At 41.4% G+C, this 100997-nt stretch overlaps 8 protein-coding genes across 10 annotated transcripts; 4 read left to right on the forward strand and 4 right to left on the reverse strand.

Moving 5' to 3' along the window:
- Positions 1-2109: 2109 nt before the first annotated feature.
- alx3 (ALX homeobox 3) lies at positions 2110-6943 on the forward strand. Its single transcript, XM_076090947.1, has 4 exons — positions 2110-2461; positions 5915-6189; positions 6314-6439; positions 6596-6943. The coding sequence occupies exons 1-4, from the start codon at positions 2110-2112 to the stop codon at positions 6941-6943; spliced, it is 1101 nt and encodes a 366-aa protein (XP_075947062.1).
- A 3318-nt stretch (positions 6944-10261) lies between these two features.
- Positions 10262-15053, forward strand: rbm15 (RNA binding motif protein 15). The gene has a single exon (XM_076095227.1). The coding sequence runs from the start codon at positions 10415-10417 to the stop codon at positions 12971-12973; it is 2559 nt and encodes an 852-aa protein (XP_075951342.1). The 5' UTR covers positions 10262-10414; the 3' UTR covers positions 12974-15053.
- A 6260-nt stretch (positions 15054-21313) lies between these two features.
- Positions 21314-32043, reverse strand: slc16a4 (solute carrier family 16 member 4). The gene is made up of 8 exons (XM_076095228.1): positions 31927-32043; positions 31377-31509; positions 31069-31212; positions 30704-30865; positions 29894-30559; positions 25448-25659; positions 23688-23781; positions 21314-21682 (listed from the first exon to the last, which is right to left on the reverse strand). Exons 1-8 carry the CDS (start codon positions 32041-32043, stop codon positions 21474-21476), a joined length of 1737 nt encoding a protein of 578 aa, XP_075951343.1. The 3' UTR covers positions 21314-21473.
- A 6267-nt stretch (positions 32044-38310) lies between these two features.
- On the reverse strand, positions 38311-40918 carry lamtor5 (late endosomal/lysosomal adaptor, MAPK and MTOR activator 5). Its single transcript, XM_076095231.1, has 4 exons — positions 40762-40918; positions 40607-40668; positions 39395-39512; positions 38311-38625 (listed from the first exon to the last, which is right to left on the reverse strand). Exons 1-4 carry the CDS (start codon positions 40794-40796, stop codon positions 38565-38567), a joined length of 276 nt encoding a protein of 91 aa, XP_075951346.1. The 5' UTR covers positions 40797-40918; the 3' UTR covers positions 38311-38564.
- Positions 40919-40932: 14 nt separating this feature from the next.
- prok1 (prokineticin 1) lies at positions 40933-48601 on the forward strand. Of its 2 annotated transcripts, none has more exons than XM_076095230.1 (3): positions 40933-41402; positions 47584-47709; positions 48107-48601. In XM_076095230.1, exons 1-3 carry the CDS (start codon positions 41247-41249, stop codon positions 48224-48226), a joined length of 402 nt encoding a protein of 133 aa, XP_075951345.1. In that variant the 5' UTR covers positions 40933-41246; the 3' UTR covers positions 48227-48601. The 2 variants fall into 2 exon arrangements, with proteins under 2 accessions (XP_075951345.1, XP_075951344.1); XM_076095229.1 differs by lacking the exon at positions 40933-41402 and adding an exon at positions 46302-46562.
- Positions 48602-49492: 891 nt separating this feature from the next.
- LOC142949111 (pepsin A-like) lies at positions 49493-52312 on the forward strand. Its single transcript, XM_076090948.1, has 9 exons — positions 49493-49548; positions 49809-49950; positions 50134-50251; positions 50828-50946; positions 51051-51247; positions 51334-51450; positions 51540-51684; positions 51898-51996; positions 52095-52312. Exons 1-9 carry the CDS (start codon positions 49493-49495, stop codon positions 52230-52232), a joined length of 1131 nt encoding a protein of 376 aa, XP_075947063.1. The 3' UTR covers positions 52233-52312.
- A 542-nt stretch (positions 52313-52854) lies between these two features.
- Positions 52855-72688, reverse strand: LOC142960490 (uncharacterized). Its single transcript, XM_076102346.1, has 46 exons — positions 72468-72688; positions 71938-72176; positions 71615-71763; positions 71363-71491; positions 71078-71251; positions 70781-70954; positions 70514-70687; positions 70260-70415; positions 69960-70155; positions 69723-69862; positions 69480-69630; positions 69168-69271; positions 68992-69047; positions 67683-67795; positions 66202-66463; positions 65771-66047; positions 65570-65647; positions 64194-65324; positions 63878-64060; positions 63583-63747; positions 63232-63487; positions 62960-63137; positions 62751-62863; positions 62649-62667; positions 62392-62508; positions 61573-61649; positions 61230-61390; positions 60900-61123; positions 60679-60778; positions 59879-59967; positions 59505-59761; positions 58958-59072; positions 58668-58865; positions 58234-58376; positions 57945-58084; positions 57748-57845; positions 57551-57637; positions 57372-57455; positions 57214-57273; positions 56986-57091; positions 56023-56136; positions 54309-54620; positions 53968-54094; positions 53705-53823; positions 53547-53593; positions 52855-53422 (listed from the first exon to the last, which is right to left on the reverse strand). The coding sequence occupies exons 1-46, from the start codon at positions 72603-72605 to the stop codon at positions 53252-53254; spliced, it is 7701 nt and encodes a 2566-aa protein (XP_075958461.1). The 5' UTR covers positions 72606-72688; the 3' UTR covers positions 52855-53251.
- Positions 72689-77856: 5168 nt separating this feature from the next.
- Positions 77857-86791, reverse strand: adora1b (adenosine A1 receptor b). Of its 2 annotated transcripts, XM_076090950.1 has the most exons (3): positions 86451-86791; positions 84206-84783; positions 77857-77870 (listed from the first exon to the last, which is right to left on the reverse strand). In XM_076090950.1, exons 1-3 carry the CDS (start codon positions 86789-86791, stop codon positions 77857-77859), a joined length of 933 nt encoding a protein of 310 aa, XP_075947065.1. The 2 variants fall into 2 exon arrangements, with proteins under 2 accessions (XP_075947065.1, XP_075947064.1); XM_076090949.1 differs by lacking the exon at positions 77857-77870 and having other exon boundaries at positions 83742-84783.
- Between the last annotated feature and the right edge of the window lie 14206 nt (positions 86792-100997).

Raw genomic sequence — 100997 nt, forward strand, 5'->3', positions numbered from 1 at the left:
TGGAATCAAATGGGGCTTATGAGGCTTTTCAGCCCAAATGGACCCCGTGTTTACACACCTGTCCATCAGCTGAGCAGCGTGCAGCCTCAGGTATCCAAAGAGATGATGAGATGTCCCCAAAACCAACGGTACTGCGTCTGAACCTGGTAAGTGCACTGTGTTTAGACGAGGTTTGTCTAGATCGGAGATAAGATGTCAGTATCAAAGGCCTTTTATCTTACTGCTGAGTCCAACTCTTTCTGATAATCAGTCAGTTTCGAGCTGCATGGTTAAAATAAATAACACATCTTGTGCTCTGTATCATGGACAAAGCATTTGTTCTGCTTTTACTTATTAGTTTTATATTGAGTCTTATCAAAACATTGTCAAGTGAGTTCAAGTAAAATACCACACAGATTTAAGAATTGTATTGCATTAATTAAAACTATTTTACTGCAAGCAGGGGATGTTATGACCTTCATCACTATTGTTTAGCTGTTTCCATCATTTCTGAAAGACTTTCAGTATTATTCAGTGAAACCACAGGAAATCAGCACCACACTTTAGAGCTGAACGACAAGGAAACGGAAAAGTGAACCACTGTACATGTCAGCAGACACATCGGTACAGTAACAAAATGAGTATTTTGTGTTTAATCTGTTTGGTCACTTTAATAATGATAGCCTGTATTTAAAATTGTTCTTCTGATATGTTGCATTATCCTCAAGATTGTTGATTGAATAATAATTTTGTTTAAATTAATAGTTGACGCTAACGTCCTTTTACATTAGGCTAATTATATAGACAGCCTCCGAAATCCAAAATTCCTCGAGTTAGCGCTATATCTCCATGGGATTCATACAAAAAAGCCTAACTGCTGAACTGCTATATGCCGTGACATTGGGTGATGAATGCCGACGCATTTTCAACGAAATTGTTGTCTTTAGTTCAAAGACAGCAACAACAATAAACCTATATTGTGCTGAGTAGATAATGAAATACATGATCTCAATACATTTGCGTATTTTGTTCATAATGATCATGTTTAGTGATTGTGTTTGCGTGTGAATTTGTGTCAATATGTTTCTAGCCAAATTAGTTTGACCGTGGCAGTCCTTTGAACTGATTACACATGCTTTGTAATTGCATTAGTTTTTTTTTTTGTTTTTTTTACATGAGCCTTTTTTTAATGGGTAGAAGAGAAAGAGTGAATTTGTTAATTTGTGTCGTGTAAGTTTCTATCGATGTCGTCCCTATTCTGGCATAGCGGCAGAAGGACACATAGCATATCTTTATTGGAAGTAAAATAATGCATCGAAACCTAATAGGGAATAATTAACGCATGCATATATAATCACTATAATCACTGAATTAAGCATTTAGAATGGTTTACTAAGTTAAAATGAAGAAAGTCAGTCTGACAAAGAATAATGAAAGTAAAACATTAGGCCCACTCGTTATGCCCGACTGTGAAAAAAATATATAGAAATATACTAAAGTAAAACGAAATTGACATAAAAAATACAAAAACAAACCGAAGAACAAAGAAACACATCACGAGCTACATGGAAAAGTACTTGTTCAGTTATTCCTGCGTAAACTGTTGTGTGTCTCTGTGTCTGTTTCTCCTGTCCTGCTTGATTTGGTGATGAGGCCCATAACAATATATGAAACAGGAATTAAATGGTTAATTGGAGGGACAGAAACCACACGTGATTGAATTTTTGGCGGATTATATCAGACTGCTGGATGCTGCAATACACCCTACCACACACGCAAACACAGCCCCCCCCTCTCTCTCTCTCTCTCTCTCTCACTCTCACTCTCTCTCACTCTCTCTCCCTCTCTCTCTCACTCTCTCTCACTCTCACTCTCACTCTCTCTCTCTCTCTCTCTCTCTCTCTCTCTCTCTCTCTCTCTCTCTCTCGCTCTCTCTCTCTCTCTCTCTCGCTCTCTCTCTTTTACACACGACACACACACACTCCGGCCCCGGTTTCACGGGTCTTTGTTTCTGATCTGTTAAATCCCACCCACTTGACATGAACACAGTCGAGAAAAAAAGTGTCCCACTCAGGCGCCCACACTATCAGCGCCCAGTTACTGTTGTCTACTGCCTGCTGGACACGTAAGATGGAGACAGAGAGTTGTTTGCCTTTCTCTTCGCAGACCAGCAGGAGGACGCCAGATAACTCACCGAGACTGGAGCACAGCGGCTCCGGCTCCTTTCTCCCCTGCGATGAGCTCCAGAAACCCTCGCATCTTCCTCCTCCTCTTCCCCACCGTCTCAGCCTACGCGGGGACCTGTACGCCGCCGCCATGGGGAGGTTTGGGGATGCTGCGGCGGACTTTACGCACGGCGCTGCCTCGACGAACCCGCCCGCCTCACCGTCCAAACACAGCAAGTTCTTGGAGAGTATAAACCAGGATCAAAAGGGGACAGCGATGAACGGCAAGCCGGCGTTTTATGAGAACAACTCGGAAGGTGAGTAAGAGAGAATTTCTGTGTTACAAAAAGAAAAGAAAACAGCAACTAACTGACTTAAAAGTTAAAGTAGGAGCAACAGCAAGATCTTGACTTGTTTTTGCTTGTTTCTCTGAACTATCTTTGAATGATAGCACAATTGCTCGACAATACAATGGATTTTAATAATAGTTTTATTAATTTAATAATTTTAATAAAAATGAAAGTATTTTTTTGCCAAAATGTCTTTAGTGCGGAAGGAAATACCTGGATTAGCATTCTCCCCCCCCCCCCCAATTTTGACATTTCAAAAATTAATTAATGTAAAGAACAGTCGGGGGTAAACAAAAAAAGCATGAATGGAGATATAGAACATGAGAATAATCTTTATCCTTGTTAAATTTAGTAAGAAAGAGATCCATAAATCCGGTGGATCAGTTTTCCAGTAAGGCAGTTTTTTTTTTTTTTTTGCAGTTTGCAATTGTGTTAAGTGTGCGATTTCAACTAATAATGTTGATTGATTTTTATTGGCTATGCAAATGAAAGCATGGTTGTGATAAAAATGTCAACAAGTTGTCTTTCACATGACAGACCTTGATGTAAAGTGAGAGAGGTTAAAGGTCAGCCTGCATGTTGGATGTGTCATAGGCTAGTCAGTTATCAGGTTTTAGGCTAACATTCAGCCTAATATTTCTGTATTTTAGTCCTTGCCCTCTTTTTTAAAAAATGCTTCATGTGTTTGTGAAACACATCTGAATTGACTTTGAATTTGTGCTCAAAGGCTGTCAGACACAATAGCCTCTAAATGTCCATTGTTGGGAAGAAAAGTAATGCCTGTATATGTTGAACCGAAGCCTGGAGAAATGATGTGGTCTTTCACTTTATTTATTAGTGTTGATGATTCTGCAAAGCAACAGAGGATATGAGCGCTGATAAGGTCTTTGTGATATCTGTGTCCAGAATAATATACAACAGATTGATTCATGTTACTGCCAAAGACAATTAGTTATTATAACGATATCAGCTGACCTGTTTGAAATTAGACTTTTATTACTTTGCTTTGAAATTGGATTTAAATTAGGAAAGGCACGTATGGTTTCCCCAGTTCTCTGTCGCGGTCACACACACACACACACACACACACACACACACACACACACACACACACACGCATGCTTGTGCACTGACAATTGTTCAGTGTAAGTTGAATTCATTTTATACATTACTGGGTATATCACTGTAAGTTAGTAGGGTTTGCATGCATGTGCAGAATAGATACTGTGTGCACGTGTGTCTATATACTCTTCATTTGTGTGTTTGGGTTCATTCAGCTTCAAAGGCAGACACGTCTTCCTGTTTTGTCTACAGTGGGATGAAAGTTTATTGATGGTGGGGCAGGCCAACACATTTTAAAACCCTTCAACCATCTTTACACTTTTAAGTTTTAAGTTTACAATGTTGTTGTTTGCAATCAATTCTTGCAATTGTAATACAGAATTTGCCAAATTTGAATAATGGGTGAGTTAGTTTCTGAAATTGTGTCACATAAATTGCTTGTTTTGCTTGTAAAGTAAAACTACCCCCCCCCCTCCCCCCCCAAAAAAGTACCAAAAGGTTTCACATTATTTAAACAAATAATAAACAACCTTAATTCTTTGTTAGAGGCTGAGATAGCTTTATTTTATTTTTTCTTCCGTTTTATTATTCATGTGCTATAATAACGAACGCAGATTAATTTGAGACCAGTAAATATTATATTTCCGTTAAAGAAACTGATGAAACATGTTTTAAAAGACTGAAGTACCGTTTTGCGCAAATTGAAAACCTTAATGCAGAGAGCAAGAGACCTGGAAAAGAAGTGACTTAAATTTCTACCACGACTTTTTCAGTTTATTAGAGTCGATCCCCAAACTCACAGCATGATATTTCTTCCTATGCATTTTGAATTTATCCTCTATTTGCCTTTTCCTGAATTTCACATAAATCTCCTGTTACACTGGAGGCCGAGCGGATGTGGGTGTTTGACAGGGTAAAAGCTATACAATGTCTGGCGGCCCCAGTTTGATATCTTAACGGAGAATATTTTCTGCATGAACTGCGGTGTGAGGTGGGATCTAATGGACAAGAGGAAATTAATGCTGCAATGAAAAGTGCTCTCTGTTGGGCCCCATATTGAATTAGGAGAGTAGCAAAGTAATGTCTCTGCTGCCCCCAGTAAGTGAGTGCCTGCAGTTAGACGCAGAGTGATTTTGTTTTGGAGCTCAGGGTTAAACATAATGAACATGGACAACAACATCAAAACACTGCAGGAGGGAACAGCCCTTTCCATGGTCTGTTAACAGGAAGGGAAATAATGCTTTCAGATTTCCCCTTACTGCTGAATGTTAAGAGCCAAATGTGCTTTATCAGATATATATTTGACATATAATCCATATTTATCCTAGTTTTCTTACTAATATTTTGACATGAACATTGCAATAAGTTTCCCAAAGAATAAATGTATTTGTTTGTTTAGGAAGCGATGTAAATTTATTTATTATCCAAATGTGACAAATCAAATCGTGTTTTTTACTTACTGCCTTGTGGGTTTAATCCAAACCAATTTACTGAGAGTTCACTATGGGTCGCTGAGCTAATCAAATTAAATCTCTGTTTGGCTGTTGTGTGTTGCTTTTCTCAGCGTCACAGCTCAGCCTCTTATGATAGTTTGACTTTGGGAATTAAATTGAGAAGCATGAAAAACAAGCAGGAGATTAATGGATTTTCAGACAGAATGTTTGATGTGATCTCTTGTTTAATTTGATTTTGTAACAGTGTGTAGAATTATACGCCGCTGGTCTTTATATTAAACATTTTCACTTGCAGTGAAAATGGGAGTGGTTGATCTTTCAGATGTTTGTACTGGTGGCTCACATGCAAAGGGATTTGATTTCCAGCGTTGGCCTTTCCTGTACAAAAGTTGTGCGTTTCTCGTCCTCATTAGTGATGATAAGTTAGCTACAGGTATAAATGCTTATCGGTGTTAGCCTGTCGAAGCCCGCTGGTTTGTTCGTGATGTTTCTCAGGGTCCCACACAGTTTTTCTGCAACCTTACAAAACCCTCAACAATATATATATGTAGATTTTATTGAACCTTTATCAAACCACAATCATTGTCATTACATTTTTTTGGTCCCGGCCAAGATGGGAAGCAACAACAATCCGGAAAAGGTAAAACTTATTTCACAAAGTATTTGATGAAGGATCAAATTGAAACAATGCTAGAATCTTAATCAGAAATTGACGATTGCAAAATCTTAAGTAAAACCAGCATCCTAAAAAATACGTGGTACCGTAAAGACAACCTAACAGCAATCTAAAACCATGAGACAATGAATCTATTTTGATGAACTGACAATATAGAAGTTTGCATATACATACATTTTGGAATATATAAAACTTTCTACCTTTTTTCTGTGTGCCCTTATGTCTCAGTCAGAGAGAAAGGCGCTCCAAAGACCATGGGCTATCCTGGCATTGGCACAGACTGTTGTGGCAAGCTGAAAGAGCCAGGTGCTGGTTTGCATGGAGGCTCTATCGCCGACTCCATCGACTTATCGGGCAAGAACAAGAAACGGCGCAATCGTACCACCTTCAGCACGTTTCAGCTGGAGGAGCTGGAGAAAGTGTTTCAGAAGACACACTACCCTGACGTGTACGCCCGAGAGCAGCTGGCCCTGAGGACGGAGCTCACTGAGGCTCGGGTTCAGGTATGTTTTCAGGCAACTGACTCATATATTACACCTTTTTGTTTTATAACTATAAGCAGAAGAGAGTTTATGACCTGAACAAGACCTGTTGTCTTCTGATCCACAATCTTTTTGTATTTGAAAGGTTTGGTTCCAGAATCGTAGAGCCAAGTGGAGGAAACGGGAACGCTATGGAAAGATCCAGGAAGTCCGCAACCACTTTGCGGCTACATATGATATCTCTCTTCTCCCTCGCCATGATACTTACCAGGTAGGCCACCGCAGATCTCACATGACATACATTATCGATCCTGCTGTGAGAACTTATTTTGTTTTTGCTGCTCAATCCGACCTTTGCAGATATCTTGATTTGGTGTTCATAGCAAAGTATGAAGTGTTTCCATGTTCATTCCTCTCTCCCCGTCAGATGCAGGGCAACCTGTGGCACGGGGCAGCTTCAGGAGGAGGCGGTGGTTCAGGTGCTGGCTGTGTCCTAGGAGCGGACTCCATCCCCTCATCCTGCATGAGTCCATACCCTCACCCCCACAGCAATCTGCAGGGCTTCATGGGCATGCCTGCATCCACCAGCCATCCCCACCACCACCACCCGTCTCACCATCCAGGCATCAACGGCCTCTATTCACTCCACAGCTTTCCAGGAGGCCTCGGGCCCCCTTCCATTGAGGGGCCCGAGACTGACTACAAGCCGTCGGGCCTTGTGGCGCTGCGTATGAAAGCCAAAGAGCCAGGCAGCATTCTCTCCTGGCCTACATGACCACAACAGTGCCAAAACCCCATTATGCACTGACTGAGCCAAAGCATATTACATTCCTGAACCATAAACAGTCCCCGATGTACACATCCATCTCAGCATATGACTCAAATATTTCCTCCTAACATTTATGTAAACTTGGCGACTTTCCACAATTCAGAAGATCGTGGAATATGAATTTCATGAACATTGAGGGCAACTTGAGCCTCTTGCACGAAAACCCAGTGTATTAATAGGAACTTTGTTGTTTCCAGTTTTAGTTTGATATCACATTGCTGAGACCAAAGACAAAAAACTATTTAAGCATGTAAAAATTGTAATTATCATTTTAATCATTGTTTTTTTTTTGTGTCTGTTGTGCTTTATAGTGTGACCAGTAATAAAGGCCTCCATCTAAATACTTTTTTTCAGTACAAAACTATTTTGGGGAAAAAAGATTAAGAAAACAGAAGAAAAACAATTTCAGCCAGAATCATTTCAGGCTTGACATGACTCCTAAAAAACGAACCAAAAGTCCGTGTCACATATTTAACTGGGAATGTTGTTGTGGGGCAAAAAATGCTTCACAGTCTGTGGTTGCCATAAACACAAAGACTTCTGCTGTGCGGGAAGTGTGCTTTTTTTTATTTGGGAAGTGCACAGAGAGTGCCGTACATGTGCAGCATACTTGGCCTCACTTCAAGAGGCCCTCAGGTGGCACCTCATGTATCAGGAGCGAGTGGCAGGTTCATTAATGTAAAGTTAACTGAGCAACCACACTCCACTATTGATGATAAAGTAAGCCTTCCTCAGGAGGATGGCTTCACATTGAGCCATTTCTCATTCACATCTGGCATTAGTGGTAAACCCGACCAACTGAGTAATGACTTACAGTTTAAAAGAAGAAATTGGGGTCACCATGGCCCAGAGCGTGTATTGTTTGGTAATATCAACCACTGAAGCCAGTACTTCTGCTTTTATTTATAAATACTTATGTATCCATATGTTGTCTTTTAAACAAGAATATGATCATTATAAATCTGTGGCGTGCTTAGTCATGTATTCTGAATGCATTCTTAATAGTTTTCAGGAAATCTCCTTGTTGTGCTTTTCCCCAAACAATGTACTTTATTGTGAAGGAAACACTGAATTGCACGGTACCATCCCATCTGGTGTAAATTACTAAATACCAACATATTAATGTCAGATGTGCAAACATTTAAATCTGTGAGAGATTGAGGCAGCAACTTGAATTGAGAAAAAAGAAAGTTCCTCTGGCGGACAAAGCCGTTCCAAGCTCCACTTACTCCCCAGAAATGTACATGGCTTACGGGACAATATACTGGCTCTGCTTTCCCTTTGCTTGCTTCACATGACAGCCATGCTGGGGCGGATCATCTGCCATTCCCTGAGTCTGTGCCGGGGTTTCGTGTGAGCCACTAACATGTGGTTCCAATAGAAGAATGCACAAACTCATCAGAAACACTTTCCACACCCACAGCTTCAAATTCCAGCCAGGCCCTGGGAGATGGCAGCCTTTACTGCAGTTACATAGTCCTCTGATTAAATCCCAGATTAAGTGGAGAAGATAAGGAGACCTGTCAGTAGGGATAAGGGATTGAGGAGATGGCCATCTTTAGGAAAGCTGAAGAAATAGCAGATGGTGGATCAGCGCTCATTTTTAGTATTTATTTTTTAGATAGGGAGCAGGTTAAATAAATCTGCTGAAACAAAAGAGGAAACTCAGCGGCTTAGTGAATCTGATATGTTAACTCTTGAACGCTGTCAGGACAGTTGTAAAAGAATAGATAACAATAATATAAATGCAGTATGGTTTAGTCCACTTAAAAACAGGACAAAACCGAATTACCTCATCTTACAATAGGCAACCATAAGTTTTGATTAAGTTGTCATTTCAGTTACAGTGGTACGGCAGCCGCTTTGATCTGTATTGGCTCAATATATCAAGCTGAAAAGGCCTCATATGATTTGTCAGAAATGAAATGAAAAATGTTGAGTTAAGACTGCACAATGCTGGGGGCAGTTAATAACTATAAGCATCACTTTGTGTGTAAGGGTCATCGGGTGAAGACTGTCAGTTGAGTTTGAAAATTACTATACCCTTAGTCGCATTAATGGACAAAAAAAATCTGATTTAATGCTCATTCAAATCTGTACAGCTGGCTGCTGGCCACTGCTCTGAGCTTTGATCTCAACAAGATTTATTTTGGCCTTGAAGTGCAGCTATTGTGACACAACAGATCCTTATATTTGAAGCAGTCGGACAGCATTAACATGTCCCACTAAGCTAAACAATGTGGTTGCACACTGCGGCCATCTCTGTAACACAGTCAAACAGCGGAGTGAGGCGAGTTCAACACAGTCTGCCATAAAGTATTTAGCTGCTTCAAGACATTGAACTTAATTTAACAGTTCATCATTTGAAGGGTAAAAAAAATAGTTGCCACACTGAGTTGACTATTTGCATTTAATTGTTGAGGGTGCACAAAAAGTTGTACACCTATCCAGAAGTGCAAGAAGTGGTTTGTAGAAGTGTTGTCTTGTTTCAGCATGATTCAAACATTCCTTTGACTCCTAAATGGTAAATAACTCAAATAAAGGACAAGAAAAGGCCAAATACTAGGATTATCTTAGTTTTGCTTTCACCTCAAAAAAGGAAAGTAATGTAACTAAAAGTAACCAGGTGCTCAGGTGTAACATATTAAAATACCTAAAATATACCCAATTAACTGACAATACAGTTATGACTGGAGCATAGCAACTGTATACGTATGAGAAAATTCATTACAAGTTGTTGATCAGCAGCTTTTATTTGTCCACATACCCACAGAAGGGCCATGTGTATATCCAAAGTCATTTTAAAGTAATTTATGAGCTTGTGTGCTTACTGTACCCGTTGAGCTCCTGTTCAAATACTGCCACCTTGTGGTATGAGGTCCACGTATGTAAAACGATGGAGACACATTTTACATAATAATAGTTAGGTACTTTGACTGGGGATGAACAAAAAACAGGGCCAGCTCACGAAATCATATATTCAAATAGCCCTGCAATAAATTGTAAATCCCTAAATAAACGCTACCTTGTTGTGCTTATAATGCTTAGTATTGAGACAATGTCAGAGAGGTGTTGACTTATAACAGGCCACAGATAGTGTTGGTGTTTTGTGTTAATTTGCAGTAAATTGCTAATTGGTGCAGGATTACTAAAGTGAAAACGAATAAATACATATTTACATTTAAACGTCCCAGTGGGTGATTGACATGTGCTTAAAAGTTTTCCACCCTGCTTTTTAACCAATCAGGTCGCAGGGGCGGGCCTTCCCATTAATCTGTACAAAATGGCGGCTGTTGTTGTTTTGCCGCAGGGTCAGTGAATAAATCCGTTTTTCATTTCAACAATTTTCTGCACTCAGTTGCAGAAACAGCAATACAAAGCCCAGGTGTCCCGAGGGTCGGCTCCGTGTGGACTGAAATGAAAGGTAAAGAGCGGTCGCCGATCAAAAAACGCTCCCGGGCCTTGGACGACATAAGAGACAGGGGAGGATGCCACCCGACCAGCAAGAAAATGGGGGCTCTCTCCGTTTCCAGTGGGAGTAATAATGGAAATAGCTCGGCTAAAAGCGACGGCGGCTCGACGAGAAGGAGTCTACTCGGTGAAAAAAGAGACAGAGATTTTGACGGTCACAGTCGGACTGGAAATAACCACAGTTGTCAGTCTGCTGCCGCTAGCTCCATCGGTAAGAACCACAGCCTGAGCCTCACGCTGGACTTAGCCTCACCGAGGACCGCTTCACGGGCGGAGCAGCGGGTGCAGCCGCCGAGCACCGAGAGTGAGTACAAAACACTCAAAATAAGCGACCTCGGCACCCAGCTGAGCGACGAAGACATAGAGGACGGACTCTTTCACGAGTTTAAGAAATTCGGAGACGTGAGCGTTAAAATAAGCCGTAGCAACGACGAGCGGATAGCGTTCGTGAATTTCAGGAAGCCGGAGGACGCCAGAGCCGCTAAGCACGCGAGGGGACGGTTGGTGCTCTACGATCGTCCTTTGAAAATCGAGGCCGTGTACATAAACAGGAGGAGAAGCCGCTCCCCCGTGGAGAGGGACTTGTATGGTGCAGCTCAAAGCCACAGACATTTGCAGAGACCCCTCTCGCCCACCGGGCTCGGATACAGAGACTACCGGCTGCAGCAGCTGGCCTTGGGACGGCTCCCCCCTCCCCCGCCGCCCCCTTTGCCCAGAGAGCTGGAGCGGGACAGGGAGAGGGAGTTTGCCCTGTTTGAAGCCAGGGCACGCCCCGCTTTCATTGCAGAGCGAGCAGCTTTTCGCGAGGAGGACTTTATATCTCCAGAAGATGACCAAAGAGCCAATAGGACGTTGTTTTTAGGCAATCTGGACATAACTGTTACAGAGGCGGACCTGAGGAGAGCTTTTGACAGGTTTGGGGTCATAACTGAAGTGGACATTAAAAGACCCACACGAGGACAAACCAGCACATATGGATTTCTGAAATTTGAGAATCTTGACATGGCTCACCGTGCTAAACTTAGTATGTCTGGCAAAATAGTCGGCCACAACCCCATAAAGATAGGTTATGGGAAAGCAACTCCCACCACACGCCTGTGGGTGGGTGGACTCGGACCCTGGGTTCCTGTAGCTGCCCTAGCAAGAGAGTTTGATCGCTTTGGCACTATAAGGACCATTGACTACAGAAAGGGGGACACTTGGGCCTACATTCAGTATGAAAGTTTGGATGCTGCACAAGCGGCGTGCACACACATGAGGGGCTTTCCACTGGGAGGTCCAGAGAGAAGACTTAGAGTGGACTTTGCTGACACTGAGCATCGTTACCAGCAGCAGTTCCTGCAGCCTCTCCCAATACCACCGTTTGACATGGTGGCGGAGTCATTTGTCCACCGTGCCACACCTGAACCTCTGAGGGTCAGGGAACGGACTCCACCGCCACTTCATTTCAGGGAAAGAGAGCTCTTTCCTGGAACTGAGTGGCCCAATCCAGCTATTCGTGATCGGGTACGTGCTTCACCCTTTGAGCCTCTGGAGCACTTGGAACGTGAGCGGCGAGCACGAGAGCCCTGGTCGCTGGAACGAGAGCTACAGGGACGAGAACCTGCACGCAAGCGGCGTATAATGGAGGACGGACGCCATATAGACCACTCCCCTGACAGCACTGAGAGGACAGTAAGGCGTAGACGTGCTTCTCCAGATGGCAGTCCTGGAGGTAGCAGCAGAGATGGAGGGCGCTTCAGTGACCCGGAGCGCCCTCCGCGGGCCGAGAGACCCTCTCCGGCACGAGAACGTCACGGCAGCCTGGAAAAAAGTGTGGCTGAACGGAGACTCAAAAGCCAGAGTCTCTCCGACAAGGGACCACCAAGCAGCAGTGTTTCATCAGTTGGAGAGCGTAAGCGCAAAGCCGGTGATGGTGGTAAAGGGCCGGTCAAAAGAGAACGTTCTGAGAACAATTCCAAGGGAGGCCAGCCGTCCAAACCAGACGGCACAAAACTCAGTCTGGCCTGGCATGGTATGCTGCTACTCAAGAACAGCAACTTCCCGGCCAACATGCACCTGCTGGAGGGCGATCACAATGTAGCCAGCGACCTGCTTGTTGAGGGCACATCAGGGCGGCAGGTGAGCGAGCTAAAGATCACCCAGCGTCTCCGTCTGGACCAGCCCAAGCTTGACGAGGTGTCCCGGCGCATCAAGGTGGCGGGTCCCGGTGGCTACGCCATCCTGCTGGCAGTTCCTGGGACCACAGAGGATTCGTCTTCGTCTGACCCTGCAGCCTCGACTCAGCGCCCGCTTCGCAACCTGGTGTCCTACCTCAACCAAAAACAAGCAGCTGGAGTCATCAGCCTACCCGTGGGAGGGAGCAGAGATAAAGACAACACAGGGGTTCTTCATGCTTTCCCTCCCTGTGATTTCTCCCAGCAGTTCCTGGATTCCTCTGCCAAAGCTCTGGCTAAAAGTGAAGAGGACTATCTGGTCATGATTGTGGTTCGTGGAGCATCTTAAAAAAAAAAAAATATCAGAACACACACACAAGTTCAAGTGGTGTAAAAAGAAAAAAAAGAAAAAAAAAAGAAATCTGCTGTATGTCAGTAACTATTGCATGCTGTGTGTTCTGCATTATGGGGTACACTAGTATGGTTCTTGAGTGTTTGTATGTTACCATGTAATCCACTAAAATAGCAAACCCTGCCCTCCTACTAAACTAAAAGGATGTGTGTATTTGAAATAATTTTTAATTGCTCACAGTCAAAAACCTGCAGTAATTCAGTCAGAACATATTAAAATATGAGGAGCACTTGTTGGCACTTGTTGACTACATTTAATTTAAGAATAGATGAGGCATATAGAAAACAATTTTTTTGGTTAATTTACAGGTTTAAAAACTGAGGTTTCCAACTCTACTACGAGAAAATAACTAAAAAAAAAATCAGATTTGCATTGAGTAGACACAACAACACCTCCACTACAATAATACCACAAACAATGGCCTCACAGGCTACTATAGTGTTGAGGCCTCCCTGACTCTGTGTTAACAACAAGCTGAAATGTACAAGTTTAAAAAGGTCATGTTTGTGTCCAGGCTGTTATACTGCATTACCTTAGATTGTATAGGTGTTATTGTGTCTATAGGCTGTTACATGAGCAGAATCAGAAAAACATCCTTTTTCAAGGCGTTGAATTACAGTGCAATAATATTTCTACCACTGAGCATTTCTTAACTGACGGTTCTCAGTGAAGGTGGAGTTAATGGTTTGGTACTGCAGTTACAAAGCCAATCAAGACAAAAAAAATCATTTTGAAGGCCGAAACATTTCGCACAACTTTTCTCCGGCACACCACACTCACCAGAGGTGTTAGGCTTCCGTCATCGGGTAACCTCCCTGATGTCAACACGATAGCTAAAACAGTTTGGTGGATGGAGTGTGGTGTCCTGCAAGAGTTATGCGATGTGTTTTGTGTGTGTTGTGCTCTCAAAGTTGGAAAACATTTTGAAGGTCCCCGGTTAAAACGTCTCTAGAAACACTGGCACATAATGTTGTGAATTCAGGCACAACATGTTGTGAATTCTGCTAAAAAAGAGACAAATGACGTTCAGTTTCATGGTTTGGATTTGAGAGTATTTTTTATTAATGTGTTCCTCAGTGTTGGAACACCAAATTGCAAGATAGACAATGAACTCAGTGTGTGTCCACTGGTGAAACTAAATTGTTACGTCAACTCTATGTGGAATGCTGAATACTAACAGATGTGATATTTTCGCCCAGGGAACAGCCCATAACACGACGCGCATAGCATAGTAAAGCAAATACTAACATGTTTTCCATATTTTTTACTTCATATTTTATTTTGTGCATCCCTACCTTAGAAATGGTTGTGTAATGTGATCTATGAAAAACTACAGTAGTAATGGATAAAAAAAAAAAAAGCTTAGAGTTTTGTGGTGTTTCATTTATTGCTCTGAAGCCAGTAGGTCCTCAAATCATAATATTAATATTCAGTATCAGTAATATGTTGGTACAAAGTGACAAAAACCTGCTCTTTGTTCAGTAAGTAGCTCTGAGTCATTTTAACGTTTTAGAAACACTTTCATGTTCATGTTTGAATCATATTTTAGAGGTATAAATTGGACACGATACAACTCATGCCTGCCAACATGTTCCCAAGGCCTACTTATCCAATTTTGTTTTGCCATTGGATGTTTGTCATGCAATAGAAAACCGCTGATTATGGTTTAATGTGTATTGAAAACAAACTTGTTCTGTGTGAACATCACACCCACTTCAACGTTGGACTCTCGAGGAGATGAGCGCAGAGACGAAACTCTCTGCAGAGAAGGTGTTTGTGAGTCCTCGCTAATGAGGCAACTTTTAAGTTGTGTATCCCAACTGCACCTGTGATGACTTCTGTTTTAAATGGAAAAATTGAGCAATGTACACTTTGATGTCATGGGAAAGGAAAATCCATAGAGCCCATGCGAAGCTGTTCACATACCTGCAAGTGCGTTTGGGCACTTAATGTGACCGATTATCAATAAATTGTTCATTTGAAGGGAAACATGTTTCTTCGATGGAAGTGAATTGAAGGAACACGCTGCCATACCTTATTGTGTTTCGACGGAGTTGTCACTTGAAATTTTGTTTCTGCACACGAGGGAGACAATTTGCAGTTTGTTTAGCACCAGTGAAGAGAGACGCCTGTATCGCGTGAGGATCGCTGTTTGCTTGCAGGCCTGTTCTGAGCTCCTAAGTTGCCCGCCATAAATCACTCCCCCATGAGTCTCCGTTATACCGTCAACGTTTCCTGTTGGCAACGTGAACACCTGAACAGGATCGAGGAGCCTCTCCGCTGCCTGTTGTTTACAGCCAGTTTGCAGTGTGAAGCAGTGGCAGACGCAGACAGCGGTGCAGTTTGGGAGTCGAGGGCAGGAGCCAGTAACCTGTTGTCTTCCCTGCTCTCTACTCTAAAGGTTTCATGTGCATTGTTCCTGGTCCTGAATAGGAGCTGAGGAAATCCCATCACCGGCCGTCACACACACTCCACTCAGGAGATTGTGGGCGACACCTCTCTGAAATTTCCATAGCGTCTACAGTTCCAGCTGTCTCACTGCAGAGGCCAAGCTGAACCACTGGGGTGATTTGTCTTTATTATGCTTTGCCCGGTTATGATTTGATTTGACTTAATCAGGGAAGAGGATTGGCCCCAAACCTCAGCTAGGAATATTGTTTGCCCCCATCTTCGTGTTCTCCTCTGATTGAACCCTCTCCGAGGAGACGAGTGAAGAAGTGTGTTTTGCGGTGCTGAAGCTGTATTCCATCGTCATCTGAGGTCTGCTGCAGCATGGAAATGAAATGCCAACAGGCCAAATTGCTTACCCTTTTTGACATTGCTGGAAGGAATCCACACTGCGGACCCCAAAGCCTCTCCCAAATTCCTCTAGGAGACCTATTTATTTTGCCAATGCCCTTTTTATAAGTTGACGGCCACTTTGCACAGGAAAGAAAGTTTTCCATTTCCTCCTACCATCCATTTTAGTCATGCTAATGTGAAAACAAATGCTGTGTTCTGTGCTGAGAAGGACCCCTCACTTCACTAGAGAAACATTGCCATCTTGAGGACCATGGAGCTCCTGCTTTCCTCTCACAGTCTACCTGACAAATCACACTCATGCACAGCAGACACCCCGGACGGAGTTGGTATCTTTGACTGCTGTATAGAAACGACATGAGGGTGAGTAAGGAGAGAGAGAGAGAGAGAGAGCTGTCTGCCGGGTCTGTATCGGTGGCTCAGGCAGCAGTGGTAAGTATAAAGTGTCAGCACCACATGCTTTTACAATAACACATGCAAAATGGCACACTGGTCTTCAGCCAGAGACACTACTGAGGTTATTCACACTGATGGCAGAAATTAAATAGTGCAAGATAACAGGGTCGTTTAATGCCAACAATAACTCACTGCACATAGTGCTGCTCCCATCAGCGGCTTGAAACTCAACAAAACTGAATTATAGGTTGTGATAGTGAACATTTTAATACCTGAATGTATACTCTCTTGATAATATACTGAAGTCATGCAGATGTGTTTGTTTACATTCATTGCCAAATTGACGTAAAAGGTTGACATTTTACAGTGAAGCTACAGCAGTTGATGCAAAACCAACTTGTGATCGTTATCATTCACTTAAATGTTCATCTCGGCACTCTGCTGCAGGACCTACGGTCATGAAGATCTAACATGGTTCACATCTCTTTTAAGACTCACATTCTTTCATGTGTAACGTCGTGAGTAAGCCCCTCCTCATCAAAGATAATGTTATTGATCCTGCTTAAAGAAACATTTGTTAGATTATTTCTTGTTCAACCTTAAAGTATTAACATCAGTTAGGCAAATGTAATTTAAAGGAACTGTAGTCACATAAGAAAATGTCTTTTAGCAGAAAATTGTCTTTTGCATTCGGAGTAATAATGACTGAAGGCCACAAATGATAACCTCCAGTTAACACAATGGAGAATATGAATGTGAGATTTAAAGTCCATGACCTTTTAAATCCATCACATCCCATCAGTTAGCAATCAACATGTAGCTTGTGAAACAAAATTAATCTGTGGCCAATACTTGACTGTTTAACCTGACGGCTGGCGTTTCACTGGTGCCAGTATGCTTTCTCTTTACTCCCAGTATATCGGGGCTTTATGAGCAGCTGTATGTGTGTCAAACCAGAACCAGAGAGGTATGCAAGTAGATATTCACAAATCAATATATATCGAGCAGCAATATGATGCTTGTTTGTTTTGTTCAAAAATGAGGTATTAGCTTTTGTCTTCATACACCGTGTTAACAAAATAGGCCCTCTTACACCCTCTTAATACAAGGAATTCTCAAGTTTCACCAATTTTAAAGGCTACTTTGTGAATTGACCTACATCTGGAGAAATTAAGTTATTCTGAGTCCGGTCAATGTGTCACCAGATTTCCAGATCAGAGTTGTTACCTATAATCCTTTGTGATGTAGTGTTAGTGTAAGTAAGACATCTCATCATGTTGTATACTGGTGTACAATATGCCATTCAACATTCAACATTCATATCTCAGTTACACAAATCTCATGTCATATTTGCTCATGTAATTCTGTTAGAAAGAACTGATTTACTACAAAACAATCTATAAAAGCCACAAATGTGTCAAATACGATTTCACACTTGATTTATGTTATGTTGTTCATTGAGGTTTAAAGCATTCACTTGAATATTATGTCGATAACCAGCGCAATCGATCATCTTCAAATCCTTTACACTGTAAACTGCTGTCAAGATTAAACCGTGTGGTTATGTTTCCTATACAGAGTTACAGTGGAGCAGTTGATGCATCCCTTTGCTTCCAGGCCTCCGATCCACACACTAGATGGCATCTACTGTAAGTAACCTGTTTGCTTTGATTAACAGTACATTAACAATCTGAATGATATAACATGTTGGACCCTTTTATTTACCATGTGAAGTAATTACAAGCATTTGTTGGGTCTACTTTTAAACCCACGGTGGAAATGAATGTAATAATATAGTCTCAATCATGTTGTTTAATGCCGTCGGTGTGTCTCCAAAATGTGTCAATAAAACATGTAAAAGATGTTGCAACTTGTGAGTGTTTTTCTCCAGAGAGATAGCCGTTGGTGTGGTATCAGTTCATTTATTATCCCAATCAAACAAGAGCAGACTTGAGTCACATGCCAGTTTATGTCAGCTGACTGCGCACTGTTACAAGGCTTAAAAAAGGAACTCGAGGGAAGAACTCGGATATCTATGATTGATTAAGCATGTTTTCTAAACTATCAGTTCAAAAGTCCAAGAGCCGGAGTGACAAAACAGTGCTTTACCCATAAATGCATTTGCTGCAACACAAACATAAAATCAAACAGAACCCAGTTCATCATCAGTGGTGTTTAAGACATCTCCAGAGGGACATGAAAATGATTTCAAGATATTGCTCAAACATACAATTCTTTAAAATATCTAGATAACAAACAAGTAAAATAATCCCAAACCAAAATCTACTTAAAGCATCATACATTTCATAAGAGATTTATTATGGTACAAAATGTTCAGTGGCCCTCAATCACAAAAGCAAACTGGTGGTGAATGGAACTCGTGAGCCAAAAAAGAGCTTTTGTGCGTGACTGTCGTTACTGAAACAATACAAAGAGCCTTGCTCAGTATTGTGAAAGTGAGATGAGGGGGAATAATTTGGTACTAATTGAGGCAGCATTCTTTGTGTAGAGGCTTTCCCTCACCACAAGAGGGCAGCGTAACAAAACACATGTCCGTCACTGGATTCTGGTCCGCCCTCGGTTAAGACTTTGAAACGACAGAATGATGGGTGATCATCGTGGTTTCAATCATATAGACAGTCCAAACTATGTTTTTACTACTAATAATCTTCAAGTAGTAGGTAGGTTTCTAATGTGTATTTGGCTGACATCACAGGAAGGTTAGTAAAGATACAATGCAGTACCTTGTAAGGCAAACGGTGGTGAAAAAACAAAATATTCACTGAAAACACAAAAACCCTCTATTACATTAGAAAAACGATTGAACAACCATCATACTCCCAAACATAAACACAATATCATTTTAAATTGCATTGCCATTAATTGGCTGCCTGCAGGCACTGTAAAGGCTGGACAACTACCAGTCCAGTTTAAACGGGCAACAACAGCAAAACATCTTTATAACACAGTGAGTCAGAGATTAACAGACATTCAAGGTGGACAAAATTACTCTTAATCACACACAATGACACAGAAAACCCTGCTATTCATCGGAGCTCATCAGCAGTCCGAACTGTGATCAATATATTTAGGAATCATACTTAAATCTCGACCAAACAGGCTTCTTCTTTCAGGGCTTGGTATCTTTGCAGTTAACAGTTAAAATGATGTGCAAGTGAGCTGTCGATTACAGAAATCTCTCTCCGTGTGGAGTTGCATAGAACAGCTCACAGACAATGAGCTATGCGTGACTGTTTTGTAGTCTCCAGGTGCTGCCAAGTAAAACACAATGTGAACAATGTGAACCAGAAAAGGAAGGAGGCAGTGTCTAGTCAGTAGGATTTTAAAAAAGTCACCGCTGAGTTCGATAAGTTCCAAAGAAAGGTGTGCTCGCTTGCAAACACTATAAACAGGTCACAATGTGCTAGAACGTGATTAAAGAAGTTGAAGTGTCAGTTGAAGTTTAGGCCTGAAATACTTTGAACTGCTAGTTGACTTGTAAGCGTTGCTAGAGGCTGAGGTGTTAGCAGCACATATAATACACACACACACACAATTCCTGAAAAGTTCTGAAAAGAAGTTTTTAACATCAACTGCACTTCCAGAAAAACCACGAGGTATGAAACAACTGAACTAATGTTATTAAGCACAAACAGTGTTAGATGAAGGTATGAATGAGTATGAAGGGGTTAAAGAGAAAAATAAAATGTTTAAACTTTGAACATTCTGTCCATTATAATATATGGGGCAAAGATATCAAAACATCTGAACAGAAGGACAAGTGTCCTAAATGAGATCAACATTTTGAAGTTTAAATGTCTAAGTATGCTGAACTAGTTGAAGCAGCCAGCATATCAACAATAAAGATTTGAATATGGTAATATCTCTAAATGCTATAGCACATGCCACACAATCTGCCCCTGTGCCTACAACAATCCAGTTGGGGGCAAGAGATTATTAGAATGAAGTAGTTGCTGCTTTTTGGCTTTGAAGAGCAGGTTGCACATTATGTCATGGCGGCAGGCTGCAATTAGAGGGGGGTTTTGCTACCTTCTATTTTTGAAGTCCAATCAGTGTTAATGGTAAATGTAGTCGTTTGAAGCAATACATTCCTGCTAAATTGACCCAGACAGCTGATTTTGCAGCTGCAATACGAGTTGGTCTTTCTGCGTTCAGTGACGTACATGACTTCAAGGCATGCTCTAGTCTAGATGCTGCTCAAAAACACAACGTACTTGTTCTATTTACTTGTATTGCAAACTAGCTACATTTCCAAAATACGAGTGCAGTGGCTGTTTTGGACGAGGACACATTTAGCAGTAACTTGGCTGACTCTGATATCCAGCCCTATTATTCGAGCCAGAGTATACAGCCGAAGAAAGGCAGCGGCTACATTTGACCTGCAAGAGGATATGGCTGGCAGGGACCCTCTGGTGTCAGAAGCTCACGTGCAATGGTACATATAGGCACAGCTGGCTCCGTCAGCTGCAGAAATCAGTTTCCTTTTTCAATATAGGTGTCACTGAGGAATGCATTGCTTGAATTGTCTACATTTACCTGATTGGACATCCACGTGAAAGGCGCCAACTTTTCACTTTAAGTGGTTGTACAGTATCTTAACTATCTGGCATTTATAAAGGTCAGAGGAAATGTCATGCAGCATAATCACAACTTGGCCCAAAGTGCATACCAGTGAGTACAGGTTTACAGACACAGGTAAAAGCTTCCTCAGAAATCGAGTGAGAAGTATTCCTTCATTGATATGTGCTTCCATTAATGCCGTCACACATTCAAGCTCAACGGCATAGCTTAGTTTCCAGCAATAAAAAGATGGCGCAAAGTGAATGCAGTTTTGTTGTTGCATTGGAAAACAGATTTAGATTGTGTTTTAACAAGTTAAGGTTGCAAAGCAGGTAGTATTAAAATATGCTGGATGATGTATGTTTCAGTTTGGATGCATGTGCGTCTGATAGGAACAAGAATCGGAAGTAAAATATTTAGCAGAACGCTAAAAGTTTGTCTCTTTAAAAGTTCAACATATTCATCTATTCGCCATCGTCCCGAGAACTGCATGTTCTTAGAAATGTTACTGTGGTTTCCTCGGCCCATGATTCGCTCCTGCTGAAATGAAGGGTCACTTGGTCACAACTTTAAGCTGGAGTCCAAGGTCCAAGGTATGCAGGCCCATGGCAAGTTGTGAGCATGCTGGTTCAAGATCGAAGGCCTTCCCTGGGATTCATTCCTACACAGCGCCGTTCTGCAGGCGGTCGGGGGTGAAGCAGCCGTTGGTCTTACAGCTGCTTTCTGCTCTCTTGGTCCGGGTCACTTCGTTGCTGTTCTTCCAGCGCTGAGCCAGCGGCTCCAGGAACAGAGAGAGAGAGGAGAGCAGATAGCAGAGCCCGGCCAGGTAGAAAGAGCAGTCGTAAGTCTGAGTGTAGTCGTACAGGAAGCCTGCAAAACACAAAAACAGGAACACTTTAAGAGCCTGTCTATCTGTTGAGTAATACACAGCACGTTTCATTTATATAACATAACTTGATTAAAGCTGAGGAAGCCTGTTGAAAGTGTTGATGTGGGGATTTCATGCTGTATCTTATTTTTCAAAAGACATTTTTAAAACTTGGAATCAATATTGATTCACAGGCACACATGGACTTTCAATGGAAAAGGCACAAAATGAGTTGGGATAAAATCCCTTTGCATGCAAATAAAACAACCATAGTTGTATTTCTTACATTTTTGTGTATAAATACTAGAACAATGTTTTTTCGAAATACCCTATAATGACATTTTGAGCAATTATCAATAAAGATTTGTACATTTCTTTAGGAGCCAGTGCAATTTTCTTTGTATGCAAGTCAGATTTGCAACTGAGTTTGTAATGGAATAATAATACAATACATGTGGGGTAAGGGCAGTTTAGAAGGCGCTAAACAAAGTGAAACCCGACTCTAGAGGGTCCCTTTAATAAACACTTGAAGTGATATTTTATGGGACAAAAGGGACAAAAAAAAAGTAAAAAAAGATCGTCATAATAAATTAAAATAATAGAAATGTTATAGTGTGGTACATCAAAAAAATATGTATCGTATGAAATACCATAAAAATGTCATTTAAAATTTAATTAAAAAGACACAATAAATGTCATAAAAAACGTCATAGTACCAAAAATTACAAAGACACCTAACTTGAGGACACATATGTTTGTCAAATGTTATACAATTCATTTCCGGTACTATTTCTTTCCAAAATGGATATTACATTTTTTTTTAAAGTGAACCCTTTATGTTTCTAATTTGACACACAGTTTTACATTCTTCATACGTCTAGATTACAGCATGGGTGAGAGCTCACATTTCTAGCACGTGTGACTTGGGTGTAAACTACACTGCAGGTGACTCGTAAGTTTCTGTGGTTGTATTTGTCTTCTTTACATGAGCCACGTTGACCCGTCACTTGACAGAAAAGTAGCACCGGACCAGATAATAAGCAGGTTTAATGAACAGCTGTCAATCCGGAAGAACTGGACATGACAACAATGTTGTCACACGCAAGGACTATAGTTTACCTCATGTACGTTTCTTACTTGAACAGCAGGGATGGTAAACAGAGCCACATGCTATTTCCATACGACCCTAAACGGGGTCATTAGTCACATTTCAACCCCGAAATCCATATGCTCCTTTGAAGGGACTGCCCAACTTAGTTTACAGGCTCCATGTCAATAGGTTCAAGGGAACCCCCCCGGTTTAACTGGAGCCAAACATTACCCAAGGGCACGAAGAGTTATTTTTTCCAGATAAAATGTGGGTGAATATGTTGTGCAAGCTCGAAGCAAGTTTCAGCATTATGTATTGAAGATGAAAACTGTTTTTACTCGCACACACAGTTTTTATTATGTTTTTGGGCTGACCGAGAGAAGGCGTAGTTCATGAATCTGCTACAACCTGTTGTAAAAGAAACACACTCTAACAACAAACTGATTCCAGATTAGAAACGGCCCTCTAAGACTAACAAAGACAGTCTGCCATTAGTTAAACAGAGTGACTCAAAGCCTTCTAGGCAAGATGACATTTGACCCAGTAACCCCTGTATGCATTTTTGTCAAAGCGACCCCAAAGTCCCAGTCGGCATTAAGGGCTGCACTATCTATAGGCTGTTTTTCTCCTGTGTGTTTCAGTTTTCACTCTCGATGACTGCATGCACACAGACAGGCAGGCACACACTTGGAGGCACTGCAAGGAATTCAGGGCCCCATACAAATATGTGCCTCAACACCCTCCAAAAAATATATGTTCATGAGAAAGACTTATCTACTCACTCACACACACACACACACACACACACACACACACACACACACACACACACACATGCAGTATGGGGTTGTTAAAAGTGTAGAAAGGTGGGTTAGCACATGTCTGACTAAAGGTGTTCCATGACGTGATCCACTCACCTGCCAAAGGAGGTCCTGTCAGGCAACCTAGGCCGACAAAGAACATGGAGAAGCCCATGGAGTTGTTGAGTTTCTCTGCCCCCACGAGATCAACCTGCAGAGCAGAACAACAAATTCAACCCACGGTTCTTATTGGGTCATATTCTTACTTAATGGCTTTTTAAAATTGAAAGAAAAGTGTTTTGCATGCATTTCAACACTATGCAAATCACATTTCCGTCATATTACTACCATATTGTAACAGGCATTTTCCAAAGAATACAACAATCTTAAATAGATGAATGGTTTGAGCTTCCGGGTACAACTATTCAACATGATAGTCAACATATAGACCTGTCAAACATATCTGCAAGTTGATACTGCATGATAAGGATGAAAACAAATACCTGCCTACAGAAGAGGACAAACAACATAAAAACTAAAACGTATGATAAGCTTGGGGAAACGGTAGGAGTCTACATTTGACTTGTAATAAATTGTCTAAAACATGCATACAATCATAGCATTTGGAAGCTTCTCGTTCTGGCACACGAGACGACAGCAGCTTGACGATGAAGCAGCGATCCAACCAGATGTCAATTCATATGGGAGGCGCAACAGGTTTAGGTGGGGTGGGGCATGTTTTTGTTTACGCTTGAATGCACATGTCTGTCAGCAAAATACCAGTAAAAGGTCATCTGACATAACAACACATCAACACTTGTCAAGTCAAACAAGGTGCATGTTTCAGGAGATGTAAACACCCGACATACATTTCAAACTCATCCTGGGTAAAACTTTGTCAGAAAATCAGTTATAGACATCAACAGGCAGAGGAGACATTCAGGAAAATAAAACTGATCACACTTTTAGGCCCAGAGGCATGTCCGGCCCTTTGAAACCACACTATCGGCATGTGAAATCACACCACATTCGTCCTCACGTTTTTGTTCTCAGGTGTGATATGACCTGACGATACTGGATACTCGCTGACTTAATATGTTGTTGCACCCATTAAGGCAGTTGGAAACAGTCTGCGTCAAGGACACTTTTCTATCTCAGTGTGTGACTAAATGATGTATTGAAGCCACAATTGATAATGCAAAAGTCTCAACACACAAATACAGTTATTGTGATTCAAACAGATTAGAGAGTGTGATTACTTGTAGGGGTCTTGGTTAGTAAATTAACTACACACTGATAATATGGTGAGACTGACGCTGGCGGGATTCTGTGAAAAGTCAAATGATATTGAGCGAGAATAGAGCCACATCTGTTTCTGCCGCTATGTCAATCTCCTGCCAATCGTTCGATTTGATCAACAACGGCAAACACAATACTTGAAGTAAATGTGCAGTGACAACACAGTGACGCTAAAAATTTCAATCAAAAATTTCAATAACTCTTCAAGCCTCTTTCCATTTGTTGAACCATTGTCGTCATGCATCTCTGTGACTGGCACAGCGGTTTCAGAGTGAGGAGACAAGTGAGGTGACTGGCTGAGAGTTTAGTTATTAATCACCACACCCTCTGATCTATTTACCACATCACCCAGCTTCTGCACTTAGAGACGCCCAAGAACGTCCATTTTGCCCCCATCGGTGTGCTTGGCCTTTAAAACCGAGCCCTTGTTTATTCATTATCCATCCATTGATATTCTGTAAGCCCATATTTAAATTCTTCCAAGTTAATTACATATAAAACAATGTTGAGACCTGTGAAGTAAAGCATCAAGAGTACAAATGCATAGCATGCGTGTTCAAATAGGGTGGTCTCCTTACTAGAACGGGCAGCAGCAGAGCCATGTATCCACCACAGAAGATGGCAAAGAAGATAGCGTAAAACATCAGCAGGATGTAAGAGGTTGCCAGTGGGGAGAGCAGGTTGACCAGGCCACAGAGGATCAGGTAGGCCTTGTGGTAATGGTATTTATGGAACAGGTTCTTGTCTGTCACCCAGCCCGAAGCCAGCTGGGCGATGGTCTCTGTGATACCTGCAACGAAGGCAAAACGGGAGGCTTAGAAATGTCAAAGTAAAACTGTAAATCTTGGGGGTGAGAGCAAAAGGGTAACAAATAAGTGAAAAGGAGACTTCAGTATAAACTGTCAGCTTCCCTTTTTTTCCGTAGGCTTTGATTGTCTTATTGTTACTTTTTAAAAGTATGTACTGATTATCCTGGTTAAATAACGTAAAGTAAGATATTCCTCACTGTTTCTTTAAGGAAGCAGTGAGAAAAGAGAGGCAGACTGGGGAAAGCATACAATAAAATATGCAGGTATAAGCTGCTCTTTGGTAATGGGGTTTATGATGGAATCCAAAAAAACAGAGCATCACTTTTAGACAAAAATGTCTTCTCACAAAGCTTCACATTTAACATCTACTACTGCAACGCAAATGTTCAGAGACTTTTTTAAAAGATAGATGCATAAAGCAGTCAGTTCACCCAAATGCTAAACATTTGAAAAAACACAAATCTCAATGGTATCCTTCTTTGCAGATAGTTTGGTCCAGGCTGAAATATTACAACTGTTGGATGCATTGCCATGTCATTTTGTAAAGACATTCATGGTTCCCAGATAATGAATCCTGATAACTTTGGTGATCCATTATCTTTCCTCTAGTGCCACCATCAGGTATACATTTCTGTGTTTCAGTGAAATATCTGGAAAACTATTGAATGGGTTACCATGAAATGAAGTGTACTGCAAAGTTCAAGTGCAGCTAGGTTAATGCTGGCATCTACCAAATGTTACATGCAGGGACTTGTGAGCGTTCCTTTAAAATCATACAGTTAATGTCTACAAACAAAGCTGTGAGGAGGAGGTGTGTGTGTGTGTGTGTGTGTGCGTGAGGGTGCAGCAGACACAGAATATGAGGGAAGAATGACGCGCTGCAGCTAAACTACGCAGGTCTGCATGAATAACAAACGGGAAATAGACAAATCTATTTGGAGTCCCGGTTGTTCCTTTCCTCTGAAACGAGAATGTTTCCACAAGCAGTGAGTGGGTGGCAACATATCCTGTGTTAACATCTGTATTACACTTGCAACACCCAGGCAAACTACTCATTATGCACTCCGTAGCATCTGATTGATTGTTTGCTCCACTCGGGTATGATGACTGGGCAGATATGTGTTGTTCTCTGCTGAGGTCAACTGGAAAGCGATAGGCAATGCGGAAACTGCAGTGGTGTATTGACCACCGCAGGAATAGCTACAAGCAGGCGGTGCTGAGCCATTGATCAATGAAACAAACTGGTTCTATGCAGATCACAGTTACTCATCCTTTGCTCAGCCTCTGCACCACAACTCCACAGGCTGCAGCCACTGACAGTTTAAAACAGATGAAAGTTCAGCTGAATATGGATGAGTTTGCGTACAGTATGCAGATTTATCTTTATCGTGAATAAAGGTTAAATTAATCAACAAGTTGATGTAATTAATTAATGATGATCAGCTACGTCTTCACTCTTCAAGGCTTTGACTGAAGTTCACATGAATGAAAATCGAAATGCCTCGTGAGTGAACACTTTCCTTACATAACTCTAGAGCATTTCTCTCCCCCGAGGTTAGAAAGATGACATGAGGCAGCTGTGCTGTGTTTATGTGTCCTCCTCTAGTGACCCAAGACAGTGTCCCGGGGTGTCCCTGCTTGCACACAGACAAGTTGTGAGTTTGTTTGTGTGTTTTAGCCTCAGCAGGTTGGTTCAGGCCTGCAGCTGTTCTTGTTCAAACTCAGTCCACTGCAGTTTTAATTTGTCCTCTCCAAGTAGCACCTTAAGCCATCAGGGACATTTTTAGTTCTCGCCGTAGAGCTGACAGGTATAGAAGGTGTATAATCTATGTATGCTTCTGGGCGTTAACCGACGAGGGAGGGGGAGGTTGCAAGGCATGGAGAGGTGCCATTCCCTTTGCTTCAAGGAGGGATATTTTATCACTAGATTAAAGCAGAGGTTATACAAGACGTGTTGGTTTTCCCAGCTTCTCTGAGGTGGAAGCTGGCTTGTCTTGCCTCCTCTTTTCTACGTATTCAGCCTCAGTGCTCCTCTGCAGAGTATAAGCCACTTCAGGACTGGACTCAAACTAAATTGGGAGCCCCTCTTGTCACCACGCCAACAACTTTACTCAGTTAGGTGTTGCTTAGCAACTCCAGTTGGCTCCAGTGTTGGTGGCTGAGGGTTGACGAACAGACTGACCCGGACGACAGTGGCCTCCCTCCCTCAGCTGAGTCAATGGGCTTCTATGACAAGCGCTAGTTCGGGGAAAGAGGGACAGCGGGACACTGGGATGGTGGCTTTGTGGTGTGGGTGGCACCCCGTCTCTCTAGCTCTGTCTCTCTTTCGGTGCACATGGCCAGAGAATGTGACTGAACAAACGTGTCTGAATCAAAAGAATCGGTCAGTCTTGCTGCTCGCCGGCACTGATCGCTGGCGTGAAGCTCAGAAGTGACCCCATAGAGTAGACCATCAGGGAACTCTCTATGTCCTCTGGTTTTTGCCATAGAAACAATGTAGAGACTGGTTTAGGGCCCATAAAGCCTATTTGTCAGTTAATTTTAGTTAATCCCGTCTAATTTTATACAGCAGTGTTATTTGACACCCATCTTAGTTTTGGCTTAATCCTCCAGCAGTGGTTATATCCAGCTGCACCAATGTTGACAAAAGAAAACACTGCATATTAACAGGCCATCTGCATACCGTACATTACAATTACTTTGCTTTTTGGGACACCCAAACAGTCCTTTAGGTAACTTAAACCACTTCCCCCAAAAGCCGAGGCATTGATGCATAATTCAAACAATTTAATTTAATTTCACACATTTATGAACTTTTTGTGTTACTATGACAATAGCGTCCCTCACATCATCTCCCTTTTTTACAGCACTAAAGAAGTGATAATTGATGTGACCATTTAACTGTAATTATTCTTAACTAAAAAGCACCTTTACATCAAAGGTATTACTATCTGGAGCGGCCTTTAGCTCACCCTGTAGAGAGACTTGCAGCCCCTTGCTGCGTGTCAACCCCTCTTTCTCCCCCTTTCCTGTCATTCTCCAGCTGCAGAATGAAGGCAAGACAAAGCCCTAAAAGATTATTATAATGATATACAATCTCTGTTAGTTGGGGACTGATTACCAATGGATAGATTACAAAACAGAAGCCTCTAACTCGTAAACGCACAACACCGTCTGGAGTATTTCAATTATTCACAAAGCCTGACGAAGCAATCGTCAAGAATTACATGCACATGCGGTGGTCAACATGTTGATGCTGCTTTCTGTAAATAATAGAGTGGCCTCATCAATGGCATACTGCTGAACCCACCCACCCTGGCCAGTGGACCAAAGTTCAGCTTTTATGTAAGCACATTCATTACATAAGACTGCAGAGTCTGAGGAGCTCACAAATAATTAATGCCTAAAAGTTGACTGAGGACTTTTTTTGCATCGCTTCCTAAAACCCAGTCCTAAAGAAACCTGGATCTCCCTTTTCAAAGTCACTGTGAAATCCCTGCTGGAAGCCACATTCAAAGACAAATGGCAGCAATCCACTGTCTATTCAATCAGGAGTCTGTAAGATTTCTAAAGAGCATCCATATTTCAGACACAGTCAATGCAGACTGGCGTTTAACCCAGACGAGGAAAATTTCTGCAACACATTTTGTGATGAGAATAGTTTAATTAATAAAATCCACCAATTTCAACTTTAAAACAATTAAAGTACATCTTAATAGAAAAGTATGACAATGCTTCTATACGTAAGAGGTGAAGTTGTGCTTGATCTCAAACTCAATTTATAGGAACAATCATCATAGTTTAATTGTCAAAATCAATCAAATCTGATGATGAGATCATTTGCATAATAAGCAAAACAGTTCTATGTTTTGGGAAATCCGCTTGGTTCCGCAAGCCATAACGTGTTCACTGAAGATTTGACGTTGATGAGATCCAACATTTAAATCAATGAGCTTTAGAGTTCCTGGTTGGAGGATTTTGTTACCTTTGGACCGAGCCAAGCTAGCTGTTTCCTCCTGTTTTAAGTCTTTATGCTAAGCTATGCTAGCTGGCTGCAGCTATATTTACTCTGCAGACTCAAGTGTTTGGTATCAATCTTCTCAACTTTTGTCAAAAAAAAAAAGAGAGTAAGCTCTATTTCCCAAAACGTCAAACTATTCCTTTAAGTTGGATGATAAAAACATAGTAGAACATGTTGACCAATGGGTGCCTCACCTGCCACAGAGATGATGAAGGAAGCGTCCATGGCATTGATGCCCAGGGTTCTGGCTCGAGCGGTCAGGTGGAAATAGGGGATGAAGTAGGCCAGCTGGCTAAAGACCAAGGACCAAGTGTAGATACAAAAGAAAGGGTCCTTTAGCAGGGAGAAATCCAGTACTTTGGTTTTTGTGATGGTCACCTCATTCGGAGTGCTGGCATGCGAGGGAAATCCAACAGTGGTGGACCCATTCATGCTGCCATTGAGCTCCGATGAGATGTCTGGAGATGTGGGTTTACACTGACCCAAGTCATGGTGAGGCTCGTGTCCATTCACACCATTGAGGACCAGTCTGGTCAGTTCAGGGTTCACTGAGTGGTCCTGGGGTCCCTGAGTACATTGGCCCCCCAGGTTCTCAGTGTCCCCGTGAGGAAGAGAAGGAGGAAGAGAAGGAGGGGATGGCAATGAATCTGCTTTGGAGATGCCATTGGATAAGTGAGAGGAGCCATTCAAGCAGCTCTTAGTGTATTCCTTCTCTGAAGAGCTCTTAATGGATGCAGCAGGGCTCTTTTGAATAGGAGAAGAGGTAGGGTTTGAAACAGGAAACTTCACATGGATTGGTCGCAGAAGCATCCCAGTGGCCACCAGATTCAGCATGAGACCGCCAAGAATCAGCATTGCACCTGTGGGGGACAAAGAGACCTCAGGACCCAAAATGTCACCTTGGATATGTTCTATTTCTACCGACACAAAAAAGAAATACACCAGAAAACATACATACATTATACAGTGTGCACCAGTCATTAACAGAATTTTTTCCTGCATACCTTGCCAAGCATACTTGTCCAGGAGCAACTGAGTGAACGGAGCAAGGGCAAAGGTCAAACCCATCCCAGAACGCCCGATCGCATAGGCTGTTGCTAACCTCCTTCGGAAGTATAGCGCTGTGACGACTGAGAAGGATTGGTAAAGTAGTGCAAAACCAATTCCTAAGAAGAATAAGGAAGGTTATCATTATCAGACACTGTGTCTTCAACAGGAATGTGGGCAGACAAGAGAAATAATGAATCTCGATAGACAGGAAGAGTTGTCCTCATGCAGAGGATACGTTGGGTTGGCTTTGTGGTTTTAGAGTCATCAGCAGGTTTGGGACTCATTGAGGCATTTTGGCGCACCACAAATTTCTACTCACCAACTATCACTCCCATGCTGACGTAGAGGAACACCACACTGTTGGCGAAAATACTGAGGAGGAAACCTCCACTAACGAGGAACGCCCCTGTGATGGAGGTCACCCTGGTTCCTAGCTTGGCACAGGCCACAGAGGCAAGGGGTGCTGGAGAAGAAGCACAAAGACATAGAATGTTTTTCTATGTGTAAATATGCGGAGGAAAAGTAGCTTCAAACAGTAAAATATCATTATTTTTATATTCAGTCTTTAAACGCAATGCAGGGCTGTGAAGGGGACGCAGACAGAGACGGCTTCATTCTGACACAAACCTCCAGACAGACGCAGACTGGACATGATGGAACCGATCCAGCTGATGCTTTCTGATGAGGCTCCAAACTCATCTTGGAATGCGACAAAGAAGATGCCAAAACTCTTCAGTGTTCCCATCACTAGGACGTTTACCTGCAGGGACGCACATACCAACACAGACACACACACACACACACACACACACACAAACCAACACACAAATAATGGGAGGGAGGTGAGATCAGTGCAAACAAAGAGTGCAAGTAGGTAAATACAAACATTTTCGTCAGGCTTCATTTGTCTTCTTGTTACAGAATGTGCTTTGTAAAACTCACATATGGAAACTATTAAATCAACAATTATGGAGTGAGAAGTATTTTTAGTCTTTTTGCTGCCACCATCCTATTTGGAACTTTTTGAGAAAGGTCAGAAACCACATCATTGCCACACAATATACCTGGATTTGAGTACAGTGTTTGGGAAAGCTAAAAGCTTGTTGGTCGAAATTAATGGGCTGGATATTTGCATGTTTGAGATATGAGAGATCATAAACAACTGAGGTGAATATACCAGGAAGCAATGCAGCACCACCATCCAGCCCCAACCTCCATCTGGAGGATCCTCATAATGGATCTCTTTTTCCTTCTCCTTCTTAGAGGCCATGGCATCCTTCCTGAAAAGGTTCATGGCTGCCTTGGTTTCACTAGAAGAGAAAAAAGGAAACAAAACATCAATAACTTCAACAACTGTGGACCAAAATACTAATCAAATCTTTTTTTACCAATTCAAAAATACAGATGATGTTAGATAATGAATCTGTTATGATCCTGAAGGATCCTGTGGGGATGACGGACATTAGACAATAATACTTGTGAAGTCACTGAGCTGTGAAACAAGTCAGTTACAGTCTAACGAAACATGGTTAATTTTCCACCTCTTTTTCTCTTATTGCAGCTACTGTGTGGGACTCAATGTCTCAGCAGTGTTTACATTAGGTGCAAATATTCAATCATGTGTATCTTGAAGCTTCTTGTCAGCATGACCTCGGCATGATGGGCTAAAGTTTCCTTTGGTGGTGATGAACTTTGTAATATTTTATAGCTGTATTTGGGATTTAATCCTAAATTTATTTGTATCCCTTTATTTTTCCTTATTTGTTTCCCTATTGCTTTTGCTATTCCATGAAGGGCAAAGCTGTCAATCAACTGGCTTTGGGCGGGACTTCCAGCCCAGGTGGAGTAGTCAATTCCTGCAGACATGAACCGATGCTTTGAGAAAGGTCTGTCTTCAGTCTGGCAGGCTACATGACATGTCCACTTTATTACACGGCACGATCACCACACTGCACATGCACAAGTCTGGTGTCACAGACTGTCTGGTTGTCACTGGGGGTGAAGATGTAAATGCAACCCTGAAGGGTCAAGTAAAGTCAACAGGTAGTATTATTTTCATACAAAGTTAGAATATACATTATTACTATTCTGCTGTAACTGTATCATAAATCAATCTGATTGAAGTACATCAGATCCAATACTGACCATTAACCAGGACATACAGTCTCAATGAAACCTGAAGAAATCAAGGTGTGACATGACTAGCCTCATGTGCTGGAAAGCAAAGAGGTCTTGAACAGATTAGAAGGAGAGAGCGTAGTAAAGCTGTGTTTATCATCAGTCCTTTGTAGCTCGCATCGCTAACTCAGTCCGACTAAGACATGCATAAGAAGCAGAGACCACATTAGGCAGAGAGCACAGAGCGGATTAAAAGGGGAATGAATTGGGCCAGTGTACTGCGAGGAAAGTATTTCTCCCCCATGTGCTGTGCACAGGTTTTCCTCAGAGTGTGCTTGAGTGCATGTTTGTGAATGTGCCGGGGGTCTGAGCGTTTGAGCGATGGGGGATTGGAGATCAGAGCTTTGTAGTATTTGCGGTATTACAGTTTTCCTCAGTCGCCTTGGTACGTTTCTCGAATCATCCTTAACATTTGCAAAAAAGTGCATCTCTTGAAATAATTCGTACAAACAGAACCACACAAGGGATTACCTGCCTGTAACTTGCTCCAAGTCCTTAGTTTCTGTCTCAAAAGTAAATATTAATGTCAATGAACATGTCAGTGTGATCAGAATGACAAGTCCTTGTGTCATTCTTTACAAACAAGATGGTCAAAATGCTTAGCCATATTGTCAATATAACAGTGTGCTCTGTAAGTATATTCTGATGTAAACTTTGGCTATGGTTTTGATCATTGAAATGGCACAAGGCTGCAGTTTTTCTGTAACAGTGCAAAGTTACAAGTTACTGTATGTGGGAGATTGAACAGGATTCAAATTGACACCTTTACTGTTTGTACTGTAATTTGTTGACCATATCATTGTGATACAGAAAGGAAAAAGACAAGATTGTTTTACAGCAGTGCATAGCACAAAGGAAAACATTACATAATTAGAAATGCAACATTCAAGATATTTTGTATAATTTGATCATTGGTTGATCTAACGCTTCATAAATTCTCCTTCATTCGTGAAAGTCAAGATTCAATTGTGAGCAATTCATCCATTCAGGACAAATGTACAAAATAAATCAAATAGAAATGTCTTTAAAACATGCTTGATAGATTATGACAACTGGTTCAACTATTTTATCATGACTGACTAGATATTTTAGGGGGTAAGGCTACTGAACAGAGAATTTTTGAGAATTTCTATTCTGATGTGAGGAAATGTACCAAAGCAACTGAGAATAACACCATGCTATTGCACAATTCCACCGTGAGATTCTCTCTACAACTTGTATATTCTTCTTCTAGTATAATATAGGATTTTAGTAAGGTTAATGGTGAATAATGTCCAAATGTCGTAAATCTGTCCCTACATGACATCTGAGCTTTAAATTTAAAAAAAAGCATCCCAGCAACCAATCTTTTAATCTCCACCTTCTGAAAGCTAATCTACGAGTCCGAGTTGGTGCATGAAGACTGAGCAAACTGAAATATGTCTTAAAAGGGCCCTGTGGAGTTCTTGTCAACAAACGTTCTGTGTTACTCACCAAAATGCATTGTTTGTATCCTTGAGCTCTAAAAACTGTGTCGAGAACATTTCCTTCTTCATATCACATGTGTTTTAAATCATGCAATGTTGACATCCATGTTTATTAGCTCGCTGGCACATTGCTGCATATCTTGATGTGTTACTGCTCACTGATCAGTGGAATAGTGTGAAGTTATTGACAGGAATATGTGTTAAATCACCCGTGTGCAGCATGCAGACTCTTCATGGCTCTACTAGAGGTCAAAAACCACACAGGGAACCTTTTACAAACAAAAGCCTCAAAGGGAAGCCTTAAGAATTGTTAAACAATTTTGAAAAATGCTTTTTCCTTTATTGGAGTGCCAGTCTGTCAGAAATCAATCCCCATTTACTATATAGTGCACTACTGTCCTCAATTTTCACCGTTTGAATTCTGAGCGTTAAACAATGCAACGTAAAGAAAGTACATGACTTTCTGCATATAATCCCACAATACAATATGTTGCATTTAATGGATGCTAAAGTCACAGCTGTCAGTGAAGATGCAAAATAATGATCATCCATAAGTGTCCAAAATCTCAGTTTACTGCTCACTATAGAGAAAACTACTGTATGTTATATGGGAAGAACTGGGCGATCCCACGGGAGCCCTGCCTCGACCACCAGCAGGAGTTACCAGTGCAATGACAAGGACACAATCCTTAATAGGCTTCTTACCTGCAAAAACTGCCACAACAACAAAACCCTAACACATCGATAAAAGCCTCTCCTAACTACTCATCAAGCATTATTCAGTTTCATCTGCAGACTCATTTATTGGTCCAGAGTACTGCTCAGTTACAACTCACTCTTCAGCTGCTCTGAATGATAAAGTTGCACATGTCCATCATGCAATAATATAGGAACCCTTAAAAACACACACACACACACACACACACACACACACACACACACACACACACACACACACACACACACACACACACACACACACACACACACACACGCAATGCTTCAGAACACATCCTAGATACCCTGTAGTTACCAAGTAACTAAATGTAACATGGGGGGAACCCTCAATGGTTAGTTGTTAACCCGAGCAGCGACAGCATCAGCAGCACACAATAACAGTTATTCTTAACTGGCTGGTTGACTTACCTGTTAATGCTGATTTGGTAGTATGCCTGAAGCCTCTGGAGGTGGAGAATAAACTCAGGAGTCCTATTCTCCGAGTATCATTCTCAGGTTGGTTGAAGGGCACTTGTAACTATGGCTGCATCAAGGTTAGCTTTACGCCTGCAACAAGGAGCGGACCATGATAAGATACAAGAACATGAGGAACAATGGATGAAAATGAATGCATGTGCACGCTCACGTCTCTGAAACCTGAAAGCAAATACATAACTAGCACTATCTACACAACAAGGTTTGTACAATTTGGTGCCAATCCATCTTGTTGATATATTTCACTATTCCTCAAAACTCATTCTCTGGGAACTACAAATTTCTGTGCAAAATTGAGTGACAATCTATCTAACCGTTGGGATATTTCAGACCGAAATGACGGATCTATCGGCACATCATTACTGCCATAGAGCCATGCCGTTACATTGTCAAAACACTTTGTAAAGATTGTCAAAGAAAATTGCCCACCAAAATAGTGTTCTAACTTCAATCTATATCTAACACCTGTAATCATCAATATGTTCAGATTTTAAGTGTGATTTTTTCTTATTATGAGACATACTTACAAGTGACTAATTGCACAAGCTGTTAAGACATTTGATCAACAATTGCAAACTTTGAAGAATGTGGCCCATGATGGGATGCAGCAATAGTGCTCAAAAGACGTGTTGCACTACGAAGAATGGTGGGCTCTTCTTCTTCCTTCTTTGTGTTTCCATTTACAATGACAAATAATGACAAGAAGTTTTAATTGCTAATAGCGTGTAGTAATGAATAAAATCCATTAGAAAAGCAGAATTGGGCATCAGGTAGGTAATTCGACACTGGAGTCAACAAGAGTCAGCCGTGCCTTCAACAGATGGATGGAGTGGCAGCATGGAGATATGAGGCGACACCTTTTTAAGTAAAATCTAATCAATTTTGTGAGAGGACGAATTTGATTAGATCACAGTAGTGAGGCTCTTCGGTTTGTTTTAATCTGGAAAAAGATTAAAACAGGACACAAGGTTTTGCACAAATACAAATAGGGGGGAAAGAAAGATTCTGCATTGTGTAAAAGTATAAAAGGGGGATAGTCAAATGTAGCCTGTAAAAGTCGTTTTATCTCTATTATTTCCTGTAGATTACTTTGTCAGCCGAACTACTAATTTGCAAGAGTTTGCATTTCTTCATGGCTCTGCATTACAGTAGCGTGAGGACAACTTACTCTAAAAAAAAGATTGGCTAAAAAAAGTCAGTTTGTGAAAATTTGTTTTTAATAACTTTCTCTTATGTTATTTCCTTAATTTCTTACTGTCTGCCTACTTTGTCAATCAAGATAAATCAAAATGCACCTCCAATTATATAACCCTTACTTCTGCATTGACTTGTGAGGAAAAGCAGACGTCGGTACTGAAGAATTGTGAGTAAATGCAGGGTGTTTAGCTGAAAGCTTTGGCTTAATCCACGGAGGCACACACAAACCCATATTATTGTGGGGAGAAAACAGGTAGGTCTTACCGTGTGCAGCTGTGAGCTGGTTGTGATCTTCACTTCACAGGCCTGTTGCATTGTGGCCCTCGCTCAACTCAAAACTGCTGGGGAGGCGAGAAAAGGGTCGTTCAAGCAGATGCGACAATTCGGGCCCCTTGAGCGGTAAATTGCGTCATTGGACGTCTTGAGATTGAGCTGTACGATAAAAAAAACAGTTACAAACATGCACACAGACGTGGGTGAAAACTTTTGAAACCAAATATAACTTTAGAGGGTCGCAGAGGAAAACAGTTTGGATGGTAACTTGTGCTTGACTTGTCAGAGAAGGGAGTTTGGTGTAACAAACATTACAGTCTAAATGTGAATAGAATGTTTTTGTTAGGTCAACTTGTATTTAAAACAATTAATTGGCTTGTATGTGCAAATAAGTCCATACCTGAAATCTCCTTCAGTCCTCGACGCGCTTCTGCCCCAATATTCAATTAGTTCAATTTGACGCGTAATGTGGAGTTTTCTCGCTCCGGGTTTGTGCGTCCCAGAAGGATGTGCGCATCACCAGTGAGGGACTTTTTGGCAGATTGCTGCGGGAGCTTTTTCTCCGGGGATGACCGTGCCATAACTTTGCCTCTATGAGCGAGTCTCTCTGAGTTGCGTCTCACACCGCAGCCTCAACACCGCTGGCTGTGCTGAGGAGCCGCAGAAAGCAAAGCGTTCACTGAGGAGAGCCACGTGACTGAGACGTAACAGTGAACCTCATCAGAGAGAGAGAGAAGGAGAGAGAGAGAGAGATAGCGAGAAAAAAAGCTCTGCGGTGAAAACATCAGAGCTGCCTGTTCAAAGGCAGTGCGCCACCAAGACGCACTGGCAGTCTACAAGATATGCAACCACATGTGGTGAACAGGACACGCAGGTTTCTGATCAATCACTCCTGGGCAGTATTCCTTCGGTTGGCCTACCTTCACCCAGAAATGAGTCAAATCCCCCCGGTGAATGTAAACAAGTAAACACCTGGCGCTCCCCGGTTACCTGACATGCTCCCACTTAATCGTCATATGCGTGAGATTCTTCCACTTCATCACAGATTTGATTACTGATTGCGAAAGAAACGGTTTTTTTTGTTAACAACAAAACACTGATCAAAGGAGGACATGAGGAATACTTAACACGGAAAAGGGCAACATAAAGTCGAGTTGAAGTTTATTTAGGGTTGTTCTCTGTGCATCAGTGCCGTGGAATGAAGGATGACAACAAAAAGACACACAGACAAAGTATTAACATGGCTGGAAATAACACAATGGGCCTTTTTATTAATGCATTACTGACAGATTGGTGTACATATTTATATATATTTTATATATTTAAAAGAAGGGAATCTAACTCCAAGTGTTAGAAAATTGGCAAGCATGTTCTGGTTTAAAAACAAGAAAAAGATCTTTCTTACAGTTCAACCAGGTTGTGTGATTATACTTGTGTGCCTACATGTACATTTCTTTACATATACAATCCTCAGTAAGTTGTGTCGTCTTCAAGATGCCATCTTGTGAACTGCTACTGTGACGGTCCCATGACTCCTCACCAGAACGTTTCTACAAAACAAGCAAACAAATACAATTTACTCAGACAAACATTCACCTGGTGAACAATACTACACTCTTTAATCAAATCAAAAAATAAGCATGCATTAATATTGTTGGTGATGTTATGACTGGAAGAATTATATTTAGTATCATTGTCATCATCAATAGTCCCAACCCGCCATAAATAAAGTTTTACTATTTAAAAAGCACAAATATCTACAAATATTGAATGTTGACCTCAACCAACAGTAAAACAACATGAGGATTAGCGGCCTGTCAATTTTTATTTTGATATTTGATATCTGTCACAGTCATGAAGTCATTGGGTTATGCCTTGTTGACAAATACTGTAATTCTACCATACTTACAAAGCAGCCTGCCAGTCACAACAAAGCTGCAGACTCATCTTCAGTCACGATAAGGTCTAACATTTTAAATAACTTCTCTCTAATGATGGTAAGTATCGGTGTTAGTTAGTCACTGGTCACCCATGAACCAGAAGATGTTTTGCAAAGTCCAGAAGGTGGCAGCAGAGTCGCGCAAATGAAAGCTAAACTCCTTTGCCAAGACTTGTAGCTCAGTCTGAGGTTCAAACAATAGACACTCAATCTTTGATTTTGGATCTCTTTCAACAGTTTTCTTCCCAAGATGTATTGATCTCCACGAGAGTTAATCAAAAACACGGCAGACAGACCCCTTAAATTCACTGGGATGGAGAAAAGGAGACGATGCAAGTCAGTCAAGCAAAAAAAACACAAAAGGTTTTGTGAGGGCTCACCCTGACTCAGACTCCAAGCACACTGTCGGACTATCTGTTGGGTCTTTGATGAGAGCTGCAGCTTGTTTGGCCAAAACTGACACAACACCGCCGTGTTCATCAGACAGGGAGCCACGGCCTGTGGATTGTGAGATATTAAAGAGTGTTACTAAACAGAACTGAAGAAATGTCAAAAGAATCAACATGTTTTGGTTGTTTTAAGTTAATGATCCTTCTGCTCAAGGAGACAATCAGCTTGTATTTGCACTATACTGTCCAGTGACCCAAACTGCTCCCCTTGAAGGAATACTTCAACATTTTGGTCCGGTCATATAAATCTCTGTAAAACCACAATTTGTTGTTTTGACACTTTGATTTTTGTACTTAAACAAAGGAGATATAACCAGGTGAACAATGGGGGCACCTTACATTAAACATTTTAATCTCTCATGGGGTTTTCTCGATTAAATGTGATCACATCGGTCAGAACCAAAAATCAGACGGAAGGCCTCCTAAAATGATACAGCGTCAGTAAGATCAATTAAATTGGTTGTGTTCAGAACTGCACACAAAGAGTCTTGTGTACACATTTCCGTTGGCAGTGAGAGGGTCACATTCTATACCTGACTCTGTTACTTATTGTTAGGGATGCTCACAAATAACCTCACTTTGTTATTTATTAGCAGCAAGGTTTGGGAGCATTTGATTGACCATGTCATTTAGCATCCATAACGTATTTCCCAAAAAAGAGCAATTATTAGCCTAACTTTGTGAATATCATTGACTTTGGGCTGTTTATGACCCAGGTTGGCAAAACACTACGGGTAGCAAGTTGTTTGTGTTTCAGACTAATTTAACTAAGTTATTTCTTGTTTAGCATAAAGGGAATACAACTTCATTCCTTTGTGCAGCCGTGTGCTTTAAAATAACGGTACATGCACCTTAAATCTTGAATTAACCGGTTGGTCTATAGAATGTCAGTAAATAGCGGGAAACGCTCATCACAAGTTCTCAGAGCCAATGACGACATCTCAAAATTGCCCAAAACCTCAAAATGTCCAGTTTACTGTCGTACTTGTCTGAGAATACCAGACAATATCCACATTTGATTTGTTGGTAATTGATGCTTGAACATATGTTTAACTAGCCTTAATAAAAGGCCAGTTTGGTCTAAATGCATTTGACTAACATGTTTTGTATGAACCTAGGAAAGAACAAGCAGTGTTTTCTTACAGCCCAGATTGTGTCCTTGTTGATCCGTGCAGAGCACTCCGACAACTGCTGGATTCTTCATGCTGCCAGCGACACAGACAAACAAAGAGCTTTCAGTCGTCTTTAACGTATCAACAGTTAAATACAAACTCAATCACAGTCTGGTATTAACTCACGTATCATCGAGATGCTGTTCTAGGGTCGACTCCATTATTATCAATCGTAAATAACTGCAAAAGTCAAGTATTGTGTATGAAGATGTGTTGTTTCTGAAGCCTGCTTCCGATTGGAGTCAGCTGATCGTCACGTGCACTAAGGGTCCCTGTGAGGACCAAACTATACTAAGCGATGTACACGACGGACCAAGAACGTGACAGTAAAAAGTAAGCCTAGAGACTACCTGTAGGTAACATCTGAACCGTGAGCTACATATAGACACCCATCAACGTTTATAGTTCGAAAACGAAATTCATATTTGTAAAACCAAACAAATGACAGGTGTTTGCACGCACTAGGACCACGCGGAAACAACGCTCGCTCAAGCTCCAGCTCCGCATTTCCCTTCCTCTTTAGTTTGTTTTTAGTTTTAAAGGACTGACCACTAGGGAACTCTGGCTCATACTACAACATAGTAGGTGGCAGTATGCAACTTTAATGATCGATGCATCTGCCATTAAACAAAACGAAGAAGAAGAACAAGAACAAGGCGAAGAAGAACTCTACTGCCCAGCAGCTCAACAAAAACGATATGTCTGCAATGTCCAAAACACCCAAACAGAAGACGGAGGACATGGGACATCTTATTAAACAAAATAATGTGAGTGGTATTTTTAGACACAATTAAGTTAGCTAACGTAACCTTACGAATATTCATAGCGAGAGCACGTTGGAGTCTCTTAAAGCCATAAACTTGCTGTTTCAAATGACTACAGTCAGTTCGCCACTGTGCCTCTTCAACTCATTCATGAACGTTTTTTTGGTAATATTGTATCGTGTCTGTAACTCAGCTTGTCCCTTATCAACCTGCTTCCTAAACTAGCTAGCTTACAGCTAACTAGCTGGACTAATAACATTGGTGTTAATGTGCGACTGTGAGACGAGTGCGAAGTTATATTGGGGGAAAAAAAATAACAACTTCACTGTTATTAAGCGTAGTTTGTCCAAAATTACTACACACATTAATATCTCCCCGTTTGTACTACAATGCTTATTTTGTAAAAAAAATAAATTGCTTTTGCATGAGTCTGAGCAATTTAAATTGGGAAAAATATTCATTAACTTCAGTCCAATGTAATGTAAAAGTTGTTTTAATTGGGGGTAAATATTAAATTATCTTACTGTTATCAAGTGTAGTGTGATCAAAATGACTACATACATCAATGGGCTCCTCCTGGTTAAGCTGCAATGCTTATTTTTAAAAAAGAACATATTTGGGGTGTTTTTTATTGGGATAAATATTGAATAACTTCAGTATAATGCAATGTAGCACCATCACATTATGTTCAACCACGTGTCGTGTTGGTAATGCTACAATACTTAGTTTGAAAAAAAATCTCTTTTAGTGATAACTCAAAATTCAAAAGTAAAACTGTAGCATGTCGGAAAAAAGTCTTAAAAAATCATAGTAAAATATGTCGAAAAAATTCATAAAAAGTCAGTCATGGAAAAAAGTTTGTTGAAATAACTCAGAGTAATGTATGATGAAATAAAAATAAAAAAAGTCAGTATAGTAAGTCGCTTGTTACAAAACTCACTGATGTCTCCGTATACAGTTCAACAGAGATGGAGGTCTGATGTCTGTGCTTCACCTCATCTCAGGAGATCTTGCCATGTTGAAATACCAACATTCCCTAGCTTACTACAACATAGAGTTGCTAACAACTCGCAAAAACAGCTAATGCCTTAACCTTATCGATTAATGATGTGCATATGTAAACCATTTTGGGATAATGTGCTGCTGGAACAAGCAGCTCGGTCTGTGTGAAGCATATATACTCTGCAAAAGCTTTGACTTGTTAGACCTCCGAACCATCCGTGGGGAAAGAGCTCTGACCATTCAGCTGTATTATTCTAAGTGTCTGTTCAATAAAATACTTAAAGACATTTGAGAGTTTTTCATCACGTTTATTTCTCACCTCAACAACAACAACAACAAAAAAAACAAAAAAATTCTGGTAAAGTTCATCAAAAAATTCTACAATAGGGCTGCAACTAATGTTTATTTTCATTGTCGATTATTTCTTGATTAATCAATGACTTGTTTGGTCTATAAAATGTCAGAAAATGGTGAAAATGGTTGATCAGTGTTTCCCAAAGCCCAATATTACATCCACAAATGTCCTGTTTTTTTCCCCACAACCCAATCTGATGTCACACTGTTGTTCATCCTCAGCATTTCTTCTGTGCTGCACATACCTGTCCATGTCCTTCTCCCCTTTCCTCCTCTTGGTGGCTGGTGTGTGTGAGAAGTAGGATGGAACCCTGTCAGGGTCATCAGATCGATAGATGATAGAAGAGAGTTTATGTCCAACAAGTAAAACAAAACAAAAAAAGTTTAGTTAAATGAGTGATATCATTTCTGCAGACTGGTTAAGAGTTGGGTTTATTTACGTCTCAGCATCCCGACTCTCTCGCTAACTTTAGCTGCCAGTTAGTGTAATTCCTCAATAACAGCAAACCATGTCAGAACAATTACGCAAAGACATGATTTATGGATCAAAATACAACAATTAATATCCCCAGTGTTTACTTACCTTTGATGAAGTGCTGTAAATACGTGTATACTTTGACAGCTGCCATTGTTTGTTCTTTTTCGGGACAGAGGCACGTTTAATGGCACAAATCCACAATGTCTTCCTTTCAGGATTTCTTTCTCGGATGGGGTTCTGTAGAAAAACACACCAGCTTGTCTCCTCATCGATTAGTGCATCCGATTGCGCAACAACAGAAATCACTCCCTTCGTAAGCTGCAGTTTTGCCATTTGCTTTTTTGTCTTTAACTAAGAAAACATAATTGTCCCAGGTGGTATAACCACCTTTGCTGGCTCAAAGTAAAGCCAGTGCGGAAGTGCATTAAATGTGCACTCTGGTAGCAAAAAGAAGTCAGAGCTAATATAAGCGTATGATAAAATGACCCTACTTCTCACTGGATTTATCACCTCAATCAATACTGTAAACATGAAGTTATGGTCTCGATCGCTAGTTCAAATGTTCTGCAATGCAGCATGATGTTCATTTAGGAAACAATGGACCCATTGAGAGTAATAAGACTGAGGATAAAGGAGGGTTTGCTTTATGGCGTGGCTGCTTTGTGATTGACAGGTCGCTGCCACGGCGTTGTCCGGCCTGGTTTTCGTCTTACGGCTTTAACACTTTCACGTTGTGTTTTTAGTTCATACAAGTTGGTTGTAACCTGTTTAGTGGCCCTAAAAATGTCTTCATTCATTCAGTGACAAATCTGATCAACATCGTCCAGGAGAACATCAGGTCACGCCCCTTTTGGCCCAACGGATTACGTCATTACATGCACTTCTTATATACCATCTAAACTGCAAGGGTACAACAAAAGTTAAAATAGTGTTTTCTTATCGTGGTGCCATATTGATGCAGTTCTTAGATAGATAGCAGATTGATAGCACTTGATATATAAGCTTAATATTCTGTAAATGCAAATATCATTACTGTTTTTTTATGAGTGCAATAGTTCCTCATTCACTAAAGTCATTTTTTTAAAACTGGATTAGTTGTGAAATGAAACCCTGCCTGTATATACTTCATCATTCATGTGTTACTCTCTTTAAACCAGACACAGTGAAAATGTATTCACATATTATGATATATTCAGAGTTGCATTCATATTAAATTAGATTACGTGAGCTATTTTTCCCTCTTGAATATATAATCTTTATTGACAATCCAGTTCCCACCTTTTTCCTCAAGCATTGCACAGCCGGCCACATGACTCACAATAAGCTGATGTCAGGCAAAATAGCTCCAGTGCCGTATGATCGTTAGTCATAACACCGTTTTTTTGGAGAAGCATGAAGTCCTTGTTTGACACTCGGATCTAATCACTGAGAATTTAAATCATCTTTAAAAACAAAACCAACATCACATTGGTGCAAACAATGTTCAGCATGATAAACAGTTAAGCAACATAATGTGAACTTTACCACTTTATTCAACATAAAATACAGTATTAATGTTATGAGTCAGAAACCATGCTTCTCGCAGCCTTTTGTTGATGGATTTAGTATTTTTTTCCACAGTTGGCTGGAGGCCTGCCTGCGCTCGCCTCCCTGCATAATTTCTGCTGCCTGTCCCAAGACGGCGAGGTTTCAGTGCTCTTGCTGACAGGGCAGAAATGGGTGAATGTAATTATGTGGCTGCTGCATTGGGGGAATCCATCACAGCAGCACAGCTGACTAACCCATGGGGTATGCTCTCCCTCCTCTCCTCTTTGCTCTCTCATATTTCTCTCCTCACAGCTTAAATCAGAGCCCAGACGCTTCCACTGACAACCTGCTGCTCATCACTGTCAGAGCATGCACGTATAGGCAAACACACACACACACTTTTACACATGCAGAATAATTAACAAGGTCTACATACATGTGATATCTTTTCCCCTTGGCACACATACACATTCACAGTTGTGCATCGCACACACTCATGCAAGGAATCTTGTATGAAGGGAGGTTGGCATCAACACTAGACTAGGATATTTGCTATTTGTCCAATCACAGAAAATCTCCAAATTAACTCAGAACAAAAAGGTCTGACTCCTATCATTACCTTGCCATATACTTAAAATGGCTGAACTAATTTAAGGATTTCACTATTATTTATGTAATTTAGCACACATAAGAGTCATTATTCATATTCTGTTATTCATCAAGTGTTACTAGAGTTAATAAGCAATAAGTCAACGAGGTGTGGTGAGATGGAGTCTCTCCAAATTTTCTCAAACTTTTAGCCTTCTGATTCATTTGTTTTTAAATAAAGCAAATGCAAATAGTGAATTAATTTACGATCATATCAGACCTGAAAATAAAAAATGTTTCAGTCAAAATAGATATTTAAATTCATAACAAACAAATACTTATCATGATACTGTACACACCACTGATTGCAGAGTAGCTTATATGATGAAGATGATATGTTTTTAACCTTATAGGCCTTATTCTCTCAGTGTGGATGAATGCTGATGTGAAGCTGAAGTTAATGGTATAGCTGTCAAAATACACGGCATTATGGCACATATATACCATAATAAAACCATGAATATCACTTTCCATCCTTACGTGAAGCCCAGTTTATGAGTCAGCCTGTGGTCATTTCAGTAAACTCGTTACATGGCTGTGATGTTGATTTGTCTTGACTCAGCTGCTTCAGACTGACAGATAACTCTGGATTTCATGGCAGCTGTGCTCTTTTCCTCACAAAAAGGTGTCGGATTCATTTTAGTTCATATGAATGTCATCACTTGTTGAGCAGTTTTCCATATTTGTTGTGTTAGCTTGAACCACTTGAGTCATGGAAACTCTGTCAGCCTCTGCTTTGCGCATGGTCAGACCCCAATAGGCAAAGATGTACAAGTAGAGGGGACTATTGTGAGCCTTCATCGTCACTGTCATCCGGATGAGTAAGATGACGAAGCTATTGAGGAGACAGGCAGAGAGGGCGTGGGGAGATCTTAGACATGGTGAGGGAGGGAGGGCTGGGTGGGGGTCTGAGGTAGATAAAAAGAGGGAGAGAGTGTGGCTCCCCCCTCTGAGGAGTTCTGGGAACCTTCATGACTGACCAGAGAGCCAGGGATCCAGTGCGAGGTGCCGGACAGACCGCTTACAGCTGTTGTCCAGTGTTGAGGGTGTTGAGAGAGTCCAGATCTCCTGTTGCTGTCATGGGCTTCAGGGCGGTGCTGCTTTCCTTCCTCCTGGTGTCTCTGAGCTGCTCCAGAGGAGCCGTCATCACAGGGGTGAGTGAGAGGTTTCTGTCTCTGCTGCACACTGTTACTAATTACTCCAGTTACTCGTTTGAGTCATGCCTGATTAAAGATTACATTTTACATTTTTTTTTATCATCTGCTCCATCTAGTGATTTTCTTCTTCTTAAAAGTATATTGAGACACTATGATTTTACAGTCAAACTTACTAGAGCTGCAACTAACACTTGTTTTCTTCATGGCTTAATGTGTGTGTTATTTCTTTGTTTACTCAACTATTCATTTAGTCTGTAACATGCAAAAACAATGACAAATGCTCATCACAAGATGCCTGAGCCTGAGGTGACGTCGTACCAGTCCAAAGCATGAAAATACTGAAATTACAACAATATAAAACAGAGAACAGCAGCAAATTACATTTGAGAAGCAGGAGCCAGCAAATGTTTGACATTTCTGCTTGATAAATGACTTGAACAATTAACTTAAAAAATTGCTTCTTTTTTTTGATGGGTTAATTGATGAATTGAATGGTTCTGATCTAATTCTGTCAATGCATTGGGAAGCGTGCTGCACATGCACTCAAACTCCAATATACAGTTTGTTTTATATTATATGATATCTAATACTATCCCTTGATTTTTGTTTTGATTTTCTTGTATTCAAACTAAAGATATTGCAAAAAAAAAAACCTACATACATAATGGCACAGTTCACTTTTCTGGATAATTTAGTAAAATTTGATTACACACGACTGACAGGAGACCACATCCTCCTCCGCTTCAAGTCCAATGGAAAAAACAGAGGAAATTAGTCCTCTGATTGATATTCATTTGTAAATGGATTAAGGAGACGACAGGCAATGGATAAAATGGCTTTCACTGTACGAACATGAGATTACTATTACAATAAGTAAAAATGAAATAGATTCAAACATAAAAGCGTATCTCTATTAGCATGAATCACAGTCATTGGCATTAAAAGTACTCTGCATGTATGTCTCTTTTATTCTTTTCTGTCTGTCCTCTACCACCTCGTCTCTCCCTCTGTCCTACAGGCCTGTGAGAGGGACGTGCAGTGTGGTTTTGGTCTTTGCTGTGCCGTCAGTCTATGGCTGAGGGGCCTGAGGATGTGTGCCCCAAGAGGTGTGGAAGGGGATGAATGCCACCCCTTTAGCCACAAGGTGGGGAGAAATGTTATGTCGCTAATCTTCCTGTATCACACTCTGCTACACACACACACACACACACACACACACAGTCATACTCTCTTGCCCACACTTGTTTTCTGCGTTAGTGGAAATTCAGATTATATCAAGCTGCTGGCAGGTTGGCTGAAGCTTTAGAAAAGCTGCTGATAACTGCAGAGGCTATTGATCTTCTCCAGAGCGAACCGGCCAATCAGAGCCATACATCACTTTGATCATCTGGAGATGGCATCAATTAGTTCTGCTAACACCACATCCGTCTCTGAATTCAGACTTTTAAAGAGCAGTTTTTCAAGATTATCGGCTCCACTTGTCAGTTGATGAAGGATTTAAACTGTCAGATTATCCTCGCCCCTCCTTTTCCCAATTCCAGGTGCCCTATCCGGGGAAAAGGCAACATCACACCTGCCCCTGTCTCCCCCACTTGATGTGCACCAGGTACAGTGAAAGCAAGTATAGATGTACTGACGACTTCAAAAGCCTGGACTTTTAACAGACGCCCACACATTCAGATGAAGAAGATCATAGCAGAAACAGCATTCAGAGTGAAAAAAACAGGCCGTGGATCAGAAACACATATTTAATCTTCACTGGCTGTTTTCTTCATTTGCGTACTCTATGCACTATAATACATAGTTTGGATTTCATCAATCCACACATCAAGGACTGAAAGAGAAATGTCAAGAGAGTGTAACCTATTAACAAGAGCCACAGCAGACGTCTGATACTTTGTACTTTATAAAAGCAAAGAAGATATTTGTGAACAATTGAAACATCTGCTGTTCTGTTTTCATGCTCACTTTATGTTAAATTGTCAAAAGATATGTATAAATATTATTGTCAATAAAAGTATGATTACAACATCGTTGTTGAATACGTGCTCTCTGGAGTTTTCTTTTCCCATGCAGTCTGTGTTGCTTGAATAAACATAATGAATGTCGTGGGATGTCAACTGCTTATTAATCTCGGTCTGATTATGATGAAGGTCATGTAACGTCCTTTACCTCCACAAGCAAACTTATGACCAACACATGCAACTCAACTGACGACCTAATTGACTGACCTCCACTGAAATCCACCAAAATATTTACAAGATTTAGAAGATTTAAGTTGTTCTTTGTTGTTGTTTTTAACTCGCATTAGGAGCTTAACCTCTCACAGTTTATTTTGGAATTTTCTAATGTTTGGATGTTATTTTTAAATTTTTGTTTTAGTATATTTGTGTAAGACATCAAATCATTTGCCCTCTGTTTGATAGAAGCATATAAAGAGGGTATATGAATTGATACGTTTTTTTAAAAGTATTTAAAAATAACAATAACCATTATTGTAATTGTTACATAACTTTTACATGAAGGATTTCTCTTTAGTACAGCAGTCGAATTAGTAAAACAAAGCTTTCAAAGCGTAGTTTTAAGAAGCACAGTTTCTCTTAGCTGTGATTATTCTAACAAAATCCTTTTTAAACAAATACATACAAAATATGAGCTGCACTTTATACTTCATACTTGATTTTACAGAAAGTTGTTACAAAGTATTCTTTAGAATTCCAGCAGAAGTTTGAATTGTTCATTTGTTTAACGGGATATTTGCTCCCAGATAAGAGGCACCACATCGCATATTTCTTATCTCCAGCTGATACACGATATCAAGTTACGTGGAAGGGCATTTTGGAGACACAGCCTTGATTTGTTGTATTTAAGGGCTGGACTCAGCAACTGGAACTACAATCGTCTGAGTCCAACAGGAAAGTGACACGATGAAGTGGCTCGTGGTCCTGTCGGCCCTCGTGGCTTTCGCCGAATGCTTCCATAAGTAAGTCTGACCTGGCGGGTTGAGAAGCAGCCAGTTCTTTTATTTCTTTGACATTTTACACGTGAATAGGCTGAATTGTTGAAATGCAATCTCTCCTAGTATTCCTGAGGGGAAAGTCTTCAGGCCATCTTGCTTTGACCTATCACACCTTTCAAACTTGCACAAAGCTCAAAGTAAAGCTCACTTTATGATTTGTCTGGCTATAATATGTCAGACATCTGTAGATTTTGATGATTCTTTCTTTCTGTTTCTGTGCTTAGGTTTCCCCTGATCAAGGGAAAGACTGCCAGGCAAGACCTGCAGGAGAAAGGACTATGGGATGAGTACAGGAAGCAGAATCCATACAACCCCATGGCAAAATTCTACCAGAGTGGTTCTGAGTCCATGACCAACGAGGCTGACGTAAGTCCACACCAGAGACGACATTTAAAGCACAAATAGCAGCTATTTTAGGGTGTGTTGAACAAAAAATGATATCCACCTCTGTTGCTGCAACACTTAATAACAAAAACATAATTTATGCTACATTTAAGACAAGTTCATGTTAATTTGCACCTGTTAACTTCATCCCTTGCGTCCCACTAGTTGTCCTACTATGGTGTGATTTCCATTGGCACCCCTCCTCAGTGCTTCAGCGTCATCTTTGACACCGGCTCCTCCAACCTGTGGGTCCCTTCAGTCTACTGCTCCAGCCAGGCCTGCAGTAAGTGTTACTGAGACTACCACTGCTGCAAGTAGGCTGTTAAGCTTTAAACATTTGGTTAGTGTGTTACACAGCAGTTAAAAGTAACTAATTATATTTACTACATTTATTTGACAACTATTGTTACTTTGCAGGATATTATTTTACATACAAATAATGCAATGATGCATTGATTTAATATATTACATATATTATAGATTACATTAGCTAACGGTTTATAAACTAAAGTAGTTGTAACTCCACTTTAACCAGCTGCAACATACATACTAATGCATCAGTGATAATAACCCAGCAGTATAATAAATAGTAATGCATCAGGAATAATAACCCAGCAGTATAATAATATTACACTGAGTCATTCAGCAACATCAGTACCTTTATCTTTAAAAGTAAAGTACATATTCCTGCTATTAAGTTTGAGCTTCTACTTGGATATAACTTAGATTTCAGGAATTTAACTTGTTATACAGTATTTTAAGACTGCTGTATTTTACTAGTAGAATATCTAATTATTTGTAACTAATAGAGTTTATGAAGTATCAGCAGAGGTCTGACAAAGACCCCATTCCTCTGCAGACAACCACAGGAAATTCAACCCACAGCAGTCCAGCACATTTCAATGGGGCGACCAGACTCTGTCCATCGACTATGGCACCGGCAGCATGACTGGATATCTGGCCATTGACAATGTTGAGGTAACCAAAGCCCCTGGAACAAAATGCATAGTCTATTTAGACTGCAAAAGGGCATATCTGTGTGGTCTGTTGAACTGTGACTGACAGCTGTCTTGTGTGTACAGGTGGGCGGCATCACAGTGTCCAAGCAGGTGTTTGGAATTAGCAAAACAGAGGCTCCCTTCATGGCTTACATGGCAGCTGATGGTATCCTGGGGTTGGCCTTCCAGAGCATTGCCTCTGACAGCGTAGTGCCTGTCTTTGACAACATGGTCAACCAGGGACTGGTGTCTCAGCCCCTGTTCTCCGTCTACCTGAGCAGGTACTGAAACAGGATGGAAATCTGTTGGTTTGCAGGGTGTCATTTTCTGTGACATTTAATTAATTTGTTGTTTTTTCGTCTCTTAGCAATAGTGAGCAGGGCAGTGAGGTGGTCTTCGGTGGTATTGACAGCAGCCACTACACTGGACAAATCACCTGGGTTCCTCTGACCTCTGCTACTTACTGGCAGATACAAATGGACAGGTACCAAGAAAACACAAAACAAAGTACTAAGCACAAACACAAGATGTGCAACTTGACTGTAATCTACTTTCTGCTGTTCCTCCTGCCAGTGTTACCATTAATGGAGAGGTTGTGGCCTGCTCTGGTGGCTGTCAGGCCATCATTGACACTGGTACTTCCCTGATTATTGGCCCAACCAAGGACATCAACAACATGAATGCCTGGGTTGGAGCCTCAACCAACCAGTATGGAGAAGTGAGTCATACCATCATACCGTACCATTTGAAGTAAATTTTCCCCATTTTCTGAACCCAGAGTAAACAAACATTTCATGCTCTGACGTCAAAACTCTCAAATGAAAATAATTTAGCAGGACATGGTTACTTGTTGGAAACCTTTACAATACCAATAAATACAATTTCTGCTGCAACACGGTATTCAACTGTGTGTGTGACGTGCTTTTCACAGGCTACAGTGTACTGCCAGAACATCCAGAGCATGCCTGAGGTCACCTTCACTCTCAACGGACATGCCTTCACCGTCCCTGCATCTGCCTACGTCTCACAGGTCAGTTTGACCCCAGACACTTACTGCAACAGAAACGTTTTCAGCACTATAAGGAAGATTTGGGGGAAGTAAATGTATTTTCTGTTGTCTCTTCACAGAGCAACTACGGCTGCAGCACTGGCTTTGGCCAGGGTGGCTCTGAGATGCTCTGGATCCTGGGAGATGTCTTCATCAGGGAGTTCTATGTAATCTTTGATTCCCAGAATCAGAACATTGGCCTGGCCAAGTCGGTGTAATCAAATGAGACACCTGGTGGATATCTATGAATGTATATTCCCAGTGTAGGGGCTTGTCTGATTGAAATAAATACAAATTGTGCAATTAGAGATTGTAGCAATACGTTTGAACATATGCCTTTGCAATAAATCGTTTACAGTAACTAAAATCATTCTGTGTGTTTTTTGCGTATGTGTCCGTCTGACTGTGGTGAGTACAACAAAGCTCACACATCAGTGCTGAAAGACCTCTTTAGAAACATCTTTAGTTGCCTTAGTTTTGTGTTACAGCGCTGCACTGAAATGTCACAGAAATAAGAATCTGTTCAGTCTATTCATTCATTCACTCTTAAGATAAACTCGACCTTTTATAGAGGATTCAAAAAGGATTGCCACCAGCTTTTTTGTGTGAGGGAAAAAGAGGCCAAGAATAGAATATCGAGCGGCTCTCAGAATAGCCAGAAGGCTAGGTTGTAATGGAGAAGAAACTGATAAGGACAAACATTGATTTAACAAAAGATAACCCGATGACATAATCTGACAACTCTGCTGCTTTTTCAACCTGCGAACACTGTCGAAAGGACTCAAACAAAAGTGTTTTTTCTTAATTTCACCAGACTATGTTAATTTCTTTAATGCATCATTTCATTTTTACGTCTTCTCATTTTCACAAACAACACATGCAATATATACACACGGGGTAGTTCAGCGATTTAATATTGCACCTCCATAAAGTTGGGGGACTCACTAAAGAGAAAAGAATAGTTCAAAGAAAAGCAGTAGATCATGAGGATGTGTAGTCCCTAATATGGGTCAAGCTCCACAAATGCTGGATCCTACAATACATTTCCCACAATGCAACCAAATACATGTTTTTGTTGGATCCTCCCTGCCTGGTGAATCCCTGTCAAACTCTGTACTGTCTGAGGAGTAGTAACCATGTTTAGTAAACTGACATTTTACAATTTCAAACACAGTGGTGGAAAAAACAGAATCGGTCTAATTAAAATCAGAAATGAACTGGATTCTCACAGGTGGATTCACTGGTGGATTGCCAGGGTGGAGTACTCCACCATCCCATCATGCTCTGCGCTCCAGGTCGAGTCAGGGGATCCTGCTTGCGTTTTGTGCATCCTCAGGTTTGCATACACCTCTGTTGGTTTCAGGTGAGCTCTGAAGTCCACTGTTGTGTAGACTAGGCTGCTCACTTCCTGGGGGAGACACACTTTGTCAAGAGACTGTCTTGTGGAGGAAGTTTAAAGCATGAACATGCAATCCTTTGAAAACAAGTGACGATGAATCACAGGGGCTACATGTTCCCTATTTAGCACTTACTGGGGCCTCTTGTTTCAGTGACTCACATTGAGTTTCTGCATATTTGTCTACAAGGAAAAACAAAATCACATTGGTTCTATTTACCCATTCCAAGATATTCATAGTTTATTTTCAGACACTCGGATGTTTGTGATCATCCATTTAAGAAAACTGCTTACCCGGCTGTTTACGTTTTGCCTTGACTCTGCAGCAAACAACACCAATAATTGAAGTGATCAAAATCATCACTGCAATGGACACAATGACAGCTAGTGGCAGGCCAAAACTCCATGGAACTCTGGAGAAGAAAACAAGAACACATATATAATAAATACAAATATATATACTGTATATATATATATACACACACACATATATCTTATCTTCAGTCAGACAGCACTGTTTGGCCGACTAGCAACAACAAGTAATCTGCAGTGTATACCTGTCACTGTCACTGTGGTCCTGTGCCAGAGCAGGCCAAGTGGAGTCTGGGAGTGTTGTGGAGGTGTTGGGGGCTTTGACAGTTGTTGTCAGTGAAGGCTGAGACCGGCTGTGGGGATCTGAAACCTCTGCAAAATGCACGAATATCAAACAAGCGTCCAGAGTTTATGGCTGGAATTAACCGTTGCAATATTTTCCCTACTTTACCAGAGAAAACCAACACTCAAATATTATTCAAGTCAGTATCTTATGAAGCTGTGATAATGCATGTGGTAGTGTACAAGCGGCTATGGTATAATTCACATTTATAACACCACATTAATGAAGATTAAGACTGCTTACCAGACACCTCAACATAGTAATCACTGTAGATGCGGTTCTGAGTTCCCAGCACAATACATCTGTAATATCCTCTGTCCACGGAGCGCACATTTGATATTTTAAATTCTATCCAGCCATCTTTCTCAGTTGTCGTAACTCTTCCTTTCAGAAATTCACAAGTGAATCCTGCACTGTCCAGCAGCTTGTAACATCCTCCCGGATAGAGTTTACAGCAGTACTTGTTGTAACTATTGTAAAATGAAGGGAAGGTGAGTTTCAGCAGAACATGTTCAAACTCCTCGATCTCCTGCTGCCCTTTTAGATGAGGGATATCTGGAAAGCAAACATTTCTTATTAGTGTGTAATTACAGGCACTCAAGACCAGAACCTTTATAAATTTTACCTCTTTGAAAAAGAAACCTACCTAATAAAAGAAACAAGACAAAGGAGAACTTCATCTTCAGTGTAATGCTCACTGAGGCGCAGCTCTTTCTGACACTTTTCCACTCTTTTTAGAGGATCCGAGGCCCCTCCTTGCTGAAGAAAATAGGAAGTTGTCAGTTCAGCAGCTGGAGGTCCCAGACAGACGAGTCCGTACCAACTCTTTTAAGTATTGTAGAGGCACACTTCTTATACATTTCATTTTTAACTTATTTTGAAGTACATGTTAACTGTTTCCATAATGTAGATGTACAGAGGGTGGACACAGGAACACCTGTATAGTATGATACCACTGTGTCATCACACTGTCAGAGGATGTTGACTAGACTGTTCATTTTTGAGGTTGCAGTTTGTGGTGTGCTTGTGTTGGATTACGTTACATTGTTTGTTTCTGTCATTACCCTGTACTTTTCTACCGCAAAATGTGGACACATGCTGGAATTTCCATTAGCACATTATAAGGCAATATGACACCACAGATTACAGCCTCACAATGACTATAGAGTTGCATCAACTCATTTCTGAGTGTGTAAACAGCGACTCTTTTGTAATGGCTTTGCTTTTATTATGTCTAACGCATTATAATTATAGACATTTTAAAGCAGATATAGGTTCCTCTCTGAACAAAATCAATTTCATTAAAATCCGGACATTTATGGACACATTACAGCATATACACAAGTATACACAAAGTGATTTATTTGGTGTCAGCTTTCAGCTTATTAAACACTTCATAGTCACCAAATCAAAACATATCCTCCATCGCGGAACAGAAAACAAATGCAAAAGGTATGTACATATTCATATTTAGTAAACAGAATGTTGTGGCATTCTAACAATTGAGATTATTATAACAGAGCAAAAACAATCACTCCCTTTTCCTTTCACCCCACTCAAAACCTAAAATGTTCCTTTGGACGCTCGGTGTATTTTCTAAAGCATGTTGTAAGCCGTTTCATTTTCTTTGATAACATTGTCTTGCAAATGGAGGCAGTTGAGGCATGTAAACAAGAATATTTTTTAATAATTACAGAACAGACCAACCTTGCTAAATGAACTCTTAAATACACAGCCCCTATGATTAAGTTAGAAGCAATGGGTGCAATAATTAGAATTTACAAAAGGTCGTTGATCCTATTGAACAGTGCAACTGCCGCCGAGCAGGTGACAGTGTGGAGGAGATGGTGTTTTAGTTCACAGCCAACTGAATGCATAAATAAGTTGAGGTCACGGTACTTGTCAGCTCATACTGGTGTCTAGTCATTTGTATCCCAGCAGGTTTAAGAAGCCGTCTATTCCTCTGTGAAGGTGATGACGTCATAGTGGATGCCTTGCTGCTGCAGCTGCTCCAGCTGTTCAGGTGTAGCTTCAGTGTAGACTGTCTGGGTCTGAGCCATGGCTGTGTCTCCTACGGGTACAAGAACAAAGATTGTTGGCAATGTAGTTACTATAGGTGTTCATTATAATGGTGATTTCATGGTTCATGTTATTATCAAGCTTATTATTATCTAAAATGAATAAGATCATAAAACTAGTCACCCATGGTCTGGTATGTTTTAGCCCATTATCTATAGAGGATGTATGTTCAACATTTGCAAAAGCATCTACATTTCAAAAAGCAATGATTCCATTCACTTCACTGAGGTTTGCATTTGAGTTTGCAGAGACATTAGTCGTTGTTACAACTTAATGGTGTGATCAACAGTACACCAACATCAGTGCTTTTTTATCTAACTATAAAGCAAGGAATTTCTGTCTGTGTGTATGTGTCTCAAGAAACACTTATCAGATCTACGTCACAGTTGGCGGGTGTATTGCTATGGACCCAAGGACATGCAGAGTACATGTTCAATATGAATAACGTGAACAAACAAACTAACAGCTCTCTGTGCAGCAGTGGGGCTTCAGGGCTTTGCGGACTGAGTCCAGCATGACGTCTGCAGCAGGCCTTTACAAGCTGCAGCTCATTGACTGCAGATCACTACTGCTGTTGGATATACTAACGTCACAACCGCATACTCATTCACTTCCGTGAAGTCAACGAAAGAGCGATTCTGAACAACACCCCAAGCAGCAAAGTGAACTGAGAGGAAGTCAACAGTTGAAATGTCATCTATAAACCTAGAAATGTGTGGTGTGCTTTGAAAAAATGCTTGATGCTGAACACAGGCAATTTGGTAAATAAACAACCCACCAGTGTAGAGGAGGGCTGAATATAAAACAAGTAAAGTATAATCTTTTCCCTAAGAGAGCCAACCTGTGACAGCAGAGTTGTCAGTGGCCTCCATATCTTCAGGATTCATCATCTGTTGCTCCGAGCTCATAGGAAGGTACTGGATCTGACCGTCATGGCTTACAGTAATCTAAACACAAAGAACATGGAGCAATGAGCTTTTGTCAAAACAAAAAAAAACTCTTACTGTAGAGCATTTGAGGTTATCTGCCTCACTTTGTCAAGTTTGAGTGATCAAAATCTCAGCCTCACCTGTTGCTCCTGCAGAAAGGTCCCGTCGTGCTCATACTGGATGAGCTGTCCATCTGGCATCTGAGGAACAAAAGGGCAGTTAGAACATGACTCTGTCACCTTCAAACACTGCATGTATCCTTCAGTTATGGAGACTTATTATGAGGCAGCGTACTGACCTGTATGTGGTTGCCATCAGCTAACACCACATACTCCTGAGGGAGAAAGTGCTGCACGCCATCCTGCGAGATGATGTACTGAACCTGAAACAGGACAAAGGAGTTGAGATGAAAGCTTGAATATGTAATAAGGGCTCTGATATAAATATACACAGTAGAATCTACAAAATGGCTCTAACCTCAGTCACCTGGTTCTCTCCTGTCATCAGGTGCTGAACTGTCTGTCCGTCTATGGTGGTTATCTGCTGGATGTATGTGCCCTCCTCCTGATTAATGCAGACATGAATGCATTTAGTTACAAAACAAAATTGCCTACATTCTGTATGCAAAAAGAACAAATAGACAAGCATGTCCAGCATGGTGTGAATGTTGGCACCTGGTCTGATAGTGCCTGTTCTTGAGCTACAATGATGTGCTCCTGTCCGAGGGCCTGCAACCGCTCTGGAGTGATCACTGTCTGATGTGCCTGTAAGGCTGTTAGAAAACACACCAAAACACACAAATTAAGTTTGACATTTTTGTGATTTTGTTTGCCACTAAATCATTCATTTTCATATTATTTGTGTTCCTTACATTGTAGCGTGGCCAGGGCCTCCTCGTCACTATTCACTATGATGGTTTGCTGAGACGTGGGGGTACGGCACTTGCGAGCAGGATTATCCTGATTGTGGAGACGCTCCATGTGAAACTTTAGATGTCCATTACGGTTAAACCTGAGATTTTGGGCAAAAAAAAACACATTAACATTGGTAATTGTCCATAACCACTTTGCGGTCTAATGTATACAAATAGTTTTCTATAAGGGCTCCTAATGTCAAGGAAATGCAAGTTTTGTGACGATTCCAATCAGTTTCACACCCACCTTTGACCACAAAGTTTGCAAGAGAACGGTTTCTCATTGGTGTGTGTCATCATGTGTCGCCGCAAGTCTTTCTTGTTCTTGGAGGCAAAGCTACAGCTTGGACACTTGTGAGGGCGCAAGTAGGAATGCAGCTCCATGTGAGCCTTCAGTGTGAGCGTTCAGAAAGAGGGATTCAAAACAGAAATGCTTTTAAAATGACTGACACATACAAAAGGACTTAAAAATTACACATGAGGGTGGAAATGCCCCTATGTAGTCTTTCACCCCGTTACAACTTTATTTGATGAGCTATTGAATATTCATGAGACTGCCCCCTTTTGTAAAATCTGGGGTCAATTTATGGCAGGCTATGACTTTAAATGGCGATTACTGTCTGCCTTTGCTATAAAAACAAAAAGTGTAAAGACAGTGCTGCACAACTCAAAGAGACTCACCTTGACCTCCTGCCAGGATGTGGAGGTGAAATCACAATCGGGACACTTGAAGGTGTTGGGGTCCAAGTGTGCCCTCTTGTGGTTCTCCATGTCAGAGCGTCCGTGGAAAGACTCCATGCATATTCGGCAGGAAAACCTCTTGGTGCTCTGACCGGGAGAGCTCACAGCAGAGGGAGAGGCTGGAGCTTCGCTGCTCAGCTGACAGAAAACAAAAGGACACAGTCAGAGAGGAGGGGTACACAATGTAGACGGGTCTTTACATGCCAAAACAGCTGATCACTCGCAGTTACCTCCACCTGTTGCAGAACACCATCAGGCAGTGCTGACGTTAGGTAGTACTTCTCACTTTTCAGGCTCTCTGCCCCGGAGTCGTCTAAAGCCTGAGAAGGACTGCTCTCATCGTTACTGCAAAGACAACAGTTTGATGACATTATAGATTGAGACGAGCTCATGAGGGTCATCAATAATCCTACATTCAAGCTCCTTATGAATAAAGTAGTCATGTGACTGTGTTTTCCAGTGAAACATCTGTTCCACCTAATCAGAAAAAGAAAAAGAAATCACACGGTGTGTTATGTAGTCTCACATAGCCAGACTTATTTCCACTGTGCTGTGTCAGCGCTAAAAAAAGGTCCGGCTCCAGACATCATTTTACTAAAGATGAAAAAAGGCTCTGGTTTGTTTTTATTTCTTCAAACCAATTACAAATGTCTAAGCACAGGATGCAGCGATGGTGCCCTTGCAAATCGGTAACAGGTAAGTAGCTGAAGGGGAGGAGAATATAGGCGGCCAATATCCGGCTTGTAGCCACAGACTACATCCGGTGTGTTAAGTCACCTGTATTCAGGGCTGTCGATCTCTTCAGCCGCCTGTTCCACCACACTGAAGTCCCCTCCGCTCTCGTAGGCTTCGATGGCAATCTGGGTCAGCTCTCCTGTTTCAGAGGTGGCTGCCTCGAAGGCCTCTTGTAGCACCGTCTCACCGTTCTCAGACACGTGGAAGGTCACAACCTTTTGTGCCTGGCCCGATGCTGTGGTCACCGTGCTCCACGTGCCCTTTTCCAAAGCTTTGCCCTCTGAATTCAGCACCGCCACCTGAGGAGCACGATCAGTCACTTATAACTTCATTTATCTTATTTCTAAAAGGCAAACATACTTTCCACATAAATGTAACCCGCTTATGTAAACTGAAATCTTTTGATGAGCACCAACCTGTAAGGCGTTTCCAACCAATTCCCGGGCATTGCTCATATTCAGCAGCAGGTCAAGGGCATTCTGGGCGGATTGGTCGCCGGATTCAACTGAGGAGCACATGGTGAAGAAGTCAGCATTTGTCCTCAACCTTTATCCCACCAACATATTTAACAAAACAAGGACTACCGAATCTGGAACCCGAGAAAAAACGACTGTAAAAAACAACCATCATCATAGCAAAATGTGAACACATTTTTCTCAAAACATAATTAGCCATGTATTCAATGTCATCTGCAGAAAAAAAGAATATTATTTTAGGAAAGTTACAGTTAATTGGCTTCAGGGCTCTGCGGACTTTGTTGAGATTGTCGTCCGCAACGAGCCGCTGCAGGCCGTGGGTCATTGACTGCAGTAACACTTGTGCTGCTGGATGATGGATATACTAATATACAACCAAGCTCTTCTTTACTTCCCTGGACTCATCGAGCGATGAGCGGTTCCAACAATGCGTACGTCTATTAAAATTACATAAGCAAAATGAAGTGCTTTTGACTTGGGGCCCCCAACCCCTAAGATACCAATACATTGGATACATTAATACATTAAAAGCATTAATTAATACAGAAACAGAAAAAAATGGTAAGAAGTCATAAGGACCAAATTGATTGGCGAAGTCATGAAACATCGGAATGCTAAAATGAAGTAGCAGTGAGATATGACAAACAGTATACCTCTGTCTGTCTGAGTGTACCCCAGTCGGTAGGATGCTGACATAGCAGAAATACTAATAATGACTCTTGAATAAAAAGAGGACTGACCTTGTTCATAGATGATGGTGGTGTTTCCCATTGCGTCCTGGGTCACGGAGGCATTTTCCATACCCTGCATGGCTTGTAGTGTCGCAGAATCCACTGCAACCTAATGAAGGCGGGTAAAAAAACAAAACAGTTATGTCCAAATACCTCTAAATACAACACAAGCTAAAATAAAATCCAAATTGGGCCAGAGATAAATAACAGAAAACCACAAACAGCCTCACAATAGTGTTCTGCAAATCCTGTGTGTCATCATGTTGTTGTTGTTTGAGCTCCTCTATCTGCTGCAGCGTGAAGAAGGGCCTGCGGCGCCTCCTGACAGGCTCCTCAGGGTGTGTCACAGACCACTCGTCAAACGTCTCAGGGTGGCGACACTGCACATGTAGACGCAAGTTCTTCCTGTGCTTGGTCGTGAAGTGGCACATGTCACAGGAGAAAGGCTTCTCCCCTGAAGAAGACAGTGTCAATTGTAAAGGTGTTGTACAGTATTGCATTCATGCGGTGAACAGACTCATCTTAAATAAACTTAATGAAAGCCTTTCTGCCACACAGACCTGTGTGTTTGATGGCCAGATGGGAGACCAGGAACTCCTCTTTAGAAGTGGAGTATTTACAGTAGTCACACTTGAAGGGCCGGTCGTTGGTGTGGGACAGCTGATGGTTGAGCAGCAGCTTCTTGTTGTCACAAGTGTAATCGCAAAATTCACACTTGAACCTTGCACATGCACATCCAAGAGTTAATCATTGTGATAATATCATTATTACTAACATCAACAACTAATGACTAATGTTGAAGGCGTATTCCAGGCTACATTGCTGATCAGACAAGTCTGTTACATCCATGTTTTTGAAATACAGACTGATACAAAATAAAAGAGATGGGATAAAAATACTGACTTGCTGTCTCCAAGACTCTGGATGTGAGTCAGCAGGTGCATTTTGAACGTGTACCGCTTCTTGAAGGATTTGCCACACTACAAAGACAGAAAGGCATTTTCAACAAGAGTTTTGAAGAACATAAAAAAAGTCCATAAAATGATGAGTGCACTCACTTTCCTGTAAAGATATTCATGGTTATACATTACACGGTTATACATTACACGGTGGTTACACGGTGGTTACACGGTTACATGGTTACACGGTAGAATTATTGTATCGGGTAGGATGGTAAATCATGCATTCTTTTAAAAGAGGGAAGGGAGAAAAAATAAGCATCTTACAGGAGAAACAATCTTGCCCGAAAAACATTAGAACTATTGACCTTATCAAGACGATCTTTAGAGGGAATCCTAAATTGGTTACTGGTGTCCAGAGATTCTGGACACTGATTTTGTGAAAAAATGCACAATATAATGTAAGCTCGACAGAGAATGTATGTAAAATCATTACATCGTTTGTATTTACCGGTAGTTGTCACTTCTCAAACGCGAAACGGATTGTGATAAAAACAGTCACAATAAGTTGAAAATGTCCAAAATCGGGATATTTGTGAATATAGAATAGAATTATCATGTAAAGAATGTGGAGACTTGGGATTTCTGATTAACTTATTTAAGATAGTTTGTTTTTCACTAAAAAGGATGTTGTCAGGATCATCGTGACCATGCCTGCTTGTAACCACCTAAAATATTCTGTGCCATAATCTTTTATTTTATTTTTTTTTAATATTAGTGTTCATTAAATCTTCTTAAAATGTTACAATCTTTATCATCTGACCTTATCACACATATGTGGTTTCTCTGAGCTGTGGGTCTTCATGTGCTGGGTGAGTCTCTTCTGCATGGGGTAAACCCTGTGACACACAGGGCAGAGGAACTCTGACACCTTTGGTACCTGCAAGAATGAGCACAAAAAACATCAAATTGACTTGAAAGTATTTCTGCTACACGACCGCATAATATTATCATTACACCATGAGCATGCTAATTAGCATTTAATCATCATTCAAATATTGGAGACCTGAAATATCTTACCAACTCGGTCTTTCTTTTCCTGTAGGATGGAAATTAAAATGATTTAAAAAAATGCAAAATGTGTTTGTTGTGTATGTGCTGTATGTTGACTGAGTTACTTACTTGTCTTTGTTGTGGATTGCTGAGTGGCGATTGACATCTTTCTTGTAGACACTTGTGTAATCACACTCCTCACACTTAAACGGTTTGGTGCCCTCATGATTGAACATGTGTTCCTGCAAAACAGCACACAAGGCTTTCAGGGCACCGTGCAAACATGCACGTAAACTGAGGTTAACCTCAATGTTGTGACCTGCTTTCTTGCAACTGACCTTGAGTGAAGACCAGCGCTTGCAGCGATAGTTGCACTGCAGGCACTTAAAGAGCTCTGGGTCATTGCTTTCATGAGAGTCCACGTGGAAGTGCAAATCGTCTTGAGTGAGGAAGCGTGAGCCACAGATCCAGCAGTTGTGAGGTCTCAGCAGCGGTTTCAGGGATTTATAGTACCGACTGTAAGAAAATGAAGAGAAAGAAGCAATTAGCTTGTTGTACTATTATGTAATACTATTTGTAACACAAGTTTATTCAATGATTTGATACTCACTTTCGATTTATATATTTCTTATACTTCTTGCGAAGAAAACGCTTTGAGGGTCGGCCGCGTTTCCTCTCAAAGAATTCCTCTGGCTGTGTGTTGGATGAAGGGTCTTTGTTCTCAGAGTCTGATTGGCTTATTGCTGCCTCAGCTGTGTCTCCATCTGTCCCTATAGCGGGACCATTGTTTAGCCCGGAGGAGCTTGCCTCTTCAGGTACACTAGCATCCGCACCCACCCTGGGCTTCTTAGCAATACTCTCTGCTTCTGTAACAAACCAATGAAAGACAAGGATGTGTAGGCTCTCCGGTACAGTGACGGGCTGTTTTTTTAAATATATTTTGTCAAAACTGAAAGCCAACCTTTGCTGCTGTAGCCTTCTTCTAGAAGGCTGTACTTCCTTGGACGGCCAACCTTACGTCGAGGACGCCCTTGAGAGGAGGAAGAGATAGGAGGAGCAGGCTTCTTTATGATGGCAGGTGGTCTTCCGTTGCAGTCCTCGTTTGCAGGGTTGTAGTCACTGTCCTCTGGATATAAACAAAGGAGCAGGGAGAGGGAAAGTGAATATGATTCTTTTCCCTTTTGACTGATTCACTAAGTCAGAAAAGAATGTAAGTTTGTCTGCAATGGGGTTTAATAACAATCTTCCTCTCTGACCTTCAGGATCATCAATAGCACCAGCATCCACAACATCATCCTCCTCTTCCTCTGCCTTTTGGGGCTGAGCAGCCTTCGCCTTTGCTGCGTTCCTCTCTTCAGCTTCTTCCCTCTCTGCCTGACGACGGGCAAACGTCTCACTTTTCGGAGGCCGTCCACGTTTACGCTTCTTTGACATGTCCCCTGAAACCACACATTATTCCACAAAGAAATACTATTATTACAGTTTTCAAAAAAATCTGAGAACAAAGGAAAATCAGAAGTTAAAGTCAAAGCGATATGTCTTTATGATACATAATCAACCGTACTAACTTACCTGCAGGTCTGAAGTGTTTGTCTCTCATGTGGTTGATTAGTGTGTCTTTGGAGGCACTCTTGTATGGACACATTTTACACTTGAACTGCTGTACAATCACTACTTCCATCATCTCCTCCAACTCAGCCAGGTTTGGCGGTCTGTGTCCGGAGCATTCTGCCACTGTTGATGTCTCCATCTCTCTGACCAGCCTAGCTTCAGCCTGAGGCCCCTGGGAGCCTTGGGGCTCCTCTTGGCTGGGTGAGTATTGTTGGGGCAGCTCAGATCCAGACTCTGGATTGGAGGTGTATGTCCCACTGCTGCTGATGTAGGGCCCAGGCTGGCTCTCGCTGCACTCCAATGCCTCAGGAAGCCCACCTGAACCTGCCGTGTCTGCCAGAGGGTGGTCTGATGAGGAGCTGTCATCGGCATAGAGAGAGGCCTCTGGACCATTGCTGCTTTCCATGTAACAGGAGTGCTGCGGCTGCTGTTGGGAGTGCTGCGGCTGGTCTGGATCCTGGTTCCGCTCGTCATCGTCATCATCGTCGTCGTCTCTCGCTTGATACTGAGAACAACCTGGTTGCTCAGAGTCTGCAGCTGCAACACAGTCTCCTCCATACTCTGCCCCATACTGCCGACTTGTCTGGGTCCGGTGGTCCCCACTACTGTCAATGTAACTGCGTGAATGATGCGGTTGCTCTCCCTCGTCCACCCCACACTCCAGATACCCAGAGCTGCACTCCACCACATAGTGATGTCGGCTGGTCAGGTTTGAGTCAGCCCCACTGCATTCCACATATCCAGGCAGATCCTGGTCACTGTTATCACCGCTGTAGTCAGGGAAACCTGACTGGGAGCGCGTCTGGTCGGGTTCCTCGCCTGAACACTCCACGTAGGAAGATGAAGACTCCCCTGTCTGGTCTGGACCATCTGCACTGCAGTCCATATACTGGGAGGGGTGGGAGTGCTGGGGCTGGTCAGGCTGACTGCTGCTGTCCTCTGGGTAACCAGAGTGACGAGGCTGATCAGGTTCAATGTTGCCCTGCAGGTCTCCCTGGTCCAGACAGGTGGACGTGGGCCCTTCAGCGAGAGCTTCTATGGCTATACGATTAGAGAGGGCCGACGATGACATCTGGGCTACCATAGGAGCCCCTGTAGCAGACAAATACATGTAGATGGATTGAACACACTAAAAAGTACACTAAAAACTATTCTCATACTGTGTATGTATCCACTCTATAAATAAATGCTGTCTGAGTAACATCCCACCAGAGTATTCAGTATATTGTTACTATTACATTTAAACATGTTCATAATTGTCTCATTAACTCTTACAATGGTTTGAAATCGGGTGAAGACTTAATGAGTTAGCGATAACATAATAATAGCAATTTTACCGTCATCTGGTCCTTGTAATATCAGATACCGGGTTGTTTCTGCACCTCCATTTTCTGCACTGGTCCCAGCTATGCAGCCTAACAGAAGAACAGTAGACAAGATCAGATATCTGCTACATTATGGTCAAATAATCAAACTGACACAACATAAAAGCTTCTCAGCCTGTGATATAACAGAAAGTGGAGTGTCAGCGGAAATACCATTCATGATGTCAGGGCCGATGGTGGACTCAATGATCTTGTCAATGGCAGACCCGAGGTCTGACGAGGTAGAAGCAGTTGAGTCAGAAACCATCATGGCTCTTTCAGACGCAGCACTTGAGTGGACCAGTACTTGGGCTGACTCAGACACCAGCACTGACTGAGTCACTGTGGAGACGCTGGACACGCTGGTGGACTGGGCCACTGAGGAGGAGTCAGGGAGGTGGACTGATGAAACTCTGACGTCTGTACTGGAGCTGGTTTCTGGGGCAAACACCTAGACAGGGAGGGGGCAAGAACATGATTGCAACATCAAGGAACTTTAATGATAAAAGCCTAACTGCTAAATCTGGTTTTGTTTTTTTAATATATGTCTGTTTTCTCACACACAAAATATATTATATATATATATATTTTTTTTAAATGCTTACCACAAGTCCCTCTGAGCTCTGACCCACATGGCAGTCAGATTCTGGGGCCTGTGCATGAGAGGCAGCTGCATCACTGCTGTCTGCAGACATGGCCTCTGATGACTCCATACCCATGCCGCTTTCAGACGGTTCCTCCATCCCCGAGGGACCTGCATCACTGCTGCTCTCCACCTCATTCTCCTCCGAATTCATGACTATCCACAAAAACAAAAATGCTATACATTTGAAGTTTGTGTCATATTTAGGCATGCATTGGCCATTACTGCAAGTTCATTGTGTTAAGATGAACACAACTCTCGTCATTAGTGTCATGAGAGTTTGCAATAATTATGATTTTTCATGGTCCTTCATACATTGTCACTAGATTAACAGTTAAGTATGGATAGGCTTTTGAAGCAAATAATAACAACTTTGAGACCTGCAGAGATCCTGGAAGGAAAACTGAAAGTTTGTCAAAGGTCATATATTGGAGAAGTAACTCAAGTAATAATAAATACATTCAAAGTCTCTTAATTTAGCAGTTTACAGTTAGTGTGTGTCATTATGAGGTCTTTATTTGGATTGTGATACATGTGTGCACATGTAAACAAAGTGTAAAATAGCTAACAGTACTATTTCTATCCAGGGGTGGGAAATAACATGAGTACATTTACTAAGATAAACTTGAACACAACTTTGATTTACTGACACTTCTTATTTTCTGAAAGTGTATACTTCTACTCTACTGCACTGAATAGCCAAGTGAATGAGTTTGTGAGACTATGTATAACATTTCGCATAGGTAATTCCCTACATTTCAGTAAAGGATGTTGAGTTTCCCTCATTTGGTGATAAACGTACAGAACTGTGTTTATTTAGGACAACTTATAACTGATAGCTCCAGCTTTTTCTCTGCAGAAGTCTACATAAATAAACGTTAGCCAAGTTATAATAAGTCGAGGTAGGTGCGAATTAAAAGGTATCTGTTCTGGGGGAGCACAGTTAACGTTTCGACTGGTCAAATGTGCCTATACTTGTAGAATGACATGAGCCCTGGACAGCAGTGAAGTTATTTAGAGACTACGGGAACCAACGTCAGCTCACGATGAACCGGAGCCGTTAGCGTTAGCTTTTAGCTGGCTAACAGGCATTGTTGTCAACTCAGTATATTATCCGATGAAGCTGGAAAACAACTAAAATTGTCCGAGTGGCAGTTTAAATATGCGTCATAGATGAAGAACAGTTATGCGCAGGTCGGCATGTCGAGTGTAACAACACAACAACGTGTGTTAGCCGTTTTAAACGGGCCCAGCTGCCCTTGATCCTGCCTGCTCCGCGTCGCCATTTTCCACCAAGTAGCCCCGCTTTACACTCAGGCGCTCTGAAAGCTCTACTGGGGACCTCGAGGGCCTCAGCTGCGGCAGACCGTCCAAATGCTCTCCCTGAAGAAAATTAAAATGTTTTCCTTCTCCGGCACAACAATCGCCACGTTTTTTTCTTACCGTGTATGTTCGAGTAGAAGGGTATCCTGTGGTGTAGACGCGCTGAATAGAACAGACATTAGCAACTGATAATTGTTCCTTCTTTCTAGTCGGGCGCCATGAGACTCTCCTTGCTTCCTGTCCGTGCAACCGGATCTTATTTATTGTTGTTGTTAAAACTGCCGTCGTTCAAGCGAACATTGGTACATTTACCTATTTTAACAATGTATGTTTACTGACAGATTGGTCGTTATATGTTTCACATATTCGGCTAAAGCTATGTTTATAATCACTTAGTGGACTATTGTTTTTAGAGGAAGGCGTATTACGCAATTAGATGCGGAGTAATATGCGTTCACCGGGGCCGTTGTTTCAGGAGACTAGATAATCTGTACTGCAGAAATTAATAAAGTTAAATTTTCTATTGCCAGCTCGTTGTCGTGTTATCCTTACTGGCTACGTGGGAAATCACTACGTGTGTGTATCTTTACTACTAGCAACATGTGGAGTAGACATGTTTGTTTTTGCTGTTGTGGGAACATGGATTCACATTTACAATAATGCAGCATGTGAGCATGATGGTGTCAGAATACAGGTGCATGTCAGTTAATCAGTTGTTGCAGTGAACGATTGAGACAAGCGGTAGTGGGATGTAGTTCTCACAGAATGTTTATTGCATTGAAAGTACGAATTTATACAAATCATATCAGTCTCATAAATAATTTCAGTGAAGGAGACATTAAATTGTCTTCCAGTGCAAGTAATTGGCTTTGAAGCCATTTTCAGAAATACACAAATATATTTATACAAAACAAAAAAAGCTTTAGGACACAAACATAATATTAGATATTGCTATAAATACCAAAATAATCGAATACTTTTAAGAATCTGAACCTGTCAGACATAAAGATACCATCAGCAAATCTGGAATCCAGATAGCTTTTGAGAATATTTTAGTTGTGGTTATGGGTCATAATTTTTAGACCATCGCAACCAACCAGTTCACAGATTATCAGACTGAGGGCAAGGCAGTGCCAAAGATCACTTGGCTTTGCTTTCACTTTGGGCCAATGCTGTCTGTTATAGAATTAGCCAACATCAATGATGGACAATCTTTGATATGCCAGAAAGCAAACACATCATACAACAGACGGTATACACTAATACTGCATGACATTCTCCCTGACACCTGCACAGGAGAGAGAAGTAGGTGCTACCACATTAAAGACGATTTCCAGCTCATCCCTGTTTGTTCATCTCCTCAGTATTGAGTGCCTGAAGCGTCTGAGCACTTGAGGAGATCATATTTCACATAGCCAACACGATCCACCTGCCTGCGGGAGTTCATACGCCAGTAGAAGCGGTCTCTGCAGAAGTAGATGTGACCTAAAGAAGAAATATAGACATTTTAATCAGCTAAAGACAAAATAAGGATTCTTTCATGCAACAATCTACTGTTAAATGCTAATTTAGTTTAATAAGCTCAGTATAAATGTTTGAAATTACCTTTGTACTGGAAGACATCATGAGCATCATTGGGGACTCCACCAAAAACGACATCTGTGTATCTGGGGTACCCTTTGTCGATTTTCTGGGCCTTCACATCAAGCCTGTGTTGACAATAGCAGAGAATGTCATTAAAATGACAAAAACAATCAGCTGAATTACATAATTTGCTTATGTTGTGAAAAAACGCAAATTTAACTGGCTTGCTCAAAGACTAATAGTAGTCAAATAAGAGCTGGCAGAATTTGAGCTGAAAATCTTCCAGCGACAGACATGCTTTCCATCCTGATTTCAGACACAATTTTAACTCACCTCCAGTAGTTATCCCCACTGAAGAGCAGCGCTTTGCCTTTCCCCCTCTGCAGAGCTCCCTCCACCTTCTGAACGGTGTTCGGGAGGCCGAGCTTCTCTATGCTGCGGGGACCCAGAACACTCTTCCCTGTGTACACCCAGAATCGGGTCCCTACAGAAAGAAAATGATTATGAGAAAAAATGTTCTAGCACTTTTGGCTTCAGTGTTAGTGGTCCCATATACACTGTATGTAGCTTTATTACCTGAGAAAAAGTACAATTTCCTGGCCAGAATGTTCTCAAAGGCCGAGTCGATGACTGCTGGCAGAGCGGGCCACCTCTCTGAAATAGAAAACGGTCCCCTGAGCCCTCCATTGCTCTCGCTGGACATCTTCCAGAAATGTCTGTTGATCAACACATTTACACACAATTAACACATCGGCACGGCTGGTTTGTGTTTATGTTGCCGGTATTACAAAGAAGAATAGACTATTTGCTTACCCGTCCTTAAAGAAATGTAGTTCTCCCTCAATCACAGTGATGGTGTCGAATTTGGTGAACTTGCAGGCATCCTTGGTGGGATCCACAGGTCGTGTGGTGGGATCAATGGATCCATCTGTAGGGTCAGTCTCATCAGGGTTTGGGTAGGGGGTAGTGGTGGGCTGAGGGGGGGTGGGATCAGGGCCTGTTCTGCCTCCTGAAAAAAGAAAATAGTGTTGGTTGAGAGAGAGTGTTGAGAAGTTAGAAATTCAAGCATTTTGGGGTGATTTTGTATGATAACACACTGTGTCATGACCTCACCATAGAGATATTGAATGCCTTCAATGTCATCTTCATGCAGGGAGAAGTTTTCCATGTAGCTGTACATGGGGTACATGAGAGCGTCTCTTATGTTGGAGTGATCCAGGCCAAGGGCATGTCCAAACTCGTGGGCTGCCACCAGGAACAGACTGTAACCTGGAACACATGCAGAAAGGAATATTAACAAATGGCAAGGGTAAATACGTAAAGCATTTATCTTCTCCACTTTCTTGTCTTATATTCATGTTACTCACCCTGGTCAGGACAGAAGCCCCATTTCTTGTCGTCATCATAGCTCTCAGTGGTACCGCACCACAACTTGCCATCTCCTCGTCCCTCACTTGTGCAGGAGTCGTACTCTTTACCCAGGAACACAAAGGGGAAGTGGCAAGGCTCCCCCTCAGAGTTTCCACCAGTTACAGCGGTGTCTGGCCAGACAAAGACATAATAACAACGGTAAGATAACAAGCCATTGTGGCAGTACTAGACAGCATTCATGAATTGTGGTTCCTGTCACTCACCACGACTGGGACAGAATCCATATGTCTTGTCATTGTCAAAGTTGCTTGTGGTAGCACACCAGCGATAGCCATCACTGCGGCCCTCTGTGGTACAGCTGTCATATTCCTCCCCCTGAAAGACGAAGGGAATGACACACTTCGCTCCGTCTGCGTTTCCTCCAAATGTGTACAGAACTGTCAAGATGAGAATAAGGGACAAGGATGAGCGGGTGAAGCGAGTCAGCATGCCACAAAGGCAAATGCTCTAGCTGACCTCTGACCTATGATTTCCCTTGCTGAACAAATTGTCAAGCTTACGTTCACTTGGGCAGAAGCCGAATTTCTTGTCACTGCTGTAGTCAGCTGTGGTGGCACACCATGGCAGGTTGTCCGAACGCCCATTAGTGGTGCAGGTGGTGTAGGATTTGCCCTCGAAAGTGAAGGGGAAGTGGCACATGGCACCATCAGCATTACCATAGCGAGTCCTCACAGCTTAGGGGACAGAAAAAAAACATACATGTAATGTAATGTATAAAGTGAACACTAGGGGGAGACATCCTCATATTATTTGTTGGTGGTGGAGTACTGTCTTTTGGTAAATACCTGGTCCTTTTCCTAGGGTCCAGTACTCATCATCGTCAAAGTGGGCGTCACCCTGCAAACCCTCACCAGGGGGATAAGCATGGGCCAGAAGACCATCTTTACCATCGAATGGATATGGGTCTCCATGGTCTGAACAGAAAAGCAAAGTGCACGTCAGTCTTTTGATTTTAAACTTGGGTTTAGTTCAAAATCATTATACAAGTATGTGACATCAATATGAACAACACCCATGAATTGAGCAAAAACACATACTGGTTTTTCCAAATGAAATCATGATGTCAGCTGTCCCATCAAAGAGGCGGGTAAATGTCAGAGGGGTCACATCACTCCACACCTTGAAGGCTCTGGCAAAGGCCTCATCAATCAGAGAGATCTCCATGTCTGGAGTATAGCTAACGATCCTGTATAGAAGAGAAGAACGACTCTGTTTTCAGACTTATAATTGACAATGTAAGTGAAGGAACTTGGTGATATATCTCCATCAGAGATACTCTTTGTATTTGGTGCCTTGCATTAAAAAGCACAGGCATTATAATGTCATCCAGTCCGTTAACAGATTCTTTCTACCTACTCACCTATAAGTGACATCTTGATGGTCCCATTTGAGGTCTCCGTCAAATGTGTTGTAGTTGGCCACATCAGGAACCCCACAGCGAGGCCGTTTCATGGCCTCCAGGGTGGACTTGTCCAGCTCTCCAGACTCCTCCAGCCCCATCTGCCTCTGCATCCTCTTCAAAGCCTTGGAGGTGGACACCATCGACTGGAAGCCGCTGCGTTGCATCGTGTTCATGTAGCCAAACTTCGTCAGATAACCCTGGCAGGAGAACATAAGAAACCACAATAATGAGTCCAGATAGTGATTATATCATGAGCAGGATAGAGTGGGTCCTTATGGAGTAAACTTAGGTTTGGAAAAGTATCTCCTAGTGTTTTTGTTCTCACTTTTAAACCCTCATATAGCTTGAATTCAGAAGAGCATATTTTTATTTTCACTAACATCATGATAGAGGTCTCTGTCTAGGTAATTACATCCCCGCACAGCTTGATTGCACACTGTTTTGGGAATTTCAGAGTATCAAGACAAAATGAACCATCTGCTACTCACTTCTGCCAGCTCCGTATCAGTCATGTTTTTGATGATGTCTCCTGGGAAGGTGACAAAGACGGACCTGAGTGGAAGGCTCCATCCATCCTGTATGCTTATCCCCAAAATGAAACACACAGCTAAAGCACAGCACCTCATGATGAGACCTGTTATAGATTGCTGCAAAAAATATATATAAACTAATAGCCTTGCAGTGAACAAGTGCTCCGTTAGACAAAAATTATTAAAAAAGCTTCTCCACTGACAATCCCCAGTGTTTCTCCTTCAGTGTTGGCTTCCCTCTTTGTTTTGACTGGTGGCTCTTGTTGTCTCTGCTTTGTTCCCTTGGTTGTGGACCTTGCTTTTATGCAAAGTAAAGTCTTAGTCACTTGACCTCGCCCCCAGCCACTAACCTCAACCCTCCCACTTACATCTTGACAGACTGCACGTTAAACGAACACGGGGAATTTCCAAAATGTCCACATTTAGCCTTACCTAACAGCGAGTGAGCGGTTGGCTAATTGTTTTTTGTTGGAAATATTTCAAGCTGGAGGAGTTGAAGAATGAGATTAGTAAATAAGACCAATTATGGAACAGTATTTTGATTGCATTCATATTATGTTAATAAAGTAAAGCACACTGCCTGAAAACCCAAACAAATTACAAACCAGATTACAAATGACTCATTTACTTATTATGAATCATCATAAAAATATTCAGGAAGTAACCCGAAGAGAGCATAAACACAATGTGTTGATGGTTAACACAATAGTGTACATTGTCTTTGTCCTCCTTTTTCATGTGAAAAGATCTTCTTGACATGTTAATGTATTTTTACCTGAGTACAACACACTCATCATGGGACCCAGCCAGACACTTCTGTTATTTAGATGGTCTAAGCAATGATATAAAAAGTTTCTTCCACCCTTTTCATAAATAGAGATTAGTTTCCTCTTTACCTATAGTTGGATACTGAATAAAATATCAAACTAGGTCAAGTCTAAAATAAATTCTTACAGAAATATCATGTCTGTCAGTTGTTTTATTTTCTGACATGGTAAACGTTTAAATAGATGCTTTAAGTTTTCTATGATTGAGGTGATTCAAAAATCCCAATGTATTTAAATGGGATATTTTTCAGTATTACATTATTGCTGTTGGCCAGATTTTGGGGAACTACCAGCTTCATCATCACTACACTGATGCTGACGCAACATCTTCACTGGCTTCTTCCATAAGATGAGCAATTCATTAGCAATCACTTAAACGTCTCATTTGGCAATGAGCATTGTACCTAGTATGACTAATATGTATTTTCTACAAAGCGGTTTTACTTCTCTGTTTCTCATGCACATTTGTGTTACATAACAGTTTGAGCCATGAATAAAAACAAAAAACAAACAAAAATAGCCAACTTTTTTATTCTAAAGAACAACTTCTATGTTGGCTGATCTATAATCGTACCAACTTTGTGCAGTAGTGTGTTTCTGCTGGGTAGGTATATGTTGATATTTGGAGGTATGTGAGCATCAAGGTGTTGTGGGAAAGGATGTGTCTCAGCTAGCATGTCATGACTCATATATGTTCCCACATAAATGGCCAAAGCTGCAGATGAGGAGCTTTTCTTTCAATGAGCACACTGCTGACATCCTTTCTTCCCTTGCAAACATCTTTAGTCAGTTGCTCTGATGCATTTTCAGGTGCAGGAAAATAAACATCTTTTTAACTGATGAGCCAAGTGAAAATATTCCAAGCTAAGTAGAGGGGGAAGTCCCTGTCCAAGCCCATGTTGAAAAATGTTTGGTGGCTAAAAAAGTATTAGCTGCAATTGAGATGTTGGAAAGTTGAAAAGAATGAAGTGCACATTGACACATTATCTCTAATGACTTGCCTTTTATGGTCAAAGACGATTTGTACCTATCAATTTCCTAATAAAGAAGAGGTGTGAAGTTTTGGACCTGCGGTTTGATGAGGGAGGTATCCTTCCTCATATTTGAATCTATGGTTTCCTGATGTGGTTGATGATAACACATTTTGACACGTCCGTCAATCTTCCCCCATGTTTCTAACTTAATATTGACGCGTTTAAAACATATTGTCATTTCCTCTCATAATTAACTTCCTCTTTTTTGCAATGCAATTTATGTTTATTGTGATTTTCCCACAGAGAGCAGCAGCCATAATAATGCATATCATTTGTTTTGTTAGATCAGTATGTCTACACAGGGGAGATCAATTTTAAATCTCTAAAGTTTAAGTCTTGATAACACACATACCTCTCGAGATTTTAACAATGATATTGACCGGTCAAAATACAGGATTTAAAAAATGTCAATTCCCTTCATTTTATTATGCTTGTTGCCCTTTGCTGACTCTCACATTATTCATATGGTATTCTATAAAAGAAACCCAACTCTCCCAACTCCACTTGAAAAGAAATGTCCTTTGTTCTCGGTGGATATTGATATTTTTACCACACAAAATACAGAATACCAGCTACAATGTAGTTACATAACACATATCCACATAGATTACATTTAATTCAGACGAAAGCAGTTCTATCCAGCTTCAAATACACAAGCCCTTTTTCATTTTTTACAGTCATTCAGACACAATCATAAGGTTATTTCTGTATATATGTGGCTCCTCAGTAGATGCCCATGCCTCCCTTGAAAACATCTGCCACTGATTTTACATGGCGTCAAAGGCTTAATGAAAACGGCTCCATGCATTTTAACAAATGCCACATTTAATTTGGTTTTGCCACTTTGCTTCTAAAAAGACGTCTGGCACAGATACTCAAAAAATACACATTTTTGTGTGGCACGCTTCCCAAAATTGCTCTCAGTCACAACACAGCCTGTTGGCACACACCCCCACGACCATATGAGGCCAACTGCGTCATCAGAGAGCTGGATAATATCATAGTAGACCAGCAAGACCCTCACAGCTCACGGATCTTTATGATTAGGTTAACCGTGCAACAACAGAGCCATGAAATGTCAAAAGTCATCATTTGTGACCGCTCTCTATTTTTTCTGGAGCTGCTGAAACGAAATGTTGCATGTGTCAGACATGGTCTAAATGTTAGCAGTTTAAGGTCATTCATAGCTCAGGGTGAAAACTCTGACCATATGCCCTTTGTTCTCATCAAAACTCAGCATGTTTTATGCCCTGATTTTCTTTAGTTGATGGTAGATTCTTCAGTGTTTCCAGTTCAGCGCTGTACAGAATGTTTTGCAACTTTCTCCTTAATTGTGACCTGCCCTGTTTAGTTTATACCCTGCCTTGTTAAAGCAAACTGTTTATTTCTTATGGTATGTTTCTAGCAGGCAGTTCTAAATGAAAAATCGCTTCCTGTCTGCCACAGTTGATGTGGTTCCTGCTTCCTCGTTCAGCTGCGTTGTGTTTTATGAAGACTGGTTTGTTGACTTTGCGGTGGGACATAGAGACTGTGTTTGATGTGGAGGGAGCGTTACTCCAACACCACGTCCAGGTACTTTACCCAGCCTTGCTGAGTCTGCTGTGACTTGCAGTTATTCTGGGAAAAGCTTTGTTTTTATACCCCACTAAACTCTCACAAGAGTTTATTTCGGCTTTCCAAGGAGTTTGCCCCTGTGTTTCGTTTTATTTCTGGTCATTCTATGTTGTTCACTTTATTATCACAATAACAATGAAACTAAAACCGTAATGAACGGCATGTCTAATGTATTGTCTCTAAATATTTGAAAGCCTTTTTAATTTGTCAAGACACTATGCATGCTTGTGGGTGAAACTGGCACACAAAGATCCTCAGAGCGCAACAAATAAAACTTATGGCAGCCGAAAAACAAAAACTGATCAAAACAAGCAATTGCCAGGGCGGAAACCATGTTGTGCCTCCAAGCCCTCAAGTGTCACTCATATAGCAGCTTGTCTGTAATGAGTCACAAGTCAGCGTGATAAGTAAGACAGAAATAATTTCAAGAATAAACTCGAAACAGTTACCATAAAGTTGTGTACAGTCATATGAGTGGGACTGGAGGAGCACAAGTGGCCACAGCTTTGACTCATGTCTCCTTGGAGGGCTACTTCTGCTTCACCAAATGCTTCATCAAAATCTAGACTATTCGTCACCTATGAGAATATTTCTTGTTTACTGCAGTGTAACAATTTCATAATCTGCTATAAAGATTGTGAGATGGAAAAGTTGGATATTCAGAGTCATACAAATAACATGCATATGCAATTGTATGCATTACAGTACTTTCAGATGCTGAAAGGGTATTAAAGTGGTAATATTGATCCTCATAGTTGTGTGTCATCCATGTCACATCCAACCTAAGATGAACAATGCAAAATACTGGGTTAGTAGGTCATTCCAAAACTAAATGTAGATACAAGTTGTTCTAATCTTATTATCTTCAAACCTTGTCTTAAAACCTAGTCTTAGCAGACAACAACCTTTCTCAATCTTGATGTGGGGAAATGAAGTTTCACCACACTGCCAGGGATCAAAGCACAGTGCCAGGTCGAGGCGATCAAAGCTGTTAAAAGATGCATGTCATATAAACCATCACTGCTTATCGCTGTTTTCTTTCCCATTGCTCTGGCACCGACTGTTTGGGAGCATTGGGAGCAACCGCAGAACAAAAAATCGACACGATCTACATGACTCTACATGATTGGGACACTTTGCTACTGATTAGTGAAACAGGATATGACAAAGTCCTGAAGGAATCAGTTTCGCAAAGACTTTGTATGGATACATATGCGGTTATGGCACTTTGTTGACTTACTTGTGGCTTTATGAGAACAGTTAGGTAGTTGTGCAAATTATGACGCAGAAGTGATTGAGGGATAAATACACATGATACACACGTATATCTGGACGTTCGCAGCCTTTTTCAGATAGTGACAGTAGATGCCAGGAAATGAGAAGAGCGTGAGATGGGGAATGACATGCAGCAGAGATCCGGCACGTTGTGGTTCATGGTCGGCAGCTTAATTAACCTCCAGTGGGTAACAAGGCCACCGCAGGGAGGAGGTATAATATTGTTGTGATACTGTAGTGTAGGCAATTTGTAATTATATAATATCACTAAAAAGCGGCAGGCGGGTTTGGCTGGGAGTCATGCATGAGGGTATAGACTGTGCCTGCTGAGGCGTGGGCTGCCACTGCAGAGCAAGTCCAGGCAGGCGGAGTTGTGTTGACTTTATGGACAGCCATCTTTCACCACCACCGTTAAAAGCTAATTAATGCCAGTCATAAGCAGAGGCATTTATGGGCGTTCCATCCTCTGCCATCCAAAGCACAGCCACAAGGGAGTGACAGCATGGATCACGAGGGGAGCTCTGATTGCACCAAATATTATTGTTGCTTTTAAACTGCATATGGAGCAACGCCTCCAGAACTTTTAAAGAGTTGTTTTCAAAATCTGCGGCCTGTTACCCAAAACAAAACAGTCCTTTTTGCAGATAGGCATTTTGTGTTGTAAGAAAGAGTCCTGTTTGGGGAAGTCCATTCACCAGGTTTTTAAAACCAACATCCCAGAAAATGGGAATTTCCCCTTCCTGATAGAGGAAAAGCAGCTGATAGCAGGCAGGAAGTGAGTCAGGCTCAGCACTTCAGCTGCCTCTGCAAATTTTGGTTCAGACTTGTTGAGGCAGGCAATTATCCCTCCGTTTGATGTGTGTTTGCTGCCGTTTGAGCACTCTGTTACCGTATGTGGGGTTGCCGGAGTTTGAACTTGCGAGGCCTACGATAAATATAACATTTCCCTCCAGGACAAAAACCCAGATCGTGGTGCACACACTGTGCCATTTTCCGGCAAAACAACTTGAACCCTGACATTACTGTTAGTGGTTACACATTTGCTGATGACTCTGCCTGTATCTCCAAAATGGTCGGCAATAGATCTAGCATAACATTATCTCGGGCAAAGCATGTTTACCATTTGTTTAAAAGGTTTAGTTACTTTACAGATTTATACTATTAATACATAATATAAATAGGCTAATAGGTTATGATGTATTGCCAGCAGTATACAAAATAATAATTACAAATAGCCCCATCTTAAGCAGCTGCAAGATTAAAGCGATGAACGCATTAATGCATCACTAATTATAATCCAGTAATATAATATATATTATTCTGGGCCATTCTGCATTATGTGTACTTTCACTTTTGGAACTTTAAGTATATTTTGATGTTAATACTTCTACCATCTTTCTACTTTTACATCCTTAACATTTGAATACTTCCTTCACCACTAAAGGTACATTATACTGGAGTTCATAAAAGAAACATACTTTTGGCACAATGACTGAATTCAACTTCAAACAACTGTTTCATGTTCTCAAATCTAGAATGAAAAAAAAGGTTGCTTATAAAATAGATGATAAACTATCTTGCACATTTTACTGTACATTCTTTTCAAATGCACTTTTTTTACTGTGCAAAAATGTATTAAACAGAGTTATTCCAACTTAATCAAGCATGTTTTTCTGAACACTGAACAACAATGATTAAATGCTTAAATCTGCACATTTTTCAAATGTGGGTTCATGTTGTTTCTGAGCAGCATGTGGCTGAATTGAATCCAATGTGCAAATGCATGCAATGGGGTTTTTGTTTTGGCTCCTTTATCCCTGCTCCAGTTCTAGTGACTTTGGGATATTATTCAGCCAAGCAGGTTTTTGGAGTCGCCATCAGAAGATCTGAAATAAAAGCGCCATCAGGACCTGTGGGAGAAGCTTAATGAAGTAACCAGATGTGACCTTGGTACCCTTCACCAGATAGCCAGATCACCAGTGAGTACTCCTGCTGCTCAGTTTTAATCAAACATATCAAAATAGTATTTACCAGCAGGTGGCAGTCTGTCATAAGGACTGTCAATGGCACCAAAATAGGTTTAGAAACAGAGCTCTGGTTGGGAGAAATGCAGCATCAAGCTATAACAGCCAGTTCTGTAAGGAAAACCTCTTTTATCAGGGGAAGGGAATAATGCTACAAACCATCTCTGCCCTACAAAAACTTATTTTTCCAAATGAAATCCTATGAACCATTTTTTGCATCTTCTCTTCACTCTGGGTTCACACAGGAGCCTTTGCTTCAAGCTGTTTCTCAAAATACCTCCTGAGGCAGAGATTTGATAAGAAAAGGAGATCAAATATTGATGTTATAATTTTGTAAGCCTGTTTGGTGAATAATTGATTGTTCGGGGAAATGAGTTAGTTTTATTTGCAGATACCCTAATGCTGTTTTATTGAAGACTTTTCACACATGCTGTGAGCCCTCATTGCTGTTTCTGACGTTGAGTGATTGGGATGAAATCGGTCCTGAAGGACTGTAAAAGACATTTGATTGATCTGATAGTTTGTTTCTGTTATAGCACCTTTAGGTTAAATTCACAGCTAAAGATGATGGCAGTTTATCTGCTCTGTGTAATCACTTTGCTATATTGCAATTGTTTATCTAAAATATGTTTCACATCATTACATCCTAATAGACCGTGTCCAGTTGTTACAGCATGCAAATATTCCATCTGCTGCAAATGTGCATCCACTCATTTCTTTTTGCATCCTTTATGCATATCAGTTTGGACGCAGCCTCACAGCTATAGCTGTGAGGCCAACTAACTGATGTCCCCACATTGCTGTATCATAACACAGATGCTCTTTCAGCAAAGGCAGAATTGGTAGCCTTGTTTTTATGACCGATTGCTTTCCTGTGAAATCACACGTGCAGAAGAGTGGCAACAATCAACTGTATGCGATGGTGGATATTGCTCTGGGCTTTACTGTATAATACAATCGTACTGTAGAGCTTCTTTTATGCAAACGTTATCCTACAAAGCTCTTCATTGGAGCTGTGTTTCAGCTGTTCCCAAAGACAGATGTTGTGATGGTAAAGCATTCTGACAAGGAGTCTTGTTTCCTGTTGTGCAGCAGCACAGGGCACAACACTCTTGCTTATTCATGAAGCCTGATCAGAGCCCAGGTAGATCAAACCGCTCCTCCATTTTAAATGAAAAAAGCTCTTTACTGGGACATAAATATCATATGATGCACTTTCTGCTCAGCCTGCCCTGGAAGTGCACAGAGTCTTTGGAGGATTGGAAGGTCAGTGTCGGTTAGATCTTCAGCTAATGTACAGAGCTAAATATTGACTTGAAACATGGTTGAAACAAACCATTTTGAAGAAATATTGATCCAAAAAGGTGCATTTCACCAGAGGGGACAACGACAGGTACAGACATGTGGAGGTCTCTTGCTATCTTGTTATTACAATACTCTGATATTAGTTTACATTAATTCCACAACACATCATCACTACAAATCACATATCTTTGGGAATTTCCCTTTCAAATGTGCACCAAGCCTTTTACTGAATCTAATGTAATTGTAATAGTAAATGTGTCACACCATCAAATACAAGGTCACCACACCCTGAACCTGGTTTTACTGCAGAATATGAATATGAAGTGATGGAAAGAGAGGCCCCTCGCCTTCCCTCGGGATCTGCGGTTAGCACCCACATTAGCCCCAAGGACAGCAGGTCGCTGCAGGGAAAGGTCACCTCTGCTGTTCCATTGGAAAAACAAAGCGCCAGTATTTCCTTTCCTCTTATTTGTAGTTCTTATCTATCTCCTTCGACTTGATATTCAAGCCTTCCCTGAAACTCAGCATCTTAGCAAATGAAACCAAGTCAACATGATGGGAATAGCCCCCAAGACTCAATAAAAAGTGTTTCTCTGTATGTAAAACATTCCTAATATTGAACCAAACTGTTGATTCATAAGCTTTCTGATTAGCACTATATCACATGAACGTGTGCACAAGTCTTGTTTATGTTCTTCTTTGTAGATTAGATAAATTATAACTTAAAGACGAGACTGAAGTGAATCTGTTGACAAGTTGAGAGGTGGAGAGCTCGCAGACACAGCAAGAGTAAGCAGTCCTCACTGGGATTAAGTCTTTCCAGGGACTTTATGCCTCGCCAAATATCAAAGGAACTCAGACACAGAGAAGAAAAATGGGTTGTCAGAGCTGTGACAACTCTCGACTGTTATCTAGAGTCACTCACTGCATTATTGCAGCAGTAATGAGAACTCTGACAGCACTGCCAAGCAAGGTACCAATGGAAAGTTGAGATATCTTGGGCTTAAAGTGTTTTGCAGTGGAATAATTACAACTGAAGAAGTGGTTACTCGCCGAGAGGAGGGAATAGCTAGAAACAACTTTACTATCATTATTACATTTAAAAAAGTAAAAGAATAGTTGCACTGAGTTGGTCCGTGTCTTTACTTGAGTGTATCCTCAGTTAGCATAGAGACTTTATGTGAGGAAGGAACAGATTGATAACAGCTGTTAATGCAGGTTTAAACCAGATTTCTTTTCTTTTTTTGAGCCACCTCTGAGAAGCAGAAACAAGCACTGCGATACTATATCCTTATAAGTTAATATGGCAAAATTGTAATCAAACGGCTGCTTATTTACACAACCAGCAGATACGCAACCAGCAGATACGCAAAACAATAGCATTCATTTGGAGTATGGTCATCTGAGAAATGTAAGTGCAATAGTCACTCCTCTTTACCAGCTTGACATTGACGCTGGAACTGCTTTGACATTGTAAGTCTGTGCCATTATGGCCAAATGTGGTCCTACACTTTACAGTTCACATCCAGACTGTGGTTATAGGTTTAGGCAAGAAAGCACAGGTTAGGGAAAGACTATGTTTATCATGGCCAAAAGAATCCACGATCACGATATTATCATATCATCAGTAGAAAATAAAAAAAAAGCTATCAGTCAAATTCATGTTTAACTTTGTTTATTGTGCGTTTTCTCTTTTTTGGCAAATTAATTACACTCAAAATACGAGTGTAGGGAGATGGAGAGAGAGTCTGCAACCATAACTTTCTTATCGTCAATACCGGTATATCGTGAAACTCCTAGTTCAGTATCAACATTTTTGTGACTTGACCTGTACTCAATAGAAAGCATATTTTTGGTAGCTTTAGGTTTGCTTCAAAACATATACTGTTGCACATTAGTTGTTTCTTAACATAATTTCTTGGAGACAGAGTTAGACTGTATGCTCAGTAGTCACGTTTGCACCAGAGGTCATTCATCTAGCTATGAAATAATACATCCCAAATATGTATATTTCACTATTCAATTGGACTCAATACTGTAAACATATCTTAAAAACAGCATTAAGGACATTATATCATACGTTTATTCATCCTCTTTTTTCCCCTCAAGTGTGTGTTATATACAGTACATCTAGCCTACAGTTTGGTGTGGATTGCATTAAGGTTTCTGTCTTCCCGGCCATCCGAGCATCAAAATGTTGACTGACTGACTGCTCATGCTCCCAACGTTTTTTTGTCAAGACTGTAATAGAAAATACATAAGAGATTGTCAGCCACTCAGGAGAACATCAGTAAACTGTCTTGGCTAGAGCTCTGAGTCTTTACAATAGACAAAACAGAATTACTTTACATTCTCATAGTGTTTCATAGTCATTGGCATTAAACATCATTTCTAATCTACAGATGCCCCAGTTTGACATTATGCAAAATGTTGAGTTTACAGTTTAGTTAAGATACTCACAATCTTCAGGTGGCATTTTCCAGTCCAGTCCGTACTAATTACAACACTGAATAAGGCCATGGAAGCCACTGTTCCTGGTGGTAAGTTGTGATAATGTTATCAGTCCATGTAATGTAAAAAAGGAAAAACAACTTTCACCACCAGCTGGCATGGAGGCTGGATAAACACGAGCTTTAAGTGCATCTTGTCTTTCTCCCCCATGAGTAGCTGTCGTCCTGCAGCAGCGAGTCTCTCTAAAAGGTTAAAACCAGCCAGTCTATCCAGCTGCTTGTTTCTTATCCCTGTCCATCTCCTCAGTAATGGACCAGGGCTGCCGGATCCACCAGTGGAGAAGGATTAAGGCTCCTTGCTGCAAAAAGCTCGCCCATAGTGCCACTTGCTCTACCACTGTTGTGCGATAAAGACCCTGAAGAAGAGATGAGCGTTCAAAGTTGTGCTGCTGTCGTCTCCCATTTACATTATTACATTCATATTCTTCAGCTACTGTCCGTTTAAACATACACACAGAAATAAAATGAACCTGCTCTACTGAACGTACAAACTTTCATTCTATAGCAAGTTATAATATCTGATACTGACCAACCACAATAACTTATATTTCACATTTTGTAATGTTCACATCAACTGTTTGACCATAATAAACAACAGTTAATGTCTTCAGTCTGTTACTAAGATAGTCATTGTGAAAAAGACTTCAATTATTGCAAGAATTATTTAATTCTTTTTTGCTCTGACCAAACTTTCATAAAATCCACTACTCCTGAGTATTGATAAATAATCTTCCAGTGTTTTGGATTTATGATCCAGGTCAGCTCCGTCACGACAGCATCGTAGCACTTCATGCTCCTCATTAGACTACATTCAAATGAGGAGAGAACCAACGCTCGTGCACTGTTAATTCTTTTCCCAGCCAGCCATCAGCTCCATTCCTTGGCTTAGACTGTTCTGCTCCAGTAAGGGCGGATGTGCTTTAGGTTGTTGAGGTGGTTCGGTCCTCTGGTCCTGCTGCTGCTCAGGTGGAGGCGGCTGCTGCTGTGGTGGATCAGATTTGAGGCTTTCCTTTTGTGGGGGCTGTGGTGGTGTCGTTGGCTGTGGCTCTGGATTGGGCATCTCTTTCCTGTCGCTGGGCTGAATCTCCAGAGCTGGTGTGTCCTTGCAGCAGAAGTATTGCAGCCAGATTTTCCTGAAGGCCGTGCGGAACTTCTTAATACGGAAAGCGTAGATAATTGGGTTGACAGCAGAGTTGCCATGGGTGAGCAGGATAGCGATGTAGATGAGGACTATAGGTTTCTGGCACTCAGGGCAGAAGAGTGTGATGCAGTTGATGATGTGGAGGGGGAGCCAGCTGATCGCAAAGAGAAAAAGAACCAGAGCCAGCGATTTTGCAAGATTCAGCTCCTTGTCATAGTACTTGTTGGGGTCTGAGTGACTGGTGTTGAGCTTCTTATTGTTAAGTTGCTTGTGGATCACGTAGAAGATCTCTGCATAGATGACCAGCATAAATAGCAGCGGCGGCAGCACCCATCCGAAAAAGTTGAAATAGACCATGTAGTCCATGCTGATGACATTTTCGAACTGGCAAGTGATAATGAGGTCAGAGCTGATGGAGCCGTTCTGCTGGAGACGCTTCAGGTTGTTCCAGCCTAACATGGGGGTGAGCCCCACGATGAAGGCCACCGTCCAGCATATCACCACTGCCAGCCCCGCTCGCCGACGGGTCACCACCCGCTTGTACCTGCAAACAACACAGTCTCATGTCAGCACTTTCTCTCACAGCGCTGTCAGGACTTGCATGGTTTCTTATTTGCTACATCTATTTTAGTGTATTCAGTGCCCTTGGGCTGACAAAAGGTGCGATGCACAAGGAGTTACCATTCAGACCACAAGTCCCTCGACACGTTACACACATTTCCTTGCAGCACATATTTCCACTTGAACAGGACAGTGCCTGCAAACCTTTATCAGTAGACCTTGTCCTTTGCAGCACCGCTGCTTTTCACACTTCTTTTGTTCAGGGAAAAACCAAAGTAGCCCATAGTTCTTACAATTGGCTTAATATGATCTAATAATTTATTACAGCAGTACAGTGGATGCAAGCTGCAGGACTTCACAAGCTACAACCAGCTTTAACAGATATGGCTTTTTCATTGTTTCCAGCGTTTTATCGATGAGAGGCAGAAGGTAGAAGAAGGTAAAAGGTGCAGAGGCTGTAAAATCGTATCACTGCTGTCCTATGACCAGGAAATGACACAGAGAGACTCAGACTGATACTTGCCTAGGGGCAGGGAAACAGTTATCTGATCACACTCATGTAGAAAAGTGTGTAGAGCAACCGATGCTCCCTTTGGGATTACTAATGATTGATATTTACAACGTGTGGAGCCTGAAGCAAAACAAAACCCTGCAATTTTGCCCAGTGCCATCTCTTGGATTAGTATCGACCAGGGATTGTTGTGTTGAGCCAGGTGTGTGTCTGAAGCATGTAGAGAATTATCATTATTCACACACTGAGCCTGGGAGCCGGTCTGTTCAGAAAAGATCAGATGCTAATCTAACAGCCGGTAGTGTGGGAGAAAAAAGAGAGAAAACTCTCCATCATAATAGAAGCTGTGGGACGGGAGTGGCAGTAAGAAGTGAGTGGCAGCAACAACTCTCTAGTGACAGAATCTCTGATTTAAATAACACAAGGACTGTATATTTAGGATGTAAAAGTGTCTGAGGCAGACACCTTTAAGCTTGGATGGTTTTAAAAGAGTAAGCAGTAAAAAGCTAAAATTCCTGATACACTGCTATCCCCAAAAGACTTTGTGATATCTTTGAACGTTAATCTCCTGTCTAAGACTCCGCTGACAATAGTCTCAGACAATAAACTCCCCTCTTCTATAAGCTTATCTTTTCAGCCTTTCAGCACCACTGCTCAGACTTTTGTTTCAGCCTGGCATGATAAATCACTGGTGGCATAAAAAATAAGAGGGATTTTAAACATATTGGCAGCAAATCTGACCTTTTTTGTGCCCTCAAGAAACACAGAAAACATATTTCTCCTGTATACAACCCCATTCTGTCACAGTGCTATACTCTGCCACACATATTAGCATAGTGGACAAAGGAACGAATTTAAACTGTTGGTTGATCAGATAGGCTCTGGTTAGCTGTCATGTCAGCACTAAGTGAGTCAGAACTACATGCAAATAAAGGGACTGGCAGGATGGAGGCATCCTGTGAAGTGAAACAAGACCCATGAGGAAATACATGCGCACAGCTCTGGAGCTGTGGTTCCTTCTGCTGTGTGAGCCAATACAAACAGTGCCATCATCGATACCATTATCACCGTGACGTGTCCACGTGGCACAAATATAGAGAATAATGTGCCTTTCCTTATTGGGTTGTGAACCTCATTACCTGGTCGGGATCTTGACCCTGAGATAGCGGTCAATTGCAATAGCCAGTAGGGCCAGGATTGAACTTTGCGTCAGCACCAGCACCGTGCACGCGACAAGCAGGCAGCTGTAAAAGTGAGTTTGGAGTCCGATGCTGATGGTAATGGCCAAAGGAATGACCAGGGCTCCCACTGCAATATCCGCCAGAGCTAAGGAGACGATGAAACAAAACGTGTTGTCTCGCAACGATTTGTTAATTTTCACCGCCCAAACCACCATCACATTTCCGATTACAGACGCGACTGCAATCACCACCTCCATCCCCATGTAGAGCGACTGCGTTGATAGAAGTGCTCCGGGCATCCTTGCAGATGATTATGTCCTTGATAAGAACAAGATTGATTTCAGAGAAGCAGCCTCATGAGAAGCCAGCAGAGCAGTCCTTGATCTTTTGTGTCACTATAGTATTTTCCAAACGAGCTGTGCGTCCATCAGTTTCACGATACCCACATTCTCCTGGTTAAGAGATATAAAAAGCATCAACATAATCCCGTTATTTTGAAGGTAGAAGTGCGTTAACCAGGAGCATATCTAAACATGAGGGGTTTTCCGTTGGAGCAGGTGTTGTGGTCCGATGGCTGTTGTGCGTCGCTCCTGCTCTGTGCCCTGCGCATCCACTTGGCTGAATACACCTGCTCCTGGTGAGAGCAGCATCCTTCCCATGCACTTCGATTTATCCAAGAGGGTGCTTCATCTTCATTTGCATCGGTCAACGTGTTTAATTCAACAAAGCAGGTTTTAACAAGGCAAGCTGTCTTCTGGATGAAAGCGCGCACAGTTGCAGTTCCTCCGCAGGCGGGTCCCTTTATCTCTCCCCCTCACTGTGCTCTCAGTAAGACCAATAATGCAGTTGCCGAATATAGCTGTGAGATTTTTCTCGCCTTTTTTTTGTTCCATTCAGATGTGTTGTCTTTGTTTCTGTGAAGTCAATATGCATTTCCTTTGGCGGGTGGGACTGCTTCTTTTTCCATGCAGAAATAAATATATGCGCTGTAGCCTTCTGCGGGACCGTCCCAAGGAAGTCAGGTAGTGCAGAGGTGATTTGAACTCACTCTCGTTTTCTAGAATATGCCATGCCCGCCTTCCCCCAACGCCCTTTCAAACGCTAATGGACCTTGCTCAGTGACCTACTGTTCTGATAAGAGGTGAGGCAGTCAATAGCCACAGCTGACATATAATAACATGGATATTGAAAATGGCAGAGATCATTTAATTCCCTAGTGACAAAAGACTGAGTAAATAATGGAATCACACAATATGAATCCCACTGTTTTCCTCATTTGCCAACATAAACTTAATTTCCTCAGAGAAACATAAATCGGAACTACAAATAGATATTCAGGTCATTTTAAATATATTTATGTGCTTCAGACTTCAAAGACCTCCGCTCTGAGCCTGAGGCCAGCCTCCAAACAGAATCTATAACAAGACTGGAAACGGTAAGACTGATTTAGATCTATTGATCAGCCTTAAAAGAATATTTCCTGCCTCTGACTTTAACCATTCAAAAGCAGGTTTCCAGTGACACAAAAACCCTTCCTGTCCTTTTCTTAGAAACACACGATATTCCCTGAGCAGCCAAGCATTCCGAAAATACAGGAGTGAACTACAGCGCTGGCATCTTGTGCTCCCTCGCTGTGGTTTAAAGGTTTACAGCAGGCAGCTGCATGAGCTCTCTGACCATGGCAGGATCTCTATTTTCACATCAGTGCAGGAATGACAATGTATACTTGATCTGAAGGCCTAATATGGAAGAAGGCAGGATGGAAGTCTTGATTTCAGATGGCCGGTGAGTCCGAGTGATACAAAAACAAAAAGGCAATACTGTGGTCAACGTACACACCCCCACAGTACGTGTGTGATGGCAGGACGGCCAACAGTCAGCAGTAGCTCCGTTGCTTCTATCTGTGATCAGCGTCACGGTCAGAGATATCAGCGTGGGGTATAGAGCCAGCATACACTGATGAAGGAAGCAGCCATATGGTCTGTTGGCGGTAATTGGCACCAGACACTTCTTTCACTTACATTGTAACGAGCATAAGTGTGGTGGTAATGCATGAGAAATCAATCTTTATACAGCAAAAGGTGTAAACTAACAAATTTGGGCTAATATGGTTGACAAGCCAGAGAGATTCTGAATGTTTTTTGTTGTTGTTGTTTTTTAAATAAGTTTCACCGTCAAGGTTTCATTTTCTTCTACTTTTTCAATCAAGTGTCAATCAGTATACAAATTCCAATGTTATGTCAAGCCTAAGGTGAGAGTAGCAAAGGGATCCTGAAAGTGGCATACATTATTTAAGGCTGTTTCCTCATTGTGTTTTATCCTTTGAGGAGCTTAGAGACTCCGAACAGGGAACACATGCTCAACATGGCAAGTAGAGACCTCATAATGCTGTGTTTGCTTGTTCACAGTCAGTGTTTTTTACTGAGGACATGCCTGCACCCTAATGACGTGTGAAATATATAAAATGTTCCCTGTATCACTAACAGACTTCCTTAAATAGACTTTTCTCACTATCAACGCCTTTTCGGGGATGAGTTGGAATGAACAATCCTGAAAAACTTTAAACAATTCTGCCATATCCACAGAGCTAGGAAATGAGGGAATGAATCAGATCAGAACTGTTTATTGCCATGTACACATACAAGGCATTTGGCTAGGTGATTGGTGCGTAACAGTGAACACAGTGCAATACTACAAAACATAATTAAAAAATAGAAAATATGAAAATGTACAATAAAATATTGTTAACAAACAAAGAGTACGTTAAAAAAGTATATGATTAAAGTGTCAAGTGTATATTAATAGAGAAAAGATGTGCAAGGGTGTATCACTGTAAGAAATTGTCCTGGGGATGTAAGTGACGGAGTCAGTGAGGGTCCGGGGCTTTATTTATGAACCCAACTGCAGATGGAAAGTATTTGTGGCGTGAGGTCTTGGTCCTGATGGAACGCAGCCTCCTGCCAGAGGGACTCGAAGAGTTTGTGTCCAGGGTGAGAGGTATAGCCTGCAATCTTTCTTTCCCGCCTCAGGGTCCTGGAGGCGAACAAGACGTGGAGAGATGGCAGATTGCAGCCAATCCCCTTCTGAGCAAAGCGAATGATACGTTGCAGTCTGAACTTGTCCATGGTAGTGGCTACAGTGTACTAGACGGTGATGGAGGAGCAGAGGATGATGCCAATGATGGCAGTGTAGAAGTGCACCATCATTGTGTATGGCAGGTTGAATTTCTTCAGCTGCCTCAGGAAGTACATCCTCTGCTGAGCCTTCTTTGTGATGGAGCTGATGTTAAGCTCCCACTTGAGGTCCTGGGTTATGGTGGACTCCAGGAAGCTGAAGGATGCCACAGCATTGACGGGAGAGTCACACAGGGTGATAGGGCAGGTGAGACTGCGTTCTTGCGGAAATCCACAACCATCTGTTTTTAGAGCGTTGAGCTCTAGGTTGTTCAGACCGCACCAGGTCACCAGCTGGTCAATCTCTTACCTGTAGGCGGACTCATCCCCACCAGAGATGAGTCCAATGAGGGCAGTGGTGTCATCCGCAAACTTTAGGAGCTTGACGGACTGGTGACTGGAGGTGCATCTGTTTGTATATAGGGAGAAGAGCAGAGGGGAAAGAACGCAGCCTTGGGGGAAACCGGTGCTGATGGTCCAAGAGACAGAGACATGTTTCCCTAGCTTCACATGCTGCTTCCTGTCAGACAGGAAGTCTGTGATCCACTTGCAGGTGGAGTCGGGCACATGCAGCAGAGACGGGATGATGGTGTTGAAGGCAGATCTGAAGTCCACAAACAGGATCCTGGCCTAAGTTCCTGAGGAGTCCAGATGCTGGAGGATGAAGTGGAGGGCCATGTTGACTGCGTCATCTACAGGCCTGTTGGCTATGTAGGCGAACTGCAGGGCGTCCAGGAGAGGGTCGGTGAGGGTTTTGAGGTGGGACAGGACAAGGCGCTCAAAATACTTCATAACCACAGAGGTCAGGGCAACGGGCCTGTAGTCATTAAGTCCTGTGATCCTTGATTTTTTTTGGGGACAGGAATGATGGTGGAGGCCTTGAAGCAGGCTGGTACGTGGCATGTCTCCAGTGCGGTGTTGATGTTGTGTTTGTGAACACCGGAGACAGCTAATCAGCACAATGCTTCAGGGTGGAGGGAGAGACAGAGTCAATAAAACTCTTTCAGCTTGTTGCCAGGCGCTGGTCATTCATGGAGAGAGGGGCTTCAGGCTTGTAGTTTGTTATCTGTCTGAGACCTCTCCAAACATAAAAAGAGTCACTTACTGAGAGCTGGTAGTTTCTCAGAGTAATTTCATTTAGCGTCTCTCACCGCCTTGCTAAACCTGTATTTTGACTCTTTAAACATGTCCCCACTCCTAAATGCCTGTTCCTTTTGCAACCGTAGCTGTTTAAGCTTAGCTGTGAACCAGAGTTTTTCACCCTGGTGCTTGTTGGAACACAGCGGTCTTCACAGAAGCTGATGTATGACGTCACAGCCTCTGTGGACTCATCCAGACTGTTGGTAGCAGTCCTTAAGACATCCCAGTCTGTACAGTCCAAGCACGCCCGAAGATCCTCCCTAGCTTCACTGGTCCACTGCTTTGATTTCCTCATAACAGACTTACAGAGCTTTCATTTCTGCCTGTATGAATCAGGTGGACCACGACGTGATCAGAGTGTCCCAGTGTAGCACGAGGGACGGCGTGATAGGCCCCACTTATTGTGAGAGTGATCTAAAGCCTTCTCCGCTCTGGTTGAGCATTTATTAAACTGTCTGTATTTGGGGAGTTCATGGCTGAGTTTTCCTTTGTTGAAATCACCAAGGACAATAACTAAGGAGTCCGGGTTGGTCAGCTCCCCACACGGTAGAGCGAACGTGTGACCAGTGAAGTGCAATGTGCTTCAGTTTTATGAGATTCTACAGTTCACTGCTCTTTTCTTGTCGGGTCACATCGCGTCTTCCTCCTCAGTGTCTTGTCAGCTGAACTGGGTTCAAAAACAATATTGCTCGGTCATTTAAAAAAAAGCACCAGCCATGACCTGCAGTGGTGTTCCCAGCGGACTGCTGACCCAGACGGCAACAACATTATTAAAACTGACAAAAAGACTTGGGACCTCGGCCTACTAGCCAGGACTCCTTCCAGTAAAACAGTTTAGCCATTTAAAACAAGACTGGGGCCATTGAGGAACACAACTACAGTGTTATCACAAGGGACACTCCAGGAAAAACAAGACAAGATGGATAGCCTTGGCTTTGTCGCTCAAATGACCTTCAATGAAAATCTCAGATAGGAGGCAATATAAAACATTTAAGCATTCACATGTATCCTCCTGGACAGCCTCTGAAGTATCATAGCTGCTGGGAATGGGAATGGGAATGGCCCCTTGTAATTTACATGGAAATTCTCCAGAAAGTGGTGCATCACAGAGAAAAAAAGAAAAACAGATATTAGATTAGATGTAAGTACTAATTTCTTAGTAATTTCTATTTCTTTTCACACAAACAGCAATCAAGTCTGCTCATTTCCTCTACAATTAATATAAATATAAAATAAAGTTGATGTTGTTGAGATCAGCAAACAGCTGCACACAACAGAGAGGTGAGATCATCTGCACGAGGCAGAATGTGTCGCTTCAGGATTAGTAGATGTCATAGCATTGAACAGAGACTTCATACTGCACATCTGATTGCAGGACAAATGCATTTGTCACTATCTATGTGACCCAGATTTTGTGTTGTATTTCACAAAAATACACTGAAAGTGGTTTGAGTCCTGATTGTTAAGTTGTTGGAGGACATAATCTTCACAATCATTTTCTTCTTTAATCAGAGAAAACAACCTGTGGACATACTCGTTTTGGTGTAAGAGCTCTTCTCAGAGTTGCCAGCTGGCTGACCCACATCATTCTGCCTGCTCGTCGCCCACAATGTGCGTGTGAAATTAACCACCGCACCCACTTGAAGTCTGATCTGACAGGGTGAAAATTAAAAATGTCAACAGCTAGTCAAGCAGCTCACTGTGGTGTCACACACGAAGCAATCCTTGATCATAACTGGGATATTTTAAATGTGTGAGTCTTGGCCTGCTGATGAGGTCCTGGCAGGGCCAGAGCCAGGGATTTGGAAATACTGAGGTCACGAGCCCTCTGAGAAATGTTGGACTACCCACCTGTACATTAAATACAAAGAGATTGTTGAAATTATTTCATTAATCATTTTTAATTCATTAAACCATTCAAACATGCATTATTTCTTCAAAGCAAAATAAGCCTTAATATTGGAAATTGGGAGCTGTTAAATCTGCCTCAGGTGATTAAAACCCCTAACTCTTCAGAAACAGTAACAAGGAGTTATTAAGTTAAAGAAGTGGTTCGACAATACGGGGAATGTACTCATTTGTTTACTTGCTGATCATCTCTTGTTGTTTTTACACTTTGGTTTAGTACAGATTAAACAAACAAGATACAACATGCTAATTATTGAGCTTTAGAGGGGCTGGTAAGGAGATTTTGTTGCCTTTGGACAGACCCAGGCTGGTTCTTTCCCTCTGTTTCCATTCTTTATGCTAAGCTAAGCTAACCAGCCGCTGGCTGTAGCTTCATTAACCGTCAAACATAAGAGCGGCATTGATCTTCCGCGGCAATAAAACAAATAAGCATATTTCCTAAATTGTCAACATATTCCTTTGACAATATCCTGTTCCTTAGATATCTGTATGGAAAAGTTGGCCACCATGCAATATAATCATGTCTATATGCTTTCAGGTATACAGCTCTTAAGATTTTATATTCTCCTTTCAGTGGAGAAAGTTAGAGCATAATAGGGGATCCCCCATGTGTTTGTGTCTCTGTATGTGTATGAGTGTGTGTTTGTATGTGTGCTAAAATGTAAAGATGAGGACCACTCAAACAGAAAAGCTAAACCCAAACCATGGTCTCTGTAATGCAGCTCTGTGGGGGGAGCGCCTCCGCGTCATCCAACACCAGCCCCAAATAAGATTACTGTACAGAAAATACTGAGCCACTCAAATGTTCCGCTGCATCTCCCACAGCTCTCCACTCCAGCCGTCTACCCACAGAAAGCCAGCAGACAGCAGTGCCACTCACTGCCTCTCACAAAATATCAAGGTTAAATATATAATTCACACCTTGCATGTTGACATTTTTATTGTCCACTGTGCATCGCCCACCCTGCTCACTGATGAGTAGCTGATCAGGGTAAAAACATCTCAGGTTCTCCCACAGACGGCCTTAAAGTAGAAACGCTCTCCTGCAGCCTACACACCAATCATAGAATTAAATACAGAGCTATTTGTAGGCAAATGTAAGTGAGAAACCCACATCCTGTTTTCGTAAAGGTGGGTGAGTTGACTATGCTTTGTGTTGTGCTTCTTAGTGCTATTTTTGATATAATTTAAACTGCCAACAATGTAGAAAAACAATGTACGATTAGTCTTGATTTCTTCTCATGGTTACACGCTGTTGCACACATATCGAAAGGCCTCGCATAATAAGAGGGGATATTTAATGTCTTTTCCCCAACATGTGATCCAATTAATGCTGCACAACACTAATTGGAAGCAGTTTGACAGCAGCACGTCCAAGATGATCACAGCCTGCACATGAAATATGGATGCTCGATATTATATCATCCGGTGATTGTAAATTTGTAATTTGTCAACGAAGGTGATAATTAGGGAGTACAATGTATAATGGCATGTGCTGCATAAGTACTTATTACTGCATAATAACAAATCTCACACTATACAATTAGATCACGACGTGATAGGGAATAAAGCCAGACCTGAAAGATTATGGCTTTCAAAACACAAGTCAGCCCCCTCTCTCGCATATAAAGGCAACACGGAGGAAACTGGTGGAGAATCAGCGAAAGGGCGAGAGAATATAATTAGATAGAGGAGTAGGAGAGAGGGATCAGTTAGGGCTGTGCACAGCGACTAGATAGATGAGAGAGGAGATGAAAGGAAATTAATGGAGAAGTGGAAAAATGTGTGAGTTAATGACAAATCTCTAAATGTAATCTATTTCAGATGGGTGGTCAATCCCAAATCAAAAGGACTTGATGTGGCCTCTTGTGAATGTATCGCTTCAGAATGTGTGTCTTAAAGTCACGGCTGTTGTCGGCCCACTTTGCTGTGATGTTCCTTTGAAAAGACATTTTGGAAAAGAGCGTCCCGAGGAGTAAAAGAAAACTGGGTCAAACGTGTAGTTTTAGCTCTCTGTGGATGAAGACGTCGTGCTCAGCGTCTTTGATGTTGGCTCGGTGATTTTGGAAGCTGTCAGGATCCAGTGTTGCAAAAGAAAGAATGAATAAATGAAGCCTGATATCATATAGAGCAGGATACATTGAGAGGCTCCAGTATTCAGCGTGCATGCTAAAGACTGTGTTCGGTGAATTCTTGATTCCCATCACCATACTACAATATGAAATTGGACTGGGACTCTGCACTGGTCTTGGTTTATCATGCACATCTGTTTGGACGACACTAATCAGACTGGCAGACTTTGGGGAATGATGCATCATGCACAAACATATTATGTATGCTGCTGATTAGATGGGTAGGAGGCATTTCATCTTCTAATTTATTCTGATTCCTCTAACGTGTGTGCCTCAGTGTTTGTCTAATTGTTTATAGCCTGTGTCCTGCGTAGTATATGAATGCTGTTCTCTATATTGGGACAAAAGGTTATGCCAAAGGCAGGCATTGGGTTTGTTAATTGAGCTCTGGCAAAGTGATTTGTTGTTGCCTAAGTACATACATTTGCGTTTCTGCACAAAAAACCTACTGCCTGTACATGCCATTTGTTGTGCAGATTCACACTATAAAAAAGGAAAAATGCTTTTTATCGTTAATGACCCAGTGACATTTTGTCTAGTGTTTCAATTAGGCCAAACCCTCTGTATTTCAATGACCGTATTTCCTGTTAGCCATCAAGTTGCATGTCTATTTGTGTGAATACATCCTCCCAGAAAGAGGAAACATACTGATTTTGATGACCTTATGATCTCCTAGGACTATTTTCTAAAGATGTAATACTTGAAAACAAACAACACTCGAGTCAGAAAGAAGGGAGAATTGGTTTGTCTGAATTGCTTCACCCACAGACACATTTCTTGCCAATTGTTTTACAGCATGTTCACCCTCTTTGCACTCCAGGGTCCCCTGCCTCCCTCCACCCCGAGTTACTTGCAAACCATCTGTGGCCTGAGAGGAGGCATGATAGCTTATTAATGAGAAAATTCCCTGCACTCTATGACCATTTGCCATTTCAATTTAGGAGCAATATTGCAAATTAAGGAAATTGTTGGCGGATCTGGAATGATTAAGCACCATTTGGAGAGTGGGGTTGTGTTTACACAAATGGAAGGTCTAAATATTGATGCTAAGGCAGGAAATAATTACAGCAATGTGAAATGCATTATTCTTGCTTGTGTGTGGATGCTGGAAAGCGCCATAAAAGAGTTCTGCAACGTGAGCGCTTCGGTCACAGTGGGAGGGGATAAAATCCCCATGAAATATGTGGATGCATTATTAACATTCATAAGCTAATGAGCAAAGGCACCATTTTAGTCTGTCATCTGCATTGTCATGTTTTAATTATAAAGCAATCAGTGTAGTGTGTTGTGGCCCGCATCTTGAAAATGAAAATGACTTCGCTGGGTTTTGCTTCGATTGATTTAATGTAAGCAGCTTTTCATGGGCTTTTAACTTACAGGACAGTTTAATTGAGGAGACTGGATGTTATTGAGTTTTAATGTAAGAGAGACGAGCGCAGTTTGGGAGATGAGGATGGAAACAATCGTGTAGTCGATCAACTTTTCTCGACTCTGTGTTTCTGATTGACTCTTGATTGAGGATGCTTTGTTTACAAATTGTAATGTTGTCATTGGCAGTTAAGTTAGATATGACTTCCCTCTTAAATCTTTCACCAACCATGAATATTTACCAATACAGTTTGACACCGGGGTAGATTGATGTGAGGTTATAGTATACAGTATGTGTTGCCCTTTCCGTATGTGCGTTTCTATATGCAGATTGGTTCATGGCTTTGCATGTTCATAAGAAATTTCTTCTTGACCCAGTGACCCTCAAAGTGTATGTGACAGCCATGCAAAAGCTCTTGATTAAATGCGTTCTTCGGAGCCAGATCCATCCCTTTTACACTGATGTATGCACCCTCCATCATCCTCCATCATCTACCATCATCCACCATCATCCTCCATCATCCTCCATCATCCACATGGGAATTCATGTTCGTTCCTATGGCAACAGATAGCAATGCCGGAATTAATGCATTCTAAAATTTTCAGTGGAGAGAATATTATCAGTGTTTAGTGATATAATCACACCGACACACACACACACACACACACACACACCCAAAGCTCTACTAATTGTAGTGAAGTCAAGTGGAACGTTTTAGTTTTTTGGGGAAAGGGGCAGGGGAGGTAAACACCCAGAACAGATGAGACTGCCTTTGCAAAACCACCCAGTGAGCATTTTTCCCCTCATTTGCCTTCATTTTCCTTTCAACCCAGGCAGCTGGACCATGGCTGCAAACAACTTAAATGTTTAACACGTGGGCAATTCAAGTCCACACACACACACACACACACACACACACACACACACACACACACACACACACACACACACACACACACACACACACACACACACACACACACACACACACACACACACACACACACACACACACACACACACACACACACACACACACCATCAGTGGAAAGACTGAATAACACTTAATAGATTAAGTGAAAAAGAGAAGGACCAAGACCTCCTATTTACAGGTGTATATGGAATCATTAAGGAGCAGATGGGCTGTGTGTAGGAATAACATGCCTGGCCAATGGGGTCATTTGCTGCTTTTTGTTGTGGTTGTTGTTGTTTTGATGTTTAATAATAGTGTAAGAGAAGTGAACAACTACGCACGAGCATGAGTGTGTGTGAGGAGTACAGATAAAGGGGGAAAAGAGAGAAGAACGAAGAAGACAAAAAGCCTGGTAAAAAGTGGGCTGGTCGGTGGGTTGGGCTGGGAGTTTTATTGATTACCCATTTCTAATGTATTTCCTCTTTTTTTAAATCAATTTTGTTTTGAGTAGCTTGTTTTTCTCCTTTTTTCTTCCGCCTTCGTCCTTGCTTTCTCTTGCTTTAGGCCGTGTTCAGACTCGTAGGAAGTTGCTGGGCCATTGGAGGTGTATGGTACACACGACACGGTGATGTCAGTGTATTACTGTGCTATGCGGTGGAAATGTGAATAATCTCATATGTGGACTGTTTGCTTCTGCAAAAGAAAAAAATGCATAACTTTTCAGTAAATAACAGTGAATCGATGTGGAAAGACAAGTAAGTGCCTAACATCTGAGGATTTAAAAAATAAATACTGACCCTGAGAAGGACACCTTCAGGATTTCCTTTAATAGTTGCTTTTCCAGTGGCTGACTCAAAACAAAATTATTGTCAATTCTGGCAGCGTACGGACTGCTGACTGACTGCTGACAGTGTTCCTAAAGCTGAGGTGTTACAAGACTGTGAATCAGCCAGTGGCATCTTCCTCCTCTATTAGCATATTCATGGGCAAGAGTTGATTCTGTCTGACACAACTGAACACACACAAGCTGCAGCTGAAACCCGAGGTTTAATGCTGCCTTCAATGATATTTTGAATTATCAAAACACAGAGAAATTTTACATCCACTTTCTACAGAAATTATGAAAAACACATTTTTAAAACATTTTCTATAACAATGGCTTCTCTCACTATAAATGTTAGACCTGTGAATTAAATGTCATTGGCTTGTTTCTTCGGCTCCAATCTAGCTTCTTTACATGAGCTCACCTATGCCACACCAACTGCCGTTGGTGGCTGGCTAGATGTGACAGCTATAGGTCACCACACATTACTTATAGCTCGGGTCAGATGGACTGCCGTGGGAGAACTTTGTTTTAAAATCTATCCACTCTTTGTTCTAATAGCCAAGAGACATGTGATACGTTCTATTTCAAGCATCTTACAAAACAAGGTTACGCAATACTGTTCACAAAAACAACAAACAAAGCCTCATTAGAGGAAATACATTTTTAGCCTCAAAGTGTCCTAAATTCTATTTCCTTTAGTACATTCTGGCTTCAGTCTGCAACTGGGAACAGTCAGAGCTTTCTCTGAGATTATGTCTTTGTTCATATTGACATACAATTTAAGCAGTAGAAGCTTTTTTCTTTGCTGTAATGTCTTTTACAATTTTAAAGTTACTCAAATTTGTTGGAAACCAGTGTTTGTAAGTCAGTCTGAACTAACCGCAGGTACTAAAGAAGTTTTTTCTCTGCAATCACAATACAGAGAGATGATATTCAACATGAGATGAAATAAAATATGAATCATATTTTCCCTATGAAAAACAACTTTCATAGTAACGTCCAGAGATGTATAGCTGCATTCAGAATAAGAGGGTCACTACTGTCCGTTTGCAGATGTACTTTTGTTATATCACAACGGCTGAAAAGTCACTAACAACAAGTCCAGATAACTAATGTGGATATAGGTATTTCCTGTTTCTGTTGCTGCTGTTTACATTCCTCATGATGCAAATTTAAAAAAATGTACTACAGGACTGTACTACTGTTCTTGTTTTGTTTTGTTTGTCATGTGTCTGTTGTGTTACAAATGGGCTACAACTGAATTTTGCTGTGTCACTCTCAGTGTGAGAGATTAATGTTTCATGCAGCAGTTTTCAGTCACAGTTTACAGTCAGGAAGGAAAATTCCTACATTGTGCATTGCAGGTGGAGTGAAATAACTATTCATGACAGAAGCTGTTGTTGAGTTATCTCATTTCCAGGGGATTATGTGAATATTGACACAGATTAATTAACATTTTAAAAACGTTGAAGAGGATTGGGGCTAGAACATGTCTGAGACAGCCAAAAGTAGATCTTAATGCTGAAAAAATATGGTGAATATGTGGGGCTGACTGAAGAGTTATGAGCATAATAATTGCATCATGTCCAATTATTTATGGTCAACCATACTCTACAATAATACACTATATTACAGTAAATATGCTTTATGGAAAAGGTTGTTGACTATGTCAGAGAGGTGTTAACTCCATTAGTAGTATTTACTACATGGCTGTTCGGATCCATTGCAATACAGTGAACAGATGTTTCTATTTTGTTTCTGTTCAGTCTCTGTATCTGAACAACTACAGGACAGTTCCACTATGCTTTATGTGCATTTTATTTGTTTATTTCAGTGTTTCTTTTCAATCTTATTTCATTTTATTTAGTTTATTTTATTATAGTCTCTGGACTTGTTTTTGCTTGATTTTATTAATTGTGGTGCTGAATTGTTTTTGTTCCCATGTAAAACACTTCGTAGCATTATTTAAAAAAAGGTGCTTTATGAATTAAGTTTATCATTATATTTACACTTTCTACCACTTCAATTCATTCTTTCAACATGGACAAAGCTTTTTTTATAGTGAGGTGTAACAAATATTATATCTTCTAGGAGCCACCACCGAAGCTTTAGACTTCTAAACTTGTTCACTTACATTAGTTGAGGTAAATGTATTTTGTGGATTTCTACCTCGAGTCATGATGCTGATATTTCTTTCTTTTTTGTTTGTTTTTTGGTATCCAGGTCTTTTGGAACCATATTTCTGACAAACAGAGAAAAATAAAGATGATATCCACCCATTCATCTCATGGGAAGCATTTGAACACACTGGGTTATATATTGTCTTCATATATTTTGTTATCATCATTCATACATTCAATGTGACATTGCACACCGAGCAGTGCCCTTTAAGGAGGAATGAGATTTTCTTGGCTGAATTCATGTTGTATGGTTTACAGACAAATGAGGGCACAGATTAAAACACACAGCTGTCATGATGCTGAGATCCAGATAATCCCAGCGCTGTTAAGGAATGTGCTGAGATTATTTGATCCTCAACTGAGTTTCTAAATAAAAGGGTAATAGAAGAATGCGTGTTAACATTGTTTAAATTGAACTGAATTGAAGTTGTAAGGCAAGTGACCTTACTTAAATACTTAAATACAAATACTTACATTTCTAGTTGTCTCAAGCCACAGTAATGTGTATTTTCCTACCGTTTGCTTTTACTACATGCTATATTCAAAACAAATTGTCAATCAAAAAGTTGTACTTGTATTTCGTTTTAGAAATGTTCTTCATTACCTCGTTGTAAATGCACATACATAATACATGCCAAGGCCAAGGTCTCCTATCAATTGTCCTTTAGGATCTACTGAAGTGTCCCTGTCCTTACCCAAGGGCAGGACATCAGGGTGATGCTTCTGTGCATACCGATTACTACAGTAAATTATCTTTCACAAACAAACCCATTGACATGAAATAGCAATTCATACCAGGCTATTTCTGATGGGTAAACACTGGGTCGGGGCCTACATACTACTGCAAAACGGTGTTGCATATTT

This window comes from Anarhichas minor, unplaced genomic scaffold (assembly GCF_050575085.1).
Source record: "Anarhichas minor isolate MPS153535 unplaced genomic scaffold, ASM5057508v1 ptg000003l, whole genome shotgun sequence".
Taxonomy (NCBI): Eukaryota; Metazoa; Chordata; class Actinopteri; order Perciformes; family Anarhichadidae; genus Anarhichas; species Anarhichas minor.

Excerpts from the sequence above, each read along its gene's own strand:
- alx3 (XM_076090947.1), top strand. The coding sequence starts at position 2,110 with ATGGAGACAGAGAGTTGTTTGCCTTTCTCTTCGCAGACCAGCAGGAGG. Across the intron at positions 6,190-6,313 it reads TCACTGAGGCTCGGGTTCAG|GTTTGGTTCCAGAATCGTAG; the intron begins GTATGTTTTCAG and ends TGTATTTGAAAG. Across the intron at positions 6,440-6,595 it reads CTCGCCATGATACTTACCAG|ATGCAGGGCAACCTGTGGCA; the intron begins GTAGGCCACCGC and ends TCTCCCCGTCAG.
- rbm15 (XM_076095227.1), top strand. The coding sequence starts at position 10,415 with ATGAAAGGTAAAGAGCGGTCGCCGATCAAAAAACGCTCCCGGGCCTTG.
- slc16a4 (XM_076095228.1), bottom strand. The coding sequence starts at position 32,043 with ATGAACCTTTTCAGGAAGGATGCCATGGCCTCTAAGAAGGAGAAGGAA. Across the intron at positions 31,510-31,926 it reads TGGTGCTGCATTGCTTCCTG|GTAAACGTCCTAGTGATGGG; the intron begins GTATATTCACCT and ends GCGTCCCTGCAG. Across the intron at positions 25,660-29,893 it reads CTTCATCATCTCTGTGGCAG|GTATCACAGAGACCATCGCC; the intron begins GTGAGGCACCCA and ends CCTTCGTTGCAG.
- lamtor5 (XM_076095231.1), bottom strand. The coding sequence starts at position 40,796 with ATGGAGTCGACCCTAGAACAGCATCTCGATGATAC. Across the intron at positions 40,669-40,761 it reads GAACAGCATCTCGATGATAC|CATGAAGAATCCAGCAGTTG; the intron begins GTGAGTTAATAC and ends TGTCGCTGGCAG. Across the intron at positions 39,513-40,606 it reads ACAAGGACACAATCTGGGCT|GCCGTGGCTCCCTGTCTGAT; the intron begins GTAAGAAAACAC and ends CACAATCCACAG.
- prok1 (XM_076095229.1), top strand. The coding sequence starts at position 46,380 with ATGACTGACCAGAGAGCCAGGGATCCAGTGCGAGGTGCCGGACAGACC. Across the intron at positions 46,563-47,583 it reads GAGGAGCCGTCATCACAGGG|GCCTGTGAGAGGGACGTGCA; the intron begins GTGAGTGAGAGG and ends TCTGTCCTACAG. Across the intron at positions 47,710-48,106 it reads GCCACCCCTTTAGCCACAAG|GTGCCCTATCCGGGGAAAAG; the intron begins GTGGGGAGAAAT and ends TCCCAATTCCAG.
- LOC142949111 (XM_076090948.1), top strand. The coding sequence starts at position 49,493 with ATGAAGTGGCTCGTGGTCCTGTCGGCCCTCGTGGCTTTCGCCGAATGC. Across the intron at positions 50,947-51,050 it reads TGGCCATTGACAATGTTGAG|GTGGGCGGCATCACAGTGTC; the intron begins GTAACCAAAGCC and ends TTGTGTGTACAG. Across the intron at positions 51,248-51,333 it reads TTCTCCGTCTACCTGAGCAG|CAATAGTGAGCAGGGCAGTG; the intron begins GTACTGAAACAG and ends TTCGTCTCTTAG.
- LOC142960490 (XM_076102346.1), bottom strand. The coding sequence starts at position 72,605 with ATGAGGTGCTGTGCTTTAGCTGTGTGTTTCATTTTGGGGATAAGCATA. Across the intron at positions 69,631-69,722 it reads GAAATTGTACTTTTTCTCAG|GGACCCGATTCTGGGTGTAC; the intron begins GTAATAAAGCTA and ends TTCTTTCTGTAG. Across the intron at positions 61,391-61,572 it reads CAGAGTCTTGGAGACAGCAA|GTTCAAGTGTGAATTTTGCG; the intron begins GTCAGTATTTTT and ends TGCATGTGCAAG.
- adora1b (XM_076090949.1), bottom strand. The coding sequence starts at position 86,791 with ATGCCCGGAGCACTTCTATCAACGCAGTCGCTCTACATGGGGATGGAG. Across the intron at positions 84,784-86,450 it reads AGGGTCAAGATCCCGACCAG|GTACAAGCGGGTGGTGACCC; the intron begins GTAATGAGGTTC and ends TGTTGTTTGCAG.